The 144,179-nt window shown below is 39.1% G+C and overlaps 2 protein-coding genes and 3 long non-coding RNA genes across 6 annotated transcripts; 4 read left to right on the forward strand and 1 right to left on the reverse strand.

Moving 5' to 3' along the window:
* The first annotated feature begins 21,047 nt into the window (after positions 1-21,047).
* Positions 21,048-38,092, forward strand: LOC143850440 (putative disease resistance protein RGA3). Its single transcript, XM_077359692.1, has 8 exons — positions 21,048-21,083; positions 21,184-21,246; positions 21,804-21,894; positions 23,938-23,944; positions 24,008-27,775; positions 28,064-28,107; positions 33,458-33,550; positions 37,821-38,092. Exons 1-5 carry the CDS (start codon positions 21,048-21,050, stop codon positions 27,756-27,758), a joined length of 3,948 nt encoding a protein of 1,315 aa, XP_077215807.1. The 3' UTR covers positions 27,759-27,775; positions 28,064-28,107; positions 33,458-33,550; positions 37,821-38,092.
* Positions 38,093-43,858: 5,766 nt separating this feature from the next.
* Positions 43,859-55,283, reverse strand: LOC143850966 (uncharacterized). 2 transcript variants are annotated; one of them, XR_013236139.1, is made up of 4 exons: positions 54,840-55,283; positions 44,475-44,559; positions 44,304-44,377; positions 43,859-44,153 (listed from the first exon to the last, which is right to left on the reverse strand). It is a non-coding gene; the product is annotated as an uncharacterized LOC143850966 (long non-coding RNA). The 2 variants fall into 2 exon arrangements; XR_013236140.1 differs by having other exon boundaries at positions 44,263-44,377.
* A 3,964-nt stretch (positions 55,284-59,247) lies between these two features.
* On the forward strand, positions 59,248-61,805 carry LOC143852023 (uncharacterized). Its single transcript, XR_013236611.1, has 3 exons — positions 59,248-59,448; positions 60,191-60,319; positions 61,471-61,805. It is a non-coding gene; the product is annotated as an uncharacterized LOC143852023 (long non-coding RNA).
* Positions 61,806-62,120: 315 nt separating this feature from the next.
* LOC143850441 (putative disease resistance protein RGA1) lies at positions 62,121-62,736 on the forward strand. The gene is made up of 2 exons (XM_077359693.1): positions 62,121-62,298; positions 62,393-62,736. Exons 1-2 carry the CDS (start codon positions 62,121-62,123, stop codon positions 62,734-62,736), a joined length of 522 nt encoding a protein of 173 aa, XP_077215808.1.
* Positions 62,737-88,325: 25,589 nt separating this feature from the next.
* Positions 88,326-89,721, forward strand: LOC143851650 (uncharacterized). Its single transcript, XR_013236439.1, has 3 exons — positions 88,326-88,684; positions 89,284-89,326; positions 89,424-89,721. It is a non-coding gene; the product is annotated as an uncharacterized LOC143851650 (long non-coding RNA).
* The last annotated feature ends 54,458 nt before the right edge of the window (positions 89,722-144,179 follow it).

Here is a 144,179-nt window from a genome sequence, read left to right on the forward strand (position 1 = left end):
GGGACAGAGTTAGCACAATTCTAGTATAAGTAGATTATCAGTGCTATCATGACCCTGTTTTGATGGTATTAACAACTGTTTCTGATGGCACTAAATAAATGAAAAAGTGTAGGCTGAATAGTTGTTGAATATTTTTCATGGTAAACATCAGGTTTTAGGAGGCAAGAATATAGACATATATTTTCATCTGAGAGTCCAGAATAGTGCCGTTATTTTTTCTCATGTTCTAATGATCGTATTTCATTTCCTTTAGCCCTGCATTGTTATAATATATAAGTCTGTCAGGCTCCAAAGTTAAGAGTATTTTTTTAGATTAGCTAAGGTGATGGTAGTAGTTTTTTTTAATGCACTTATCATATTATCCTTACTTAGAAGATTAAAAAAAAATGATGAGAGACTTGTCCAAAAAACTGTGATGAGTTGGTCCAAATCTTAGAGATATTGAATTGTGATTTTGGAAAGTTCTCCTCTTGAAGAATGGTAGAGAAAAAAAATTATTGGTTGGTTAACTTGTTTAAAGAAGAGAGAGGTTCTTATTTCACTTAAATTTCCCATTGTCATAGATAAAGAAGCTATTATACTTGATATTTTAAGACTCTTTTAGGGTCTGATATTCATGTATTTTACATTTTGGGGGCAGCATTTACCTTGGAAATTCTTAGTGTTGATATTCTTTCACATTTTTTCCCTTCCAGTAAGGGCTATGATGGCGCTAGCTGGAGCCTCCCCTCTTAGGAGACATGCTTTGTCTCTTTAGTTAGATTTCCACCATTAAGAGACCATCTTGGTCTTATTAGAGAGTCATCCTATATGATGCATGCCTTGCCTCGTTTATAGAGCCCTCTCTAAGTTGTACCCCCTACTTAGTAGAAGACTAACTTAGTGTTAGTTGTCTTATCCCTATTTAACATTGCAAGGGAATTGATAAGGATACTTGGAGCCCACTTTTGTGTATAGGAGGAGACTTGCTCAGCCTCACTAGCACCTTTGTTTATTTTCTTCTAGTAGACAGCCTTTGACTTATTTTCCCCCATTTTGGTAGCGTTATTAGCGAGTCTTTGACTTATTTGCCTCCATTTTTGTAGCGTTATTAGAGAATCTTTGACTTATTTACCCTTACTTTGGTAGCGTTATTAGAGAGAGTCTTTGACTTATTTACCCTTTGGTAGCATTATTAAGAGAGAGTCTTTGACTTATTTGCCCCCACCTTTAGTAGCATTTTTAAAGAGTATTTGACTTATTTATCCCTCCTCTTTAGAGTTGGTTGCTTAAGAGTCCATCTTATAGATTTTTAGTTTGCCCTATAGCTATAGGGTTTGTTTTTAGATAGTAGTTTGTCCTTTAGTCTTGTTGTCACTTCTCTTTGTTAGGGACTAACTCGGTCTTATTAAAGCTTACTACCTGAGATCTTAGATCATTTTTGTTAACTAACCAACTTCTCCAAAAGCATAAGCTATTGGAGAAAGGCAGTATTTATCTTTTATACTTTAACACTCCCCCGCACGTGTGGCCCACTTGGCAAACACGTGGCACATGTGGTCCCACTTTGGCCGACCATCGCATGTGGATTTTTGCTATCCGGGAGGTTTGAACTCGAGACCTTTGGCTTTGATACCATGTTAACTAACCAAATTCTCCAAAAGCTTGGAGAAAGGCAGTATTTATCTTTTATACTTTAACAATTTTTACTTTCCTTGGACACTAGTTTACTTGTTTTAGGATTTCCCCTCTTGCCCTAAGGTTTTACCCCCGGAGTGTTGCTTTGTATGTTCCCTTTGGTCTTTGACCAAAAGGGTGAAAACATTTTAAAACTCAAAAACAACAGAAATTTAAAACACCAAAAACATTTGAAAACCAGAAAATATTAAAACATCAGAAAATTTGAAACTCAAACAACATTGAAATATTTAAAAAAATTAAGAGTTTTTAGGAGCGTACTAGGAAAGTTTATTTCCGAACTACGTTGGCTTGATCCTCTTCCACGAGGTACGTAGGCAGCTTGGGATCTTTATCCCAAGTCCAGTCAAACTTTATGAATAAAACATTTAAAATCTTTTAAACCTTTTTAATAAACTATTTTCGAAAAGATCTTCCTTTAGAGTTAGGAGTCTGTCCTAAATGTCTAGAGAGTGTTTTAGAGTTAGGAGTTTGTCCTAGAGTTAGGAGAGTCCTAGAGTTAAGAGCCCCTGTGTGGTCAGTTTTGACTATGCAGTTTCGTACATTTGACTGGTGGCTAGATTTAGGATTCACTTAGTGAGCCTATTGATTTTCCTATGACACAACCGAGTTGCACGTAGGATGTAAGGCCCACCTGTATTAGTTTAGGGCTAATTTGCATTTAGTTAGGGCATATAGGAAGTCTTAAAATCCACAATTCACTTCAACTTAACTAATCGTATTCAAGAAGCTTTAAAAACTAGTCCGGTCTTTTGGGTCGAGTCTAGTTCAGTGGTCTAGGCACAATAGGTATTGTAGCTTAGAATAGGCCACAGAACTACATAAGCCTTGATTCCAAAAAGGGGCTTGGATACGTAGGCAGCTTGAATGGCTGGTCATCCAAGTCCAGGGGATACTATTGTCACATTTTTTATTTGTTTAGAGTTTTAGGAGTTAGTTGATTGGTATGTGTTATTATTGATTGCATAGGGACATGCTAGTGTGTTTATTCCTTTCTTCTGATTATCTTTATTTCTTGCATTGCCTCACATGATTACACACTTAGCTGTAGTGTTGAGTTGTTTCTTTATTGCTCTTCGCATATATAGCTGTAGTGTACTTATTCTTTTACTGTTTTCCTTACTGCTTATCCACATGTTTAGCTGTAGCATTTTTATTTCTTTATTATCTTACTTGCTTACTCACATGTTTAGCTATAGCATTTTATTTGCTGCTTATCTTATTCATCTGCTTAGCTGTAGTTCTTTTACTGCTTTTCCTGCTTATTCTAGCTTACCATATTTACTCATTATCCTGTTTAGTTGTAGCTATGCATGTGATTGTTTACTGCTTTCGTAGATGTGTTGAGTTAGGATTAGATGTGATGAGTTAGGACTTGGCTGTTTATTTTTCTTTTACCCTTCCCCGGGTCATGCATGTTTAGGTAGACGTAATCTCAGGGATATTTGTTCTCATTTCACATAATTTTTGCCCAAAACTCTTCAAAGTTAATAAAAAATTGCATAAGAGACCGAGTGCTCGGGCGAGTTGGATGCCTAACACCTTCCCAGCTCATAATCAGGCACGAACCCTTTCTTCTCTGGTTATCCGTTGAAAACAGAGTATATTTGTTTTTGGTTCCATGGCCTATTCATGGATGGTGACTCTTGTCATTTTTAGGTATGTCTTGGTTTTGAGCCCTGGCTCCGGATCAAGGGGTATCTCATTTATTGCCATACGGCGCTTTATTTCGAGAGTTCCTTAGTAGAGCTCTCCTTCATGCGGAGATCCAAAGGATGAGGGGATACTCGTTCCCTCGCCGCTCCTCGGATCAGGGTCCACACCATGCGAACAACGCCTGGCAAAATGGCCCCGTGACACAAGGCATGATCAGGATTCAAATTTTTTGCAAAAAGATCGAAAAAGAAGAAAAACAATGAGATCGGTAAGTTTTCTTTGTACATATATTTCTTTTCATTTTTCATGTCAAAATCTACTAGAATTTCAAATTTTATGAATGGAAAAGCAAGAAAAATGAATCTAAGAAAACCAGTCCAATCTGGTAGAAGATTCATGGGTGATGGGTATTCTCATCCCATACTCATTTTAGTCTTGCCCATATTTGTTCTTCCATTAGATCTCTTCATATTTCTTATTTTATGCTATTCATAGTATCCAAAAATTTACTGTTTGTACCTTAGTTTAACTCACAAATTCCCTATTAATTAGACTTTTCTCCTTGAGTTCTTGTGATGTATTTGTGTATGGGGAAGCTTACTGTCAAAGTAGTGACTACATAAGCTAGCTTTCAATTCCTAGTGGAAGAAAACGGTCACCCGAAGAACAATCCTTTTGTGCACTTGACAAGAGAGAGAGAGAGGAGGAAGAATGGTAAGAGGGTACCCGTGAAACCCTAGAAATAAATCAGTTTTGTTTACTTCAACTCTTAAAAGATAACATCGATATGCAAAACCTGATAAAAAAAAGTCCCCAAATCATCCATCAGATAGCTTATTTTATTTTTATATCTGAGGTATCCCTCAGATAGCTTATTTGAGCTAGCGACTAGAAATAGGGCATCAACCCATCTTGTTTGAGTCATCCAATGCATTCATTCCTGTAACGACCCGGATTTTTTGATAACTCTAAACCCGGACTGTTAACAAAAGACATCAATTTTTTTTTCTTTAAAAAAACTCAATTAAAAGCTTACTAAAGAGTCTAACAAGAGGATTTGACATAATAACCAAAAACAATTACAAACTAAGAATAAGATGAATAGCTGCCAAGGCCACACGGCCACACCAATTACTCTATCTTCGCTCTTGCACACCCCTTTTTATTCTCGATTTCCTCATTAGCATTTGTCTCAATGTCATCAATTGTAGCAAAACCTGTGGGGAATTTTTGGTGTTAGTTCAAAGAACTATATAGATTCATTCAGTAATAAACATACACACTTAAACAACTTTTGAATTTAAAGCATACAACTGAATTCATTAGGTGTGCACGTAACAACAATTATCTCTAATGAAAGCCTGAAGATCATGCTATGGCATTTAAACAATGTGAAACAGTTATTCTAGCAAGGCAAACAATGTTTTACAAGTAAGAAACTTCTGTTTGTTATTATTATTTGTGATGCATGAGACGACTCATCCAAGACAATCAAGCTCCCTTAGCTTACTGTCCCGCCCCTAATACGTTCCACTACCCTTGTCTACGGGTAATGGGCATGAGGGACTTTTTATGACGTGCTTAATAGCCACTCCGGCTCCTGACATCATGGTCTAAGAGGATGCATTTACCGCTAAGGGGGTGCGCTAAAACCCAAGGCCGGTACGGAATTTCATTATTCCTAGACGACTCATACCACCGCCCAATCCACCAAATCATATTTCTCAATGCCATTTATTTCATTTATTTATTACCAGTTTTTCTGGTATGTCATCCATTTCCAATATCCTTAAGATATTCATTAGCAATTTTCTCGCTTTCAAAGTATTTTCCTTTAACAAGGAATCATAGTATTCCATCATTTGTGAGCATTAGCATCTCATTATTTATGGGCATAGCATCATTATTAAATTGATTGCATGCTACTAATATGGAAAAACATGAGAGGGAAATATATATCATTTAACAACAGTTATGTATACAAGTCATTATCATGAACCACTAAGAATCTTCATTGCATACGATTAAATTAATCATTGTCCAAGAGTGTGAGTTTAGAGTACCGTCACCTACCTATTATTTGTGATGCGAGAGAGTGAGAAATCCTTAATGTCAGAGTCGAATGTGCTACCAAATCTGAAACAAAAACCATATACGCACAATAAGTTTCCTGTTAAATTATACTTTAACTCGACCCTAGGATAGTTGGAGAGTCATAACTTTTTAGGGTTTGTTCTTTAAATTCTATTCCCAAAGATTTCAGTGTCATACATCTAAAAGATACACTCATGGGTATTAATACCTATGCGTAATTCATATACTGATCAGATTCTAAATTATTTGCATCATATATATATATATATATATATATATATATGTTTGTATGTATATATGTACTTGGGCAAAGATCATGTCTGGGGTCGTTTTTAACAAAAAGACAAGTACAAACAATTTATACAAACAATAAGTCTTTCTCCGAAAGAAAAATAATTATATGATTTATCAAGCATATCTCCTACAGGCTGATTTTTGAAGGACATGATTTTTACATCAAATAAATCACACTGTTTGGAAGAAAAACAATTGCTATTTCATATTCAAATCACACACATACTTTGATATATACTTAACTCAACTCAACAAAGCCTTTGTCCCAAGCTATTTGGGGTCGGGTAAATGAATCCTTTAAAAAAAAATTCACGAAGAAGGTAAAAGGGATCTACCCGGCTCTAATCCTAGTTCTAGTTGGGTTCTTCTACGTGGATCATTTTCTTCCATTCTATCCTATCCAAGGTTATGTTCTTGTTATGTTCCTAGCTATCAAGTCTTTCCTCACTGTTTCTACTCATGTTATTTTCGGTCTTTCCTCATTTTCTTCCATTATTTCCTACATATTTTGATATATGTAGGAAACAATTCTTTAGTGTATATATATATAGCATGCGAATGATGAAATTTGTGGAAAACCAAAGCTTCTATTATATTTATATCATATGTATATAGTAATGCAAGTAGGGACCCCTGGTCCCCAATGTAATTTTCATAGTATCAATGAAATTGTCAATTTTCAAAAAAAATATCATAAGTATATATATATATATATATATATATATATATATATATAAATCTGATTTTAAAAGAACATCTTTACTACATGATACTCATTATAGGCATGCTGATTTTATGGAAAAACAGCCATAGGCTTAATATAGGACACACATGATCTGATTTTTTTTAAAAAAAATCATATATATATATATATATATATATTTATACACACTACGGATCATGCACATGAATTGTGTTCCAAGAAAATCATCTTTTACATATAAAGATCATAAGAAAATCTTGATTTGAAGGAAAAACAGCTTTGAACCCTAATTCGAAAGAGATTTAACGAATAAAAAATCAAACACCATGAATCACAAGCAAAAACACAGAGAGAAAGATTTTAGGCACTTACTCGAAACAAGATTATGGTTTGAAGATCAATCCCTATTCTCCTTTTCCTTTTCTTTTCTTCTTTTTTCTCTCTTCTTTCTCTCTCTCTCTCTCTGTCTCGGTTTTTTTGACGTGCACAAGTAGGGTTGCAAAATCCCATGTTTTGGGTTTTTAATAGCTAATGAGTTTTGTGCTTAAAGTGGGTTTCCCAATTAGATTTAATGTTAAAGGTTAGTTTCTTAATCCAAGTCTTCTACAATTAGCAAGAGTCCATCTTTATTAAACTCTCTATGGGTGTACTTATCAAATTTAACAAGTAAACTAAAGTTTTTAAATAAAAATAAAAACCCAAAAGTTGCCTAATAAGACAAAACTCGTAACTATGCCTAACCCTGGCAGAAAAAGGGTTATAACTTGCTCAAATCACGTCCGAATCACTGAATCTTGGAGCTTCAAGAGAATGATTCGGAGTTCTTGCAGAGTGGAACCATGCAGTACCAGACACGAGATAGATCTTCCAAAGAACAAAGCTTTTTTCGAATAAGCCAATTCATTTGGGTCCGTTAGATAGGTATTCGAAAATACCCGTCTACTGGGACCAAAATCATGTCGAACGGACAAGATTTGATGCCCCAAAAATTGGTTCTACTAAAAAATGAAAATACACTGTGATTTTTGGTCTGGGGATCTACGGTCCAGATTTAATTAAGGTTATTAACCTTTTAGGCCCGTGTGGGGCTGGGTCTTTACAATTCCATAGGACCTAACATGGATAGGGTGTTCCTAAAAAATAGATAGGATCATCCTAACCATTCGCTTTGTAGAGGCACAAAATGGACCATTTTATATCCGTCCCGTTTAAACCTCCACAAATCAGGGGTTAGCGTCATCCTATGACATTATTTTCTAGGAAGACCCTATCTATGTTAGGTCCTATGGAACCAATACCTAGCATCACCCAAACGACATAGGCACCTACCCTATTTCCGAGCGTAGCTCAAATAAGCTATCTGAGGGATACATCAGATAATTTTATCTAATATTATATATATATATATATATATGAGAAAACATTTCCTACACACTTGTGTAGGTAAGTTACCTACACACTAGCTTAAAATACAGTGGGGGCCCACATTGTTTGGGTGATCCAAACCATTCATTTGAATGGTCCTCACAGAGATAGGGTGTCCACAAAAAATCAGATCCATAGGATTAGGGCTGCACATTTAACCGCCTAAACCGATAAACCGAACCGAACCGGACCTTTCGGTTTGGTTCGGTTCGGTTTTTAGTGGCATTGGTTCGGTCACGGTTTCGGTTTTCCATAAACCGTTTGGATCGGTTCGGTCACGGTTTTGGAAAAATTTAAACCGAACCGAACCGATGGACCGATGGTATTTTTGCCATTTGTTTATTTTTTTTTATAAATCATATATATATCAATTTTCTTTACTTGGCACACCCAAATCTAATGTATTTAACTGGAAAGAGAAGAGACTGACCAAAATGGGTGGTTCCAAGTAAATAAATGGGCGGAAATATAACACCAAAGACCAAAAGAATAACTTATTACATGTTGAAAACTGAAGTAAAATTTCATCAAAAATGTTTTTTCTTGTAATCCAAACAGGGCATAAAAGTAGCAACAATCCAACTCAAGGAAATCGGATAAACCGTGAACCGATCCGGTCAAGATCGGTTTGGTTCGGTTCGGTTTGACCCCCAAACAGTTCGGTTACGGTTTGGAAATTTTCCAAACCGATGGCATCGGTTCGGTTCAAGAAATCCCCCAAAACCGAACCGAACCGAACCATGTGCAGCCCTACATAGGATCATCCCAACCCTACGATTTGTGGAGGTAAAATGGACGTGTATAAACCTTCACAAATTAGTCCATTTTTTGCCTCCATAGTTTGAATGGTTGGGATGATCCTATGGATCTGATTTTTTGTGGACATCCTATCTATGTGAGGACCATTCAAATGAATGGTTTGGATCACCCAAACAATGTGGGCCCCCACTGTATTTTAAGCTAGTGTGTAGGTAACTTACCTACACAAGTGTGTAGGAAATGTTCTCTCTCTCTCTATATATATATATATATATCTATATATTTAAATTTTTTATTTTATTTAATAAAAATTACCGAATCCACGGATCTTACTTTTTGGGGTTTGCCGAATCTGATACCTCGAATCTGTGTCGGATCCCAACATGCGAATTTGAATCCATGCAACATATATTGTAAGCATCATCAATCAACTTTTCTAGCACTTCTCAAGGAAAATGGTACTTTATGGTGATCTTGTTGATGACTCAGCTTTCAAAGCACACCCTTCATGTGCTGTGACTACCGTCCTTCTTGGGTACCAACAAAGCAGGCATGACACACACACACAAATTGATGCTTTCACCAATATACTCCTTGTCAATCAAATCTTCTACTTGCCTCCACCATTCTTCATCTTCTTTAGGCGACATCTGGTATTATTGCTTGTCTGGAAACAAGACATCGAGATTGAGATCCATTTTATGCTATATATCTTACCGTAGGTAAACCCAATTGCAATCCATTTGGAAATACACCTGAAAACTCTTCCACGATGGGCTTAACATACTCCGAAACACTAGAAACGCCATCACCACTTTTTGATTGCGTTTAGACACTAAAGCGAATACAACATCATTGCCTTTCAGGAATTGTTCGAACTCAAGGCGAGACAAAGCACAATACTTAAGGCACTTTCTAGTCACCTTTAAATGGCACTTATATGAACTTCTTTTGATATATTAGAATAAAGGATTCAATGACGATTTCTTAATTTGGAATAGCATTATAATTTGTTTGAACGTCTTTCATTGCCAAGATATTCCATCAATTTTCTTAGTATCCGAAATACCTTTTTAGATTGTTGCAGGTGGTTCTTCCGGGCAATTCCACTAGTTGATAAGCCCCTCTTGTTTGGGTTGCTCCTGTTACTTCGAGATATCAATATAATTGATTGAACCTGATTGACTCACTGTGTCTACTACTTTCAGAACTGGAGCTGTTTGTGCTAGAGATTGTCAGCCATTTTTTTGTGATTTCATTGTACTCTCTTTTTCAAAATATGGCGTATAGTTGAGAGATCAATCACTGTTCACTCGTTGGCAGTTCCGATGAGGATGTGAGTTTAGTGTGTGGCACATCCTTGGAGGTTTTCTGCTAAATGATCAGGGGAAAATAAAGACATGAATATTGCACTGAAGGGGGCATTTCTGAAACTTAAACAGTTATGAAAAACATGTTTTTAAATGAAAAAAATCAAGTGACATGGAATTTATGGTCTATTTTTATCTAATTTTGATGTGCAAAGTTGGTGGATGTTAAAAGTTCTGAAATGGATGCTGGTGGATGTTAAAGGACACTACTATTTTTATCTATTTTGAGAAGCTTGATATCTTGCTATGGAAGAACAAAGAAACTTATAAAGATTATACCCATTTCTGAACTAGTTTTACACTTTTGCTGGATATAACCTATACTCTGTAGCAAATTTCATCAGCATCCATTTCAGAAGTTTTTTGAGAAACAAAGGAATTCATAAAATTAATAGCATTTTCGTTTTAGTTCAATTAATTGAAGAAGAAAATGTTTTTTCTTGGAAATGCAAGAAGTGTTTTAAGGTTTCATATGCTACTTGAATTGAAAAAAAAAATGATAATACACAAACATGTTGTATCTTAAACTGTGATTCTGATTTTGAAATCTAAATATCTTGGTAAGAAACGGATGAATTTATGCCAGTCTTTTACTATTTTATCTGTCAGAGAATTCCAAATCTGAGCCTTCTCAATAGACCACCCTTCCATTGTCTTATACTTAAACTTCTACCAGGATTTAGCCAATGCACTTTACTCACATTGAAGAACACAGCTACTACATTATGACATGTGCATTTAATAGAAACGGGTTCAGACTGATAAACAGAGATGTTCTATCATGGATGTAAAATATAAAAGCTGTTCTCCATTGCTGGAAGAGAAAATCCACAAAATTCAAATACTAAAACTCTCCTTTTAAAGAGGGTGAAAGTGTGTACCATTTGGATCATAGTTTTAAATCTACACGGTCATCTTTGACTGCCCAGTCGACTCTCTTTTTCTATGGCCGTGTTCTTGTTCGAGTCAATCTTTTGCCCTACAAATTAAATTAAAACTTCTTTCAGTCTCTCAAGTTATGACCAGGTCAATCAGTGCATCAACCGGGTACTCGACTGCTTGACTAGATTTACTTTGGCAATGTTTTGACTCTCATGTGCATTCTAAAACACTGGTTTGAATTGTTCTTAGCAAAGATATTGTTACCCTTTATCGATTTCCTTGTGTAACTAATGTGGACTATGTCCCCGATCAAAGTGATTGGGTATTGGTAGCAAAGGTAGTCATAGTACTTTTTGTTATAGCGGGGGCATTGTTGTAATTTTGTTAATAATAGTGTAGCAATTAGGGGCTACTATGGTAATTATAGAGAATAATGGAGGGGAAATTGTAGTGACATTTTATTGTAATATGGAATAGGAAAGAAGTGAATTGTACAAAGAAGAGGACCACAAAGGAAAGGCCCATACTCTTCAAGCATGGCACATGCCCACTTGGGGACCACTTGTGTAACTAACCACCCATGTGATTGGGTGATAAGTGTCCTTGGGACCACTTACAAGTGGCAACCAAGGAGGATATAATCTCTCTCATTATGCCAAGTGTCCTAGGGACCACAAGAAAGAAGAGGACAAGTTTCAACACTTATTTGGCTACTAGTCCAACCCTCTCCCCATAAGGGTCTACTTTCCCACTCTATTTTACTAGTAGGTCGAAGTAGTTAGTTGATATTTCTTTGAATTCTCCTAGTAAAGCTTAGGAAATCAACTAACAAATATCGAATAGGTTATTCTCAGAAATGCTAAGCTGGAAATTCCCGTGTGGATACCTCGTAGATTATAGATCCAACTAGATCTTAGATCTAGCTAGATCTGCAGTCAATATAAGTTTTCTGTCACTGTTGCATTCAAGAGTGACTCCACTCAATAAGTTCCCCACTGGGAAACTGGTTAGCTTCTAGAATTACAGCAAAACCTATCGATCATTTCGCTTCAACAGTTCCTCTCTGTAAACTGGTTAAAGCCAAAGATCTCAGCCACCGAAGTACCTTAATTCACTGATCTAGAGACTGAAGATAGATGATCTGTTTTCTTTAACAAGTTACTGTAACTTCCATCAGCTTCATCATTGAGCGTTGTTCAAAATCTGACGAAACTCGTCTACAGCTTTTCTCCTTTCTGTTAGTTTGATTTTCGTGTGCCTCTCAATTATTAGCCTACCAGGATCAGTGTCAAGAAGAATTGAATCTTTTGAAACCTGCAACAACCTTACTATTTGAACTTCAAATAGTTTGTGAATCCTTAATCTGATCTGGTTGAGATCTGTTGGAAACTTGTGTTGATCCAGGCGTCATCGGTTGATCTTGAGTTTTCACCAATAACTTCTCAACTATCCTTCCCTGAGTTGCTTGCTTGTTCCTTTCCTACCTGAACCACATCAGCCAAGACCTTGTGTCAGTTACAGAAGCAACAAGTCCGGCTCACGCATCTTCTATTCCTACATCTGAAGTTGATATCACATATGTAGAGACTGATGGTGAGGGCCCACTTAAGGATGCGTTGACAGAGCATATAGAGGATCCTATTTATATTAAGGGCCGAAGAGAGGTTGAGGCGTCTACTACAAACGGGGATTCATTTGAGGCACCAATAGAGGAGCCTATTGATATAATGATTCTTTGGATATTCTTGATGAGCAGGAAGAGTCCGTTAATCCGGACGAGCGTGAGACAGAGATCGCAGTGGATGATTATTGAGCTGAGCTTATGGTAGATGGGCAAAATACATATCGATGGAGACAGATAGGAACTATCGCCAAGATAGGCAAAATACACATCTACAGAGACAGATAGGAACCATCGCCATTTAGATTGAGATGGTGGTGGATCTTTGCACAGAGATGTCTCCTCGCAAAGACAAATGGGCCGTTGGTGAAGGGCCTTGCCTTGGCTACTTACATTTTTGACCTCGGCATTGTAGTTATGTTGCCTTTGGCTTGTTAGTGAGAGACAGTATCCTTGCCTGCCCATGACTTGAGCCTACACCTCCAATAGAGGAGTTAAGCTTCAGGACAAGCTCTTTTTAAAAGGGGGGGAGGGGAAGTTTGATATAGACCAAGTCCCTAGTTAGAGCTTATGGGGCGGGGCCTCTTTGATAGAGTAGGGGTAATTAGTTTGCAGTTTGCTTGTATTGATTAGGGGTATTTTATAATAATTGTGAGATGAGGGGAATATGTGTAGTGAGGACAAGATTGTAATTAGAGAGAGAAGTGTGGGAGATTCTGTAGTGAGGGAATGTTTGTAAATTAGAAGAATAGAAGAGGTAAAGGATGTGGGCGATGAGGTCTGTACTAGAAGCACGAAGCGGGTGCAAGAACGGGGGTGAGGAAACGTAGGGGCCAAGAAGAGTTTTGGGTTGGGAGTACCGTGGGAGCGTTTATGTAATATTTTCTTTATATGATTTTCAAAATTCAAGTACATAAAAAAATAGTAATTTCTAACTGTCTTCACATATATCTTTAAAATTTTAAGTATGTCTAAAATTAATAATTTCTAACCATCTTCATTTTGTACCATCTTTCCTCGTGCCTTCTGAAGATGCCTTTGGGCTTGCTCCAATGAAGTACTTTCAAGAGTTAGAGGAGTTTGATACACGGAAGTTGGTGATAGTGGACTGATGGTTAATAGGAGTAGGTTGGGAGCACCATGGGAGTGGTTCCCGTCTCTTCGGGAGCGTCATGGGAGCGGCACCCATGAGAAAGGTTCTTGCTTCTAAGGGATGGGACCACACCTTTGTCACTCGGAGAGCTCCCATGCTTGCACAAGACGGAGACCACTCAAGGAAATTTCATGGGCCGCCACTTGTCAGCTGATCCACAAAATTAGGGGGGGGGGGGGGGGGCGCTGCAACAAACAAGTCATTTGAAGACACATGGCAGCGAATGCGACAAGTGGCCTCTACGATTGCCAATTGTACTCGGGACCAGTGGAACATGGGACACATGCAACATCTATATTCATCTTTTTTCCTTGCTTGACAAGTGTCTATGAGGAAACAAGACACTTGTCAAGTTATCAGCCCATCAAGGACCTCAACCCTCTACTATAATTTGGGGTGAAGTCCTTGCCATCCAAAAAATAAGTGCTCTCATTTCAGTAGTTTTGAAGATGAAAATTTGAAATGGTTTTGGAAATTTGGAGGAAGGCTTGGACAAATTCCAGCCCCCCTTTTCTTGTAGTTTTATTTGTTTTCCTATGGACTTACTTTTGAATTTGCAAGGAGTCCTCTCGGCTTGTAAGAGTCCTTTCCCATCCCTCTACTTGTGCTTCAAAGGATTATAATGGTGAGTGTTGAGTGTAAAATCCGGCCTTCAGCTGTAGCCAGCCGACCTGAGCTAGCCAGAGTGGCCTCTTTTAGAGATGAAAAACTTTTGGCTTTACATGTGTTATCAATGACTTTCATTGTGAATGGTATTGATGTCCTCTTTTATTCAATTGGGATTTTAGCTTGGTAATTTGTACTTACTTGGCTCTGAGATGATGGCTAAGATTTCAATATAGTATAGCAATGGGAATCTTCTATAGTCCAGATGATATTAAGACAGAGTAAGATCATTCTGTAGGAACATATTTTTTTCAATGATATTGAAAGATTTGATTTAATAAGCGCAAACACATCTTCTCATATCAGAGAAAGATGATACATCGAGTTTATATTGTATTGAAGGGAAAGTATACCCTGATAGAAAGTGACCAAAATAACCTTAATTCTGATACATAAATAGACCCAAGAGCTCATAGATGCATAGTTTGCTTTTTATTCTATGTGAAATCGATGGGTTGAACTCTGTTTTAGGTTACCCATCCATATATGCCGGCTGTGTTTCCTCCCTAGAAGAACTGTGCCATCATAAACACTTACATGAATTATCCATTCAATTTAGAGGTACTGTTCCCCAAGATGGCTTCAGAGGTTTCTTTTGTGGGACTGGTGCAACACTTTGCCGTGAAGTTTCTTTTTATGTTGCTGGAATGAGACTATGCAGAAGCCAAAAGTATGAAGATTATCTTGCATGTAAGTGTTGTACATTAGCTTGTTTTGTGTGCAAGATGGCTTGTCTTCTTTAATCATTCAATCTAAATTACCAGATTTTCCATTCCATTTGTTGAAGTGTGGCTAGTTTTGTGTTGGAATTATGAACAATCTTGGGTTCCGAGTCAATCAACCAACTACAACCTAGATTTCATTGCCCCAAATATTTGTTGCCTAAAAAGATTACAAGAATTTATTTGTCTAAGCTTTTCACTCATGGTGGTCATGTTTCTTAGGTTTCTTGCAACTTTCTGTTGCATTTTAGTAGAAAATGAGAAGCATGCCTTCTTGGACAGATCCCTAGTCACAATAGTACCCTTCAGTTGTTATATGTGCTGGTTAGTTAAGACATTACACGGCATACAAAGTACCTCCTAGATGGCCTAAAACAGGTGCAAAATGCTTCTAAAGCCTCATAATCAGGGATGAGTGTTTCATCATTGTATAGAAATAACAAAAACCTCTTCACTCACCTAAAACATAGAAATCTTTTTACTGGATTAGATCTATGGAGCCCTCCTAAAACAAAAAACCTCCTCAATCTCCCCTAACATTGTTGAATTTCTTTTGTGAGAATACTCAGTAAGTGAGAAAGCTCTCATCTTTCTTGAATTATAATTTCTCGAGTAGCTGCATCTGGGTAGCTCAAATTTCATGTTTTGCTTATCTTATTTGCCATGCCGAGTGTTTGAATGTTTATTTGTTCCTGTACGCCGATGCCTCAAGACATGTGATTCTGGTAAACTACACACTTTATCACCAATAAGCTAAACTATGCTCTCAGGGTATGCAGGTATGCAAACAGATGCTTCAATTATAAGGTCAAATCTTACCTTTAACATGACATTGAGTTATGCTTAATAGTAGCGATTGTGTTCATGTTCTAATGATTTTTGTATGTTCTGTTGAATTTGATATATGTGCTACATCAACCTCACGATCAGAGCAGGTTAATTCTCGCAGCAACCTATAGCTCAATTGGATGGAGGTGAATGCCTCTCCTTTGAGGTCAAAAAAGGAAAAAATTCCTCCATTTGCTAAAAGAGTTGCAAGTTTTGTAGGACTTATGCCACTTCATTTCTAGGACTTCAAATAACCATGTGAACAAATGACTAGATGTCATTAGTGAATATTTGTTTTGGGAACAATGTTTCCTAGAGGCCACAAAATAGGAAGGTCAAGTCTCAATTCTGGAAACCATTATACTGAAATTAATTTGGGGAGTAGGCAAGTATCTATGATTGGGCTAGAATCTCTACCTCATCTGCTTGCTCTATCGCCACATAAGTTTCTGCACTATGCCTGTGTAGCATCATTGTTTTACAATCTCAATTTTGTGTGCTCTCTATCCTATGCATTTTCATTTACCTATGTGTAGCATCATGATTTTTCATCCCCAATTTTGAGTGCTTTCTTTGTGTGCTATTTCAGTTATATATCATAAATTAAGTGAGATGATATGGCAGTTCATTTCTTGTTTTTTTTTCTTTTCTTTTCTTTTTTTGTTGTGCGCTGGTAATCCTCAGGGAAAACATTAGCCAACAGTTCTAATGATGCCGGTGTTGATGACTACCGGACAAAAGCTAAGTTGGTGGTGTTGTTCGGTCGACCTCCCAAACGTTAAGGACCAAAAAATGAGGGTAAAACAACTATAAATAAATACATAATTCACAAATTACAACATGTGAAGAAGGGGAAACAATTAGAGGATTATCAATAATTTAAAAGTTTCTACCGCTGATATACTAGAAAGATATTTGGAAATAGATAAGTTAAAGGAGGGGGGAAAAACCAAATCATGGAGCAAATGTTCTTTGAAAGTACCACGACCGAGTAACATGTGCTTATAGTCCCAAAGTTAAATTGCCCATTGTAACTTACAGATATGGGTGCCTGTGATGTACAAGAACAACCAAAAATTAGTGTCAGTTTCTCCTTTGCAGAATGGATGATACGGGCTTGGGTCAGGTCGGTTGAGCTTTTGCTAACCTGAACCTTACCCTATTTTAAGGTAAAAGCTTGACTCGAATTCCGAAAAATCGACCCGAGTTGCACCCCTAAATTGGATGAGCTCCACAACCCAAAAGTGGGGCATATGTTAACCAGCAGAACAAAAACATATGATGTGATCCAAGTAACACACAGGTTCTTTAAATTCGAGGATGACAAAGGAATATGAAGCAAAAGGGGGAGAACTCTCAATAATCAAACTCAGTGTACGAACAAGTTATCATTCATGTATGTGTACCGATGAACTTGAAACAGTTGTAAGAACATAAGAATGAAAATCATAAAAAAGAGAAGTCTCTCACAGTTAAGAGCCATACATTTCAGAATGATAGAATTAAAGAGAAAGGAAACTGTGACAAATAAATGATGCAACAGCCAGAATACATTGGGAAATATACAAAGGCTTTATAAGGTTTAGGACTAGGAAATCTTATTCAAGCTCATTATAAACTAATTCAGTCTCAGTTCAATCTGCATAATCAGCAATTTGTTATATTTCTGATGGATTCAATAGAAAAAAAGCCTTAATTAACCACCCAACTTCATCGGTTTGGAACAATTTTTGTAAACTCCAACTTAGACCAAGTATGGTAAAAGATACAGTTGAACCAATGATTGATGCAGCGAGTTTCTTATAAACATGTAAGAGAAGTTTTCTATTGACTTAATATGGCCAAAACCAAGTCGACTCGGTGAGTCAATAACTGACTTAAAATTTTCTAAACAGCGGTGCAGAATTCAGTGTGGGTTGAATGGGTGAAGATTTGTAGTGCATTTAATAGTGGAAGTGAGATGAGACCCGCATAATTTGGTAGGTGGTCTCATCACTTCCACCAATAAGGAAGTGCTTGTTATTGAAGGGAATATTAGGCCTAGCCTTGAGAACTGCAACTTTGACAAAGATCAGTAGCAAAGGCCATACCTTAAGGATGTGAGTAGACACAGGAAAATATGCTTGAACAGTTTCAAAAATACAATACAAGTTTCATCAAATAATTCATAGTAGAATTTCAGCCAAAAAAATGCACCAAGATACAAAAAGGAAACAAATTGAGAAACATTTATATGTTGTAGTGCTCATTGCCGCTCACCCGCACACAGCCCCACCGTTGTGTGCATTTACCTGCATAGCACAAAATATCCACAATAATCTAATAGAAATATAAATTAAACCGTAATTATTCCAAATGAATAAGTCTCCTCGATTCACGAACAACATCTGTCTGCCATAAACAATAACTGTATCAGTAAAACAAAAAGGGCGAGAGGATTTCAACATACACTTGAGATTGAATCTCAAGATTGGTTCTTAGTATCTTCATCCTTCAATCCGTGCAACTCAAGGAGCCACTACTACAACTTCTAAAGAGTTTGTGTTTCAGAAACACCAAACACCAGGTAGTGAGTGGATCAAGTAGTGCTTATCTTTTCGATAATCTTGGGGTAAAGTTCTCTTAAACTTCTGAATTTCAATTCGTCACCATCAGAATCTAGTAACTACGATCTTGGCTTAAGGTCGTTGGGAAGAAGAAAATTTGTTTTATGTGATTGAAAGATTCTGCCGCGCGTAATTCTTCCCATGACACCTTCTACCCTCTGCATTGGAGTGAAGAGAAAGCATACATTTATCAGAATGTAATACAATTCCAAATGATAAATGAAGTTCAATGAGAATTGTTGTACTGATAGATTTCTTAGCATAGATAGCTTTGAAAGTTTTAATGGCAACTATCCTATCAATGCATTCGAGGAAAGATGATTGCGAAGAAGTATATCAAACTATAAGATAGATATAGAGAAGAGAAGAAAAGAAATAAAAGTAAAAAAGGAAGGTCAGTTGCATCTTACTGTCTTAGAGGAGGGCTTTTATAAATGCAAAATTTCACGTCTAGATTCATTTCTCTTGTTGGCACCAAGTTTCTCTAAAAAGGAAACTCAGCTACATCTTACTGGTTTTGAGGAGGGTTTTTACAAATACAAAATTTCACCTCTGGGTTCATTTCTCTTGTTGGCACCAAGTTTTTCTTCATTGCACTTGTTGGCGCAAATTCCTTAAGCATAAGTACTTCCAAAATAGCTATATGATTGTAAACCAAAACTGAAAACTAAAATACACACTAATAAAGAATCAATATTCCTTAAAACACATGAAGAATTCACAATTCAAATATATTAAAACACCAAAAAATCATCTTATACATATTTTAACAAAAAAAAAGTTAAACACAAACACCAAAACAATAGACAGTCAAACCAAATCAAACACCACACTCAAAACCAAAATCAAAATTCAAAAAATAAAAAAGTACGACTCAACTACTTGGATTACATTGAACCTACGAACAAAATAAACCAAAAAATATATATATTGATAAAGAATTATTCATGTCAATAAAGGCTCATCATGCATCAATAAGTAAATGAACATTACTTACAAATGCAGAAACCCAAGCGACATTTGCTCCAACGACATCTCTTATGGTTTTGAACCTTCCATACGGTCTTACAAAAGGTTCGTCATGAACCAAGGGTACTTTCATACAGACTACACAGAATCCGTGTCCGAATGGTGTGCCCCTAAGGGTGTCAATTTTGGCTCGGGCTCAGAAGCTCGCGACGTTGCTGAGGCGTCCACAACATTCCTTCCTGGCCGGGCGGTGGAGGTGATCGCTAGAGCGCGAATGGAGGCCAACCCAAAGTACAACCTGCGAGCTTTGGTCGAGGAAAATTACCTCACAAGGTCCATGTTGGGGGACATTAGAGACAAGTACTGCGTGCCCCCAAGATTTGAACTGAGGGCAGCTATAGAGGGAGACAGAGCCTGTAACGAGAGTCAGGATCTCTGTATCTACGAGGAGTCGCTGAGGGCGGGACTCCGATTTCCTTTGCACCCATTTTTCGCAGCGGTGCTTCGATACGACGGACTGGCCCCAGCCCAAGTAGCTCCGAACTCTGGCCGAGCCTGACCGAGCCGAGCCCGAGCCTGGTTCGAGCCCGAGCCGGGCTTTTGAGCTTAACGAGCCGAGCAGAGCCTGGCCAAGCTCGGCTCAGCTCGTTTACACCCCTATGTGCCCCCAACTTCTGCCATTGAATCTTCTGTCTAAAGAAAATATTGTGTGCCACTTCCACATCATGTCGTGTGAGGCCCATCACAACAACCTGAGCAATTGAGGGTATATGATGATGGTTATGTAAGATAACTAATCATACCTGTCAAGTACTGACATTATTCTTGGTGAAAATATCAACATATATACCTCGATGGGGGAGGGAACTGCATGACTTGTAGAGGAGAGTGGTGCATCTAACCATCGAGTAGCAGCGTTCGGAACTTAACATATAATAAGATGGGATTTCCTAAGGACAATCGCATATGGCATTTCATGGACAGGGTGTTGCATGAGAGAGCGACCACGTAGGATGAATTAAATGAATAAGAAGAAAAGAGAGCCTATGTGGTGGCTCTCTCATGCAACAGCCAGTCCGCGAAATGCCTTTTGTGATGGCCCCTAGCAAATCCCTAATAAGATTGATGCATTAATTACTATGTAAAATAACAAATTTTAAACTTAATCACACTAAACATAATTAAAATATTAACTGATTGTTACCCCAAAAATTTAATAGAATATTTGCCCATTGTTCTTGCATCTGTGCGCTGCTATCCTAGTTCATTTGTCTTTTGAGCTTCTGCAGTCTTTCTCTAGCACTCTATACGGCTCCATACTCGGCCATGTCTCTCCTCTCCCATAACCTGAGAGAATACATCATCTCTTGTAGCTACTCGTCGAATAGGCGGGATGATGAGTCTGGTGGTCCATGAACGAAGACTGAAAATGATGAAACATGATGTCAAATTTGTCTATATAAACAAATTAGTGTATGAAACTTAAAATTTATGTAGTTTTAGTTGCGGGCTCACATGATAGTATAATAGGGCTTTACTTGTGAGCCGATATGATTGTATTAGTGGAGCCTACTTGTGATGGTCAAATGAGATAGTGAATTAGGGTTACTTGTAAAGGCTACATGGCAGTAAACTGGGGCCAATATGTGAAACCTATTGTAAGTAGAAGTGCATCTCAAATATCTAATACACTTTTTTATCGTTTTGTAAATCTCAAATACATAAGTTGAAACGTCTCATGTAAATGCAATATATTAGATTGACAATGATATGTGTAACGACATAATTTTTAACACCTTCATCAATATATCCATATCAAAGGTATGTCGTTGCATATATATATATGTCAATGTATCAATTGATACACCCCGATTTATAAACTGTGAGGGGCCTACTCTGGATGGGATCTGGCCCTTGTTATGGCTAGGCCATGCAACAAAATCAACTCTTATTGCGCGATTCTAACCTTCCCATGTGAGAACATAATTCGTTGCTTCTTTGTTTTTTCACTGCCCACTAATAACCCCATTGGAGTATGAGAATTTTTCAGCGTAAGTAGAATTTGATGCATGCTCCATCGCAACTAGGCCTAACAAATAAATTATTTGGATCATTGAACGGGTTCCACTTCACCGGCTCATAATTTTTCTTTAAATGGTTTGTCTATGCATCATATAGAAACTCTCAAATGTGCGGTTTGCAAGTTGTCTCAGGGGAAAAAAATGCAAAGAAACCTTAAAATGTGATATTTTACGCTTAGATTTTTTTCAAGGAAAAACACCAGTGGAAAAGGTATATTAAAAGTGGGTGGTCCAACCATTCGGTGATCAAAACAATCTATCTATTGGTCCTGGTTGATGCTGAAATCTGGACTTCAGCCTAGGTTGGGCATTGAGAATTCGTTAAAGGGCCCGGTGTTTGGACACGGGGGCACACTCCGATGCTCAAGTCAGAATGGAGTACCAAACAGTATAAATTAAACGCTAAAGGCAGGGAGAGCTTGAAGAGAAGCAAATGGTGCAGTAGTGTGATGCATACTTTGGAGTTTGGTCCCCCTTTGGTAGACTAGTCCCTGTTAGTTTGGAAAACTTAGCTTTAATGGAGTCCTTGTGATTGGCCTACTTGACTAAGAAGTCGGTTTCCTTACTTATCCTCGCCGCCAGCTAGGTTTCCTATTAGGGCACAGGTTCTATGATTTTCTTCTGGAAGAGGTATGAAATGACTCTTGTGCCCTCGGTTGCCACTATGTGAACCTGAACGATATGTCTAGTTGGCATACGCGGTCCTAGCCTCGTGCTGAACGAACATCCCAATCAACAACTTTTTAGTAGGTCAGATCAATGGATCCTATCATATGAACGTTGCACATTAAAAAAAAGCCTAAGAGACACCATCTAGCAATTTCTTTCTCTTAACTCTAGGTTTGCAAACTACACATCTTGTCTATAAGATTAAGGCCTATGAAATCAATAGTTTAGGCACCTTTTCTTTTGGATTTTGAGAATTGACCGAGTCCAAAATTGCTTATCGAACTAAAATCTTAACTCCATTCTGAGTCCAATAATAAGTTTTCGGACTCAATCAATTCTCAAAATCCCCTGTTTGTATTGGATTATGCCCTCTTTGTATTGGATTAGCACCCAAAATTGATTATGCCCTGTTTGTATTGGATTTTGAGTACTGATTGTGGGTCCAAAACTGATTAATGGACTAAAAATTAAACATGAATTTGAGTCCAATAATCAGTTTTGGACTCACAATCGGTTCTCAAAATACAAAATTGAGCCTTAGAGTTCTAATCTTGTTTGGAGCTTCTCAATCGATCAATACCTTTTTCTAATGTGTGGTGCCTCGGTGGCTAGAACACGTAAATCATGAAGAATAATTATCGCTTCTTTGTCTTTTATGTAATGTGGGCACAATCAAGCTTGCTTTTCATTAAGTCGGTTACTATAGTGTGATGCTCCTTGTCGGCCATGACCGTAAGTACACACCACTTTTCAAGTCTACAAGAACTTGGCTCTGTTTGGTTGCAGGCAATTACCTAGTAGATTAGTGGTGTAAGTAGTCAATAACGAGGAGGAGAGCCTTGGATTTACCTGGAACTTACCTCATAGAATATTGGTAGGTAGTTTTTGCTTGTCAACCAAGTGGAGTACTGGTAGGATGTGTCATTACCAATATATAGATAGAGAAAAAAGTAAGAGAGAGAGAGAGCATCATTCCCGATCAAACTTTGATTCTTGAGCACGTGAGTGTGGTAGACGAATTATTTCATCTTTGATTCTTAAAGTGGCCCAATCAAACTTTACTTTTCTTAAAGTGGGTTGCTATTGTTTGATTCTCCTTGTCGGCCACAATCAAACTTTACTTTTCTTAAAGTGGGTTGCTATTGTTTGATTCTCCTTGTCGGCCACACGGAACAATAACATTGTCTAGTGCTTAAATGCTTAAATGGGCCCCATTTGATAGTAAAAATCTCCCCATCAAATGAATGACAATATGGGTCCCATCATTAACTAATCAGAGCCATTCATTTGATGCGTCCTGCTATTTTTTACAGTCTATGTGATGTCAAGATGGAAAGATTTGTATGATTTTTGGGGCATATATAAAGGAGATCCAAGGCAAGGTCAATCAAGTGAACGGTTAAGATCAATTAACTATTGGGCATACTATCAGATCACTAGAGCATTTTGGGTCCCATCTTTAACTTATCAGAGCCATCCATTTCATACCAGTCCACGTGATGTTAAGAATCGACGATTTGCAATAATTTTGGGGCATGGAGATCCAAAGCAAGGTCCAACGGTTCAGATCAATCTATATCCGATTACTGGTCATTATTTCTTAGATTTCTTAGATTACTTGTTTTTCCCCACTGCAAGAGGCTCTCTGTGCTAAAAAAAACAGAGGCGTTTTGAGTTCATAGTGCTCTAAGCTTGCTTTTTCTTTTTGAATCACGATTTGTTAGTTCGTTGCTTCTTTCTCTGGTTCTTCTCTCCAATACAGGAAGAAGGTATGGCCGATCTATTACTGTCTCCTCTTGTTGATACAATCGTTGGCAAATTGATGGATTCAGTCATACAAGAGATACATTACTATGGGGTGTTGATGAAGAGGTCGAAAACCTATCCACCACATTATCTGCAATTCAAGCTGTGCTTCAAGATGCTGAAGAACAGCAAGTAAGCAGTAATGCAGTGAAAGATTGGCTTCGGAAGCTTAAGGGTGTTGCTTACGATGCAGATGATGTAGTGGACGAGTTTACAACTGAAGTGCTCCGATCAAAATTGGAAGGAAATATGCAAACCAGTAACATGAAGCAGGTGCGCAGCTTATGCTTCTCTTGTTTTACTTCCAACCCAGTTAAGTTTCGACATGAGATAGGACATAAGATAAAAGAAATTCGGGAGAGATTGGATAAGATTGGACAGGATAGGCATCACTTTCATCTGAAACAAGGAGATGCAGGGAGGCGGCCTGAAATAAAAAGGCAACCACAGATGAGCTCGTTAGTGGATGAATCAAAAATATGCGGCCGGGTTAACGATAAAGAGGAGATAGTAAAATTGCTGTTGGATGAATTTGCATCATCGTCATCATCGTCATCGTCGTCATCCAAGGATATCTCTGTTATTCCGATTGTCGGCATTGGGGGCCTCGGAAAGACAACTCTCGCCCAGTTTATTTACAATGATAAAAGGGTGGGAGATCATTTTCCAGTTCAAGGATGGGTCTGCGTCTCTGACGATTTTGATATACGTGGACTAACAAAAGCAATTATGGAATCAGTGACAAAGAAACCTTGTGATCTTAACGAAATCGATCCACTTCAAGTTAGCCTCAAGGAAGAATTGAGTGGCAAGAGATTTTTACTCGTCCTAGATGATGTATGGAATGAGAATCATAGTGACTGGGATAGGCTACAGTCCCCATTCAGTTCTGGGGCAAACGGAAGTAGAATTATAATAACTACTCGAAGTTCAGAGGTTTCAAGAATCATGGGCACTATTCCCGCTTATAATTTGGGTTGTTTAGATGAGGATGACAGCTGGTCCTTGTTTACACGACGGGCATTCATAGTGGGAAGCTCAGATGTACCTCCAAACTTAGTAGCAATTGGAAAGAAGATCGTGAAAAAGTGCAATGGGTTGCCTTTGGCAATAGAAGCTCTTGGAGGTCTCTTACGTTCAAATACCAACGAGAACAAGTGGAAGAATATCCTTGAAAGTGAAATGTGGGAAATATCAAAGATGAGAAATGATATTATTCCATTACTAAAATTTAGCTACGATCACTTGCCTGCATGTCTGAAACAATGCTTTGTGTATTGCTCCCTGTTTCCAAAGGATTATGAATTTGACAAGGACACTCTAATCCAATGTTGGATTGCAGAAGGATTTATCCAACCTGAAGGAAGGAAGCAATTGGAAGACATAGGTTTCGAGTATTTTGATGAGTTGATGTCAAGGTCCTTCTTTCAATATTTTGAAGGGTTCTACAGATCATACTACAAGATGCATGACTTAAATCATGACCTTGCACAATCCGTTTCTGGTGATGAATACTTCAGAATAAAAAATAGTGTTGACTCTTGGAATGTCGCTGCAAAGGCTCGTCATGCATCAGTTTGGGAATACGATGAACACTCACAAATTTTTGAGTCCTTCCATGAATCTGAGAGGTTGCGCACATTTTTGCTACTGCGAAGGTACGAAAGACTCACTAAGCAAGTTGCTCATGATTTCTTCCTAAAATTGAGATGCTTACGGGTGTTAGATTTGAGTCATAGCTGTGTAAGAGATTTGCCGGATTCTATTGGCGAAATAAAATATTTGAGGTACCTTGATCTCTCTCATACAAATATTGCAACCTTGCCTGAATCTATTGCTAGCCTCTATAATCTGCAAACACTGAAACTTTGCTATTGCAAGCAACTTGCTGAGCTACCAAAGTCCACCAGCAACCTAATTAACTTACGGCATCTCGCTTTGGAGGGTTGTAAGATTTCTACGCCGCTGGAACTTGGGAAATTAATAACTCTTCAAACACTGACAATATTTGTTGTGGGCAAAGAAAGTGGATATGGAATAAGGGAGTTAAAGAACTTGACAGAGTTGAGGGGAACTATTCACATTTCAAATTTAGAGAATGTGATAGATGGGAACGAATGCAAGGAAGCCAATTTGAAGAAGAAAGAGTACCTTGATGAGTTGACGTTGGAATGGGGAAATAATAATCCACGAGGTGTTGCAGTTGATGAGGAGGTACTTGAAGCCCTCGAACCTCACTCCAACCTCAAAACCCTAAAGATTTTATCATATGGTGCTGTTAGTTTCCCAAGGTGGATGATGAGCGGTAATTTGACGAATCTGAACACTGTTAGTCTCGTTCAATGTTTGAATTGCCAACAACTTCCACCCCTTGGGCAGCTACCTTTCCTAAAGAAGCTCAAGATTGATGGAATGGATAGATTGAAACATATTGAAGGTGAGTTTATCGGTGGGTCCAATAAGGTTATTAAGGGTTTTCCATCATTGGAGAAGTTAGAGCTGGTAAACATGCCGAATTTGGAGGAATGGTGTGGAGCAAGAGAAGGGGACATGCCATGCCTTGGTACACTAAATATATCAAATTGTCCTAAGCTGCAGAGATTTCCCCACCTCCCATCCATTAATAATTTGGAATTAGGAGACTGTAATGAGATGGTACCGGCCTTGGTTCCTTGCCTCACTAGTATAAAGTCGTTACAAATTCGCTCTATTAAAGGCTTGATATCCTTACCCCATGGATTTCTTCAACCTTTAACCGTACTTGAGAAATTGCATGTCGCTGGATGTAATGAGTTGGTGTCTTGGCCAAAGGAGGTCGGGTTGCATGACCTTTTTTCTCTCCAATATTTACACATTGAGGGGTGTCCTAAACTCGAGTCATTGGGAGACGACGAGGAGGACCTTCCCATCACGCTTAGATCTCTCGAGATATCCCACGGTTGTGATAGCCTCAAGTGTATGCCTACAAGGGGGCTAGGAAAACTGAGTTCCCTCCAACATCTGGACTTGGTTACTCAATGCCCATTCTTGCCAGCGGAGGAACTGCCCGTCACTCTTCAATCCCTTCAGATATTCTCATGTTCTAATCTTAAATCCATGTCCAAGGGGATTTTCAACAACCTTACATCCCTCAAAATCTTGGCAATTAGAAATTGTCCGCAATTGGAGTCATTGGCAGGCGAGGAGTTACCCACCGCGCTTAAATATCTCTGGATCTACGACTGTCCTAATCTCAAGTCCCTATCCAAGGGGATGCGTAATAACCTCACCTCCCTCGAAGAATTATATATTTATAACTGTCCACAACTAGAGTCATTGCCAAACATCATCGGCCTCCGTAGAATGACAATTAGAAAGTGCCCTCTAATGCAGCAGTTTCCAGACATGCTTCCAGATCTCTCAGTTGATAATGTTGAGATCTTTTCTAAAAACCTTACATCCCTCCAAACCTTAGTTATTGGTGGATGTTCACAAATCGAATTCTCTCCAAGCATGCTACTGCCCCCCACACTTAAAACCCTCGAGATCTGTTCGTGTGATAATCTGAAATCCCTGCCCAAGGGGATGTTGAAGAACCTCACCTCCCTCAAAACATTGACCATTTGGTATTGTCCTCAACTCGTTTCCTTGCCGGAGGATGGGCTGCCCACCACGCTTCAGGAATTATATATTGATGGCTGTCCGGAAGTAGAGAAACAGTGTCAAAAGGACGGAGGCCAATATTGGCCCAATATCTCACACATCCCCAAAATAGAGATAACTGGCTCGAGGGTTTGAAGACTACTCTGGAGAAGGTACACGACTGTCTCTCCTCTTGGCTTTTGTTTTATTTTTTTTGGTATGTAAGATGGGATTGAACCTCCGACCTCCAGGTTGTTGAAAAAGCCTTAACCATTGAGCTAGAGGTTCAATCCCAAATTAGGGCTCTTGGATTTTATTAATCATATGAATAGATTTCAATCCATTATTTATTTTAAAGAATAGTAAACCTCAATTTCTCTCTATCTCTTTTCATTTCCTCATTTTCTCTCTTTCACTTTCTTACAAAACAAAGGAAATAATTAATTTTACTGGAATTTCAGGTTCATAAAGAAGGACACTCATCCATGAAAAATTAAAAGAAAAGGCAAGTGAAAATTACCCCACTTTCTTCTCCCCAATCCAATCATTTCTTTAATTTTTTCATTATATCTCAATTTTTTTTTGTCTTAGTCTTTGCCTAATATACAGTAGATTATGACTTGTTTGAGACAAAAGGAACCCTAACTGGGATGAATTTATCTTTTATGCTTCATTGAATTTATGCTCTGTTTTGGACCCTTTGATTTATGTTCCTTGGGTGGAGTGTTTGTTGTACTTTTCTTTGTTTTCCTTTTTCAACAAGTTTCAACTAATCCTTGAAAAAAGAAAAAAATATCTTTGTATATGTATACATTACTTGAGAATTTGATCAATGTATGAATGTGAGATCTGTGCATAATTAAAATTAACAAAGTCAAACCAGCCACCATGGATTTTTATTTTCCTTGCTACTCATTGGTTGTTCCTTGTCATTATTTCTTGGTATCATTCTATTAATTGATCTTGTGGCTGAAATTTTAGGCATTCAACTCTTCAACTCTTCTTCCTTTTTATTAAGTGTTGGTTTGCTTTAAATGTTATTTGATTCGTGATTTCATTTGCAATTGATTACATTCCATATACTTATAAGAAGATGAAATTGTGTCTACACTCTAAAGGTTTCCCTCTTGAATTTATTATGCCAACTTCTGTTAGAACTGAGCATCAAAACTCTGTTAAGTTTTAGGTTGAGAGGTACATGCAAGATGTGATGCTAGTAAAATGCTTTCTTTGTTAGTATGTCTAGGTTGAGATATTTTAATCTAAATTCAAATTCCAAATTAGTTGATGTGATGCTAGTAGAATACTTGTGTAAGAGATTTGCCGGACTCTTTGTTCTAGCTCTATAGATTAGAATGGAACAACATGATGCTGGAAAAAACATCTACTCAAAGAAATTCTAGATGCCCATACAAAATTCTGTCTTACATGGTTCAAAGTAGGTTAAATGTTTTTCTTTGTTGTATGTCTAGGTTGAATTTTTATTCTCCAAAATCAAATCTGACATTAGTTGATATGATGCTATTAGAGTGGTTCTTACATTTTTCTTCATTTATTTTCGAATTTACTTACCTAGTAGTCTAGAATAAATTGTTACCTTTTTTGTAACAAAAAGAATCCAACTGGGATGAATTTACTGAGTACCCATCGCTGAATTTAAGCACTGTTCAGGCTGCTTTGGTTCTTATGTGTTTTCCTTTTCTTTTTCCTTTATTGGCTTTTTCCCTTGGTGCAGTATATGTTTTATTTTTCTTTGTCCTCCTTTTACAATTAGTTTCAGTTTCTCCAGGAGAAAAAAACTGTCTTCATTAAGAATGTGATCAATATGTGTAACTAAGATCTATGCATAGTTAACTTTATTAATGTCAAACAAGCCACCATGGATTTTTATTGAGCTTTCTATTCATTGGTCGTTCCTTGTTATTATTCTTTGTATCTTTTTTATTGGTGATTTGATTTGCAAACAGTTACATTCCATATGCTTATAAGAAGATGGAGTGGTGTCTAAAGGTTTCTCTTTTGCATTATTACAGCAACTTCTATTAGAACTTAGCATCAACATTGAATTAATTTTCCAACTTGCCTGTACCTCTGTCTCTATCTCTCCCTCTTTCTCACACGTGTGCACACACATTGAATTTTTTTGCTAAATAAGAAAAATTAAAAACATAGAAGCAAACACACTGGCATATTGACTTCTTTTTTGTTAAATAAGAAAGAGTTAAACACACACACACGCACACACACACACACACACACACACACACACACACATGTTAACTTAAATTGCTTCATTGGACCTTTCTTAGTTGCAACTTTTTATTGCTCTAAACTTTCTCCAATTTCTTTCAGATTCTCATCTACTCTTTTAGTTTAGGCCTACCAAATAAAGAATGATAAAGAAGTTGGAGGTTATATCCTAGCTCACCTGCCCAAAAAAAATGAATGATCTCTGCCTGTTTCCATATGTTTCCCCTTCTCTGTCATTTTTGGATGCCTTTATCCATTCACCGAGGTTAGTCAAAAGTCTCAGTTGGGGCTAAATGTGATTCTAACGACTGTATCCATGATTTCTTGTACAAGAAAAGATAAATGGGGAACTGTGATTTCTGGATTCAGAATTAATACAATTTAGTAGACAACAAAAAGTTGACCTTTTACTTCTTCTTTGTAAAGAATTTCCTTTTGGGGGTCTATTTATGAAATATATTATGTTAGAATAAGCTTATTATTTCCTTTCATATAAACTCAATCCTATATTAGATAGTTTTTATAGACTGAACATGTTCTCAAGCCAATTTGGTTGGGAAGAGTTCATTTCATTGTCATCCATATTAGGTTTCTATATATGGATTTCAGTCCAATGACCAATTTGCTTTTGTAAAATTACATGCAAGGTTGTTTTGGATTTTTCTTTATCCCAAACTATCAACCACCCTACGCAATAATGTCAACTCATCTTGCTACATCTGGAGAAAATTGTCTTTCTTCCATCATAGTACCTCCATATCCAGTCTAGATTAAATTTCCTTGAAGCAGAGACCAGAAAATTTTCATAAAGAAGGAAATATTCCTTTATTCAAACCTCCAAATGCCTATACTATCTTCTCCAAAGGAGGATTATTGCATGATCCATTCATATTCATAAATAGAGTTCATCTTACATGACAAAATATAAAAATTATGCTTCATTGGAAGGGACTGATCGTTCCTTTTTCCATATTTGTCTATTGATCTCAGTCTTAATGTATAAAAATTATCCCAGTTGATTCATGCCAAGACTCCAGAGCCCAATATGAAACATGATTGCTGAAACTTCAAACAGTGATTAGGAACATGCATATCTAGTAGTCATGATTAATGTATAACTAATGTAAATCAAAAGTAAACACAACATGAATTGGAAGATTTTTTTAATGTATGAAGAGAAACCAATGCTGCAGCCATCTATTGTCAAAAAGGTGCTGCCCAAGGGGGTGAACATCCATCTCCTCATCATCCCCTCCAACTTGATCGATCAGGAGAGCATTATATACGATTATAATACTTTTCTTTCATTAATTCCCTGGTAGGGGTCCCCCAAACCCCAGCTTACCCACCCAAAAAACTTTAATTCGAACAATGAAGTAGAGAGATAGAAAATTTTAAAAATTCCTATAGAAATTTCCCAATAAATAAAAAAATTCCAAAATCATGAACTGTTTTTTCATAGAAGCAGTAAAAAAGATCCATTAAAATTAGCAATCATGAATTGTTTGTGAATAAAAATTTCCATTGAAAAAAATAATCATGAACTGTTCCATTGAAAGGTTACCATGAATTATGTGGAGAGTCCTTGTACAAAAAGCTTCTTCTAATGTCTACACCATAACTTTCTAGTCCTAAACTGATAGTACTTTCTAAATGAACCCAAAAAAATGTCTCCTTGGTACTCTATAACTATTGAAACTTAAGTAAGTAATAATATTCTTTGCCTAGAAAACTCAGAAAAAGCAACTTTTAAATTATAAAAACTATCGATTTACCTACTTCCGAGAAACAAATGATGACTATTTCTCCTATTACATGTTTGACGAAAATTCAAAGCTATCGAAATACAAATAGCTAGAACATGGGTACAAAGCACAAAGAAGGATGTGGAGGAGATAAAGATAATTTCAATGCCAACGATAAAATAACATTTAACACTACCCGGAAGTTGAAGGGAAGAAAGGCTGCTCGGCAATTCTATATTCCTCACAATTACCAGCTTTCAATCTTTTAAGTATAAATGTCATATCAATCAAAAGTTTCATACATGAACCATGAACCAACTCCCTTATCTGATATAGGCTATCATTGAAGATTTCGAACAACTTACAAAGAATAGCAAACTATGAAAGGTAAAGTTATGCAACCTACAATGCATGGAAAATTCAAATACTAACTGCATTCCTCCTAGAAACAGTCTACAATGCATATAGGTCAACGATTGGCAACTCATAACTACCATTTGGACCCGCAATATGTGGTCACAGTAGATTGACCATCATTCTTTTCTCTATTCAAATTCCTTCTTTTTATGTTTTATTTTTTTGAAAAGGTAACAGATTTTTTTATTGCTGTAAGAGTAAATACAACAGAGGGGACGAGACATCCCACTAGTGTAAAAACCCATACAGCATGGAGCCTGAAACTTCCAGTCCACCCATAAGCATACCAACTGATAGCAGACTCACCAATATGCCTCCTTTTTATGTTAAATTCCTTTTCGACTCTTTCTTTTATTCTTTTTAATTTCGTCCACTTTTATCTTGGCAAAGATGGCCTCCTCCTTGTGAACCATGTGACTTATATTCTTTGGATGACATCATTCTCCCTCGCTTGGAAAGAAAGTTGCCATTGGGTTTTCATTCAACTCACCATTTTGGAACTCCACACAAGTGAACATCTTGCCAAAAAACAAAAGTAGCTTGCATCAGAAGCCATCCAATGAGACTATTTTTTGCCTTGAATGTGGTCTTCCCATTCATTACCCGAGTTGATTCGGATTTGATCTAGCCACTTCTTAGTTTGACTTTGTTGAACATTCTGTACTAGCGAGCATTTCAAACATGTCATCTATCTACGTCTATCCGTGCATGTTGATTTCTGTTTATTATGGTATTTTAGTTTTTTGGTAATTTCTTTTATGCAAAATACATTGTCAAGCTCTTTAATAGAACAAAGAAAAACAGATTATTTTCCCCTATGAAGGATTTCTCCTCTCTCTCTCTCTCTCTCTCTCTCTCTCTCTCTCTCTCTTACATGATTATAGAAGATATTACACCATTCCATACAATAGGGATCAAGTTCCCTTAACAAGGGATTGAGTTTAACCTCCTATTAGATACACAGTTTTCCTTCTTACACCCTTCGAAGCCATAGATCCTTTTTCCTCTTCTATATAGTTCTCAATTCTATCTTCTTTTCAAAACCCTAATCCATCTCTCTCCAAAAATGGAAATCCCACACAGATCATACTCTCTTCTTTAAAAAAATTTACCAAAAATTTTATTATTGTCTCACTGTAGACTCTTCCAACAAATTATTTCTACGAGTACAAGGTCATTCAATTCTTTATTATTCAATTACGTTTTTCTGAATACCCATTATCGTTTGAATTATCTACTTGTTTAGATGTTGCTTTAGTTGAACATGCAGCGAAAAGAATTTTCATCCTGTAGTTTTTCTACAACTTTACATTCCATGACTTTATTTATCTCAAAATTGTTATGTTTTTGTATTCCATCTAAGCAATAAATCAAAGACGTACCAAATTGACGCGAAGTTCAAGTAATATATATGTCAACTTACATGCTAATCTTTTCATTCAGGTTAAGCGAATTCAGCGGGCACCATTCTCTTATGGAACAATACAGATGGCATATTATCTAAATATGCAGTCTGGAACGGATCTTGAACATCATGTAAGTATAGAATTTAATAACCAATAGGTATCTCCGTACAAAAAAAGTTATGCTTGGTTACTATGCAATTCATGATTTCCTTCGTACCAACCACAAAGATAAATCTGCATACATTTTGATGTTTTCCTTTGCTTTTGTATTGTTATATTGGTCTGATGCTTCAGGACTTCCTAAAGGAGCCTCATGAACTGTCTTTTGACCCATTATGTGGTTCGTTTTTTTTAGAATAGAACAAAAAAGGAAGAAGAAACAAGTTCAGAGAGTTGAATTGCAATATTCTTAATAGCTACCACAAATTCAAATAACCAATAATGAAATCTCCATTACCAATTCTATGTAAAATGCCTCTAGATGCACAGCCAAAATTGTTTCTTGAAGCTCCGTCTTTGTTAACAATTTTTCTTTGCTTTGCTGGTGTGTATTGTGTGTAACTTTATACTAAAGCATAAGTGGGCAGGGATTGCAATGCAAAGCCACTGGCTCAATCCCTAAGTCTTGTACAATCATTGAAAAACTGATGGTTCAGATGCAGCCGAGCAACTGTAGTATGCTTTTAAACACCAAAACCATGTTTTGTCCGGCCCTAGAAATCTTACTAGTTGAGCCCTTTTGGATTCTTCATCTGTTGATCCTACCACAGATGAATTTAATGTTTGCATCATTTGATTGGAAGCTTTGCCCCCCCCCCCCTAAATGAATAGGAGTTGTAGTTGTAGAAATCTTTTTTTTTTAAGACATAGGATATCCCCACCCCAATTTTTAGGGTGGGACTATTCCCTACAGATACGCGCAATCACCCTAGATGAATAGGAGTTGTAGAAATCTGACAGGCCTAATTCAATCTCACGTACAAAAGGAAACAAAAAACTAATATAATGATAACACGAGTGTTTTATGCGGTTTGAAAATGGTGCCTACATCCATGGGAGAGACGACAATCTTGTATTATATGAAAAACAGAGGAACAAATATTACAATAGATTAATGAAGTAGAACTCTTGGCAGCTCTTTGTATCTTCAAGGAAGAACTATTCGGAAATCTTATAGTCAAAGGTGATCCATGCCAATTGATGTAGTAGAAGAATGTCCTATGGACCTTGGAGATTAGCAAAATGGCTGTTAGAATTCTATCTATAAAAATTTAGTCCAACATTCTTCAACTACATTTCGACATATGCTAAAGATACTGCAAATAGGAACCAAAGGAGAGAGCGTGGAGCGCTCTTCGCAAAGCATTGAGAACACCCTCCCCTTGCAGTAGTTCGTGGTACACGTCAGAGGGGTTGTTGTTCCTGTCCGCGTCCTGCTACATCTATCCAAGCAGCGAATGTTTCATCCATTTTGTGCTGTTGTTTTGTTTCAGGCACTATTTTCCTGATGGCAGGTTCTTTGAGATTTAGTTTTTTCTTAGGCATAGTGGTTGGGTTATAGAGCTGTTAGTACTTTTTAGTCACCTGCTTGGTACCTTCTTTGTTGGGACATCTCGTTCCATTTTGCTATACCACATGGTTTTATTTTCAAATGATATATTTTTATCTTTAAAAATAATAATGTAGCCTAGGCATGTGGTTGTATTCAGAAAGATTACCAGGTTTTAGTCATGACCTTAAGTTGAGTTGGCATGGCTAGTCACCCTACTGAATAAAATGGTGCACGACATTCTAAAATATTGGATAAAACTTATTTTACTTGGAGTAAAATAGGACAATAAATTCAAATACTCAATAAATTATTTTTTGATTTTTAATTTTGGAAACTTGGGGGGCCGATAACTCCATGTTATCCAAGCCTCAAACAAAGACATGATTCGGAGCAACTGGCGAAAGTGTTGGGACCACTCTTCACAACCCTATCAGACAATATGAATCCCAATTGTTCCAATACTCAGCCATATGGGTGTGTGGCACTGTGAGTGCATGGAGCTAGCATTCACTTTGTAACTTCTAATAATTCTTCGATATTGGCTTTACATTCAAGGAAACATTATTGTACTAACTGAGAATCTGTATGAATATGCTAAAAAAACGCATAATAGTGAGAGACTGCAAATTTTAGCAAATGCAAAAATAATTTACTAAATAATAGCATAAGTAGTGAAACAATTTCATTATGTAGCCTGTAATGTAACACTGAAATGTATTGACAATCCTGTATTCTTGTATATTAGAGCAGAGAAATATATTAAAATGCTGTCATTGATTACTTATTTTATTAGGTTGCGTCAGTAAACATAATTGGAAGTTCAAAAAGTTAAAACCTCTACATATTGGCCCATACCTCCTACTGACAAGTAGAAAAACTAAACTAAAGAAATCTAGATGCCAAACATGTAATCAACAATCCAGAGAGTTGCAAAATAAATGTTTGCATAACTTATTAAATGTCTTTCTCCTAATGATAGTACTTTCAGTACCTAATAGCTTAAGCATTGCTGCTTTAGGCACCTCTCAACTGGTGTGTTCTGTTACAGCATAAGTTTGGACTTGAAGAGGACCCTATTGGGTTGTTGTACCATGAAAATTGCTTGATTTACGATTTGATGTGGCTTCTTTGGTAATAATATAAGAGAAATGACTATTTTGTTGTACCCTGAAAATTGCTTGATTTATGATTTGAAATGACAATACTTGCTCTCTACCTCTTATAAGTTAGGCATTTCTCTTAACTCTATCCAAATTCTTGAGTTGTGAGATTAGCTAAATTAAGCTACGCTCATCATTTATGATCCACAGCTCACTCAATTAGAGCCCTAACTACTTCAATGAAATGAGTTCCAAAGATGCTATTAATCGTTGTGCTGGAACAATCAGGTCGAGAGTTTGTCCAGTCATCTCAATGAGGAATTTAGCTACGCCACCCGCCGACCTTACACTATGAGTACTGTTGTAGCAAAGCCAACAGGAAGATCAGTCCCCGGGCTCAATCTAGGCTATTAGCCAGGGTCAAGATGGATGAAGGGGTTGTCAGGGAGCTTTATAAGGAATTGTAGGATCCATAGTTGGAAATACTGAATCTTCAAGGCATATACTTTTAGCTGCTCAATTTCATTTTGAAGGATTTCTGTTCAATTTTTCTATCTTTTAGCCTTCGTTGAGTTCCTCAAGATACAATCTGATGGCTTGGTGACACGTATTCCTTCTTTGGATGCAAAGTTATATTATGGAAGGATTTGCTGCTCCTCATCCTTTTGGAGTTATGGAAGGAGAGGTATACGAGAAGGTTCAAAGAATGTTGCAAGTTATGACAATGGTCTGATGCTCTGATCAAACTTATTAAAGATGATGTCTCAGAAATGTCTACCAATACTAAGAAAACTGAAGATTTTCTAGGTGTTTGTCTTCCATAGAAAAAGCATCCCTTATGCCCTGTTCGGTTGCTCGTTTTGGGGGGATTGTAGGAGTTTCAAATGCTTGATATCTTCCAAAGATCTCCCCAAAGCGTGTTCGGTTGTCATTTAGACCTTTGACCACTAGACAACTTCTAGACATCATTCTTGCTTTTTATCCTAGGTGGAGCCTACGTGGCGGAGATGCTCCCCCCATAATCTTCTCCCCAAATTTCACCATTTTGGTGGAATTTGAGGACAAGATCTCAAGAAGTTCTTGTCTTATTCTCTTTTCTCCCTTTCTCTCTTTTCCACCCTTCATTTTGGTAATGGCACCCTACATCTTCCGCTAAACTTCTCGCGGATTGCCACGTAACCGAACACCGCCGGTCAATCTTCCACTATTCTTCTCCCAATCTAATCTTCTTGTCTTCTTCCCTTTGATTTCTTCTTCTCCTAATCCCCCACTGAACTTCCAGCAACCGAACAGAGCATTAAGATTTAGTTCTTTCCTCGTCAGGGACTGAAAAAAAATTAACAAGCTTGCAAAATTTGTATCTATCCTTGAGAGATTGAATCTCTCAGAAATGGGCATGGCGACTAAACAGTACGTGCACCATATTCAAAATATTTTAATGTTATTTCTCTATTGGGTACTTTCTGAAATATTCAGTTAGCTTTCCATTCAATACTCATTACTGTTTGAATTTGTCACTTGTTTAGATTTTGCGTCAGTTGAACATGACTATGTAAAGAACTTGTCGTACTGTAGTTTTTTCTCCACCTTTAGATTCCATGGAGTTATTTCTCTGGATATTCTATGTTTATGTAATATAGCTATGCAGCAAATCAGGGATGTATCAATTTCAGCTTAAATTAAAGTAATATAAATTCAACTTACATGTTAATCTTTCCATTTCAGGTTAGCAACTCTTTCCATTTCAGGTTAGCGAATTTAGTCGGCACCCTTCTCTCGTTGGAAAAAGTACAAAATGTGAGATTATGTGTATCTGCAGCCCTCTGTCCAGGAGATAATAATGTATGGCTATGTTTTCCCCCTACAAACTTAGCTATGATTGGTTTGTATGCAATTCATGATTGCAATATAAATATGTATGTTGTTATTCTTTTTGTACTGTCATATTGGTTTTATACTTAAATGAGACTCATAGATTAGCCTGTGATTGAATTTATGAAATGAAAGAGCATGTTGTTCTTGTTTTTTAGCATAGGAAAAAGTCTAGACTGTTGCATTACAGTATTCTTAATAGCAACAAAAAAAAATCCATAGGGCCAACAATGAAATTTCCATTAGCAATTCTATTTTGAATGCCTTTGGATGCACTACCCAATTTTTTTTTGAAGCTCCATCTATATGAATTGTTTTTCTTTCCTTACTAGTGGGCAGCATTGATATCTTTGAACAAAAGCTAGAACATTGTTTGATCTTTTAGTCTTTTTCTTTCTTCGAGGTATATAGGCATGGATTGAACCCAAACCTTGTGGTTGCAACCCAAAGCCACAGTCTCAAGCCCTAAGTCCTACAATCATTGAAAGATTAAGCCTTGTGAAAATCAATCTTTAAATTTCTCTTGGGGAAATCCAAAAGGAGGCCTAATAAGTCAATGGGCTAAGATCATCCGATCAAGGTGGTCTGAACAACAATAGGGTGGATATGTATTCACGGGTCGGATGAATGTATCTTTTCACATCAACGAGGCACATGTAGGGCTCAAAATGTGGTTGTTGGAAATAGAAGAGTCCAATCAATAGACAGTTTTTTATAAAAAATAAAAAAAAAGAGTAAGAGTCCAATAGACAGTTTTTAATAAAAAAAAAGCCCAACAGACAGTTTTTTTTTTTTTTTTTTGAACGATAGTCCAAGAAACAGTTATCTTAGTACCTTTCTATCCTCTCATCATAGTTCTATATCACTGTGTCCAATCTATTTGAGAATATTTCAAAATTTCCTGATGGTCGATACATCGGGACCTTCAAATCTTTGTTACAATATAGTGGGGATCAAACCTTTGTTACAATATAGTCGGCCTACCTCCACGTGATGGACATTCTCTCACCTCATTGGATTACTTGAAATGAATGATTGGATGTATCTCCCTTTCGGAAGAAGCTGTTCGAATTGCTCATTCTGTGATAGCTATGCCTATTTAGAGATTTTTTATTTTCTTCCCCATGACTTGATTATGCTTAATATTTTTTTATCTTTATTTTGGGGTTTACTCTGATATTCTCAGTCTGTAGGTTTATCCTTTCCCTTTTCTGTTTAATAAAAGTTATCCTGTCATTAAAAAAAAGCATATGGTGTTAACTATCACACAATAAAAACCAGAGAGAATACTCGATTCACGGTCTATAATATGGGGAGTAAACTCCATTAGAATCCATTCAAATGGGAACGATCTTGTAGGAGGAAAATAGGAAAGAAAAGACCTAATTGGAAGAGGATTCATAGTCGACAATTATGGATTAGCACATGAAAAGATAAGCTTGGGTGAGAGAAGCAAGGAAAGGAATTGGCCTAACCACGTAAAATCTCAATGTTCATCTCGTGGCTTGTTTTCTTATTTTACTTTTCTGTTCATTTGTGCACCATCAGATCGGATTTACCTAGCGGATTTTCTCAACATCCTGTTCGTTGAAACCGGGTCTAGCATGTCTTGTCGAAAGATTTTCCATTTATTGCTTCGCAGTTTTGACAACAAGATTTTACATGTATTGCTGTGCATGTCTTCAAAAAGGATTTCTAACTATTGTGTTATCGAGATTTCTACTATTTAGAAATAACTTTTCTTGAGACCTGGATATTTTATTCATGAAAATACCAAAATATGTTTTATGACAAATTGTTATCTAGATTAAATTCTGGCATGTTTTTTGAGATTCTTATTTCTTATTTATGATAAGCTTCGGATATGTTTTATGACCATGATTGGGGAAAGTATTTAATTTGGATTTCATGTTATATCTCACGGAGGCTATGATCTGATATCCCACCAATGAGAAGCAGTATGTTGGCCCTGTCGACTTGTATTCTAAGAAACCGGTTCTTTAACCATCCTATTTATTCCCATTCTTGACATCAGAATCAATTTTTATTCTTTGGAATTCTTTCTAGAATCAGAATCATGCTTCTTAACTCATTTCTGAGAATTATTATTTTAATTTTTTAGGAAAAAATCATCTTCTCTGGTAATGAAAAAAATTTATTCTAGAGTATAATTTGTGACAAACCTAATTTTATAGAATGAAAACATAAACTTTATAATTATGAAAGGGAAATGTTATCATCACTACTATAATGATCGGAGGGTTGGGATCAACCTATGGAAATAATTTTTGGGCACACCCTATTTAGGCTGTGGCCCATCTAATGGACAGTTGGATCATCCTACGGTGCAGACCATAACGTACTTTTAATAAAGTGTGGAGTGCCCTCATTAATATATAGTAGTACGTGCTGATAACATTTCCCTTAAGAAAATAGAAAATAGGTGCCAATATCAATTCAAATATTTAGGGAATAATTACAATTGTAGTTATCAAAACAACATGTGACAATTTATGAGTTTATAAATAAAAAGTGGGTGTTATCAAAACAACATAATGCTAACTTTACCGTGTTGAGTCTAATAGCCCTAAGGCCCCGTTCCTTTCAACATAAAGCTTGAAAACACTTCTGTCTCCCTCTCTCCCATGTCATCAAAGTCCGGACCCAATACCGGAGAAATGATATATTCACCCTGTTTTTTACTAGGGAAATAAAAACAGGGGCGAATATATCACTTCCCAATTTTTCTCTCAAATTTCTTTTGCATTGGAAACAATTATTAGAATAAAACGGGGTTTCTACCTTAGGCTCTGTTCGTTTTAGATTCTGAAAACCGATTGTGCGAGTCAAACAGATTATTGGACTTAATTTTGAATCCAATAATCGATTTGGAGCCCACAATCGGTTGTCACAATCTCAAACAAACTGGGTGTTAGGGTTTTTATTCAAATATTAATTAATTTCCTTTTTTTCATTCCTATTCCGTTGAGGAATTATAAACTGAAGGGTGCCCTTGCAAAAAATCATCTACAAGGGCACTTCCATTGGTCCATTTTAACAAAGTGCATTTAATTCTATATTTGTTTGAACCGTTTGACTTTGATAGTTTTCCATGTGATTATAAATGCACTTTGTGAGTTCAAAACTGTTTTTTGGCACCTTGGACTGGTCCAAAGAATTGCCTTCTTTGGAGACCCCTATACGTAAAGGCGCATACCGCTTGACCACAAGACTTTATTCTGTACCTTCTGATCGGTATGAGTTGCCTGGTTTCTCTAAATAAATCAATCCATCCCCTCTGTTTTAGCTTACCGGATTAGCTCAAAATTAAACATAAATTTTAGCCCAACAATCAGTTTTGGAATGACAGCCAATTCTCATAATCCAACAGCGGCCTCTAAAAATTACTTAAAAAGTGTGCTGCTATTGGATCAAATATCAAGGTTGGTGGTACCGTTTTAACAGTACTTGACTGTCGGGCACCGTATAAAAACTCAAGTTCAAGTTATCTTTTTTTTTTATATGTAAAAGTGGTAGGAAATTTTAGAAATACTTTTCCTTTCCAAACTTTTCCAGAAAAAATCCAACAGAACCTTAGGGTGCGTTCTTCAACAATTCTGGAGACTTTCTTTCTAAAAATTAGAATTAATCTTTATCTTTTAGAGTCCTTTGGAATCAGAATTGTGTTTTTCTAATTTAGGGTTAATTACATTTACACCCCCTCAACTATGGCCAAATTCCACTTCTGACCCCGTGGTATCAACTTCACTAACGACACCTCCGAGGTTTCAATGGGTTTTTTTAATGTGACAGAGTGGACAGAGAGGAGAAAATGACTACCGGCCACCATATAAGTTCTCCTATAAGATTATACCTTGTTTGGATGCAACTAAGTACGCATGAGAAAGAGAAGGTAGCACATGGATGCATTTAAAGTTACATGCTTTTTTGCGACAATGCTCACATAGCTCCTACAAATCTATTATCAGTAGATATGTACATTAAATAATGTATGAATCTGTATCTCTTTATTTGTGGATAGGTAAATAGAAAAATGTGTAAATAGAAGTGACAAATTTTTTTTTTTGGAATGGTATAATTAGAAGTGACAATAGCCACCGATTGGGAATAAAGAAACAAAAAACAGAATAATCCCCACCGATTAGGAATAAAGAAACAAAACAAAAAAAAAAAACTTAATAATCCGATTTTGAAATGGATACCTTGTCATATTGCCGAAATTTAATATTGAATAAAATACCATTTTCTTTGTGGTACCGGATTTCGACCGAAATTTCAGGGTCCGAAACCGAAATTTGAAACCATGGACATAACAACTTCAAGTTAGTCCCATAAAATGAAAAAAACATTGATGCAGCCACATCATCATAAAATTTAGTGTTATTCATTCAATGTATATGTGTGCACCATTTTCTCAACTTGAATTCTTGATAGGTGGTGAAATTGAGTAGGAACTACCACCATGTAGGGAGGGCAGCCCATAAAAATAATTGTATCAGATTCTGCAGTATAATCATGTCAATAAAGATTGCCAATTGGAGGAAAATAAAATAAAAATAGATACCAAAGATATTTGATCATCTACAATAACCAATACCAAAAAACATTGATAGAGATGTGCCTAAATATTACGTACCCAGTTATCATAGTTGTCCATGTCAATTCATCTTTGTCAGGCATTCCATCCATTGAACATTTGACAGACATGATCCATCGACAACACCCATTACGTAACATGAACAAATGATAGCACTGAAGATAGAAACTATGGATTATGGCCAATTTACAGGAAAATAAAACCAAAACAGAAAACAACGAAACTCAATGAACTACTATGGTTAGCCAATATAAAAAAACATTGATAGATTCCATTCCTCACTTCACAACAGCACAATTTATCTAATCCACAAAAAATAAAACAGCTTTCAAATTTTCTTGAGAAGCCGCATAATCTCTTGATCAAGGCTTAATCAAGGGGGTGACATCATGTATCATGATTGACAAACGATGATAGATCAAACTCTTTGTGACCCTAAATAGTGTAGGGAAACTGTCTTGGAATAATCTTTGAATAAATCAGGAGAAAATGCAGACTATTAAATCTGTATGTAAGGATATGACGATCACCAACAATACAATATACGATATGATTTTCTTTTTCTTTATTATCTGGTTTTTGAATCGCCTTTTTATTTCATAATATCATAGCCAAATAAAAAATCTTAAACAAAAGTACCAATTTATAGCATATCAAGAAATAGCTCTAAAAAAAACTTGAAGAAAGAAGCTCTTTGGAGCCTCTGGGTTCCAATTTCAACATAACCTAAAATCAATCCATATAAAGCTCCAAAAAGACTTGAACAAAAGAAGCTCTTTGCATGACTCAGGGTTCCAATTTCAACTTAAACTAAAATCCATCCATATAAGAAATCAATCTATTTGGGATAAAACAAACAAACAAATAAATAACATAAAAGCAAGACCTGAAAAGAAAAAAGAGAAGGTAATAGAGTCATGAGTATAAAAATCCCCAATAAAATCTAGAATCAAAGCTACAGTTCTTTTTGCATTGTATTTCAATTTTTTTTGGTCGGTAAGCTGGGTTTGAACCCTTGACCTCAGGGTGAAATAAATCAGCAACGTAAAAATGTGAGAAATTGAAAGTCAACAAGGCCCTGTTTGAACAGAGTTTGCCTCAGAGCTGACCATAAAGCTGTCAGCCCAGTCAATTTGGATTTGAATTGTATGGTACCCAAGTGCCAGATAAAGATTGAGGATTTTGTGAAAAAAAAGTTAAACAGAACAAATTATAGAGAATAAGTATGAAGCATGTGATAGCAGTTGAATTTAAAATTGAAAGAAACACGAAACAAAAGAAAAAGAAAAGAGAAAATCATGAAAATGCTCAGCAAAAGTAAAAGATCTTATGATTATAATCTACTTTAATAGTAGGAGAGATCCAAAGCAAGGTTCACCAATTGGACGGCTGAAATCAATTATAGTCTAGCACGAAGAACTACAAACTGCCTATTATTTGACTCACCACTGTAAGATAAAAAAAACAACAAAATAATTGGAGGAAACATGATATTCTCAGTTAACAGGCTCTGTTTCGAGGAATTTCTATGCCGCGAGATAACTTTTGACAGGCGATTCCTATGGAGGAGATGGTGTCTAATATTGTGAATCTGCAAATTTCAACATGAAAATATATCAAATTTTGAGCTTATAAATTGACTAATAAAAAAAACTGAAAGAAAAAAATTACATAAACACTTTTTGATTAAAAAACCCAACCAGATATTGATCTCGTTTTCATAAAATCTCTGAAACTTTACCGCAAAGTTTTGAATCTTCTTCCGTGCTATTCATGAATTTGCAAGCATATTATTGTGTTAATCCTAGGTTTTACCTACAAAAAAGGAGATTAAAACAGTGAGAAATTCATAAACCCTAAGTTAATGTTATTAGATGGACAATTAAAACAGTGAGAAAAAAATGTAATTAACTGTACAAAACAGAAACTGGTGTTCTTATAACACATGTTCATTCAATCCTCAAAAACCACGCTCTCACTCTTCGTTGTTGCAGCACCTACATGACCGTAGATAAATAGCCGGATGGGGGAGCTGTCCATGTGGGCGTGAACAGTGAAACCCCCATCCTGCTATAATATAATAGATGGGGGCATGGTTTCTAAGCTCTAGCTCAAGCTGACCTAGAGCTTAGAATATACCATCTCCCATAGTAGTTTGACTCATCCCACCCATTCATTTTACACTACCTCACATAGATTGGGTGTTCCTAACAAACCAGCTCCATAACATAATCCTAACCATCCGATCTATAGGACCATAACCATAACCTTAGCATAACCTATAAACTAAATGGGTTGGATGACTCAACCAACTATGGGAGTAGTGGTTTTTGTGCTCTAGCTCAGGCTGAGCTCGAGCTCATAAACCTTTTCCATATATATATATATATATATATATATATATATATATATATATATATATATATACACTTTTATTTTTGTGTTTCAGAAATGGGTCATGGGTGGAAGAGAGGGTTTCAAAAATGAGCGAGATGGAGATGACGAAGGTGGCCGGAGATGGCGACGGCGGTGGTGGCCGGAGATGGCGATGGCGGCAGTGGCCGTGATGAAGGAAATGGCGTAACCCTAATCCCTCTGTAAATGGCTTAAAACTAGTGACGAAGGTATTTCTGTCTTCAAAATATTAACCATGGTTAATTTAAGTAATTCCGGCAGGTTAAACTAACGGACCGTCAATGGAAGGGGTCTACTTAAAAATGTTAGAAAGATGAGGGGGTGTCTTTGGTGAAGTTGATACCACTGGGTCAAAAGTCGAATTTGGCCAAAGTTGAGGGGGTGTAAATGTAATTATCACCTTAATTTATTTTTAAAAATTCTCAATTTTGTGTGGCAGGTGACGTGGAAAATGTGGTTTCACCTTAAGTGGACATGTTTCACACTAGAAGTTGAGAGTGGAGAGAGAGGGGAAGATCATGACATACAACTTTTGCTCCATAAAATAATTTCTAAAAATTAGGATGAATTCTTAGACGAGTTGTTGAAATTCCAAAAGAACAGAATTCTCATTTTTTAGGCTAAAACAATTGAAAATCGTTCTAAAAGAATGTTAAAGAACGCACCCTTAGTTTCCTCAATTGCATTAGTTAACTATGTTTTCCAATTAGATTCAAATGTGAGATGACGGAATCTTATCGACATGGATTTAAATAGGGGTGAAGCTCGGTTCAATATTTGGGAATTCGGGTTGAGCCTTTATCATAAAGTCGGGTCAAGTTTGGGTTAATTCTCATTCATTTTTTCAAGCAAAACCTCAAATCGACCAATGCAAACTGCACCACTAGATTTAAATAATACTCCAAGTTTCACTACTCCGATAAGAGCATACCGCTTTGCCTAGTAGCACGATGCTTGTATTGCTCTCCCAATGTGACAAAATCATTGATTGGATTGTTTTGTGAAGGAAACCCAAAGATCTCTGATTTTTTTCCTCAATGTTTTGACTCTTTTTAAAGTGACACTATGTGTAACGAACTAGGAAGACTCACCAGTTGTAAGGAGGGTCAGTACTAGAAAGAGGGAAGTGCCAACAAGGCTTAAAGATTAGTTGCAACTAACCGATTCGGTTGGACAGACTGGAAAAGCAGTTAACGACAGTTAGCATCTCAACAGTTGAATAAAATAGACAAGAGGAGGAAATACAGGGCTTGTTTTTTGTGTAGAACAGGAGGTACTGGTGCCTCGAAGCCAGCTAAATTTCAACTTTTCTTTCAGCAATTCAAGATTCTTCTTCTTCTTCTTTAGTTCTGACTTTAATTTCTGAAACTACATCTAAGCTCCTAACAGTGGTGCTTTCATTGACTTCTCACCTTATGGCTGAGAATACAAGATTGAAGAGTTTAGATGATGCAATCAAGAAATTGATTGAGACTACATCTCTCCAAGAAACTCGTTTACAGAATTACCAGGAACTAGCCATGGAGCAAAGAGATTTCTTGCTTAAGATCTCCAATAAAATTACAGTTTTAGATGGCCGGGTAACCAATTTAACAAGAAGGGTTGAACAGGGAGAAACTCTTACTGGAACTGGAACGAGAGATGGTACTCAAGGAGGACTGCGAGATGGTACGAGTCTTGGGGGTTTTCTGCAAGACAATTGCGATTAGAATTTTCCTAATTTGAGGGCACTGATCCAGCAGCTTGGATCTCGAAGGCTGAGAAGCTTTTTCGTTTTCAACACACTTCTGAAGAACTAAAGCTGGAAATAGCTTCTTTCCATCGGCTTTCCATCTTGATGGTAAAGCATATGATTGGTTTCAAGCAATGGAAAGGGAACAACCATTTGATTCATGGGAGAAACTCTCTGTAGCTTTACAAATCAGGTTTGGACCATCCATTTATGATAACCCTCAGGGCAAATTAGCTAAAATGATTCAACACTACTGTTGGCGATTACGAAGCTTAATTTGACGCTTTGGCCAATCGTACCAGTCATCTTCCTTCTCAATTTCTGGTAGATTGTTTTGTTTCTGGTTTAAAACCAGAGATCTGAAACGAGGTACAAATTCACTTACCAAATTCATTATCAAAAGCTGTAGGATTGGCTACAATGATCGAAGACAAGATTGATGATGCAAGAAAAATGACTTACAAAGGCAATTATAAGAATCCATTGCCTTACAAACCACGATATGGAGCTGGAAATTCTTCTGTGGCTTCTTCTTCAATGACTAACAAATTGCCTCAACAAGGCACTCCATTCAAGAAAGATGACCACAGCAGAATTGCAAGCAAAAAGGGATAAATGATTGTGCTATACTTGTGATGAAAAATACAATCCCGATCATAAATATAAAAACAAGCAACTCTTTTTGCTTATTAATGAGGAGGAGTATTAAGATACAGACGTAGAGGCCATGCGTCTGATGCAAGAGGAGACATGTTTTCCTCAAGTTCTTGAAAAATCTGACAAGCAACCAAAAAATTCTTATTAGGCCTTATCAGGACAAACTAATCCTAAAACCTTACGAGTTCAGGCCAACATTGGTGGACGGAAAATCATTGTATTAATTGATGGTGGTAGCTCTAATAATTTTGTTCAAGAACGATTAGTACAATAATTACAAATTCCAGTTATTCATGGCATACATGTTCAAGTTATGGTCAGTAATGGGGAAAGGCTAAAATGCTAAGGAATTTGCAGAAATGTCAGTTTGAGTATGCAAAATCATAAGTTACAAGTTGATCTCTTTGTACTTCCAATCATGGGGGCTGATATTATTCTTGGAGTTCAATGGTTAGAATTGGTGGGCCCAATTATTTTTCATTATAAGCGGCTCACCATGGATTTTCATTGGCAAGCTCAGGCGATTCATTTACAATGTGAAAGCCAAATCACAGAGGAGCCTATGCAATTACACAGTTTCAAACGTCTAGCTATAAAAGATGGGGTGGTTTTTTGTTTAAATTACAACTTCTTCAGTCCAAACTGAATGAAAGTTCTCTTCCAGTTAATACCGAATTGACCAAATTACTCGATGAATTTTCTGAAGTATTTGTAGAGCCCAACTCCCTACCTCCCATCAGATCACATGACCATGCCATTCCCCTAAAATTTGGCATTGGATCTGTTAAAGTAAGCATACAGATATCCTCATTTTCAGAAATCAGAAATTGAGAGATTGGTCAAAGAAATGCTTGACAATGGGGTTATTCAACCAAGCCATAGCCCTTTTCCATCCCCAATTATTTTAGTCAAAAAGAAGGATGGTACATGGCGGTTTTGTGTGGACTACAGAGCCCTAAATACTGTCACAATCCCTGGTCGTTTCCCAATTACAACAGTTGAAGAGCTTCTGGATGAACTACATGGTGCCAAATACTTTTCTAAACTGGATCTCAGATCAGGATACCATCAAATTCGAGTTAAGGTCGAAGATGTACCAAAAACTGCATTTAGGACTCATGATGGCTTATACGAATTCCTAGTTATGCCTTTTTGTCTTACAAATGCCCCATCCACATTTCAATCTTTGATGAATGATGTGTTTCGACCAGTTCTACGAAAATTTATTCTCGTTTTCTTCGATGATATTCTGGTTTATAACAAAACTTGGGAACATCATTTAGAACATCTAAAGATGACACTACAAGTCTTAAAAACTAATGAATTGTATGCAAAACAATCAAAATGCTCTTTTGGAGCAGCATCAGTGGAATATTTAGGGCATATTGTGTCAGCTGACGGGGTTGTCGTAGACCAATCTAAGATCGACGCTATTCTTCAATGGCCAACTCCTAAATATCTTAAGGAACTTTGAGGAGTTTTAGGATTAACAGGGTATTACAGAAGATTCATTAAGCGCTACGCTCATATAGTAGCTCCAACGACAGAATTACTCAAGAAGGGGGCATTTTTATGGAATCCAGAAGCCAAACTTTCATTTGAAGAACTAAAACAAGCTGCATCTTCAACTCCTGTCCTTGCTCTTCCAAACTTTGCAAAACCATTTGTCTTAGAAACCGCTGCCTCTGGGTATGGTATTGGTGTAGTTCTTTCTCAGGGATGCCATCCTATTGCCTACTACAGTCAAAAGCTTTCTTCCAAAATACAATCATCTTCTACATATGTACGGGAAATGTTTGCAATCACAGAAGCTGTGTGAAAATGGAGGCAATATTTACTGGGACAGAAGTTTATAATTCAAACTGATCAAAAAAGCCTCAAGTCTCTTCTTGACCAAACCATTCAAACACTTGAGCAGCAAAAATGGTTAACAAAACTAATGGGGTTTCAGTATGATATACACTACAGGCCAGGAAAAGAAAACTTAGTGGCAGATGCTCTTTCAAGGAACCTACGGTGGAGAATCAATACATGACTTTGTCAATACCATTATTTGATATAATGGATCAACTTAAACTGGAACATGCTTCTAATCCTCACATCCGAGAAATTCATGAGGAGATCCAACAAGAAGGAGCTGTTCTTAATACATATACTTGGAGACATGGATTATTGTTATGCAAAGGTAGAATAGTTATTCCAACTGATTCAGGGTTAAAAACATAACTTTTACAAGAATTCCATTCATCACCGATTGGTGGTCATGCCGGTTTGACTCGAACAATGGCTAGGATCGCTCTCAATTTCCATTGGCAAGATTTGAGAAAAGATGTCAATAAATTTGTTGCTGAATGTGTCATTTGCCAGCAAACCAAATCACAACATCTTGCCCCAGCAGGTCTTTTACAACCCCTACCAATACCTGACCAAATATTAGAAGATTGGGCCATGGATTTCATTACAGCCCTTCCAAATTCAGCTGGAAAAACTGTCGTTATAGTAGTCATAGACAGATTGAGCAAATACGCCCATTTTAGTCCCCTACGAAGCCCTATTACAGCCATATCAGTAGCTCAAACCTTTGTGAATGATGTCTGTAAACTCCATGGCATTCCCAAATCAATTGTAATAGAGATATAGTTTTCCTTAGTCGTTTCTGGCAGGAATTGTTTCGTTTGTAGGGTACTACTCTTGCCATGAGTAGTGCTTACCATCCCCAATCTGATGGGCAATCCGAAGCCTTGAATCGTTGTTTAGAAATGTACCTCAGAAGTTATGTGTGTGATTGCCCTTCTCACTGGTCAAAATTTCTGGTACAATACAGCTTTTCATTCAGCTGCTCAGATGACACCGTTTGAAGCAGCTTTTACTAAGAAGCCACCTACAATTCTACGGTATGAATAAGGGACTTCACATTTGGAGGCTCTGGACCAAGAGTTATTGCAACAGGATAGCATTCTCCGACAGTTCAAAACCAATTTACACCAGGCTCAATTGAGGATGCAAAATCAGGCTAATAAGAATCGACGAGAAAAACATTTTGATGTGGGTGATTATGTACTTGTAAGGCAACAACCGTACAAACAAGCTTCAGTAGCACAACGACGCTCACACAAGTTTGGTTGTAGATACTATGGTCCTTACTTGGTAATTGAACGGATTGGATCAGTAGCTTACAAATTACAGCTCCCTGAAGAAGCTAAAATCCATCTAGTTTTCCATGTCACTTAAACAATTTACAGGGAACCTGTCTGTCACACAGGTTGCCTTACCCCAACTATCCACAGAAACACAACCACTTTGCTGACCTTTGGTTGTACTTGATCGGAGAGTCATTCAGTGAAAAGGAGAGGAGGGCATTCACCAACGCCTTATCCAATGGGATGGGTTACCACTCGAAGCTTCATCTTGGGAAGATCTATCTGTCCTCAAGCATGATTATCCTGATTTGAACCTTGAGGACAAGGTTCATTTTCATGGGGAGGCAACTGTAACTAACCAGGAAGACTCACCAGTTGTAAGGAGGGTCAGTACTAGAAAGAGGGAAGTGCCAGCAAGGCTTAAAGATTAGTTGCAACTACCGATTCTGTTGGACAGACTGGAAAAGCAGTTAATGACAGTTAGCATCTCAACAGCTGAATAAAATAGACAAGAGGGGGAAACACAGGGCATGTTTTTTGTGTAGAAATTTCCTTTTTCATTGTAACAGGAGGTACTGGTGCCTCGAACCAGCTAAATTTCAACTTTTCTTTCAGCAATTCAAGATTCTTCTTCTTCAGTTCTAATTTTAATTTCTGCAACTACATCTAAGATCCTAACACTATGACACTGGGTTGAAATTAGAAAATGAAAACAAGAATACAAAGGTGACCAGCTTTAGCCATAGGAACTCCTCTTTCGTTCAGGTGTATCTCTATTGTCTCTTATTCTTAGGGGTGCAACTCGGGTTGATTTTTGAGAATTCGGCTTGAGCTTTTAGTATACAATCAGGTCGGGTTCAAGTTGATTCCAATCATTTTTAGCAAATCTCAACCCGAACCGACCCGAGTAGCACCCCTATTCATTCTCTCTCCCATAAGTTAACGAGCAAGGTTCAGGAACAGGACTAGAGTAGATAGTCATTGATGGGCAAAATCTCAAGAAGCGTACCAATCTCTTCTCATCTACCTCAAAAAAATCCTAGGGCTTAGCATGGATTGGATTGCCCGACTGAAGCTGTGGGTTAAAAATGCCACTGCCCCATTCTGCTATTACAATGCAATGGCTTCAAACTTTGGGTCTTCTTAAATGCCATCATGGATTGGCCTTTCTTTGAGTGTAGGAAATGAAAGACTGGTTGATTCTTGTTTTAGAACAAAAAAAACTCTTCATTATTCTATTTTAAGTGTTTTTTTTTTTTTTCATTTTGTAGATTTATCCTGAAAGACTTAAAATATATACTTTAGATCTCCTTGGTGATAACTTTGTTCTGAAATTACAGTGATAGGCTTTTCATCATTGAAAGCCTCAAAACTTCGGATGCAAAAGAGCAATTAGACATCCCTTTGCAGGAATGTTTCGTATCTAATGTGGACCATTTTACATTTATTAGTGTGCAAGCTATCAATTTAACCGTTAGCATCATTTGTTAGGGAGACTTAAGGCCGTGGTCCACTACAGTAGGGCCCACTTTCGTACTGTGGGCCCTATGCATGTCATGTGGACATGATCGGGGCAGTCAATTCAGTCATTTCCGTTGGTCCCACCTTTATCAGGGAGTATCCTAACCTCTTGATATGTAGGGTTTCTACAAAACAGTTTTCAGGATATTAAATAATAAAAAAATGTGGCGGTTAAGAAGGGCACTTTTCTAATGAGACAGGCTTATCTCCTAAAGATGGAATTTGCTACTGAGACAAAGCATGTCTCCTAAGAGGGGAAGGGGCTCTAGATGACTCTTTCATTGCCCTGGCAATGAAAGGATCTATGGTTTAAGGTTACATATCTAATAGACTTGAAAAAGTTTTCTAAAGAAAAGGATAATAAGGGGGAAATGCTACAAGGACTATGCTAGTCCCCTAAAAGATGGGTAACTCAAATTTCAAATCTGAGCCATATGAAAATAAGGTATTCAAAATAAAAAAATGAGCAAAGCATTTCATTACACGATAATGGAGAACAGAACTCAAAGCCAAACCGTGTCGAAACTATTACTAAAGTAATATAAGTGAGTAATGTATGTCCTGAAGTGAAAACTTATCAGATAAACAAGATACAAAAACATTTTAGGTTTTTTTTTTTTTAAGATTATGATGTGCATAAGTTGATATTTAAATAAACAATATGACATGATGTTTAACTGTGTAAATCATAAGACATGGGGTTTTTAAAACTAATTCAAAAGGATCAAATATGAATAAGAGTAGGAGCCACGAGAGAATAATTCAGTCGAAAGTATTGCACCAATGACTTATTTGATTACATAAAACTGCTCAAGATGATAACTGAAATGCATATATTAGGGCTCAGCAAATGCTAAAAATTGTCTGAGAAAAGAACTTCATCGATTAGTGCATGCTAGTATGCTACTACTGTTTTGCCCTAACCATTACATTAGCATTTAACCAAAGGATGACTGAACTACTATTAAATTCAGATATGTATAAAAGCATACAGATTTCACAGGATAACACAATCACCTTCAACTAACCATTCATCACTCATAAATGAGCCACAAAAGCTCTTAACTTAACGCAATATAAATGACCTACAAAAGCTCACGCTTTAACACAATGAACATGAACTACATGAACTCTTAATTCAACACAATAACAATGAACTACACTGATTTTCAGTTCAGCTTAACACAATGGCAATAGACTACACTGCCTTTTATAGTTCAGCACAATGACATTTTCTACACTGATTTTCAGATTATTTCAACACAATGGGAATAGACTACACTACTTTCTATTTCGGCGCAATGACATTTTCTACACTAATTTTCAGATTATTTCAGCATAATGGGAATAGACTGCACTGCTTTCTATTTCGGCACACATTTTCTACACTAATTTTCAGATTATTTCAGCAGAATGGGAAAAAAAATTTGTATTGAAATGACTAAAGCAAAATCAAACCAGCAGATTTTCTTAAGTAAAAGCTCCAAATCATGCATCAAATATTACTCAAGGACCAAAGTAAAATGGGTTTTGATATATAACAATGTTATGGAGAAACAAATAACTAAAGCCGACTAGGCTCAATGCCTCTATGCATGAGCAGGTTAATCATGTAACTAAGACAAATAGAAATGGAGTTATCTACTCTGTACAGATTCGGATAATACTATTATCAATTCTTGAACACAATAAAAGGAAATTCCTCGATAGTTCAAAGTATGTTATCCACTTACTATTATAAAGTCTTCTTACCTAATAAGCTACTCACTTCACCATATATGGTTTAACATATGATACAAAAACTTAAAGAATCAACTATATATTACATATACATAAGCAACTCTTACAAGGGATGCATACAAGGCTCAAAACTTATATACATCAACCTGAACTATATAAACTGATAACCATAAATGTAAAAAAAAAAAAAAAAAACTCAGCCAATTAATAGAGGCATATGAACACAGTCAATAAAGACGTAATCATAATTTGTAACTCAAGAGAACAAAATATTTGCACTACTATCTCATCTCTATCATCTACTCTTCAATACACATCAAAAGGAAAATACAACCTTTAAACAAAGCATGCTAACCTGTCAGGGTTCAAATATGAACATTTCATAAAAAATGAGAACAGAGAATATTTTCCTAGCTACATTTTGTCCGACTTTCGAGTACATTGCAGGATCAAAAAGTACTCATTGAATTATGCTCCAGACAAGATTCCATTAAATTGTACGGCAATGATATTATTTTTCAAAATTAAATAAATTAATTACTCCTATAAAATATAGAGTTATTTTACTGATGATCATCAATTCTCTTTCCAAAAGTTCTTTCTTCTTCTTCCTCTTCTTTTTAGGAACAAATTAGGAAATTTGTTCAGTTACAAACTACACAACAAATTAAGAGATCATAACATTTCGTAAATCATAGCAAATTAGGAAGTTAGTTCAATTCACAAGCCACAAATTTATAGCTCTTTATCCAATAATTATATATACACAAACAGTATCATGGAGTCAACACTAATTATCATCATACACCAATAGAGATTAACAAGAAGATAAACTTATGTTGCTAATCATCATTTCCTTTTGAAAATAACTGAAATAATACGGAATTTATGAAGTCTAACAGCAGTTTATGAAGCAATGTTTGTAAAATTTGTTCAAACTTTATAATCTAAACAAAAATGACAATATGATCCATGAGTATAACTTACCTGACAGAGTTGCCTACCAAAATTTTTGATAAAGACTCAATTTCAGCAAGAAATATTTAGAATTCTGAAGCACAAATAAACTAACCTGAGATTATGGAACTCGAAACTTCTTCTCTTTTCCTCCTCTTTCTTGTTCCTCTTTGCAGACTCAAACGAAGCTCCTTTCTTTTCTTCTTCTAAAATCTTCACTTGACAATCGAAATTGCTGTCTAAAGACTCGAATCTAAGGTTTAAAGATTCGATCTATCCAAAATAAAAAAAATCCTAGATTTTAAAGATGAGATCTGAGGTTTAAAAGCTAAAGAAGTTGCTGATTTAAGGTTTCATAGTGTGGATTTAGGATTTCTTGTGAGAAAACAAGGTTTGAGAAGACAAACTTAAGGTTTCTAGCAATACTATGGTTTCTAAGCTTGCTTTGTAAGCACTCAAGCAACAAAACACAAGATCTGATTCATCAAGGTCTGAATTTCACTGAAATTTGCAAAGAAAAAGGATCGGATCTACTCACTTTTCTCAAAACCTAAAAAAACCTCTCCCAAATGAAAGTCCAAGCTCTCTATTTATAGAGATTTGGCTTAAGTTTTAGGCCCATTCGTTATATCAAGACACCCTTTTTATGTAGGTTTTAACTTGTTTATGTGGAGAACAGGTGGTCCATGGAAAACTGATTAATGAAAATTAAAAGATTAAAATTCGGGCCCTTTAGTTTCCCAGGACAACCCCTTTGCTGAAATTAATTTAACTAGAACACAACTAAGCGGATAAACCACTCCCTTCTTTCTACACTACACTATGAATTACACTCGTCTTATTAGGCAAACTTTAACGGATTTTGACAAAATTTTAAAGGGATCTAATTGAGATCCTAACCTACCCTAAGGCGAATCTTGGGACTTTAGTTCACTAATTTGATAGGGTTTTAATCAAACGAGGTTATTTGGGGTTCGGTCAAAATGGGGTGTCTACAATCTCCTAAAAACTCTTAAATATAATGACAAACTGGCGAGGAATAGAATCTTCTACTCCTAGTGAGGTGTTAATTTCTCCTCTAAAGAAGCAATGTCTTAAAGAGCGGGCAGCTGTTCATCAAAGAGTGGGTGTGTCCCCTTCCTAGGTCACCCTGAATAGTGAGGAGGAGCTTCATACGCCCCTCCATTACTTGCCCTTCTTTAACAAGATCCTAGAAAAGGAAAAGCGAATGTGAATGCATCTTTGGGAAGAGGAAAAACACCTGGCGATTGCAAATTTGGAATCTAAGCATGCAACATTGGATGAAGATATGCAGGGTTTAGGGCCAGGCAGCCCTGAGGTGGAACAGGGTCAGTTAGGGTAGCCTAGTGAATTAGATAGGCGAGATAAAGAAAAGGGAGTCTTGTTATTGAATGCTGAGGAAGAATCTGGGCTCCCAGAATTGGAAGGCTTTAATGATTTTCTAGCAATGAGTGATGTATTTGGGATCTCCTATCAGGAGAATCTAGGAAGGACAACAGAAATGTTTCGGGCAATGCAAGTAAGGGCTGCAAATGATACAATAAAGAGAGTTAAAGAGGCTAAACCAAAAGTTGGATTACAGGATTAAAGGACACACTTTGAGAGGTTAAGAGATGTAGGTTTTTGGGAGTTTGGGTTGTCTTCCAATGATTTCAGTTAAGGAGACATTGCAAGTTGTGGGGTAGTACATATGTCTTCTGATTTCAGTCTATTTAGACATAATGCTTTAGAGTTATTTAATTGTGCAGAGACAGGTTGGGAAGAAAATGATTGTAGGAAACTAGGAAGTCGATACCAAGAATGTGGAAATTGTGATGATGGTTTCACTCCCATAGGTCGAGGTTATGACAATTGTTAGGAAAAATTCTTGAAAAGGTCATTCTTTGTGACGGTAATTCACGATCCTAGTTGCGCTAAAAGAAAGTTGTAGTCTCATGTTAGCTCGAGAGATTATGGTCTTTCGCTAAATGGAGGCATTCTGATATGGGAATCTTCATCATTACCCAATCAAGGAAATGAGGTTCGGAAAAAGATTGTAGGATGAATACCTTTAAATGTGTAATGGATAATATCATAATGATAGGATAGAGAAGGGAGGAAAGGGATAATCTTAACTTTTTATTCGATGTGTATACTTCATTGGCTACAGGTTTACCTGTGCCAATATTCATGTTATTCTCTTGTAATGCAGGTTGGGACCCCTGGTCCCGAATGCTTCTCTGAGAATGAATGAGATATGTCAACTTAAAAAACAAAAACTATCGGCAACTTGAGGGCTTTACAAAATTGGTTTAGAAACTGTTAGTACTCTCTTTAATTCAGAAGGAGACCTAACATGACACCCTACTCAAATGTTCTCCCATTTCCCTTTTTGAAACCTTTTAAAGTGGAAAAGCTCATGATTGTTAGTTTATAAACTTACTGATTTGAGCTTTAAAAAGTATAATCAAAATTAGTGGTAAAGTGTCTTAAAAATTCAGCATATATCAAAGTACATAGGAATGGTCTAGAATGGAAGTTTTAGTTGTTTGATGTAGTTAACGGTCATTGTTGACATCAACAAGAGACCTTTCAGACCCACATTTCCTACCACACCTTTCTTCATCCTTTGTATGCATGTTTAAACAATTCTTTAGGACTTTTGGGTTTATGATTTGCATCACTAATTTTACATCCAGGCATACAAATATTTTCTTTTTTCTGCAACTTTTCTAATCTCGGGATGTTAAATTTGTGTTAAAAGCTACTCAATTGGTGCTCATGCCTTCTTTTAAAGGAACGGTACCATCACCTTAATTAAGATACCTAATTCATTTGGCCACAAGCCAACATCTAAACCATATTCATGTATATGCGCCTTCGCTTGTTACATATACATATATGCACTCTGATCTAGTCAGGGGGAGCAAAATTTTTATAAGACTGATCATGATATGCTTCGAATTGAAATATTTGTATATCTCAATTGACAAAAGGGGAAGATACATTACCAACCTAATTCACCCCACCTTTTTTATATGACAAAAGGGGGAGAAGTTTTGGAAAATTGATTATGAATCCCTGCACACTTATGCACACTTATAGATTCGATTCATTTACTAATAGGGAGTAGTAATCATATTACTAAGGGGGAGAAAATTTGCAAAAAGGAAAAGAGAACTTGAATTTGAATGTTTATATTTCTCTTATCTCATATACTTGTGCTTACATTGTTTATATTTCTCATATTCATGATTACATGCTTATCATGCTATATCTTTTTTATATCTTTTCAATAAGCATTAATTATATTGATTAAGGGGGAGCATTAATTGTTTTTATCAACCCTTAAGGGGGAGGTCCTACCTCATAATCAATTTAGGTTTGTCATCATAAAAAAGGGAGAGATTGTTAGCCCAAGGGTTCAACCTTATGTATGTTTTGATGATCAACACACCAAAATCGATTAATTAGGGACTAATGGATATGCATGATATTGTGTATTGGACAGGTACATTTGGAAACCACAACTTGCACAAGAGGCAAAGTCAAAAGCTTGGAGATGAACCAAAGAAGGTGCCTCCTCATGCAACCCAAAGTGAAAGAATCCATCAAGTGGAGGAAATCACATGACCCATTCAAAGCTAAGTGTTCATTGAAGACAAACCAAGCTAAGAAGACCTTGAAGCCAATGCAATCCAAAAATCAATAGTTCTTTACATTTACTAGATTGTATGGAAGATCAATTCAAATGGTTTTGCGATTTCAAAGTGTCTTTGAACTGTTAGGGTATGTAAATGCCTAAGGGCATATTGGTCATATATATATATATATATATATATATATATATATATATATATATATTTCTCTCTTTGTATACATATATAAGTGAGGGGGAGTTTTCCTTAAGTCACAGACTCTTCTTCTCATTCTTTCCTCAACATGGTATCAGAGCCCTAGGGTTTTGATCCCCTGGGGACCCCCATAGCAACCCCCCTCCTCTTCCCCTTCTCCTCCCTCTCCTAACCCTAACTCTAACCCCACCCTAAGGCTTTTGATCTTTTAAGCACCTATCTGGCCATGGTGGGTCCCTCTTGCTGGACTATGTGGACATATGGTAGGTCCAACTAATACTCCAATTTGGAACTTGATGGGCACATGGGATCAAGTATACAAGGTAAGGCACGACCAACGTAACATAATGAGTGCTACATTCGGTTGATTCAGATTCTAGCTAGCAATACAGACCATACATGGATGATCCTAACCATCTAAGTAGACTGTCATAAAACATACAGGTGATACCCTTATAATTCTGTTTTCCCTAGTAATGATGAACTTCAACTTGAGGTTAGCCCCTCATTTGTTAGATTGTTAGGGAGATGATTAGCATTTTTAATGCATGACTTCCCTGGGAACTTTATGAGTCTAAAAACTTTATCCATCTTTTAGATATTTTGCTCGTAATAACTTCAAACTTGATTTTGAAATTTGAGTTTTCTGAAATTAATTTTCCGTTTCAGACGAGGTATTTAATTTTGATCCACTTATCCTTTTGGTCACTGATGAGGTTTTATTTACAACTTAAATCTTTTTATCTTATTATATGTATGTGTCCTTTTGCAGGTTTTCAATGATTTTGTTCTTTGGAAGACCTATTTCCTAGCAAGAGTCTGGCAGATGGTTTCAAGAGGGTTCAGGCCCTCCGTATTCTTTCTCAACAGGTAAAACGTGAAAGCCTTTGGAACTGCATCAGGTTTTATCATGGTTTATTTGACATTCTTCATGCTATTAGCCAATAATGAGAACTATACAGCCGTAGCATATAGCTCTTATTAATTTTCAGTTAACTGGTATTTTTTACATTGTTAAGGACATCAATTCTGCATCTCTGTTTGATATAGTTCACAATGCCTCTTAATGTTGTTTAGAACATTCGCAATGCCATGTCGCCCGCTGGTTTGTGGCATATGAATGATCCGTGTGAGCCGAATAATGTTTTCACAATTATTCTTCTCTTTCATTTTTCTTGACCCTCATAGTTCTTTCTACCAGAATATGTCAAGTTCATGAGGTTTAGGTTTGTGGTTAGTAAAAGTGGCACCGAAATGTCAGCCTTTTGAGAAAAAAATAAAAGGTTTCCTTGTTTCAATACGTATTTATTTCTTGAGTAATCCTCATACTAGAAGGTGATATGAATTATGTTACTATTATAATGCTCGGATATATTGTTTAAGCTAAGAGCTCATCTGACAGACATCTGTTTCTATAACTGAATCTATTCACTCTGGTACTTCACATTCCTCCATTTATAGTTTATGATATAGTGTCTTCTAATATTATTTAGTTATATGTAGTTATTCTACTGCACTCTAGATGATTTTGTGCTTGCAATTACACTTTTTGAAAGCTATGTAACATGCTTGCTGTCATTTCCTATTTCTAACTGAATTGTTATTGTCTTAGACGCTATACAGACTGTATTGTGTCTCCATTGTTGTTGGGAATCCCCCGAGGCCTTATCATATCGACATGGGTCATGGGAGTGATTTAACGTGGATATAGCATGACGCTCCATGCACTAGCTGTGCCAAGGTACTCTCCAATTGGCAGTTCAAGATTCTTATCAAATTCCAATTTCTTCATTTAATTAAAGTTCAAGTGGTCAAACTCGTAAACATTATTTTTTTTGTCCATCTGGACACCATGGTGTCGAATTGTGTCAATGATGAACTAGCACTTAATAGGTGATATCACACTCTCTAAGATTTAATTCCACGATTGCTTTGTTGCAAGCATGATAATCTTTGATAGTGAGAAGAATGATGGCCACATTTGAACCAATTTATCAGCCTTATCCTCTTTTATAGGTCCCTGTGTACACTCTGGATATGCATGGTCTGTCTTGCTTGTTTTGTTAGGCTTGTACAAGTATTGTTTACTTCGTCTCTCGCTTGTCTGAGTTGACAGGTAAAATGTAGACATGGTCTTCTTGCGATAATTGGTTTCAGAAAAAAAAAAATAAACATCACTCATACTCTAATGGAGACAATTTATGTAGGGACCACATCCTCTTTAAAGGCAGAACAAAGGGAAAATAGTGACCGCGAGGGATTCTTTGAGCCTCAAATTTCAAAGAGATCAGAATCATGGATGTTGTCTCTTGTCAAGGCGACTATGCGATGGAATATTCAGGTAATAGCCCCTCCATGGATCATTAAATGAAAGTTATTTCATGTATTAGTTTGCAATATTCATTTATAGGTGTGCATATGGTCAGCAAGGTCAAGTTTTAGTCTCTTCTGCAATGACTGATGCGATTATTGGACTTAGCGGACCAGCACATAGCTTCCCTTCTTAGCTGGCAAGTCAATGTATCATCATCAATATGGGATACTTGGACATAGCTTAGTTTCAATGTATATTTTGATGTGATATATAAGGGAGATGAATTGAATGAGCCTATTTCTTGACTCTTGCATTACATAAAACAAAATATATAATCTACGCAATGTGTCTCTTTTGTAAATATGGCCATTGATGTTTTTAATATTACTTGTGTTTCTTGTGGTCGTATAAATGTGCAACGCATGCATTTTTTCTACTATATGTTGTAGTTGTTTCCGTATCATTCATTTTGAAGATCATTCATTCTGAAAGCGTAATGTATGCTGTGTATTCTTGTATATATAATTTTTGCGGAGAATCGGCTAAGAACTTCTTCTTTTTAACTTTTTGTTTGGTAGGATATGTCACATACCGTTGCTCCTAAAGAGGTTCAGTGCCTGCAGAGCCATCCATCTCAAAGAGTTCAACATTCAACTGAAAATCACATGGAGTTCTGGAGTAATTGATGATGAGGATCGAGGAGATGATGAGGAGATGATGAAGATGGTGTTATATAAATCATTAGATGATGAATGTTTAACAATGCTGTATTTTGTCAAGTTCAGTTGACGGAACAATATCGAGACTTTTGTTATTAATGAATTTTTGTAATTTTAAAAATATTCAATTAAAATAGTTAAGTTTTTATATATTTGTATATTTTGGGGGAAAATGGATGTTATAACTGTGGAAATTTTGATGTTATATATAATGTGTGTGAATGCACAGATCCACTAGGTCACAAAGAATTGATATTTAATGGATTAAAAAAATAGGAAAGGCTATCCCTACGGATTTATTGTTGAAATTCAGTAGGGAAAAGCACATTTCCCTACGGCTTTTTTTTTTTTTTTTGAAATTCTGTAGGGAAAAGAACATTTCCCTACTGATTATTTTGAAATTCCGTAGAGACAAGGCTGTCCCTACGGATTTTTTTTTGGAAATTTTGTGGGGAAAAACACAATTTTCCCTACGAATGTTTTTGAAATTCCGTAGGGAAATATGATCTATGCCTACGGAAAAAGCCGTATGGAAAAGTACAATTTACCTACAGTATTTATTAACTTCCGCAGGGAAAAGGCTTTCCCTACCCTCACCTAGCCTACGGAAGTTGTGCAAGCTAAAATCCGTAGGGAAAAACCATTGCCTACAGATTTTGGTACTTTTCCCTACGGATTTGTCCGGAAGTTTCAGGTATCATAGGCACAATGCATGTCTATAATTTGGATGGCTTAGCGGAGGATGATAGCTGGTCCTTATTTACACAATGAGCATTCACAGTGGGAAGCTCAGATGTACCTCCAACCTTAATAGCAATTGGTAAAGACATTGCAAAAAAGTGCAAAGGCTTGCCTTTGCCAATGGAAGCTCTGGGAGGTCTCTTACGCACAAACACTAATGAGAACAGGGGGAAGAATATACTTAAAAGTGACATGTGGGAAATATCAGAGATGGAAAAGAATATTATTCCAATTCTAAAAGTTAGATATGATAACTTACCTGCATATCTGAAACAATGCTTTGTGTACTGTTCTTTATATCCAAAGGATTATAAGTTTGAGAAGGACACTCTAATCCAGCTATGGATTGCAGAAGGATTTATCCAACCTGAAGGAAGGAAGTGATTGTAAGATTTAGGGTCCGAGTATTTTGATGAATTGACGTGGAGGTCCTTTCAATATTATGATGAAAAGTACGGATCATGTTACAAGATGCATGACTTGATTCATGACCTTGCACAATCCATTTCTGGCAATGAATATGTTAGAATGGAGGACATTAACTCTTGCAATACCCGTGCAAATGTTGCATCCTTAGTGATGTGGCCCCACGATGACTTCTCACAAATTTTTGAGACCTTTCATGAATCGAAGAGATTGCACACATTTTTTATATTGCTTTACAAACCACGACACTTATCTCCCAAGACCATCAGTTGTGGTAATCTCATGTCCCTGTCCAATGATTTGCTCAACCTCACATCCTTCAATCAATTGCATATTGCTGAGCGTCCACAACTGGAGTCATTGGAGAGGCTACCTGCTACGCTTACATCTCTCGATATCTTCAGTTGCGATAATCTCAAATCCCTTGATGAGGCATCGCAAAACTTCACCGATTGGAAATTAAAAAGTGTCCTCAAATAAAGTCATTGGCAGAGGGGATGCTCAACAAGCTTACACACCTTGTAGTTGATAATATCGAGATCTTGCCCAACAGCCTCACCTCCATCCAATATTTGAAAATTCATGACTGTCTGCAACTTGTGTCCTTACCAGGAGAACTGCTTCCTACCATGGTTATAAAACTCGCTATCCGCTCATGTCATAATCTCAAATCCCTTCCCAAGGGGATGCTAAGGAACGTTACCTCTTAACATCTCACACAGCACCCAAATATGGATAAATCACAAGCTGATTTAAAGGCTACTCCGCTGAAGGTACATTTCTATCTCTCCTCTTGGCCTTTAATAAATTTATGAATGGTTTTCACTCCATTATTTATATTTAAAGAAAAGTAAACTTACACAGTCTCTGTATCTACTTTCACTTCCTCATTTTTTCACTTTCTTGTTCTTACAAAACAAAGGAAATAATTAATTTTAATTGAATTTCAGGTGCATAAAGAAAGGATACTTGTCCATGAAAAATGTAAAATATGAGACCAAGCGAAAATTGCACCAATTTCTTCTCCAACCAAAAATTCCAGATTTTCTCATTAAATCTAAAAAAAAAATTATCTTAATCTTGCCTAATCTACCATTGATTATTACTCATTTGAGGAAAAAAGGAACCCTAATTTGGACGAATTTACCTTGTATACTTCGTTGAATTTATGCTCCGTTTTGGATTCTATGGTTACTTCTTATGAGATTTCTTTTTTTATTTTTTACCATTACGAGCTTTTTCCGTTGGTAGAGTGTTTGTTTTATTTTTGTTGTTATCCTTTTTCAATAATTTCTAGCTTATCCTGAAAAAGAAGAAAAATCTTTGTATAATTTACTTGAGAATTTGATCAATGTATGAAAGTAAGGTCTATGCACAATTAACTTTAACAAAATTAAACCAGCCACCATGATTTTTATTGACCTTATTAATCACTGGCTGTTCCTTGTCATCATTTCTTGGTATATTTCATATATTTGATCATGTAGCTGAAATTTCAGACATTCAACTCCTCAATTCTTCCTCCTTTCTTAGTGTTGGTTTGCTTTAAATGGTATTTGACTGATGATTTCGTTTGCAACTGGTTACATTCTCTATACTCATAAGTCATAATAAGATGAAATGCTATGAGAGGTTTCTCTGCTGCATTTATTACACAAACTTCTGCTAGAACTTAGCATTGGTAATTTTCCATCTTGCATGCACCTCTCTGGCTCTCTCCCTTTCTCACACACACATTGCCCTTTTTTACTAAATAAGCAATAGTAAAAACAGAGGTGCACACATGCATATTGACTTCTTTTCTTTCTAAATAAGTAAGAATTAAAAGCGCACACACATGTTGACTTAAAATGACTTCTCTCATTCTCACACAAACATTGCCTTTTTTGGCTAATTAATCAAGAGTTAAAAACACAGGCACACACAGATATTGACTTCTTTTCTTTCTAAATAAGAACTTAACATGCACACATTTTGACTTAAAATGCTTCTTTGATTCTTTCTTAGTTGCAATTTTTTACTGAACTCAAATTTCTCTATTTTATTACAAAGTCTCATATACTCTTTAGTTTAGCTCTACCAAATAATGAATGATTCCTACGTTTTACGTATGTTTCCACTTCTCCATCCCTTTTGAATACCTTTATCCATTCATTGAGATTATTCAAAATTCTTGCTACTTTGGACTAAATGTGATAAAATTAGGAAAAGCCTTTTCAACATCATGCAAGAAAAAATTTACAGAATCCGAATCAGAATCAATACGACATGAGAGACAACAAGAAGTTAACCTTTTATCTATTCTCTAAAAGCATTTACAGCTAGAAGCCTATTTAAGAAATTATATTATGTTAGGATCAACATGTTGTGTAGTTTCATATAAACTCTAACTCATTTTAGATAGTTTCAACATATTGAATATGTTTTCAAGCCTCTTGGTTGGAATCGCTGCATTTCATATTGGGATCCATAATATGGTTCTATCTTGGGAATTCAGTCCAATGACTAATATGCTTGTGAAATCATGTGCCAAGTTGTTTTGAATTTTGCTTGAGCCTAAACTATTTGCCACCCCATCCGATAATAACCAAACTGATCATCTTGCAGAAGCTGAGGGAATTTTTCTTTTTTCTTTTTATCATGGTTCTTCCATATTCAGCCTAGAAAATGTTTCTTGAAGCAGAGACCACACAATTTTAATAAGAGAAGTTTTCCTTCGTTAACCTTTAAATTCCCAAAATTTTTGTTCACAGATATGACTTTCTAGCTTACCCAACAGGGATATCATTGTGGCAGTTTGTTATTTTTGTATTGTTGGAATCAGAACCTTGGGTTCTAATTATCTAATTTTCCTTTTGGAAGGAAGATTATAACATAATCACTTCATATTCAAAAACAGAATTTATCTTCCATGACAACAGATAAAAATCAAGCTACATTGGAAGGGACTGATCGTCCCACTTTCCACATTTGTTCACTGATCTCAGCCCTTGTGTAGATACTTGAAAGTTTGCTTTATTTGATTCCCAAAATCATAGAAATTCATGCAGGAATTTAAAATAAAATTTTCCAGAATCATCAACTGCATTTTTTAGCTGCAAGAAAACATGTTCAATAAAATAGGTAATCAAGAACTGTTCCATTCAACCCTACTGGTGAAATATGTGAAATCTTGGCACAAGAAGCTTCTTCTAAAGTGTAAGCTATAATTGTCTAATCCTAGACGAATAGTGCTTTCTAAATAAACCCAAAACACATTTCCTTTGTACTCTAAATTTCTAAAGTTTAGTAACTAAGAGTTGTTTTGGCCTAAAACACTCAAAAGAGAAAAGCAATTTCTAAACTCTTGAAACGATTAAACTTAGACTTCCTACTTCCGAAAAACAAACAACGATTGTTTCTCCTATTGCAAGTTATGAATCTCATCATACATACAGTACTTCCCAATTAAGTAAAAATCCCAATTTCGAAAGAATAGAGATTTTGTGCAAGTAGTTCGTACACTATTAGCAACTTTAGGGCTTTAAGAACTGGTTTAGAAACTACTATAAATCCCCCTAACTCAAAAGGAGATCAACATGAAGCCCTACTCAACCCAATTGCATTTATTATCTCCAAAGTTTCTTTTTGGAATCTTTCAAACTGGAAAGCTCATGATTGCCAGTTCATAAACTTACTAATTTGACCATTTTTTAAAAATAATCAAAATTGGTTTTAAAATGTTTTGAAAATTTAGCATACATCAAAGTAGATAGGAATGATGAGGAATGGAAAGTTTTAGTTGTTTGATGAGGTTGGGAGTTATTACTGACATCAACATGACAACATAATGTTTCATCAGTAAGGGTCGCTTCTGGATCCATGTTTCCTACCACACCTTTCTTCATAATTTGTATGGAAGTTTAAACAATTCCTTGGGACTGTTGAGCTTTACATTTGTATATCACTATCATACATCTTGTCATATAAATGTTTTGTATTTCTTGAACTTGCTGAATCTTCGATTGTTTAATTTGCATTTGAGTGTTACTTGATTATTTATTTATGTAATGTACTAAGTCTCTACATCCCATTGTTATAGATTAATGTACTAAGTCTCTACATCCCATTGTTATAGATTAATATACCTCATTGAAGTGCTATCATGTTTGTGATTGGTGACTGTACTGGCTTAGTCTTCACTATATTTTCAGGCTAGGAGCCTCATGTCTTAACTAACCAACTTCTTGAATATATTCATGGGTAATTCTTGCAGCCCGGTATCGAAAACTTTATGGTAAGTCTTCCTCTTGATATTTTATGTCTAGGAACCACTTCATGCCTTAATTCAACAAGTATTCAAAAACTTTACTACCATATCCTCCCATAACATAATAGTATGGAAGAACTAGCACCATTTTCATAAAACCCTTGTATTTGTAAAGACTTCTTAGAGTGAACAGCTTCTTTGGCAAAGCTCTAGATTTAGCATAAAAATTTTCCTCAATCTAGCAGAACCATTAAGCCTCTTTGGTTCTAGTTCCTATAAGGAAAAGGTTATAATAGTGGAAATATTTAATGTCGTTTGCTAATTGTGTAAGTTTTTTTTTCTTGATAGGTTGCTAATTGTGTAAGTTGAAGATAGGGAAGAAGTGCTTCATTTCTTATGCATCAATAAAAAAATCATTAAGACATCCTCTTGGCCAAGATTTTTGTTTCACTAAAAAGTTTAGAGAAACAGGCATATGAGTTTTATTTTATTTTGAATGATAAAATAAGCATATGGATATTGTGTTCATCTATGAGTTTCACATTGATATTACTTCCATTTTTTCCCTTATGAAGATCTCTTCTTTAATCAAAGCATTTAAATAGGTTTTAATGTGAATTTGCCACTAGAATAACAAATGCAGCTACCACCACCTTTTGTTTTACTCTCTCAATAGACAAATATGAGTTAAATATATGGATTGTTGATTTTTCCTTACCTGATAATAAGACATTAATATTATTTTGGTTCTTCTAGAAATCTTATTGCAGCTGGAATTACCTGTAGTTTGTGAAAAGTGAAAACATGTTGTTCAACAGTGTATCATATCCTTCAAATCTCAAACTTGTGCTTGGGAGGTGGAACTTAGAATTTAACTTGAATACATTGCAATGTTACCAATGCCTCTCTATGTGTTCCATATATCAGTTGTTAAATTTCTTGAAAATAAATGAATTTGTCCATGACCTTTTCCCATTCATTGGTGACATTAGAACCACAAGCTAGATTCAGACAAGGAGCGGTAGGTTTATTCTATTATCATCCTTTATGGGCTATCTGCGAACATTTGTAATTGGGATTTTTGCATATTGGCACCTATACTGTGACATCCCCAATGTCATTACAAGTACATTAACAAAATTTGATAATTAAAAGATCAAATACACTTTACGATAGCAAAAAGGAGCTAACTTAAAACTTTTCACATTTTTATACAAAAACATGTCCAAGTAAGAATTATACAAGTCAAGCTTTTACATCCCACAAAAGTTTCATTCTTTTACTTTATGCAATAGTCCTTCAACATAGGATTTTACAAAAAACTACAAATCCTAAGAAAACACAAACAACCTGACGCGTCCTTGTAATTCCCAAAACCAGCTCTCACGTTCGATGGTCCTCGGTATCACTGACCTGTAAAATAGTCATAAGACATGGGATGGGCGTCACAGCTTAATAGATGCTCAACTTACTCAAAAAGTGAAGTACACCTTTGAGGTTGAGTGAAAAATCAATATTACACGATCAAAAGTATGAATTCTATGATATAGCAATCCAAAAGTTCAATGATAAGATACTAGTCGGTAAGTACGATATGATATTAATGACAAGGAGTGGAAGCATGTTAAGCAATTCCTTTAGCAATCATAGTCATTGATTCACTTTTGAGTCATAAGACAATACACTTCGAGTACAATTCAAGGGTTTAAACACTTGCATATTTATCCTGACAATACTTCAATATTTTATCCTCCTACACACCCGCTAGCCAACACTCCAAGCAATTAGGCAAAGCCCCTTTTTCCATACATAAACCTGTAACACTTCAGAATAAGCACTTCAATATTTCTATCCTCCTACTCACCCGCCAGCCAACACTCCAATAAACACTTCAATATTGATATGCTCCTACGCACCCGCCAGCCAACACTCCATGCAATCAAGATTATAACTAACACACCAATAAACACATCAATATTTATACAACAAAATTTCAACATTTCAACCCAAGTCACTTTAATTTGATACATTCCAATTTCAGGAGAGAATAACAAAAAAGATTTTTATCACTAAGTTTGATCCTAAACAAATATATAGCAAATGACATTCAAAAATTATGAAACCAGGTCCATATGAAAGATAATTGAGTGTACATTAAAATATATGAAGACATCATTCTCAAATAATAACTACATAAGTAGCAATAAGGGCAAACTATACAAAGGTCAAATTCAAGCTCAACACAGGGATTTTCTGACCATTCGCTACATTAGAAAATTTTCAGAAAAATATAGACGTCCAAATGCACTCAAATTTTAACATGTAGATTACATATTTTTAATCAACACATAAAAAATTGGGATTCAAATTGCACAAAAATAACAGAAATTCAATCAATACGGACCAGATTTAAGATTCTGTCCTTAAACTTGAGTTGAGTCAAAACTATAGTAAATGGTGTCCAAAATTTATAAAATTTGTACCTTTCAAAGATATTTTCATGTACTAAAATCTTGTAGAGACATGATTTCAATTTGATAACCATAGAATTAACTATAATAGAAGTACTACATGCATTAGATTTCAATGAATTCTGATGATTACAACAAAAATTCTACAGACAAATCCTGTGATCCAAATACTCTGAAATTTTTACCACATTTCTAAATATCACATATGAATCTCTGTTAAAATTTTCAAAGTAAAATTCAAATGAAAACTATTTTTCCAGTATTTAATAAAAACGGGTAAAAATAGGAATCTTTGTAAACTAGATTTCTAGTAAGGAAAACCATAGGACTTTAAGAACAAAATCATAGCACGTTTTCACTTTAAATAAAAAATACACTCCAAGCTAAGAGGAAGTTAGGAACCTAGCTTATTTCAAGAAAATTCCTCTCCCTTTCTCTTCTCTTCTCCTCTCCTCTCTCTCTCTCTCTCTCTCTCTCTCTCTCTCTCTCTCTCTCTCTCTCCTCACTTCCTTTTCTTTCTTTTCCTTTAGTCTCTTGTTTTCTCTTTAGCTAAGCTCTAGAACGAAATTTCTTTGTGTTTCTATCATGTTCTACTCCCTTCTAGTCTCTTCTCATTATTTCTACAATTTTCATTAGCTTTAGAAGTAGTTAGTTGTAATAAACTTGTTAATTATTAGTACTAATAATGGTGAGGTGTTGGGGATTGACTTCACTAATGTGTGATGGGACTATCTTGGCAAAGACACCTATCTATTAAAGGATTAGCTTCATGTTATGTGGACATATGGCAAGAAAACCTCTAAGTAGACTTTTGCCCTCCATTTTCCGTACAATTTTACAAATTTGCCACCTCAAATGAAAAGTCTATTCTATCCTTTCTTCAAATAAAATTTACAACTCTTTAATAATACATCCCTAACTATATTTAAAGGTTAAATCATCCTCTAATCCTAGGTTAATAGGTTGGGTCTTTAGCCTTGTGGACCTCCATCAAAGCCAAGTCTAACATAATTCCAAATGGAGTCTAATTAAGAGTCCTAGGATGTTCTAACATTTTTAATCTTAATCATCCTCTATCCAATGTAGTGTTACAAAATTTATACACAATAATATTTTATATCTTATAGATATACGGTATGCTATACAAGGAGGTCACTTCATCATAAAGTTATAATTCATTAGTATAATTTATACTTTAATTAAAAGTGACACAATATAGTTATGGTAATATAACTAAAAGTATGAAAATATGTAATTAATAATGCATGCTAAACGACAATTAAAATCCTAGGTTCTCACATGTACTTAGATCTTTTCTTAGAAAAACTCCTCAACTATCATTTTTTACATAATGACACCTATTTGTGTTTACTTTGGAGAGAAACCATCTTAAATTAATAATCATACTGAAATTTAAACAGATCATTGGTTTTTGTTAGAGAAAGAATAGATTTTCCATGTTCTTAAACTTAATTTTCTTTTCTCGTTGTTTACTTAGGGTGTGTTCTTTAACGATTCTCCTTACTCTCATTCTGGAAGCCAGAATCAATCCTTATTCTTTGGAGTGCTTCTTGAATCAGAATCACGTTTCTGAACTCATTTCAGAGAATTTTTTTTTCAATATTTTTAGAATAAAATTACATTCTCATAATTGGAAAACAATTGAAAGAAATTTGCAGATCAGGTCATGCCACCATTTTGTGACCGAAATGCCTATGACAGATTTTTCACAACAGAGAACTCCAAAAAATTTACTAAAATAATAAAACAATTCTGGATTTTTCTTAACTTCCCAGGAAAGAGATTATAAATCAAAGCAATGGTCAGCAGAGAGCATCAAGGAACAAGAAAACCAAAAAGATCAAAGAAACCAAAAAACAAAACCAAGTGGAAAAACACACAAATTGGAACATTATATTATGAATTCAAGTCATAAACCAACAAACAGTTCAAGTTCCAACCAGGCTACGAATAACACAGAGGAACAAATCTAGAATTTGCTTTGATATCTAGCAATGTTAGACCACTGGAAAAATTAACAATTTACAAGTGTTACACTTTCAGAGAAAAACATCAACCAATACAATGTAAAAAACACAACAGTAACATTCTCAAACATTTGGTGTGCAACTAATACAGTGGGGAGAAGATGGAAGACGGTCTGGTTGTCTTCTTGAAGAAAAAAAAAATGTAAAAAAAAAATACAGGGAACAAAGAGACCTAGGTCGGATGGTCATCATCTTGAGGTAATAAACAAAAAACATGTTAAAGAAAAGATTCACAGCAGAGAAAAAATGTTTTAGATGAAGAACATAAATTTTGGATTGGTCACGGAATCGTTCTAAGCGCTCTCATGGCTCCTCTCCGTTAGTCACTACCACTGGTTTTCTTAGATGAAGCCCTATGAACAATGATATTTGTTGAGACGGGAGAAGATTGAGAGGAATAGCTAAAGATTTGGTCTGGGCGATGATGGGCGCAGAAACGTGAAGAGAGTTGTGAGAGGAGAGAATGAATGTGCCGAGGAATCACTCCACATCCGTTGAAGCGAGAAAAAATCGCTCCCAAAAATAATGCCAAAAAATAAGGACGATTTTTTTTTAATTGGATATTAAAGTAGTTACAGAACGACATTCTTTCCGATTTTTATTCCCAGGGAACGAAAGATGCAAGAATTCATTCCCAAGAAATGTTAAAGAATGCACCCTTATTTTCATTGTAAATGATCCTAAACTAACAAACCTCTTTCCTCTTTCCTTCATCTCTTTTGTTGCAAGTTGAACGGTCGTCTCTCTCTTTATTTCTCACAAAGAATTAAACAACCATTTCTTCGGAGATTTAGTTCTAATTTCATCGCCATAATCAGTTCATGTGCCTTTTCTTTGCATTGATACTGATTCATCAGTTGACTAGATGATACAAAAAAAGAATATATGGTTTCTATTAAAGGATATTTTTGTCTTTGTAATATATGCATCATATAAATATGAAATTGTGTGGAAGAAAACTCTAACTCTCTCTCACGCCATTCTCCATTTCTTCTTTTTTTCTCTACCTCATCATCACGTAAGAACTTAACAGTTCCCATGATAGCAGTTTAGTAATACATTTTTTTTATCAGTAGTTTAGTAATACATTTGAAGCACTAAGAGGTTTACTTTTCATTATTTTCATCACGAGGAAACCCTCTTCGGGCTACAGCTCAGTCGATTTTATAAAACTGGCTGTTCTTAATTTTCTATGTTCAATTAGAATCCCCATCATAAAAACCAATCTCCTAGAATGTAAGATCTCAACATTATTCACGATTTCAAGAACAATATCCAACAAAGATGCATCATTCAAAAAATATATCCAACAAAAATATTATTAGTGATATCCTAACATCTGTGAGTGAAAGAAAGAGAAGAGAGAAGAGAGAAGAGATGGGGAGGAAAGAGATGGGGAGGAAAGAGATGGGAGAGTTCAATGTCTTTCCCTCTCAAAACATGTATTATATATGTGTAACTAAAGTTCACGAACAGTGACTAAAAATGTTAAGTCTATGTCACTGACAATGTCTTGGGGCACTCTCCCTAACGGAAGAATAGTCTCGACCATAACCATGAACTTTTAAGGTCTACAAGGAACTGGGATACCATGTCTCCTTGCTCCTTAGGATCTATGAATCCTTGAGCATGGTAGTCCTACATTGCTACCTAGGGATTAATATGTGTCAAATAATACGCACATCACACATATTCAATTAGATAATAGCCAATATATGTCATGGAATGAAACCTTTATAAATACTTAAATGACAATGTACTGGCTTTTCAGGCACTGACTCTAACATCCATGTACATTTATAGCAAGATTTCTGGGATACGACAGAGCTTTTGTTTGTTAGGATATGGTGGAGTCCCTCAGGTGGTGACAATATTGAGATTGGTTTTTTTTCTTATGAACTGGTGGAGTACATATTTTCTTGCCACCTTCGGATATTTCTCGATCTTGTGCCACATGTTGCGATCTTGGATGATCGAATCCCACCCTCATCAGTCATCTTGATTGACCTGGAGATTATATTCAATTGAGAATTTATTTCAATTCCACACATGTTTTTAAGGAGACTTGCCATTGTCGTATGCGAACCTGAGAAGTGAGATTTTTGGGCTACCTCTTGAGAATTAAACTGGTTTTACCTTCTCCAACTCTGCTAGCTTAGATAATTGAGAAGATAACGCTTCGTCACATAAGATGTAAAGAAGAGAGGGAATCCCCTTGTAAGAGTCATTTGCGCTTGGATAATTTTACCATGAGGGGTTCCTCGGCCGTGTTCGGTAACACTTCCCATTCTCTCCCGAAAAATCAGGTGGAAATAGATTAATGAGAATCTTCGAAGTGGTTCTGACTAGCTCTAAAAAATTTCATTATTTTGTCGGCAGAAAAAAAAAAAGAGAAAAGAAGGAAATCAACTCTGTGGACGGAATGAGATTCACAAGATTTTTTTATTGCCTTGTCGAACACGTCCTTAGGGAGTGTTTGGATGACTTGAATGAGGAATCAAAATTAGCATCATATTTTGATTCCTATCCAAATTCACCCGAAAATGAAATGAAAAAATAGAATAAAAAATTTAAATACAAATTTCAATCCAATTGGGCCGGATTGAGAATATAATCTCTTGGGACAGGAAACAGATTCAAAGCATTCCCCCATTTAATTCCCCCTTAATGTCATTTTTGCCCCTTGCTTTTTTGTTCAGGTTTTTAAATCAAATGCCGGGTAGAATAGGAATGGGGTGCCAATTCCAACCTTGATTCCTGCAATCAAAACAAGGTCCTCACTGGATTGCAAGAATTTTTTGGAAGAAGTTTGGAAAGGAAAAATATTTCTAAAATTTCCTACTTTTGTACACGTGTAAAAAAGATAAAATAAACCAACCCTATTCAATTTTCAGTTAGAGGGACCTTAATATCCCTCTAAATTAACCATAATCATCTAATTTCCTTCTAAATCATTGAAAGAAAAAATTTCCCATTAAAAAATTTAAAAATGTTTTTCTTGGTACGGGACCAGGGATGATCTTCCAATACGCCATAAGATGAACGGTTTGGATCACTTGCCTTGTGCCTTTTCTCACACGTGCAATTTGAGGCTCCATCGAAACAAACAGGCAGGAGATTTTCACCCCTCTTCGCGCTTCTTAAACCCCCCCTCTCTGTTCCAACGTCAAAACCCTAAAAATCCTCAATACTCCATGTTAGGGTGTCATCTCTACAAACCCTAATGGACATCCACAAAGGCTCATGGATTCTCGAATTCCTCCTTCGCCAACCAATCGAAGACTGGGGTACTCAACAGACTCATCTCAATTCTCCCCACTTGCAGACAAGATCTCCGTCTAAAGAAAACAATACTCTTGAGAAGAATCTGTACATCACTTTTGAAATGTTCAATCACAGAGAAAATTCTCGATTCCTTGGAATCAATCGAATGGATCAACCGTGGAATCAGAATTAGGGTTTCAGAATCGATGAAGGCTGCATACTGTGCGGTGGCAGTGGAATGCGCAGCCAAGTTTTTTCGGGAGAATTGTGTTAAATCTGTTGAGAGAATTTGGAAAATTAGGGTTTCTGAGATGGAGGGTTTTGGTTTGGGTTCGGAATCGAGGGATGAGATAATAAAGGCGATTGGGAATGAGAATGTTCGTGATAATTTTTTGATGAAGGACACGCTAAAGGATGCTTTGGAATGTGTTTGGGTTTTTTTGGAGGAAGTAGTGGGAGAATTGGGTCCTTCTTTTTTGGAATTTGCGGCGGAAATGGTTTGTACTAAGGAGGACAATGCTTGGATTTTGGATGGAAATGTTAGTGTAATTGAGTTAGGGGATGGTGTCTGTGGCATGGAATTGGATCCCCCTGTTGAGATGGAGAAGGAAACTATGCTTGAACCAGCACAGATAGGTTGGTTGTCTGATGTTTAATTTTAGTTTTCTGAACTGGAATTGCTTTTTCTCAAGGATACTGATACTGGCACTACCATGTTTTAATAATTGCACAAACTCAACTTGTCTTCTCTTCTTTAATTGGCTTCCAAGAGCTTTTTGGGAACTATAATAACCTTTTACATCCGTTTAAACAATAAAATTCAATATGAATTAGTGCAATTATAAAAACAATTAATGTTTTCTAACTTGAAATTGCTTTTTCTAAATCATCCTGTTTAATTGTCATTTTGTGCTGGTTGGATATTCTGACTGTTACGTGCTTAATTGGCCATAAGGCCATAACACAAATAAACAAAGGAAAAGACAAAAAAAAGAGAGGGGGTAGATAGGTTGATTCGAGACAACCGGACCTCCTAATGGTTCAATTCGAGAGGAACCATAACTCTCCTGAAAATAAGCTTCTGCTTTGGTTGCAAATTCTCTACATTTTCATTGAAATATAAAAACTTAAAATACTAGCATGAAAAGAATGCCAAATCATCAACTCATTTTCCCACTACCATGACACATAATAAAAACTAACATCCACAACCTTGACGTAAATAACTATCTGATAACTACTTTGTAACTAAAGCATATACACCATAACATTTATCGGTTACGAACCTGAATCAGTTCGTAACATGATTGATCTTCTTAGTGGGAAGATCAGGCTTCTGGACCCACTTCGAGTGAAGGTTGTTAACTTACCAACTTCTCCAAAAGCTTAAGCTGTTGGAGAAAGGCGTTGTTTATCTTTTATACTTTAACACTCCCTCGCATGTGTGGCCCACTTGGCAAACTCACATGTGGTCCCACTTTGGGCCGACCATCGCATGTGGATTTTTGCTCTCCGGGAGGTTTGAACTCGAGACCTTTGGCTCTGATACCATGTTAAATTTAGAGAAATTTCTATTATTCTTGGATTTCTTAGCTGCTTTACAAAGAGCCCTAATGTGTGTTTATATAAAACACCCATAGGGATAAATATAGAAAGAGATCATGATAAGAAGGGAAAGAGATAAACCTAATCTAATTCACTTTCCTAATCTAACACAACTACTCAATATAGCCCAATCAGATCAAATATGAGGAGATTTGATCTGAATCTGATTTTATTCTCTAATATGCCTCCTCAAACGTATATGGATTAAAAATCAATATATGTTTGATTACAATAGATATCCCCAAAAAGAAATGTAAATTTTTTTGATGCACACTGCTATGATTGATGTCCGCCTGTTGTTGATATTGTTGAACATAGAATTGCTGCCTGTTGTTGAAGAACGTGTCGCATGAAAGATGAGCCACACAGAGCCTCAAAGAACGAAATTGGACTCAAGCCGGAATGGGAGAGTGTTTAGGCCGGTTTTGAATACCGATCCTTTTGGAAATTGGTCACAATGAACCAAAGGCTTGATGGGCAAGACATCATGGGTCGAATACCGATCCCCATGGAATTTGAAACTACCCTCTCAGGCACGAACCTCAAGGAATCGAGGCCCCTCAATTGAGTAGAGCGACCAAGATCAATTTCAAGCACGGACCTCGAAGAGGTACCTCAACTGAAACAAGAAATGGAGATTTGAAAATTAAAGATTTGGAAGAAAGGAGAAATGAGATGAGGAACAACAAACAACTAATGTATTGACGACAACAACAAGACGAAACTTTGAAAAAGGCAAGAAAAAAATGTGCACATATCAAATATGAGGAGTGTTATCGAATTTGGGATGGGGTGCAAATATCAAATTTGGGGTTGTAAGATGAGATGGGCTTTCAAGAAAACAATGGGCTTAAAAAAAGGAAAGGGAAGACACTTTCGGAAAAAATAGAAGCAAAGGGTGCTAATATCAAAACCTTTTTTTTATGGGCAAGCTGGGGTTAGGCGGACCCCGTTTAGAATTCATTAAACAGAAGGAAAAAAGAATACAATTGGAGAAGGAGCCAACATCGGCCAACAAAAAAGAAAACACAATACAAGCAGGTTCCACCCAAGCTTAGTCCTTAAGCCTAACATATTTTTGACCATCTCTATCAGAGTTTATCTGATCTAAACGTTTTTGAGATAGCAGCAGTGGGGGAATGTATGCCCCCTTGCAAGGGCAAAGCCTCTTTGAGAGAGAGTCTGCAGGCGCATTTCCTTCTCGCCATATATGCGAGATTCTCCATACCGAAAATCAAAGCAGACAGGATCTGATCTGATGTACAATTTGGGTTACCTTCCATGGCGTACAGGCCTTTCTCTCTATGATTTGAACCGTCGGCAAAGAGTCCACTTCAATCCAAATTCGCTTACTTCCTATAGCCACTGCCGCTTTGAGGCCATGAAGAATAGCTTGAAGCTCGAGCATGTTGATATCAACGCTTTCGAAGCTCGAGCATGTTGATATCAGTGCTTTCATCGCATTCCACGATTTCTGAGTATACCATCATGACCATTCCTCTGTCATTTCAAAGTAATTCGCCAATGCTGGCTCCTTCCTCCTCTAGAGATGCATCACTGTTTAATTTGACCTCTTCTTTCTCAGGTTTCTCCCATGTGGAGTACCTTTCAGTATCTAATGATGGGAGGAATTTATGTTCAAAGTGTGTAGCAGCCTGGAAATTTGTTTCAATCGGGTTATCTTGAAGAGGGAGGCCATTAATGCGAACACGGATGTCGCTGATGATTTCCTTGAGGATCAGAGCTTTATGGCTGGACTTATTTTCGAAGATTCGCTGGTTTCTCTCTCTCCAACAGTATATGGTAGATTGGAAACCCAATTTTAGAGCCGTGGCCCTCTGCCCTCTTCCTTCAACGGATTCTCTAATCCAATTTTCTTCCTCCAGAATTGAATTTTTTGGTTTTCTTCTTGATCCTATTCGCCATAGAATCGACCTCCATATCCAGGCCGAGTACCCACATTTGAAAAACAAGTGATCGGTGCTTTCAGCAGCTGCTCCACATAGATTACAGGTTGTGTCGATACGGATGCCTAGATGAGCGAGCCTTTCTTTCGTATTCAGCCTTCCCTGGATAGCCTTCAAAGTAACAATGGCTTGACTGTGGCTGAACCCTTTGCACCAAATTGTTTTGCACCATTCAGGCTTCCCATGATGCTTTCTGATTTCTTCCCAAGCTGATTTGACTGTAAATTTTCCGCTTGGTTCCGGTTTCCATATTGGCAGGTTCTCTTTGCTTCCACTCCTCAGAATTTGACCCAGAATTATTTTTTCTTCCTTCAGGGACTCCTTAAACAAAACAGGGTTACATACTCCTTGGCTTGTGACATTGTCCCTCATTTTCATTATAGCAAGGGAGGAGTAGGTACTTCTTTTAGAAATGAGTGTAGTCAGCACCCCTTCGGGTGCCACGACTGATTCCATAATTCGTTGCTGCTTTCGTCCCCCACAAGATAACAAACATGCTGTTTTGCTATATCTCTGGATTTGAGGATGCTTCTCACTCCCCACGATGGCTTTGCTGGAACCGGGATGGTCCAAATGTTTTTGTTCTTTACATATTTTGCGTGGAACCAGGCCGTCCAAAGAGAATTCTTTGTGCTAATGAGGTGCGAAAGGTTCTTAATTTGCGTGCTCTTCTTTACCTCTGCCAGCCTTCTTAGACCAAGGCCTCCCTCTCTTTTAGGCTTGCAAATGTCGCTCCATGCTATTGTGTGAAATTTTTTCTTCTCTTCTGTCCCCCCAGATGAAGTCTCGGAAAATCTTCTCAATGCTTTCCAAGATTCCAGAAGGCACATTGAAAGCAGCAGACCAGTATAACTGGTAAGTGCTTAAAACCGATTTCACCAGCTCCACTCTAGCTGCCTGAGATAGGGATTTGCTAGCCCAGGATTGAATTCTCTTTCTGATCTTTCCAATCAGCAGCTGACAATCATCCTTCTTCATTCTCGAAGTGAAAAAAGGTAACCCCAGGTACTTAATTGGTAGCGTGCCTTCTTGCATACCCAAGGTCCTCCTGATTTGCTCCTTTTTTCGACTGCTTGTTCCTGCAAAGAACACTTCACATTTAGATTTGTTAGCTTCAAGACCAGTTATATCAGTAAAATCTGTCAGACATTCCATCAGCCCCTTTGCTGCTGTCCTGGTTGCATTCGAGAAGATCATCAGATCGTCCACGAACATCAAGTGAGATACTATGAGTTCGCCCTGAACGAAAGGAGTAGAAAAGGTGTGATTTTGTCTAGCTTTCTCCAGGAGCAGAGTTAGGATCTCCATGACTAAGGTGAATAGCAACAGAGAGAGCGGGTCCCCTTGCCTTACTCCATCGGAGGAGGAGTAACCGCGCGGACAGCCATTAGTCATGATGGCAAAAGAGGCCTTTGAGATGCACTCCATGATCCAATTTACCCAGGTCTGGTTAAAACCTTGCCTAAGCATGAAACCTGCAATGGTTTGTCGGTTGACATTGTCAAATGCTTTCGCCAGATCAACTTTTAAACACATTGCAGGTTTATGGTTGGGCCTATGAAAATTGTGTAATAAATCATGGGTCGGCAAGATATTTTCCTGAATTTGTCTCCCTCTAATGGAAGCTGATTGCGGAGCACTCACCAGCTTACCAATCACTGTTTTTAACCTCGAAGCTAATATTTTTGTAATGGTTTTATAAATTACATTGCATAATGAAATAGGCCTGAATTTGGAGGGGGAGGTGGAGTTTGGGCCTTTTGGGATCAAAGTGATGAAGGTCGAATTCACCTCAGCCAGCAATTTTCCACTTTTGAAATTTTTTTGATTGCTGCAACAAAGTCATGTTTAGTAAGGTACCAGAATGCTTGAAAAAAATTACATTGAAGCCATCTGGCCGAGGGGCCTTTTCACCATCTGCTTTTAGAATTGCTTCCTCTATTTCCTCTGTGAATACAGGACGAGTTAGATGATCAGCTTCATCTGCGGTCAACTTGTGAAGAGGTTCTGGGGGATCCTTTACACTCCTCTTGTTTGCGTTCAGTAGGCCCCGAAAATAATCAATAAGGATGTTTTCAATTTCCTTTGGCTCTATAGTGAGAGCTCCTTCCTCCGTTTTCATTGCGATGATCTGATTGGAACTTAATCTGGATTTTATTGCCGAGTGGAAATTTTTTGTGTCGGAGTCTCCCAACTGCAACCAGCTGACTGTTGATTTCTGCCTCGCTATAATTTCTTCCAGGATCTTTACTTTTAAGAATTCATTTATGAGGTTTGTCTCTTCGTCTTTCAGGCTGTTACAATTTGGATTAGCAACTATCTTCGTCTGGATTTCCTCAAGCTCTTTTTTGATAATAGGAGAAGTGATGTCGATTCGACCAAACATTTCCCTATTCCATATGGTTATATGCTTCTTTACTTCCTTCATCTTCTGAGTTAACCTGAACATGGGGTTGCCTTTTACCTCAATTCTCCATGCTTTCTCCACAACTGGGAACAGAGATAGGTCTTGCAACAAGGCATTTAGGAACTTGAAGGGCTTGGGCCCTAAACTTTTGAAGTCTCGCAGCTTGACAATAATTGGGCTATGATCAGAAATTCCTGGGTTTAAATATTCCGCATAGGATAATGAGTATTGGGTCAGCCATGCACCATTTATCAGAGCCCGATCTAGCTTAGCAAACATTTTTTCTCTGGTTAGAGCTCGATTATTCTAGGAATATGGATTTCCAATCGATCGAAGATCATTTAGATTGCAGTTTTGGATGCATTCGTTGAATTCATCCATATCTTCGATTTTCGGCATTGCTCCTCCCTTTCTTTCGCTATGGTACCTTATTGCATTAAAGTCTCTTATGAGAATCCAAGGTTGGCTAATTGTACTTACAATTTGCTCCAGGTCCCTCCACAGAATTCTTCAATCAATGTTGTAGTTGTGGCCGTACACAGCCGTTTGAGTAAAGCTCTTATTCAATTGTATCATGTGAACTTCAGCATGTAAGAACTGGCTAGTTTCCATCTTCATTTGTAATTTACTCTACCCGGATCCCAAAGAATCCAAACTCTACCCTTGATAACATTCTGATAATTTTCCCAATAGTTCCAGTCCTCTTGAATGTCATTGACAAATTCTCTAAGCTTATGGGCTCTAGCTTTCGTTTCCATGATGCAGCAACTGGGCAATTTATGCTTTCTGATCAAATCTCTGATTTCATCCCTCTTTGTTTTGGAGCACAATCCTCTGATGTTCCAAGACCCTATAATATTCATTGATTTGTGAGATTCAAGGTGATTTGGGCTCCTGAAGAGTTTGCACAACTGGTACTTGAGCTCGCCCCTTTAAACTTCGGATCAGTTATTGTTTCAACTGGCGCACAATTCCAGGGAGATTGATCTGAGCCATTTCCTGCGATTTGCTTTTTCAGTTCTACTTTCCTGGACATTTCTGATGGATAGGGCTAAGCCAGGGGATCAATCTTTTCTCAGATTAGCAAATGCTGAGGGGGGTTCATGGTCTGAGAGTGCTTCACTTTCTTCTTCCGACGGCCTTTGCTCCTCTTCTTCTTTCTGATCATTTGCCTCTTAATCTTCAATCAGAGTTTGTAACACATTGAAGTGGTTGTGAGTTATAATACTGGGATGCTGAACTGATTTTGAGGGTCTTTCCACTTCAGTGGATTTGCTTTTTCTTACTTGAAAGTTTTCCCCTGTGTCTGTCATTTTTTGAACTTGGTTTTCCAAATTTCCGCCTTTCTTTGTCTGTTTGGGCCTCCACTCCTGCTTTGAGGTAACAATTGGGATAGTTCTTTCAGTACCGAGGGGGCATACCTTTGCCGAATGACTAAAAGTATTGCATTTGTGGCATGAATTGGGTTTCCAATCATATTTGACAGGTTCAGAAGTAATTTCAGAGGAAATTCTAATTTGGATGGTGTCTGGGAGGTTTGTGCCAGCTTCAATTTTCCACACAAATACGAGCAAAGCTCAATCGTGAAGATTCAGCTGTTTGGCTGTCCATGTAGAGGGGTTTTCCGAATCCGTTAGCAATTTTGCTAAGGATTCTGTTCGTCCAGAATTTTAGATGAAGATTTGGCAATTTAATCCAGATTGGGATATGCTTCAGGTTTGCGTTTTCCACCAAAACATCTTTGGACCATTTTCTTAGAATAAGAGGTCTACCACCATAGCTGTGGTCCAGGATTTCCAGCACTTGAGAGCAGTCTTCTGAGTTTGTAAATTTGAATAGGAAGAACCCATTACTCATGGCGATGAGCTGTACATCCCCTTTCCACTTCCATTTTCTGGCTAGATGATCTCTCAGAGCCAGAAAATAAGGTCTTCGCCTAGAGGAGTCACTCCTGATTGATGCTGTCCCAATAACTCTTCCCAACGCAGGTAGGTGGGGGAAATCCGATTCAGCCACTGCCTTTTGTGAAGCGTTCAGAATTTCTCTGGTCTCGTTTGGGCCCTCCACAGTGCTTTCCAAGCCTTGACTTTCAAAATTTGAAATTAGCGTTTCTGTTTGGGCGTGGGGTTCAAGAGATGGTTAGCATTATCCATCGGATCTAGGCCTAGGCTCTAGGCTTTCCTTTAATGGACTGTGCCAGAGGATTTGGGGAATATTTCCACAAATAGCAAATTTTCCTTCTCCTTCCTCTTCCTTCGTTTCCAGCCCATGGTTCGCCTCTTCAAGAAATATATACCGGTTCAGCTTGGGGGCTGAGGGTGGGGCGAAATCAGCATGGTAGTCCACTTCTTCAAGCAGCTTTGTTCTCTGATTTTTAGGATTTTTCTCCTTCTTCTTCTCTTTGCCATGGCTTTGATTACCTGTGTTTTTGGGCGATGCACCTCTGGTTTGTGTTTCTGGTTTATCAAAAATTTTATGGACCCTTGTGCCTCTTTTGAAATGTGTGGTGGGGTCGAAACCTTGTGTAACTTCTTTTTCCTCGTATCTTCCTTCTCTGAGAGCTGCTATGTTTTTATAGATATCCTTTTCTCTATCCGATATCCAGAGGGGGGCTTGAAGGGCTTGGGCCCTTGAGCTTTTTGGGGGACCTGAAGGGCTTGGGCCCTCAAGATTTTTTTCGAGATCATTATCCAGAAATGAAAGATCCTCATCTGGCCAGTATCCATGGCCTGCTTGGATAGCATCTCCAAATCTCAGAGGGGAATCCTTACCTGGGTCTGAATGTTCAGAATTTTTTTTTTCAGGAGAGTTCTGAGCAGAAAGAAGGTCGTGGAAACCATATTCTGCTTCAAGTTCTTTCACAGCTGGGGGGATGCCTGGATCAGGGGGTTTCTACATGAGCAACCCGAGCAGAGGACCAGCTATAAGAGGGTTATTGCAAAAGAACTTCTCAGCATAGAAACGTTAACCTAGGGATGAGTAGTTTGCAAAGGACAAAAGGAAAGAGTGTTGGAATGAAATGGGATATGGGAACTAAAGAATCCATGGCCCATAACATCACTGAAGTTGGGAATACAAATATCTGGGAAGTTGAAACCATAGGCCGTGCTTTTGATTACATTGCAATCATCATGACTCATGACATGCATAGCTTGACTTCCATGCCTTTCTTTTTTTTAATGAAATAAAAGGAAGAGTAAGAACCCATCTTTTATTTCTTCTTCAAACTAGAGGCAGCAAATCGGGGAGGAGATTGCTGTGATACTTGGGCGGGCGACAACGGCGAGATTGAACAGATAAGAGATGGTGAAATATGTTTGTGTTTATAAGTCTAGAGAGAAAGGAGAAACCAGAGGCTGTGCAGATGTTGGGAAAAAAGGGCAGTAGAAGCGCCGGGAGAGTTGGTGGCCGGGCGGACGGCAAAATCGTTGTCTGCCAGAGAGCTGAAGTGCTTGTTTTGTGGTCAGTGACATATCAATGGCTCTGATACCATGATAACTTACCAACTTCTCCAAAAGCTTAAGTTGTTGGAGAGAGGTGTTATTTATCTTTTATACTTTAACAAAGGTTCTATGCACAGAAACACAGTTTTGAGTTTGGAATTATTCATTAATTCGAAAAAGACTGCTTGGATGTTATTTATAAATAGGGAACCTAATTGACCACTTCCTCTAGGACTTCTTTCCAAGAAAATATAGATAACCCTTATCTCTAAGACTCCTATCCATACCAAACAACTAGGCAGAGAATTCCACAAGCTATTTAAAGTATAAATTAATTTGTTCTACCCTAAGTGGGACCGTCTAGGCACACAACAGTTCTCTGTTTTTGTTATGTTTTTATCCTGACAAGTTTTCTTATCAGTCTTCATTTTGAAATAAAAAGTTAAGCAATTGTATGATTGTAACTTATGCGTGTGACTACGGTAATTTTATATTCTTCATGTTTTGTTTCATTGTTTTGGTGCTAATATACTATACTTGTTTGTTATTTTATCTTTCTGAATTCCACAATCAATCTGAGAAAGTTTTCTTTTGACATACATAGCCCAGATAAATGTAAAGGGACTTCACAGCCTAGAGAGAAAGATGTACCCATTCAAGAAATAACTTCTGCTGAGGAAAGAGAGAAGCCTAGAGAGAAAGATGTACCCATTCAAGACATAAATTCTACTGAGGAAAGAGAGATTGCAATGCCAAAAGAAGTGGGCACTTCTCACGTTGTGAATCTGGGTAGCTGTGTAATAGGGAATAAATATGATGGCCTGTCTACACCCGTTGTAAATAAAGTACGAGAGGACCTTAAATCCAGCTGTATAAATTTGCAAACAGTTGTGAAAGATCCTCTTCCGGATTCTCTGAAAATGGCTGAAAGAATATTAGTAAATATGCCAACTGAACAAATAAATCAGGAAGGTCCTGAAGACAATCATAATCTGGTAGATGTAGATTTGTGTAATTCTTCTGTTGATAAGGGTGTTGAAGCTACTCATGTCAGGATGGAGCATCGTGGCCTGGATTTATGGTTCGGAATAGGACTGCCTATACTTATGAGGTAATGATTGAATTGTCCTTTGTTGTGTTATTCTTCATTTCTTTTCTGTTTACATTGTTTTTAAGCTTATCGAGTAGATAATGCTGTTTTGTAAATGTCATTTAAATATACAAGGGACTTGTATTCCTACTGATCATAATTTTTTTTTGTTGGAATATGGCCTTCTTCTCCGGCCTTCATCTATAATAGACAGTATACATAAGGGGAAAACATGGGTTTCCATGCCCATCTCTCCATGCCATTTAGAAACTTTGAAGCCATTTATCTATTTATATCCATCTCTATACCAATTATAAGTAGAACGTTGGGGTTGCCATGAACAATTCCTATTTTTAATACCAAATGTAAATAAAATAAATGAAAATCTAGGCTGTTTTGTAAATCTCTCTATCCAGCCCCTAGGATATTTAAAACCCTAGAAATGTAAATCTCTCTCTATTAATCATCTATGCTGTTTAAAATTTTAAAAATGTAAGTCTATCTCTGTTAGGTCCTTACCCATTCAAAAGATTCAAAACCATATAAATGTAAATCTCTCTGTATTAAGCTTGTCAAAGCATAAAAGATTAAATACTGCCCTTCTCCAATAGCTTAAGCTTTTGGAGAATTCGGTAAGTTGCTAACATGGTATCAGAGCCAAAAGTCTCGAGTTCAAACCTCCCCGATGTCAAAAGAAAAAAAATCCACATGCAATGGTCGGTCCAAGGTGGGACCACATATGCCACGTGTTTGCCAAGTGGACCACACTTGAGGGGGAGTGTTAAAGTATAAAAGATTAAATACTGCCCTTCTCCAACAGCGTAAGCTTTTGGAGAAGTCGGTAAGTTTCTAACAAAGCCTTTAGGCTATTTTAATCTTTGCGTATTAGATATATAATATGTTATTTAAGCCTTATAACTATAAATTTATATATTAATAATAAATACCTTGCACTTATAAACAATACTATGATGTGATTTAAATGCATGCACATAAAAAGAAAAAGAAAGAAAGGTGGCTCTAGTCCCCATGCATGTCACATGTATGCCATCTGATTTGTTGATATGATGGGTAACTTTGATCCAACCCATTGAAGTTGGTCCCACGTGATTGAATGATCCTAGAACCTTGATCAATAAGGTGTCTTTAGGAACTTCCCATGAAAAGCTACGGCATTGATATTTTGTATGGAGTTATCTTACAAATGGGATATTCCTGAGGCATTGGGCTATGACCATGTACACTAACTCAAGGGGACCACACATGTGTCATGTGAGACCCAAGACAGGAGTATTTACTAGGGCTGCAACTCGAGCCGGGTTTTACTTGACCCGCATCGACCCGACCCGAAAATAGCCTGGGTTGGGTTCAGGTTTCATGGGTTTCGGGTCGAGTCGGGTTGAGCATTCAAAAGCCCGCATGAATCTTCGGTCGAGCCGGGTTTGAAGGGGCCCGACTCGACCCGACCCGAGTTACATAAGTTATAGTATGTACATTTTTTTCTATTGTTAGTTAAAAGTTAAAAGTGAAAACCCACGCACCCACTGTTATTGTATGTGAGTGTAATTTTTGCTTCTATGAATTGAGTTGATTCAAGTGTTTGATTCAGCATTGTTTGATTGTAATTACAACATTGTTTGATTCAAGTGTAATGTGAGTGTAATTACATCATTGTTTGATTCAAGTGTAATGTGAGTGTAATTTCTGCTTCTATGAGTTGAGTTGCCTTGCCAAATAAGAATTTTCCTTAAAAAATTGTGTCAACGTGAAAAAACCCGACCCGACCCGAACCAACCCGAGATTTATCATGGGTAGGGCCGGGTTTGGGAATCGTGGATTTTCCGAAAAAAAACCCGACCCGACCCGACCCGAGATATTTCTCGGGTAGGGTTGGGTTCTCCAAAACCCGACCCGCCCGACCCGAGTTGCAGCCCTAGTATTTACACCCACGACCCCCAACCCAAAAAAAAACATTAATCATTAGCGCATATATTTTGATTGAATATTTAATGGACTTTGTGTGGCTCCTAAGGTTATTTAAAACCTTATAAATGTAAAATTTCCTTTAAATATTAAATCTATACTTATATATAAAGCTGAATGTGGTACACTGTGGTTGTGCCACGTGGCACCCCTCTGCAAACCACATCTTTTCCTTTTTTTTAACCCTCTTTTTTTTTAACGCAAAAAACCCAAACTGTTGTGGCTATTCGACTACATCACATTTTTTAAAAAAATTTCAAAAAGGGTGTGGCTTTTCAGAAACGTTTTATAACTTAAAACGCTAATCCTATTCTAACGGTTCTCCAACTCTCCCTCCGACTTGCTTTCCGTTTCAGGTACGAGAGCCCCCTCCTCCTTTTTATTTGGTAAAAAAACATTTAAGTAGCATTTTTCAAAAGAATGAAGAAATTTATCCTGAAAATTGAGTTTTTTGCGTTGAGAACAGATTTGGGTTTGTAACAGAAACCTAAATTTTTACACGAAAAAAATTAAATAATCACTAACCCCTTTGTGGTTGAATCCCTCTTTGTTAGAGTGTTCGAGTGTTCGAGTGCTTAATACATTCTATTGGTATTTTTTTTGGTAATTTTTCTACTTTGCTTCCTTTTGTCATTAATTTTTCATTTAAAACTTAGTACCCGCATGATTATTATAAATTGCTTTTATCTATTGCTAGCCACCTTTGCCCAAATCGTACGTCTGCAGCAAAGGATGGGCGACAAGCCGAAAAGTACATTCGGCGAAAGTGGCTAGCCAATCCCTATTTAGAAAACAAATCTTAAAAAAGGTATTATAATATTATTTAAACCCAAGTTTTAAAATTTTATATATAAACTTTAAAATTTATAAAATTAAAAAGGGATCCTTTTGATTTAATAGTCTTAAATATATTTATAAAAGGAATTTATAAATTAAGGATTTTACATATTTATAAATTAAGGAAACTGAGAGTAAGTATTTATAAATTAAGGATTTTACATATTCATTTGGAAGGTTGCTATGAGAGTAAAACAGGGAGACGTGGGATATTTATGGTTTCACAGGATGCAATGAAATCATTAAGTAAACTGAGAGTAAATAAGGAGACGTAGGATATTTTAGGGATCATGGAAATGGTTGACGAAATTGGAATTCTTTTCACTGGATGCAATGAAATTGGAATTCTATTTAACTTCCATCTCTTAAAATCTTTTTTTCATTTTTTTTCTTCTTGAATTATATGCACACTTTTTGACCAATTCTGTATTCTAATGGTGGAATTACAGTGCGTTTATTCTGGACTTGCGTATTGGAAATCTGCTTGGGCAAAGGAACCAGTGTATATGATTGCATATGAGATTAGGGTTATTGCAAAAAAGGTATGAATCTCAATCTTGGTCTTTATATCTACACATCTGCATTTGGTTTAATCCCTCTCTTCATTTGGATCTTTTCTCTTTTTTGTCTTTTTCTTATTCCTTTAGGGGTTTTATTTCCATAATTCCATTTCATTGGTTAAATAAGCCCCTTTAAGTTGTTCTTTATTTCCTTCTATATAAAGTCCTTGCTATCTGAATGAAAACCAATTTTGTATGCAAAGTGACTACCATACAGTCAAGATTGTTCACTATATATCAGTCATGCTAATCTTTATTACCATGAAATTATTTTTTATTGTAGAAGAGATTTTATTTCCTCTAAGTTAGTGATCTTCTTCATATTTCCTCTAGCTGTAATATTTACACACATATATGTTGAAATTTCTTTACCTGACATTTGTATGTAGCAATGTTTCGATTGCTTGATTTATTAATTTTAATAGTAGCGATTACCGTGAATTACAGATATGTTGATTATTTGATTCAGTTTTTGTTGGCTGCCTGGTGGGAAAAACACATGTTTCATTTTGTTTAGGGTTCTTCTCTTTCTTTCTAAGTGGGACAGAACTAATACTATTTTCGTCAATTCCCATTGAAAGGTGATGCTGAAATGATTAGACACATGAGCAAGACCATATTCAAGTAAGTAGTTATGACTTAGGAGTGATTTTCGGATTGGCCTTATTATAATTTGTGATTAGCAGCACATCAATTTTGTTTAACTATTCATGTTTTATAGGTCACACCAAAGATCTTACCCATTAATGTTTGCTGAGATCGATCAATGCAGCGTATAGTGCATGAAGCGTGGTACCTGAAAAATTTATGCAAGAGAGACAAAAAATGTAAGCCGGGAGTTGCAACTAGATGGGTCAATTGAGTGGATGGATGATGAAGATATCAACCAAATACCTACCCTGCACATCGGGAACTTCTCATAAGTTGAGTCTCCTTGGTATTCCTTTTCACATGTAAATGTTTTTCCATGTTCATTGAATGTCTAAAAGAACAATCCATCTATGGCTTTAATTTTTTCGTGTGTGAAAAACCACATAGATATGTGGCTAAATGAATACCATATTCAAGTTACTTTCAGTTATGCCATGGGTGAGAAGGTACAGATAACACACAATACTACAGTTGATTGTTTGAGAATGAAATTGTGTTGAAAAATTAGCATTGGAAACTTATGGACTAAATGTTCCATTTACATTTCTGGGTTATTTTGTCATGTTAAACATCACATTTTCTCCATTGTTTCAATTTGAGATGACAAACCTGATTTGCAAATCACCAAATCCTCAAGTATATTTTGCTATGTATTTCTGAGGTTTAAATTTGCCTGTCCTTCATCTCCATACATCTCTGGATTTAAGCTTCTTATTCCATTTCTATATCTGTATTTTTTTCATGTTAAATGAAATTTATTGAATTCCTTATTTGGCAGGGAGGTAAGAGGTGGTTGAGGTGGCTAGCAAAATGGGAATAAATGAGACTAAGGCTTCAAGTGAGGGTGTAGTTCATTTCTCTTTAGTTTGTGAATTTAAAAACGGGGCAAATACAGACTTTCATTTCATATGTAGTTTCTATTGCTAATCACATCACCATAGACAAAAATTTTTTACCAAAGATGCAATATTTACTTATGTATAAACTGTGAAAGTTAATGATTATTTCCTACTATGTCAGTCACTTTGTTTGTTTAAGAGCAGTACTGATAAAATATATAACTCAACACAACTGAATAGTAGAACGAGGATAACCTGGGTAAATAATTCACTGGGTAAATAATTCACTGATTGTTGTAGGAGATCAAATTAGTAAGCTTATGTAGTTGGTAAGCTGTCAACATAACATGTCCATGATACCATTCCAAAAAAAAAGAAAAAAAAAGAACATAACATGTCCATGGGTGGAAGAGATTTGTTTGAATGCCGATCAATATCATTGCGTAGGGTATGCTCAGGAATCTAGTTAAGTCGGCCCGTCATGGTCAAATCCCAATCTTTGGGAAGAGGCCTTTGTGAGAAATAAATTTGTAATCATCAATCTTTTTTAACCAGTTCTTGTAGAAAATCAGCATGATAATAGATCAAGCTGCATCAATATTATTTCCAGCCTTTGGGATTGGAGTTATACTCATTATAGGGACAAATAAATCTCATAGAACCTACTCAAATGTAAGAACTGTATTCACTATTTTCTCACATTTCCAAATTGCATATTTTGTTATGATTGTATTTTTTTTTAAGAAGGTTGGCCCACTAGTATATTATAAAATAAAATTTTTTTATAGCTACTAAATATCTTATAAATGCAAATTCCTATAAAGCTATTAAGTGCCGTATATCTGTAAATTCCTTTATCTATTAAATTACTAATTTTTTGAAGCTCCAAGTCTGTTTTACATGATAAAAAACTACTCAGCCACTCCAATTGAGTACTCGACCGGGTCGTGCCGAGTCGACTAGGATTTTCTTCAACCGTGTTTTGACCACATCCGTGTTTTGAAACACTGCCTAAAACGGCCAAAGTTGGGACCCATGCCATTCATCTTGCGATCAAACATGGTTTGGGAATCCAGAGTTTGATAAATAAGGAAACAACAAGTGGAGAAGGAAACGGTGAACTCAAGTTGAAGCCAAAGCAAAGTTCAAATCCGAGACCTGGAGTGAAATGGATTAGTTCATAGTTGAACGAAACCTGAAATAAGCAAAAGGTAAATAAAAAATCGATACGGATAATGAAACTTTCTTTTTTTAAGACCTATAATTTTGGCTGTATCCCCCAAACTCCAAAAAAATTGCCATATCCCATTTCTCAAAAAAATTGCCGCACACTCCAAGTTTTGAGTGGGTATGGCAATTGCTTTCTCCTCCCATTCTCGTCCCATAAAGTGGGCCCATTTGAGCGGGGGCTAATATTTAGGATTCTTTGAAAGACAAGAAATATACTAACCCATTTGGGTAGGGAGTAATATTTAGGATTCTTAGAAAGAAAAGAAATATACTAACCCAAAATTTTTTGTAGAATCACTAGTAAATAAGAATACACACGTAAAACCATGGGAAGTTAGAATTTAAAGCAATAAAATAATAATTAAGGAGGGAGATAAGTAAAGCTACAAAAAATTAGGGAAATTCTAATTTTTCAATCGTGCGCAACTCCCAAAAAGGGAGGCGTGCGCACGACTTACCTCCTTTCCCCCCTTCTTTTGGGCGTCATCTAGTGGGCCCCATTGGATGAAATAAATCTTTATTTTACTTCTATATATATTAAAAAAGGGAAGATTGCTTAGAGGCCGGAAGCAAGTGAGAGAGAAGATTAGAATAAGAGAGATTTTAGGGGTTTTAAAGTTAGCAAGATTGGGAAATCAAATCTCAAAAAGACTAAAATATATATATTTGGAACTCTCCCTCTCACGTCCAAATTTTTGGACGCCCATGAGAGAGAGAGAGAGAGAGAGAGAGAGAGAGAGAGAGAGAGAGAGAGTAGAGAGAGAGAAAGAAAAGAAGAAAGAAAGGGGAGAAAGAGTGTGGATTCGTACCTTGTTTCGGACTCTTTGATCATTCTTCGGGTTTCCGCCTTTCGCAAGTAACCATCGCTTTCTTGTTCTTTCGATTTCAAGATAGGATTTTCGAGTCACGATTTGTAGGCCTTTTTAATTCGTAGTTTTCATTAGAATATTTGTGTACAATCTTTTCGAAGTGATTAAAAATATGTGATTAGCGATTTTTTCATAAGGTTTCGTGAATAATTGTATTTTATCTTATCAGTTTTATAGATCTTATGATATGACTTATTTTTTTCAAAATTTTCGTTAGATATTGTGAACAAGATTATTTTAACAATTTTTTTTAGGGTGAATATTTAGCCTTATGTACTGTTCGATTAATCCGATATGCCCAACTACATTGACGACTCATTCTATTAAGTGATTTTTGAATGAAACCTTATGTTTCGAGTAATTTGAATCCTATGATTTTTATACAAAAATCTAGTTTCAACAACTTTATGAGATCGAGTAAGTTTTTATGAGTATTAGTGACGCTATGTATTTTGTATGTCTATTCATGTTCTTCTTGTAAGATTTAGAAGATTAGATGATCGGTTTTCAATAACATATTAGATTAAATAAATGATATAGGTATTTGTGGTGCTATGTACTTTATAAGTATACATAAAATTTATCTGTCACTTCTAAGCATGATTTTGACTAATTTTATTTTGGTATTATCAAATGAATAGATCTTTCTAAGATAGATTTTTTATGTAAGTTTCCATCCCAAGTAAATTGTACAAAAGATTTTTTTATATATAAATGATTTTATATATAGTTTCATTTCAGCAGTACTGTTCATTTCAAATTAATTTCATATATATATATATATATATATATATATATATATATATATGAGAAAACTATTGGTGAGCTTAAGCGCACCAAACTTATGGTGCGCTTAAGCTCCCCAATCACATGGGTCCCACAGCTCCATAGGTGATCCAAACCATTCATTTGCAAGGCCTAATCATAGATAGGGTGTGTACCAAAAATCAGCTCCATAGGATCATCCTAACCCCTCCATTTGTGGAGGACAAAAATGGGCAGATTTGTGGACAAACACTGTCTGTCCATTTTGTCCTCCACAAATGGAGGGGTTAGGATGATCCTATGGAGCTGATTTTTGGTACACACCCTATCTATGATAAGGCCTTTCAAATGAATGCTTTGGATCATCCTAACAAAGTGGGCCCCCATGTGATTGGGCGCTTAAGCGCACCATAACTTTGGATCCTTATGGTGCGCTTGAGCTCTCAAACCAATGAGGCCCACATTGTTAGGATGATTCAAAGCATTCACTAGAAAGGGCCTTACATAGATAGGGTGTGTACAAAAAATCAGCTCCATAGGATCATCCTAACCCATCCATTTGTGGAGGTCAAAATGGACAGACCACAAATCTGCCCATTTTTGCCCTCCACTTTTGGAGGGGTTAGGATGATTCAATGGAGCTGATTTTTGGTACACACCCTATCTATGATAGGGCCTTGCAAATGAATGGTTTGGATCCTCACAGAAATTGTGGGACCCATGTGATTGGTGCACTCAAGCGCACCATTTGATGTTAGAGCCCAAGCGCACGAACATATTCCTCTATATATATATACATACTATGTTTTTTCCCATTTGTTCTAAAGTACCCAATTTAAATATTTCATGTGTGAATCTATATCAGCAACACCACCCCTAAAATCTAAATGAAATTTTGGGCATATCCGACTATGAAGTCTAAGTAATAATGGGTATAATCTACCTAGTAGTACATGCATGTAAGGTTTTAAGGAAATAATTGGGTATAATTCATCTCAGAATAAAAGGGTAAGCTTATGAGAAACTTAGAGATCGTGTGTGGCCTCATTTACAGGTTGGTCACCCCTCATCTCTGCGTAAAGATCCTTTAATTTCCGCACTACTCATGTTTTAAAGGCAGGTGATAGCAAAACTTGTTGTGTATGATTTTCAATACTTGCAATAGGAATGGAGCGATATTCTAGTTATAAATTTGTACTAATTTTTATTTCCGTTTGTTGACCGAAAATTTGTTTGTCATATGCTTTTGGAATGTAATTAGAATTTTAATTGAGAAGTGCCGAATTGTTATCGTTTATATCATATAAAAAGGGTAGAAATACATGGAATTATTAAAAAAAGGAAATCGGGAAGGGTGATGGGAGGCCATTGAGTCATCCCTGTAATTAAAGAAAAGATAAGTAAGATGGATACAACTTGGGAGAACCGTGCAACCCCATGTTGATGATGGAATCCTATGGAGACTATAAGACCACGCGGAACCGACCGTGTCGGCAAAGGCAACACGCTAGTTGGGAGCCAGAGTGCCTTGGGATAAAAGATTTGTATCGATTAATAAATGAATTAATTGACCTTTGCTTGTGTTATATTTTATGCCAGATGAATCTAAATTCTTGTTCTTTTGAAATCAGTTTCTTTTATTTGATTGTGCAAAATTGTGTACAAATTATTTGTTATGGCATAAATGTATTTGCTCAACCTATTTGATTGTTTTAATTGCTAGATATTATCTTGAACTGTTGTTTGTATCGACCTGCTGTTTTGACCCATATTTTTCCACCAGGTTTAAAGGACTTGAGCGTAGGAGCATTTGCAAGGGAAGATAGTTAGAGGCGTAGGAGAAGTCACGGAGCGAATAAAGTAGAGGAGACGATGCTTTTCGTCGATCCTTTTGGATTTTTAAGTTTTCTTTTGAGTTGGACATGGTTAATTATTTTGGGACATTGAATAGATAAGTTATTTTGGGATATTAGATAAGTTATTTTGGGATATTTTAGTTAAAATAATTTGTAGTGGAACTATTAAAGTTATTGGAATAAGAATGATGGTTGATTTAGTATTCAAGTAATGGTTTCTTTTAAAAAAAAATCTTCTATGAGTTTTTAACAGGTTCTTTTGCTCGTAACGACCCAGTTACGGAATTGGGTCGTTACAAATGAACTAGTTGAGTCTCAGTCAATGCCCTTTTGCCTCGCCTCACCTTGCCTTGCTTAGCTAGGCAGGGCCTGCATTCCAAGGGACCACGACATTTCCAACAATCCGAAGCCCAATGTGTTCGGTAATGCGGTTCAAGGCAACTCTGATCTCGGATCAGATTTCCGAGTGCTGGTCCAACGTAGCTTGAGTGCAATGTCTCTAGGCCTCTCGGGGCTGGGCTCGTTCTTGCCCTTGATGTGGTGCATTGGCCATATTAGTCATAGTTTGTGACATAGCCACAACCCACGACTCTCCTTATTGGATAAGGATGAGGATTGTTGTCACATGTGGAGGATCCAATTCAAAGAAGCAAAATATCAACACGTCTCTATTAGGTCGTTGAGTCTCCTGGGCATATGAGGAGAGCACCTTGTGATTGGAATTTAAAAAAAAGTGATTACTCTTCCCGATTCTATCCTAAGCTGCTGTTGCTTTTTGCTTTGTGAAAAAAAGAGTCCCAACATTACAAGTTTATTATTTAGTGTTTATCTATAGGTTGGGTAAGTTAGTAGAATTAGGTTGGGTAAGTTTATTATTTAGTTTAATCAATAAGCCCCGACTGGAGCAATTGGCACGGTTGAATCCTATTGGATTTGTGACCCATTTGGTTGCACTTGTAGCATATGATCCGCTGCTCGAATTGCAACTCATAAGGATCTCGTCGTGGAATTTGCGTAGTTGTCGAAGTAGTAGGAACATCTCCGCGCCCTCTTCCTCGTGTCGGGAATGGTTGAGCAGATTTTCCCACCCCAACAAGAAGATCCAAAACCGCCTTCTCTTTCACCGTAGAAATCGACATCTGCGGTGTCTCTACCACTGTTTGATTCTCATAAAAATCCATATGGGTTGAACGGTTGAGCATGGTCTCAACTTGTTCCGCCATCTTTACCGCCTCAGACAACGTCCAAATCGGGTGAAGAGCAATCTGATCATGGATTGACTGACGAAGACCTCCATTGTAGCGTGCCACTCGTTGCACCTCGGTCTCCAAAATATCGTTTCTAGATGATAGCTGGTAGAACTCTTCAGTATAATCTTGCACCGATCTACTCCCTTGGCAGCAATTTTGGTACTGTTGAAAGAGTACCTGTTCATAATCAATGGGAAGAAATCTCTCACGAAGGATTTGACGCATCCTTGCCCACATTCGGATTGGTTGCTTCCCCATCCTTGTACGTGAGAGTTGTAGTTGTTCCCACCATGCCGAAGCTCCTTCTTTAAGCTTGATGGCCACGAGTTTTGTCTTTTTCTCCTCGGAAACTTCCATGTAGTCGAAAAATCTCTCGACCGCCGCAAGCCAATCAAGAAAATCTTCGATATGGAGTTGGCCATTAAATTCGAGCAAATCCACCTTAGTATTATAATCGCTATCACGAGCCGCAGTTTGTGGAACACGACCACGGGTATTCCTCGGATGGATGATGTCTTCGAATTCTTCCTCGCTAGAGTAATCATCGTCGGGAAAATACGTAACTCTTGTGCGGGGACGTTGAACTCAATTTAGAGCTTGAGCGTCCCATTGCCGATCACCGTCGTCGATTTGGGGTTGCTCGTGCTCAATAGGATTCAACCGTACCAATTGCTCCGCTATTTGATTAACGGTAGCTTGTAGAGCATTGAACATCTAATGACGTAGCCACAACCCACGACTCTCCTTATTGGATGAGGATGAGGATTGTTGTCGCATGTGGATGATCCAATTCAAAGAAGCAAAATATCAACACGTCTCTATTAGGTCGTTGAGTCTCCTAGGCATATGAGGAGAGTACCTTGTGATTGGAATTAAAAAAAATTTGATTACTCTTCCCGATTCTATCTTAAGCTGCTGTTGCTTTTTGCTTTGTGAAAAAAAGAGTCCCAACATTACAAGTTTATTATTTAGTGTTTATCTATAGGTTGGGTAAGTTAGTAGAATTAGCTAGTTGAGTTCTGGTAGGATATGGATGATAGGGATATGTATAGGGTTGGAATTTTATTTGGAATAGAGATACTTTGCCTTATATATAGCTATCGGGCAAGCTTGTTGCATGGTTTTAGACTTGTTACTGAAATTAAATAAAGTTTACTCTTTCTTTGTTAGAGAAAGTGGTACTTCTATTGGTTATTTGTGGATTCAAAGAACAGCCCCTTGTCGATTCAAGGGCTTATCTGATCGGAGGTCGATAGCGATCAACCCTCGACTAGTTCTTCGTGCTTCCGGCTACGCCAGGTGGTATCAGAGCCCTGCTACGTTCCATACATAGCTTCCCACGGAAAACGGGAAAATCAAGAAACCGTGACGGTAGAGATGTACTGAACAATGTCGAATCCCTTTTGAAATTGGTGCTTTTAAAGATGAAGTTCTTTGTGATGTTATCAATATGGATACTTGCCATCTTTTGTTGGGGAGACCTTGGCAATTTGATAGGTATTCCACTCATAAGGGGAGAGAGAATGTCTTCGTTGTTCGCCAAAACAATAAGAGTTATGCACTTCAACCTATGGTGGATGAGAAGAACTCCAAAGCTTTTCAAGTAGAGAGGCAATCATGTTTAGCCGTAGAGGAATCACTTGCCAAATCTAATAGGAAAGAGATACGTGATGGCGTAAAAAAGAAGCAAAAGAAGCCTACTCCGCCTAAAGCTAAGTACAACGTGGAAAAAAGAAAAGCATCGGCGTGTTAAGGTCTTTGAGGTTGGAGATGCTATGAAGACAACACCCATGAACTCGAGGGTAGGATATGGATAATAGGGATACGCATACGGTTGGAATTTTATTTGGAATAGAGATGCTTTGCTTTATATATAGCTATCGTGCAAGCTTGTTGCGCGGTTTTTAGACTTGTTACTGAAATTAAATAAAGTTTACTCTTTCTTTGTTAGAGAAAGTGGTACTTCTATTGGTTCTTTGTAGATTCCAAGAACAACCCCTTGTGGATTCATGGGCTTATCCGATCGGAGGTTGATAGCGATCAACCCCCGACTCATTCTTCGCGCTTCCGGCTACTCCAGTTTGTACATGTGTGATCGATGTGCAAGACAACCCTATAGAATTGAGGGGTGTATTAAGACCATGGTTTTAAATTCCGTCCGACATCCAAAATTTCGGATTTCGGTCAAGATCGAAACCGAAACGTCCGAAATCCGAAATTGGCGAAACGTATCAGATTTCGAAATTTCTTAAATTTCGGCCAAATTTTTTTAAAAAATTAATTTTTTATTCATTTTCCAAATTTCAGCCGAAATTACTGAAATTTCTGCCCAAAAAATCGAAATTTTGAGTGTCTTTACCGAATTTGGGCCGAAATTTCGGTTTCGGCTAGGTCCAAAATTATCCCCAAAACCGAAATTTAAAACCTTGACTAAGACACATTAAAAGAAAATAGATGGGCTAAGACTAGGAAGTTGACACCTAACTGATCTGAAGTAGACTCTAAGATATGGGGCAGTGCTAAGAAACTCAAATATTATGTAATGACCCATAAAAGAAAATTTTAATGAACCTAGACCCAAAGGAGAATTTTAGAGTCTAATGCATTTCGGTTTCGGCTAGGTCCAAAATTATCCCCAAAACCGAAATTTAAAACCTTGACTAAGACACATTAAAAGAAAATAGATGGGCTAAGACTAGGAAGTTGACACCTAACTGATCTGAAGTAGACTCTAAGATATGGGGCAGCGCTAAGAAACTCAAATATTATGTAATGACCCATAAAAGAAAATTTTAATGAACCTAGACCCAAAGGAGAATTTTAGAGTCTAATGCATATAACTAAGAGAGACTCCATCGGGACTTTACCCAACAATTGGAGGGCGAGAGACGAACTATCCAAGGCTAGAACTGAGGAAGAGTCTATCGGTCATTATCGAACACCTAGGTGTCCTTAATTTAAGGGACCCTACAAATGTTTGAGCTCTGAGTTCTGACTTTTGATACCAAATTGGTGCAGACCTTGGGTTTGCAGGTTGATTTCTGAGAATTTAGGTGCACGAATGAGGTGTTCTAATTTAATATGGCAGCAAATTATATATTCAAAAATAAATTAAACATCATATAAAAAACAATTACAACTAGGTATTGTAGGAAAGTAGAGCCTTTGAAAATCTTTCATCAAATAGTAAATAATTCAGCCCCATGCAGGTTTTGTACATCAAATCTATAAACAAAACAACTAGCTACCGAAAATATGGAAATAATGTATGATAAGATTCAGATATAAGAAATAATCTATTTTTTCTTGAAATGAATTTGAAATAATCCAATATATGGCTCAAATGATACCTAAGGGTGGCTAAGGTGTGGTAATAGGCAATGAGTCAGGGCAAGGTGATGGGAAAAGTAAATACGATCTGGGAGGGGAATGTAAGAAAAAGATGAGAATGGTTCTAGGGGTAGAGAATATGGGGTTAGTTTATTGAAAATAAAGTGAATGTGATCTGTACCTTAGAGTGACATGTTGGTCTTCGTGCCTTGATCGTTCGCTGCAAGTAATGTCCAAGAGGAATAGGAGAAAGAGAGAAAGCGAGAGAGAGAAGGCAAGAAGATAAAGAAAAGAGGCAACTGCACAAGGCCGATAGGGACAGAAAGAGGAGAGGAGGAAACAAAGAAAAAAAAAGGGAGTGCTCTATGCAAGGGTGTGTTTTCTTTCTCGTCGATTCAAAATTAGGGTTTATAGGAGGGTGTTGGCTTTTAAAGAGAGCAATATGGATAAGTGTTGGGCCATAAGGAGGCTGGCCTATAGGAAATAATTAGAGGGGCTTAAGGGGTTAAGTAGTGGGCCATAGGGGGGTTAGCCAATATATTATAAGAAAGGGGTTGGAGGTTTAAGTGGTGGGTCATGGTAGGGAGGCTAATAGGGTTATAAGACCTTTTATGTGAGTTTGAGCATGGGTTTAGAGTGGCGGGTCATGGTTAGCCAATATGATATAAGAAAGGGGTTGGAGGTATAAGTGGTGGGTCATGTAGGGATGCTAATAGGGCTATAAGACCTTTTATGTGAGTTTGAGCATGGGTTTAGAGTGGCGTGTCATGGTTAATAGGCAAGTAAAGTGAGCCATAGGTTGATGTGGACATCCTACCCCGTCTAGGACTAATAAAACATGAATTAAAATATTAAATAAAGAAAAAATAAAGAAGGTGTATTACTACTCTAAATCACCTCACTTAGACTTGAAATAATTAAAATAGAACAATCAATGGACACGATACCTTGGGCCCTCTACCTAAAAAATAACTAAATACCACCCAAGGGAATGTGGGGCCTACTTGCTGGGACTCAGATCCCTCTCCTTTTGAATGCTGACTTAGCTCTCTCTTTCCTTCCACCTGTTTTTTTCAACTCTTTTGGTAGGATGAACTGCATCACATAGTGGTCCTCTTTCTCCATGTTGCTTAAAATCGGGCTAAATCTTTAAGTTGAATGGTGGAAAAGTTAGGAGTGCAAATTTAAATGAAAGTTCCGTCATCAATATGTCAGGATGAAGGATTATAATGAGGCGGAAGTGCTTGCACTCAAGAAAAGCATCCTTCTCATTGACCCTAATGCCGTGGACTCTCTAGTGGTTGAGGGTGACCACCTTATGTTATTCGTTGCATCAAGCATGGAAATGGCTTTCTTGGAGATTAGCTACATTATCTTGAGGATTCTGATCACCTTGTGTGTGTGTGTGTGTCTGTTTTTTTTTTTTTTTTTTGGGGGGGGGGGGGGGGGGGTGCAAGTTCTTTTCCGTACGCGCATTGGACTGCCAATTCGAGGGTGGATTCTCTTGATAGAAGTGGTGTCTCTTTGGATACTTTTGTTGTTAGTCCCCACTATCCTCTTGCAATTCTGAGTTAAGCGAGTTGTTGTTTCTTCTTTCTGGCTGATCATCTTAGTTAGAGGCCTTTATGGTCATTCGATATTTACTTTTTTGTCCTTTATTTTTGTGTAAACTATATGGGGCAATTTATCTAATCTGGCTAATGTTAATGATATAAAGGATATGGGAAAAGTCGTGAGACCTGACTTCAATTCCTCCTTCCTCAATTTTTTTTGTTAGGCTTGCCTTAGGGTGTTCTAGTGTTCTTCATTATTATCTTTTCTATTTTTATTGAATCTAATCATCAAAAATAAATTTGACAAGATCTTGAAGACATTATGATGAAGGATGATCAGAGTAAGGACTAACATTCGCTCTGATGCCAAATCTGATGCAGGATTTAAATTGGAAAAATATTTCTACTAGATTTATGGTAGGTTTCGAGGAGCGCAGCGCAGGCGTATATTGGGAAGTTGTGGGAAGTTGTAGACGTATGCCAGGAGGGTGTAAAATTCGTTTTGGGACAAAATAACAAGGGCCTATGAATGGATTTGAATGATGTTTCGAAGGTAGGGAAATTTTTTTTTATTGGGCATTTTAGGGTTTTTGTATATGGGGGTTGTTGTGGTTTATTTTCACACTTCCGCTGTATCGGATTGCATTACCTCCTCTTTACATAATGACAGAAACCCATTTCTCCATGAATGGATTTGAATGATGTTTCGAAGGTAGGGAATTTGTTTTATATTGGGCATTTTAGGGTTTTTGTATATACCGGTTATTCTTGTGGTTTTTTTTCGCACTTCCGCTGTATCGGATTGCATTACCTCCTCTTTACTTAAATTTTTTACTGTCGTGGATTAATATTAATTGGCGACAGGCTACATTGCCGTTACTAGTGTTATGTTATAGCGAAGGATAATTGGTGATGGATAAAATTTCGTTGCCATAGGCCCTTTTCCTTGTGCTGGATCCTTCCTGATAGGTGCAAGGACCATCAGTTCCTGCTATTTTGCTAACCCAACTTGAGCATAAAATTCGAGAAATTAAACACAAAGACCATCCAGAATCATTCCTATCACAAATAACACTTCCACACTATCAAGCAGCCTAAAGACACTACATCCCACCTGACTTCAGCTTCCAAATTGCATGCACTGAAACAGTATTGGATGCAAACTAAATTTAATGCCCACAATTATTAGAAACCAAGACAGCAGGAAAAAATGAAGAAAAGAAATGACAACATTGTCGCCTGGCTGATTCCCTGGCAACGTTCTCATCTCTCTCCCCTTCCTCGGCAACATCCTCCACTAGCCTAATTTCCCTTGGAACATTCTCCACTGGTGGGCGTCCCATATCCGAACCCTCTCAGACCTCTCTCTGAGGATTTTGGTCTTCAGTCCCTAGTCAGGGATCCTCAACAAGAAGTTTTTGATAGTCGACACATTGGGTCTGGCTAGTGCCATCTCCAAAGCTAGGTGTAATGATATGTCCAAAGGGCGTCTTCACGAGCCTTACATCATTGGTTCTTAGAGGTGGTTGTTGCTCTAGTCGGGAAGTTCGGGTTCTTGGCTCTTCAGAATCGGGTCTTGACATTTCAAAGTGTCTTAGCCCTTCAAAACAAGTTGGACTAACTAGGAGTGGGACTTTGCCTACATGTTAAGGAGAGATGGTATTTAAAATCTCTCTTCAGATAGATACTAGAGAGCCATTTCTTTTGTATTTAAGGTGAAGCATGCAAGACTTTGAATGGAAGGTTCTATAATTAGTTTCCTTCCAAAAGAATAGTATAATACAGATACACAAAATATTGTTTGTTGAATACAATATATGAATACAATCCAGGAGATATGTTTAAATTAAATGTTCTAGATTGAAATCTTAACTTTTTTGGTTGGAATGGGCTCACTGCTTTAGGTTTCCTCTTTGGATTGGTTTCTATATAATATGATAGGGGAATATTTTTGCCATTGTTTCTGCTAATAATTACGCTACAAGTTAGAATGGCTAGCTCGTCTAGTAGATCCAATATTAGCAAGAACAGTCATGAGGAGTCTCTCGATTGATGCGCATTAGTCAAGTTCTGAATGTGGTCATAAGAAATCTTGCTCAACTGATTAATGCCAGGGTGTCAATGGACGTCCATTTGAATCCAAACTAAAAAACGGTTAGGGTCTAGAAACATTACTAGGATCCATGGTCACATTTTGGATCCCTGTCATAAGATCTGAGAGGATTTCTGATAAGATCTAGACATTAATATGAACATGTGGGATGATCTTAAATCCAATTTTTTTAATACTATTTTATGAACAAATACTTTACAATTTTTTATAACTAAGTTTTATTTAAGGAGTATTTTAGTAATAACAAAAGGTACAACGGTAAGGTTGCTGGTTGTCATGGGTTCGAGTCATGGAAATAGCCTCCCTGCAATGAAGGGTAAGGCTACGTACATCTAGCCCTCCCAAGACCCTGCAATGGTGGGGGCCACGTGCATTGGACCGCCTTTCTGTTTTTTATTAATAACAAGCCGGAAGCATTTTTTTTTTTAATCTCTCTTATTTTCAGTATTTTGTTATTCACCTCTCTCAAGTCTCAGACTTTCTTTATGTCCTTTCCCAATCGTTGACCCGATGTCCCTATCCCATTGTGCCACTGGCTCGCAGTCGTCGTTGTTGCTCGCCCTTGCCCACTTGAACTGTGTACAATGTAAGACCCACTAGGAGATTCTGATGGACGGCCCCATGTGAAATTGATCGTGACCGAGACACGGGAAGTAGGATATGACAAACACATTGGATCTGAAAAACACATTGGATCCAATCCGATCGATAAGGGATTTGATTGGATTGTGATTAGGACATATGTGGTTCCAAGGGGGAATTAGAATGGATCGTGATTAGGACATATGTGGTTCCAAGGGAATTTGAATAGATCGTGATTAGGACATATGTGGATCCGATCCAAAGTGGGTCTTTTGGCAACCGTAGTCAACTTGTGATAGTAAGTTCCACCCGTGGTCTTAAGACAAAATGCGCAAGACAAAGTAGTTGATCCAATGATCTGAACCACCCACTTGATAATCCTTGTTTTGGCTCTCGTATTGTGAAAATCATGCCATTTATCCAAGCCTAGCGGGGAGTAATTGTTACTGTAAGAAGGGATTGCGTAATTGGTGTAATTTTTATCCAAATCAATTCCTATAAAATGAATGGTTCAGATCATTCCAAGGTGGTTCATACTCTGCTCTATTGGGCATGTCTTGAAAAAAGAAGCTTGACTTGCCCTCACATTATGTCTCTATCCACATCCTTTATCAAATAAATAAAATTTTCTGTTCATGGTGCCGGCTGATAAAATGAATTGTTTAGATTACATCACTAGGCTGATAAAATGAATGAATGGTTTGACGACATCTCTAGGTTGATAAAAAGAATGGCTAGGATCGTCTAATGCCATGTGGGTTGGTACAAATATATTATGGTTCTCATGTTCTCTTATTAAGGCTTCTATTGGAATATGAATTCGGGCATTTCCCAACTACTCCTCGTTCTTCCTCCAAAAAGGTTTGGAAGAGCTAAACCCTAACCCTAACTAGGGATATTTTAATTGAAATTCAGTACTTTTGGATGGGTGCTTGGGATTACATGATCAGATTCAGTTGTTTTGACTTCTAACTGAAGCAGAAACATGGTGAGGTTAGTTGGATTTGAACTGCGTATCTAGTTTAGTTCATCCACTGTCTTTCCACTCTTTTTTCTACAATGCTTTTGCTTATTAGTGTTCGAGAATTTCAGTATCCAGGGAGATAGGGTTCCTAAGATTTTTGTAGTCTAGCTAGAAGGATTTGATATCTCCACCCCCTTGTTTTTGCAACTGTCCAATTACTCCCTTTATTTAGAAGCTCTCATCATCTAAGGAATGTAAACAGATGTTGAAGGTACCAAAACACAGAGGTTGATGAGGAATTGAGAGGCAAGAGTGGTAGTAGTTATATGCAAACTACGAAGAAGTGAGAGTAGTAATAGGAGAATAAATACTTGTGCAAATTAAAAATGTGCAATAATATCCCCGTTACCTTGTTTTCATATGGCAATCCTTTTATCTTTAGATAGAAAATACATGTTTAAGATCTACACATCCTATTCCAACTAAGCCATCCAAATATAAATCAAGAGAAGGCTGTGATTGAAAACATTGACAACTGCATCTCAAAAGGAATCCCCGGGAAACCTGATATAAGTCACACAGTAATCTATATTAGAGAGTAAATCCATTTATACATGGATGTGGCGAGAGTGTTGTTGTAATGCATCACGTTCTTCATTTTTTTACACTAGAGAGGAAGCAACTTAAGGTTTCGTTGGCAAATTCAGAGAAAGTAGGCTACTTAAATTGGCTAAGTTCTTTTGTATATCTTCTTGGAAGAGGTTGATGCCCTTTTCCATATAATTCTGCTGCAGAAGTCTGGGTATAATGGAAGAACATTATAATTCTATTTCTGGGTATAATTTCGCAGCAGTAGTCTATGCGATCACTACAACTTATTGTTTTGATCTATTGGAATATATGAAAAATGACCATAATGGAAGAACATCTGGGCTTCGTTTGGGTGTGTGGATTGGAGTGAAAAACTTAAAACAAAAAGGAGTCAGAGATTAGAGTAGAACTAAAGAAGTTAAAGAAAACGAAAATGGGGCAGGAGTAAAGACAGGTAATAGAGGAGGAGATCAAATGCATACTGTGAATCAATTTGTAGCACAAAGGAGCCTGCATATCTATGTGTAGTAGACACCCCATTTTGTCAAGACAAGACTAATGATAGGTCGTTGCGTTGACGAATCCTATGATGAGTCCGGAAGCTTCTCTGGTCTTTCTCTCGGTATCTCTCTCGGTATCTCTCTAGGTTTTTCCAAGACGCGAAGTTACCCAAACCACCCAAACCACGCTAATACCCAAGACAACCTGCAACCAAGCTTTTACCATGAACCCTCCGAGTTCAAAAGCTCTGAAATGCTCAAACAAAGGTTCAAAGGATAAATTCTGATATATCGGCTCCCGCTTTTACAGCGAACACAACATCCTGAAGATCCAAACACCAAAACTCTGCAAAAGCACTACTGGAAGATATTTCTAGGAACTGGAACCACCAAACCAAGGCCAAAATCCGGGAACCCGGTACCAATTCTATGGACTCGGGAAACACTTTTGGTCCCCTGAAACCACTTTTGGGTAACAAGAAACCAACCCGCATTTATTATTTATTAAAGCAACAGTCATCTTCACTATAGAGGTGGGACCTGTCACAGGGGTAGCTGGCCTTTATTATTTATTATAGGATTTGCTAGAGACCATCGTAGAAGGAATTTTGCAGACCCACTATTGCATAGCAGCCACCTGAGTTAAACTAAATGAATAAGGACAGGATCTGTTGTAAAAAGCCTCTTAGGATGCTGTCACATGCAACAGCAGGTCCATGAAATGCCTTTTACGATCTTCCTTAGCAAATCCCATTTATTATACCATCAAGGGCGAGAATGGAAAACCAAATGATATAAAAGGTGAGATTGCAAAGATTTTTGTTAATGTTCATCAATTTATGTTTTTTAAGGTGATAGGGTAAACTTAATAACCAAAGAGAAATTTGCTTTTGAACGGAGATATATGGTTGAGCATTTTATTTTCCCAAAAAAGCTTAAGAGATATCTGTGCGATCATTATCAAACTGTTTGAACTGATCACTTGCAACAAAAGTTATGTGCAAAGGATTTTTTTGTTTTGTTTGATGGGTATGTGCAAAGGATTACATAAGAGCATTCCTTTTACACATATTTATGTTTAGGGAATTGATATCAACACCACAATGTTTTTTTATGATGTGCGAAGCATCTTGGGATTTAGCCTTTAAAGGGCCGTCAGAAGAATATTACAGTTGTCAAAAAGCACTAACAAGCCATCTAAATGCTAAACGGCAAGATGCTTCCTCATCTTATAAAAACATTGTGGTGTTGATATCATTTCCCTATGTCTATTTATATAGAGTTTGCATACAAGATAAGGATGAGACATGGAGATAGTTGTTGCATTAGTCAGAACAACAATCACAACAACATTTACCTAACTGAGAGAGAATTTACAGCCGAGGAATTGTATGTGTAAATACCCGAAAATACCCCTTATTGAAATTTGTTTTCCCCTTATTAACGAGAGGCGTTTTTGTCATCAAGTGTTAGAATTAGATTGGGGCTCTTTTAAGGAAGCCTATAAATACGACCTTTTGTGAAAAATTAGGGATCAAAAGCAACGATTGGAGAAAGAAAGAGGAGATCGAGTTTTGGGATCGGAGAGTGAAGATCAAGGTAAGAACTATGTTCTTTATTAATTTATGTTCTTAGAAACCCTAAAGCAAGGATTTTGTGATCTTGAAAAGATGAAAGTGAAGGCTTTGATTTCGTTTAAGATGTGCCTTATGACTGATCTTGAGTTCCTTAGGATTTGCTTTGTTGTGGAATCCGTAACGAGCTCAAGATCGGATCGTATTGGTTTTTAGAAAAGTTTGTCTTGAAGGGTCCAACCAAAAGGTTTAGATTATTTTTACAATAATTATATGTGTCGATTCCAGCGTTAAATTAGATTAGTTGGTTTTCTCTCGTTGATCCGAATCCAACTGATCCGACCACACTCGAATCGGAGCTAAAACGAGAAAGTTTGGTCCTGGAAGTTCTGGTAAAATTGGGGACGAATATGAAATTATCGTAAAGAAATTGTGAAACTTTGAAAATTCATAACTTCTTCGTTTCTTGTCCGTTTTCGACGCTCTTATACTCTACGGATATGCCGAAAATGAGTACTTTCGGTTCAAAATAGTTTTAAAAATGTTTGGAGACTATATTGACGATAATTCCAAAATACTAAAAAGAAGCCTAAGACGGTTTGCCTATTCTTTTCCGAAGAGGCACCAAATGGTGTCTTGTGTCAGTAGGAGTATGTATATGCCTAATACGAGTGGAATTAGTGATGAAACTCCTGGAGAATATTGGAATAGCTAGACATTAACCCAACTAGTGATTTTTTAATTGAAAGTCAGTACTTTTGGATGGGTGCTTGGGATTACATAATCAGATTCAGTTGTTTTGACTTCTAACTGAAGCAGAAACATGGTGAGGTTGGTTGGATTTGAACTGCGTATCTAGTTTAGTTCATCCACTCTTTTTTCTACAATACTTTTGCTTATTAGTGTTTGAGAATTTCAGTATCCAGGGAGATAGGGTCCTAAGATTTTGGAAGTCTAGCTAGAAGGATTTGATATCTCCACCCCCTTGTTTTTGCAACTGTCCAATTACTCCCTTTATTTAGAAGCTCTCATCATCTAAGGAATGTAAACAGATGTGGAAGGTACCAAAACACAGAGGTTGATGAGAAATTGAGAGGCAAGAGTCGTAGTTGTATGCAAACTACGAAGAAGTGAAGTAGTAATAGGAGAAGAAATACTTATGCAAATTAAAAATGGGCAATAATATCCCCATTCCCTTGTTTTGATATGGCAATCCTTTTATTAATCCTAGTAAGCTCTACTAGGATTTAGGAATACTTGGGCTAATTTATATAATCAGCAACCCCTTTGTTTTGATATGGCACTCCTTTATTAAGCACCCTTTTTTATTGGCTGTTAATAGGTTTTTGTTAATTGGAACTGCCTTTAATAGCTACTTAGAAAATAGGAGATTTTATGAGGTGAGCGTCAGTGAAGTCCATTTTGTCAAAAAGTAATGATCCAAACTGTTCATTTGTTCGGCCACATCGTAAATATGCTGCACCCCATAGATATTTTCCTAGGGGTGCAGCGTATTTACGATGTGGCCCAACAAATGAACGGTTTAGATCATCCTATGTAAATATTGGACTTCACGCGTGCAATACAAGATGGATTTATCTTTGTTGACTTACCAATTGGCGGTTAAAAAAAACTGATAGACATTTTGCATTCAAAATAGAGGTGGGACCTGTCACAGGGGTTGCTCGCATTTATTATTTATTATAGGATTTGCTAGAGACCCTCGCAGAAGGAATTTTGCCGACCCACTGTTGCATAGCAGCCACCTGAGCTGAATTAAATGAATAAGGACAAGATGTGTTGAAAAAAAGACTCTTAGGATGATGTCACATGCAAGGGCGGTCATCAACCCAAGCTCCACCCCGACCCGGGGATTCCCAAGGACACCATCCTCAACGCCGATCTTCCAATCAGGCTTAAACAATTCTCCTTGCGCCTGGTAGCACTGCGGGGAAAACTCCATTTGCTCCAGAAGCAGCTTGGTCATAACCGACCCTTCCAGCCGACTCGACATGTCCTCGGCAAAGGCGGCAGGAGGACGGGCCCCACGGCCGGCTTTCCCCTGTTTAGCGCAAGAAGGGGCAACCCTCTTGGCAGGAGGCTCCAACTCTCGGGGGGGAGACCTAGCCGTACCCCTCTCTCCGACCGATCGACCGGAAGAACTAGACGGCGCGGACAGGGGAAGCCTTGTTTGCAACCGGTCTTTCCTGGCCGTGGCCATAAAGCCGGAAGGAATCTTCTGACGGCTAGCCGGACCCTTCGCCGCCATCACCGCAACCCTCTTTCCCCTACCAGCATCACCAGAAGAAGACATACCTGCTGCCAAAACAGGAGAGCAACCACAACTCAGAGCGAAGAACAAGACAGCTAAAATAAAATAAAAGAAAAAAGAGAAAAAAAAGAGAGGGGAGGGGGGCGGATAAACCCAGAGAAAAAGGCTCACCACGATGACCGGCGGAACTCTCCTCCACCTCCTCGCCCGTGCAGCGGGCCCTCCTCTCCATAGCACCCAGTAGACCAAACCTCCTCAAACCCCTCTCCCATCTAAACTCGGAAACATCAATAGCCTCCCCAGAGGTGAGCTTCTCCAAGTCAAACTTACTACAGTCGGACTCGTCGGGGAGGGATTTTCTTCGCCACTCGACGGAGCGCCTCCAAGAACGGGGGAAGCCCCAACCAGCATCCGACGGAGGGATAATAAACAGGTACTCCTCTTTCCATTTCTTAATGGAAGAGGGCAAGTTCGCCGCGATCTTCACTTGAGGACGCTGGGTCAGGTACAACCAGTTGTCCTCCCCCTTCACCAATGGGCTAAGGGCAACGCAACTCCGGAGCAGAGGAAGGGTAGGCTAAATCTTGTGAAGACCCGCCTTGGCCACAAAGGCCAAGAGAGTACGCCAACTATTGGGCGCCAGTTGGGAGGGGGCCACCCGGTAAAACTCGAGGGACTCTACTATGATACCCAAGAGCGAAAACCTAATCCCCGCCCGAAAAGCCTCCACGTAGAAAGCTACCTCTTCCTCCGTAGCGCCCTCACACACCCCATCCCTAAAAGAAGAAACCCTAATCCCGTAATCCTCGGGAATGTGAAACTCCCTCCTAATCCTCTCCGCCGCCCCTTCGTCCAAAGAACTCTTACAGGACGCCACCCTGCCAGGGCGGATAACGGCACCGGACCGAATGTCCCTAATCTCTGCCTCGCGAGCAGAAGAAACTCGAGTGGGAGATTCAAAGGGAGCGGCCCCCAACGACGATCCAGAAGCCCCAGAGCTATCTTCCAACTCCCTGGGCAGCTGTTCATCTCAAGAGCCGCCGCCCCCGCCTTTTACCAACCGCCTCATTTTCCTTGGCAGAGCCCTCTCCACTACTTTTACTGACTCGGAAGACGGACTCTGAGAACCGGTTACAACAGGCATCGTAAAATAATCAAATGTCAGACGAAATAAAAAGCACAGAACTCACTGAGGCAGATAAACGAAGAAGGGCAAAAACCAGAGAGAAGTTGGTGAAGAATAGCACCCAGAGAAATCACCGCAGAAGGAAGCCCACTTCACCCGAGAAAGACGAAGAAATAAGACAAGAATGAAATCCCTAAAAAGGCCTTAAAAAGAGCTAGGGTTTCGACACGCGTCGATTGATCTCCCTCCCTGTCTAATCGGATGGGACGCAAACACGTGGCGCCGATTGGAAAATTCGAGGAAACCGCCAAAAATCGAAGCGCCATTCCCCCCCTCCCCCCCCGACCGAAAAGACCTTGCTACCCCTACCGCTAAATAACTTTCCCAGCAAGCCATCCCTATAACATCCCCACCTAATGAAAGTAAGGGCTCGGACTTCAAATCGCCCGCACAGGCCCAGTTTCAACTCCTCCCCACCTAATGAAAAGGAAGGGTCCGGAGGTGGGAAACCAAGCAAAGAGATCCGACTTCAAAGCCACTAAAGGAAAAATACGGGCCCGGGCCCAGTGCCACGGCACGAGAGCTCGACATACGAACACAACAGGCGGAGGAAACTAAACGCGCTAGGTGAAGGCTCAGGACTCCGCGCAGGTTCGGGCAAAGCCGTCACAACTCCTCGGAACAAGGAAAATATATACCAAACACAGTGGAAAGGGCCCGGTCCTATGAAAGCCCGGCCTCGTCACCACCACTCCCCCTCAAATAAAACTGACCACCACACAAATGAGAAAAGCAGCATAAGAAACACGGCACAATCTCATAAAGAAACCATCCATTCATATCTTTTTGGCCCACCGGCCTACAAAAAGAGGGGGGGGGATAAGAAACCAAACATAGGGCACGCAGGCCCCAAAACCCCCGACAAGAAGGGAGAAGAAAGGAAAAAGAAACAGGAAAACCAAGGAAGCCAGAAACTAATTGCTCGAACAAGACTCCTCTCCCGAAGGGTCCCCTCCTCTTCCTAGGAGCTCTCCAGCAAGGGGTCCACCTCGTATTCAAGCAGCTGCTCGTTGAAGGCATGAACCTTTCTCTACAACGCCTCATTCTCCCACTTCAAATCCTCAATCTCCTTACCCATCTTCGAAACCCGGCCAAGCAATTCCATCCCCTGCTGGTAGGCCCTGGAGAAAAAAGACCACTCCTTGGGGACACAGGAACGAGACGACTTGTCCTTCCTAGGCAAGGAGGAAAGGCGAAGGGGGGGAAAGCCCGAGAGAGGGCCCGAGTCCTTCTTAGCCCTTTTCCAATGGACCGTAAGGTCCTCCTCCGAGTCGGAGGACAGGTCGGGGTCACTTGAGGATTCCGGGGGAAGAGGGGCTTTGCCCCTAACCCGCGAAGGGGAACCAGACATGTTACCGGAAAAAGGGAAAAGGTGCGGAGAAACACCTATCTCAAAAAGAAAGCAATGACGAGATGCCGGGATGGTCTTCCTCTTAATAAGCTCAAGGGAGAAACCCTTGTGCCTCAAAACAAAGCGACCCACCCAACACATGTCTCCTCCCTATCGGGTGACCGACCAGAAGCCACATAATGACGCTACCATTTCCCAGGAGATAACCGCCGGATAAAACGGCACCTCCCCTCGTACTCCGGGACCCCCATAAATGTCCTCACCATGGCACCGTTGGACCAGACATTTCTCCCTTGGCCCATTCAATGGGCCCAAGGAGTAAGGGGGTATTATGATAGGACATAAATACGGCGCTACTCCCAAATCTCGCCACGTGTCGTCCATGCGCCAATGGAGCCGAACCATCATGATGGAAGGTGCTGATAAACGGCAAGACCATACGATTACGACACATGTCACCTTCTCGCCGTCCAAGCCTCATCATCACAAACTATGGAAGGGTTTATCCAGCGAAACCACACGCGCCGGCAAAACAGAAGAGCGGCCCAATCCTGCAAAGGAAGGTTTTCTCTCCATAATGATGAAAAGGTCTGCACGCCACCCCTTAAAAGGGGAGGAAGGGAAGAAAGAAGGGGATCTCTGGAATCTCCCTCAAGGCAACAGGAAAGGAAAGAAAGAAGCAAGGCAACAACGGAGGAGTTTGGGAGCTTAATCCCACTCTCTCTGTTAGTCCCCTCCGACCCATCCACCCATACTCCAAAAAAAGAACCTGTGCCTTGGCCTTGGTAAACTTGACCAAACCCTCAGCTCTTCTCGCTGTTCTTTTTATTGATTGGCCAGGAATCTGACTTGGGTGTCGAAGTGGTCGTTCGGGACCCACCCCGGACCCCCCTGACCCCTTTGTTTGTGATTACAAACCCCGCGGAGGCTCTCTACCCACCGCGCGATCGCGGACCCGGATTCCGACGCCATCAGAAAGGCAGATGGAGATGATGTAATTTTATAGGCAAGAAATCGCATGCAAGGTTGGGTTAGATTCCCTCAGTCTTCCCCTTTTTTCACCTTTTTTGGGCCTCTTTGCTTTTTGTCAGAATTTCTGTTGAAATGTCGAAATTTCTTCAGAAATTCTGACATTTAATAGGGCCTTTTCTGTTTGGCTTGTGATCTCGAGATTCCTCACTAAATTTTGTTGAAATTTCAGACAAAATTTCAAATTAATAAGGGGTTTTTTTTACTGTTTCTCTGTGGAAACGAAATTCCAGCCGAAATTTCTGAAATTTCACCGAATTTTTTGCCCTATGTTTCAACAAGGTCAGTTGTCGATTAAGAGTTGATCCGTGCCATTGAAAGCTATCCTCGTTTCCCTAAGCCCGAGGACTATCTATTTGAGATGAAAGAGGCGCACCTCAATCTATGTTTTGTAAGGCCCGGCTCTATCCTGTGTCCACATAAAGGTTCCTTCATTCGTTAAGTTAGCTACTCATGTCTTTCAACAGGGACTCCGTGGGCAAAATTTCGGCAAAATTTTGTACTTTTCCGACTGTGTGCATTTCGCTTCGTTTTTTGTCGAAACTGAAATATTTCGGCCGAAACGTTTCGTTTCGGCCGAAATTTAAAACCATGATTGTGACACTAAAGCTGCGATTCACATAATCACCAATCCTGTCTTCCATGAGAGGACTAAGCTCATAGAGGTTGACTGTCACTTCATTCGCCAGAGAATACATTGAGGCGAGATTCTTGTTTCCTTCACTCGATCAACGGACCAGCTAATGGATGTTTTCACTAAACCCTTAAGTAATGCTAAATTAAATGACATTTGTAACAAGCTTGGAATGTACAATATATACATTCTAGCTTGAGGGGGAGTGTTATAAGGGTGTGTATTGTAGCCTTAAGGGCATAGTGGTCATTTTGTAAGTTCTCTTTTATATATAAATATGCATTAGTGAGGGGGAGGATTCCCCTCTCTTTCTCTAATAGAGATAAATGAGATCATCGTGGACTGCCTGATATAATGGTTTTGTCATGATATTGAAAAGTTATGGATAATGTTTGATGTAAGTTTGGATATTTGTTTAATTACTACCTGCTCCTGGGTCTGTGACCTTAGAACTATATTTGGTACCATACCTAATGGTGGGGTTGTGAAGCCAAAACAAGACTTAGCACCTTAGCTACTATTGGGACTGATACCCGATTTTTACCTGAAATTGGGGTATGACACTAGTGTACTATTGGTAGGATTATGTGCACCCATCTGATAGTGAAATCATTGTTCGGATACCCTCCCTGTCAATGGGGTTGTGACATTGACCATAGACTAGATTGTTTAGCAATGAATGATCAATTGAACTATGATGCATGCTTATATTTTCAACAATTTTTTTAACCCGGAAATTTTACAGCCCCAGGGAGTTGAAGAGAACCCAAGGCAGGTAGTAAGACTCTAAGATTACAGACATAAGACTCTAGTAGCCAAAGGTATAGAAATGGGCTAAGGAGGAGTTGAAGATAACCAAAGGCACCGATTGAGACTTGCTAATTAACAAAAAATGCCCACAATTTCACTGTCATGATGCGTAATGGTATTGAAGGCTGAATGGAGCATTGGTACCTTCCTGAGCACTTCCACCACTTGCCGAACAGAGCTTTGGTACCTTACATGAACATGATCCCAGTTCAACCAAGATACTTCCTATCGAACTTGCTATGGGTATAACATTTTCTAATATTCTAGGCATTGGTAATGATAATTAGGAGGAGGAGCTGGCGTCAATCAATTTCGGATCATGATTGACCCCACTAGATTCCTTAACAATAACCGTCGCTAATATAGTAATTATTGGTGGTAACTTTTGGCCCCAATGTCGAAGTATTTATTAGCAACTTTCATGAGCCATCGTTAATGTCATTTTACCGCGATGGTGTAGAATTGCCGTTGCCTTGAATATAAAAATATGGCAAGCGAGAAATTAATCAGTACCGCAACATTTAACCATCGCCAATAGGTGTGATTAAGGAGTATTAGATATATTTGTTATATTTGATACAGTGTCGGTTATCGTAAGATATCCGTCCCCATAAAATTTTTATTCACACCGTTTTAAAATTTACTGTCGTGGATTAATATTAATTGGCGACAGGCTACATTGCCGTTACTAGTGTTATGTTGTAGTGAAGGATAATTGGTTATGGATAAAGTTTCATTGCCATAGGCCCTTTTCCTTGTGCTGGATCCGTCCTGATAGGTGCAAGGACCATCAGTTCCTGCTATTTTGCTAACCCAACTTGAGCATAAAATTCTACAAATTAAGCACAAAGACCATCCAGAATCATTCCTATCACAAATAACACTTCCACACTATCAAGTAGCCTAAAGACACTACATTCCACCTGACTTCAGCTTCCAAATTGCTTACACTGAAACAGTATTGGATGCAAACTAAATTTAATGACCACAATTATTAGAAACCAAGACAGCAGGAAAAAATGAAGAAAAGAAATGACACATTTCATCATAGCTTTAGGGTCAGGTCGATGCCCTTTTCGTCTGGCTCACCTTTGTGAGCAACATTTTCGCCTGGCTGATTCCCTGGCAACGTTCTCATCTCTCTCACATTCCTCGGCAACATCCTCCTCTGGCCTAATTTCCCTTGGAACATTCTCTACTGGTGGGCGTCCCATATCCGAACCCTCTCCGACCTCTCTGAGGATTTCGGTCTTCAGTCCCTAGGCAGGGATCCCTAGCAAGAAGTTTTTGATAGTCGACACATTAGGTGTCTGGCCCATAGTTACCGGATTCGTCATCCGCCCTCCGACCCTCGATCCTGGGTCGCACGATCCCAAACGTAGTTCGCTAGATACCCGGATTGCAAAAAATGACGACCCGCAGCGACCCGCGAGAGAGAAAGAGATACATGCATATAGACTAAGGGAGAGATGGATAGAGACCTACAAATTTTATATATTTTGGGCTGGATTAGAACTAGAGGGTGGGATTAGAACTAGAGCTTTCTTTTTGCAAAAAATATGTTGGGCATACATGAGGTTTTTTTATTTTGTTTATTAGATGGAGGTAGTATGAACTATGGAAGGATATTCATATATTCCAACGGGAACTTTCTTTATGAAAAAATATGTATGACATACATGAGGTTTTTATATTTTGTGTATTAAATGTATGTAGTGTATACTAAGGAATAATATTCTTGTAAAAATATATGAAATTATATATATATATATATATATATATATATATATATATATATATCTGTGTGTGTGAGTCTGAATTAGCGCTCCAAATTGACCCGCGACCCTGAATAGCTGTGGTACCCTGATCCCGCGAGAGGGGTGTGGGGCGCGAGCCGCCGCTCTCTCTCTCTTGGTCTCTCGTTTCCACGCGATTGGCGTGTGCATTTTAATGTTGATTTGAATTAATCTTTCCTGTGAACTTGGGATCACTAAGGCAATCCGAATTCCACACGAAAGAGACTGACAGAGTCGCCACCTAGATGTGGGATCTAGGACCCGTAATTAACCAGAAATCTAGACTCGCTACCTGGTTACGAGAATGGAAGGTATGGGGAGTTATCCGCCACATGCACCATTCCTGCCCGATAATCGGTCTTCGATTCCAAAAGCTAACTCTTTTAAATTTATTTTAAATGGCTCATTCAACTCTATGTTAATGTGCGAACTAAGTGACATGCATCCTATGATCTAATTTCAATGTGAATCCTAAATGTGTATCTTGATTTATTAATTTGTCTGGATTCAATCGAAGTGAAAGTTCTCATAAAATTCTAATTTCATGGAAAGTCCTAAGTGATTTGATTAAGCATTTACAAGAAAATTAATATACAAAACACCACAATTTGTTGTGGTGCCGACTCGCGGGTGGTATGCCATCAGACATCCAAGCTGCCTACGTACCCAAGCCTCACTGGGATCAGAGTCGACGTAGTTCGGTGCACCTAAGCTAAGCTACTTATGCCTAACTCAACTAGGACACCGACCTAGACGGGATTGACTGTTTCAACATTTTTAGGAGAAGTTATTTAATTCAAGTTGAGGATTTTATTATCTTAGGATTTCATCTAAGATGCTATATGATTCTCATCTAAATGCAAATGGTCCCTTAGACTAATGCAGGTTTGCCTACATCCTAGTTTACTAGGCTTGTCCTAGGGAAAGATTGGGTGACTAGTGTAACTAGACCTATGGCACGGTTGCTATACATAGCAAACGTCCGTGATGAGGCTGGACTCCTAACTCTAGGACTCCCTAAAACCTAAGACTCCCTAAAACTTAGGACACGACACGACACCGGTGTTCCTAAATTGGGCTCTAAGTGTCCTTACGACGGAAACCATAATCCAATGGTTCCGAGAGACACGAGATGAATCGAGATGATGAATAGTGTGAGGGAATGGGAAAGATAGAGAAAGGTGCGACTGAACTTGGGAGTGCCAAATTGCCTACGTACCCCGTGATGGGGATCAAGCCACACGTAGTTCCACTGGCGAGGTTGCTTGGATTTTGGAAGACAGAATTGGTATTTGTATCTGGAATCGGGTTTGCATTTGAGCATTGGACTTGAGATTCAGAAACATTGATCTAGCAATGGGATTTTGGAATTGGGAATTTGCATCAAAGAATTGAGCATATAGGAATCATCAAGGGTTTGAATTTTCGGAATTCAAAGTGGGCGGGCTTATGAGATTCGGCCAAATGGATTCAGACATGCGACTCGGATTGTGTTGGGATATTACTTGGTTGGATTGGGTTAATAGTTAGGGTCAAGTGAGTCGGGTCTAAGTTAGGAGCAAACCCGAGACTAGCCATGGTCTAACTAGGAGGAAGCAGGGTACAAACCAGGGTGCGGACCAGGGTGCACCAGGGTGCGAACCAGCAGGGAACCAGGGTGCGAACCAGCAGGGGAACCAGGGTGCAACCAGCAGGGAACCTGGGTGCAACCAGCAGCGAACCTGGGTGCGAACCAGCAGGGAACCAGGGTGCGAACCAGCAGGGGAACCAGGGTGCAACCAGGAGGGAACCTGGGTGCAACCAGCAGCGAACCTGGGTGCAACCAGGGTCTAACCAGAGTGCGAACCAGCAGGGAACCAGGGTGCGAACCAATATCGAACCAGGGTGCGAACCAGTAGGGAACCAGGGTGCAACCAGCAGGGAACCAGGGTGCAACCAGTAGGGAACCAGGGTGAAACCAGCAGGGGAACCAGGGTGCGAATCAGTAGGGAACCAGGGTGCAACCAGCATCGAACCTGGGTGCAACCAGCAGCGAACCTGGGTGCAACCAGGGTCTAACCAGAGGCTAACCAGGGGGAAAACGGACCCTGCATGCTTCCTAACATGGTTTTTCTTTTAAAGTAAAAGATATGTATGAAAACAGACCCTACATAGAATTGAAATAAATGCCTACCTCTTTGGAAACCCACTTTGTGTTTGATTTTTCTTTGATGTTAATTCTTTGAAGATGATTCCTTGCTTGATAATGACTGCTTTTGATATATATCACCCAACGTATAAAATCACCCGATCCGGCAAGGATGGCCGAACCCTTGAAGAGATGAGGGAGAGGGATGAATTTTCTAAGAGAGGGGTTCTTTTTCTTCTCCTCTTGGATGGTGGGATGAGAGGGTATTTATAGGAGAATGGGATAGGAGGTTAGGTGAGGTTAGGTGGTTTTGGATGGTTAGGATGAGAGGATGAGGTTAGGTAAGGTTAGGTGGGGTTAGGTAAGGTTAGGTGAGGTTAGGTGAGGTTAGGTGAGGTTTGGATGGTTAGGATGAGAGGAGAGGTTAGGTGAGGTTAGGTGAGGTTTGGATGGTTAGGATGAGAGGAGAGGTTAGGTGGTTTTGGATGGTTAGACCCAGGTCAAGATCTGCCATTGATCTAACGATTTACGGAAATCGGGTCTCGGAATGGAATCAGGGTCCGGGCTATGAAGTGACCCTAGCTTATTTTGTCCCGATTGATGATCCGTAAAGTCAGATCAAGATATTAATGACCTAAAACATATAAATCAATGATAGAGGGGGTTCTCACATGGATTTAACACACTAATTTATTTGTTGATTAAAACAAAACAAAATGGGGTGTCTACAATAGCGAACCAACATATCATACCCTCATCGTACCGCGTACCGGGCTACCATCATACCCAGTACCCGTTCCCGTACCGGAACGAACCTCGTTCTAGGTAACATTGGTCTAGCCAGTGCCATCTCCAAAGCTAGGTGTAATGATACGTCCAAAGGGCGTGTTCACGAGCCTTACATCATTGGTTCTTAGAGGTGGTTGTTGCTCTAGTCGTGAAGTTCGGGTTCTTGGCTCTTCAGAATTGGGTCTTGGCATTTCAAAGTGTCTTAGCCCTTCAAAACAAGTTGGACTGACTAGGAGTGGGACTTTGCCTACATGTTAAGGAGAGATGGTATTTAAAATCTCTCTTCAGATAGATGCTAGAGAGCCGTTTCATTTGTATTTAAGGTGAAGCATGCAAGACTTTGAATGGAAGGTTCTATAATTAGTTTCCTTCCAAAAGAATAGTATAATACAGATACACAAAATATTGTTTGTTGAATACAATATATGAATACAATCTAGGAGATATCTTTAAATTAAATGTTCTAGATTGAAATCCTAACTTTTTTGGTTGGAATGGGCTCACTGCTTTAGGTTTCCTCTTTGGATTGGTTTCTACATACATATGATAGGGGAATATTTTTGCCATTGTTTCTGCTAATAATTACGCGACAAGTTAGAATGGCTGGCTCGGCTGGCTTTCCCTTAGCAAGGATTGTTTATGGGCATTAAGAAGGTTTGGCTTATTGGATGTTCATGGGTTTCCTCTGGCTAAGAACTCATTTCGATTCTTCTAAAGCCGTATTTGGCAACTATTATTAAACTGCATTTTACCGTTTATATATTTCCTGTGCCTCAACCTGTGCCCCTTTTCCTTTGCTTATTTCCCTGCCCTATTCGACCAACTTGGGCTTAAATTTAGGAAAGGATTGTGATCAGTTGGTTGTCCTACGTCTCGCTGGCTCACTAAAAGGTTAATACACTTGATATGCTGAAAAGAAAGTGCTTCCATATTAAAAATTGGTGTATTCTTTGCTTCCGAGCTGATGAGTCTTCAAATTATTTTATTTATTCGCTGCGGGTTGCGAGATAAGTTTCGTATTGTCTTCTCAAAATCTTTGGCTTTCAATCGCCTTTCCCAGTCATTCAAAGGGCTGTTGGGTAGTTAGCGATCATGGCACTTCGGGAATAAGGGTTGCACTCTGGTGTTTCACGTTGTGATTTGGGCGATTTGAGTGTAACCGGGGGGACCTTTGACTACAAATGCTCTTCTCATATCAAAGTCTTTTGCATTGGCATAGGCCTCCTGATTTATTGGGCTGCTGTTAGAAAATAGTTCATGGGCTAGGGTTTCAAAATATGCACCTGAAATGGAAGGAAATTATTTTGGAATGTGTCAAGATACCAGAAAAAATCAAGATGGAAACCCCAAGATCCAAACTTGCTCAAGTTGAATTTTTATGGTGCCTCCCGGGCCCGTCCATACTACGAGGCACATTCAGAAATAAATTCGGGATATGATTTGTACGTTATCAATTGATTTGAAGGATTTGAACGAAGCCGAAGCATTGTCACTGCTAACTGGCACTGCTAATTGGTTTAAGGCTTTTCGCTAGAGATTTCCAGGTCACCCTTTTGGTGGAATGGTTTCTATGAACTCCATCTCTTAGACAAGGAAAAAAGTCTGTTTGCTTCTGGAGATTGGCTGTAACCATAATTGAGATTCTGGAGATTAGCAACAGACTCTCCGCGGGGGTGTGTAGCGATGGAGCTGCTGTTCTTGGGGCAATCTCTGCCCCGTGTTAAGTTTTACTTTTTCCCCATCGTAATTGTAACGAAGTCTGGAATGTAAGTTTTTATTGGCCTCATTTTTTTTGTTGCAGCCCTTAGAACGTTTTATGGGGGCCATTAGTCATGTTTATTGTAAACGGGCTTATGTCATTTTGGAGAACTTATTTTATATTGGAAACGAAAAAAAAAAACTTATTAATGCATTTTTCGCTCAAATTATAAAGAGCCACATGTTCTCTATGATTGTGGTGGTATTATGTAAAAGCTTCCAGCGAAACTGACATATTTTTATATGCTACTTCGCAATTAACTAAATGTATTCTTGCTGAATTTTAGCAGAACAGAAAATGAAATAATATCCTTGTCTACTGAATATCTGAATAACTCTATGCTAATTGCTAAAACATACAAGTAAGCACCAAAAAAATGGGAGATGGTAAATCCGCACCCCCGGTAGGATAATTCACACCCTTTTACCATGAATCAGTGGCGGAGCCACGATTTCTGAATAAGGGGGGCAAGCTTATACATGGTTATACATAACGGGGCAGGCCTTCAAATTTTAAAGGGGGCTGGGCCCAATTGAGTTGGGCCTATTAAGGATTTCGCCCAACTCAACAGGGGCAACTGCCCCCCTTATTCTACATGTAGTTCCGCCCCTGCCATGAATTGACATCAAAAGGCGCCAAAAAAGGAGGTTATGTGGCAGACTTTTAACGCTTGTTGACGTCAATTCACTTTAAAGGGGTGTGGATTATCCTACAGGGGGTGCAGATTTATCATCTCCCAAAAACGTATACTGAATTATTTAGTGGACACATGGTGTGCTGTGTATGCTGACCTGGATATATACTTTATGCTGCCATTTCTAGCATGGTTCAAAGTTCAAACTGTCCAGTTTTATTTGTTAGGTATTTGGAATTATTGATTATAGACTAGTAGTATGCCCATTTTGACTTTGTATTGACTACCAAGACTACTAGGATTGTTCCTACTTTGCTGATTATTAGTTTATGAGCCCAGTTTACATATATAATTTTTTCAAATCTTCTTGATAGTTTTACTTAAATGTGGGTTGTCAATGTAGGTTTATTTGCAATGATTGATTTGCAAGCTTTCTTTGTTTCATTTATGTGTTTATTCTGTTATTTTAATTCTAGGATTGTTCCCACTTTGCTGATTATTAGTTTATGAGCCCAGTTTACATATATAATTTTGGCAAATCTTCTTGATAAAAAAAGGGTGGCCCAGTGCTCGAGGCTCCCACCATTGCAGGATATGGGGAGGGCTAGATGTATGCAGCCTCACCCTTGCTTTGCAGAGAGGTTCTTTCCGTGACCACCATGTCATAATGGAGCAACCTTACCGTTGCGCCAAGGCTCGCCCTCTGGGGAAGGCAAATGTTCTTCATAGTTTTACTTAAAATATGGGTTGCCAAAGCCGGCAACACTTAGTATTAACTGTTGTGGAAAGATTGATTTGCAACCTTTCTTAGTTCCATTTATGTGCTAATTCTGTTTTTTTTTTTCAATTCTTGGATTTCCCTTGCTATTGCTTCACATATATGCTAATTTATTTCCTTATGGTGTTTCTTTGTTGATTTGTGGCCGGCTATGGTATGTTAGAGTCTGGAAGAGAGCCACCAATGCATATGGAGGCCAGTATTCACCCAGACAGGACACCCGATATATTCATACATGTATGTACGAAATGTTTAGTCTACCAAAGACACTTGTGTATAAATGCATGCAATTTCATTGCTAAGCACCAGCACCATAAATGGAAGGGTGTGTAGTAGATCCAATATTAGCAAGAACAGTCATGAAGAGTCTCTCGATTGATATGCATTAGTCAAGTTCTGCATGTGGTCATAAGAAATCTTGCTCAACTGATTAATGCTAGGGTGTCAATGGACTTTTCATTTGAATCCAAACTCAAGAACGGTTAGGGTCTACAAACATTACTAGGATCCATGGTCACATTTTGGATCCCTGTCATAAGATCTGAGAGGATTTCTGATAAGATCTAGACATTAATACGAACATGTGGGATGGTCTTAAATCCAATTTTTTTATACTATTTTATGAACAAATACTTTACAATTTTTTATAACTAAGTTTTATTTAAGGAGTATTTTAGTAATAACAAAAGGGGACACCGGTAAGGTTGCTCCATTGTGATCTGGTTGTCATGATTTCGAGTCAAGGAAACAGCCTCCCTGCAATGAAGGGTAGGGCTGCATAAATCTAGCCCTCCCAAGACCCTGCAATGGTGGGAGCCATGTGCATTGTGCCGCCCCTTTTTTTTTATAGTAATAACAAGCCGGAGGCATTTATTTATTCTCTCTTATTTTCAGTATTTTGTCATTCACCTCTCTCAAGTCTTAGACTCTCTTTATGTCCTTTCCCAGTCCTTTCCCAATCATTGACCCGATGTCCCCATCCCACTGTGCCACTGGCTCGCAGTCGTCGTTGTTGCTTGCCCTTGCCCACTTGAACTGTGTACAATGTAAGACCCACTAGGAGATTCTGATGGACGGTCCCATGTGAAGTTGATCGTGACCGAGACACGGGAAGTAGGATATGACAAACACACTTGATCTGAAAAACACATTGGATCCAATCCGATGGATAAGGGATTTGATTGGATCGTGATTAGGACATATGTGGTTCCAAGGGAATTAGAATGGATCGTGATTAGGACATATGTGGTTCCAAGGGAATTTGAATGGATCGTGATTCGGACATATGTGGATCCGATCCAAAGTGGGTCTTTTGGCAACCGTAGTTAACTTGTGATAGTAAGTTCCACCTGTGGTTTAAAGAATTCTGTGTGACTAATCCCTATTGTAAAACAAAATGGGCAAGACAAAGTAGTTGATCCCACTTTTGAATGATCTGAACCGCCCACTTCATAATCCTTGTTTTGGCTCTCGTATTGTGTGAAAATCATGCCATTTATCCAAGCCTAGCGAGGAGTAATTGTTACTGTAAGATGAGATTGCGTGATTGGTGTGATTTTTATTCAAAGCAATTCCTATAAAATGAATGGTTCAGATCAATCCAAGGTGGTTCATGCTCTGTTCTATTGGACATGTCTTGAAATAAGAAGCTTGACTTGCACTCACATTTTATCAAATAAATAAAATTTTCTGTTCATGGTGCCGGCTGATAAAATGAATTGTTTAGATTACATCACTAGGCTGATAAAATGAATGAATGGTTTGACGACATCTCTAGGTTGATAAAAAGAATGGCTAGGATCGTCTAATGCCATGTGGGTTGGTACAAATATATTATGCTTCTCATGTTCTCTTATTAAGGCTTCTAATGGAATAAGAATTACGGCATTTTCCAACTACTCCTCGTTCTTCCTCCAAAAAAGTTTGGAAGAGCTAGACCCTAACCCTAACTAGGGATATTTTAATTGAAATTCAGTACTTTTGGATGGGTGCTTGGGATTTGTGGACCCCGATCCGAGAGGGGCGGGGGGACGTGCCCCCACGCGAGTCTCAGGATCATCCACGTGAAGGAGAGCTCCGCCAAGGAACTCTCGAAAGAGTGCCTCTCACAGCATGAGCAGCGATGTAAAGTGAGATACCTCTCGATTCGGGGACTAGCCCGGATTCGAGACGCACCTTAAACAAAGAAAGAGTCGCCATCCAAGGAAATGGGCCCTGGATCCCATGCTGTGCTCTGTCGCAACAGATAACCAGAGATATAAAAGGTCCGTGTCTGATGACGAATGGGGAAGGGATTAGGCGCCCCCGATTCGCCCAAGTGCGAGCACCTGGTCTCTTATGCCATTTATTATTAACTTTGAAGAATTTTGGGCGAAAATCATGCGAAATGGGAACGAATATCCCCGAGATAACGTCTAGCTAATCATGCATGTCTCGGAGATGAATAAGAAGCACATACAAAAGAAGTGAAAGACATGCCACCTAAGAATAGCTAGGTTATGAGTGTCATGCCTAATTGGTGTCTATGTTCTGGTGGACAAACACATGCATGCTACAGCTAAAAGTATAGGATCTGTACATGAAAGTAAGAAAACACAGCAAAACATACAATATGACAAACCCTAGACTCTAATGCGATAATTGACTCGAACCAAGATGGCCATCCACCTTAGCTGCACTACGTATCCCGGCCTCGGGAAGAATCAGAGCCAACGTAGTTCGGCGACCTATGCTAAACTACAATGCCTAACCTTCTAGGACCGCTATCCTAGACTCGATCAACTAGACCTGACTAGTTTTTAAAGCTTCTTGCGCCATTACTTAAGTTCAAGTGAATGGTAATTTTTATGACTCCCTATATGCCCTAACTAATGCAAGTGAACCCTACACCCTATGTGCGACTAGGCTGTGCGTCCTAAGGAAAACCATGGGCTATCTAAGCGCATTCTAATCTAGTCATCGGCTCGACTAAGTGTCTAACCGACCACAACCTGAGGCCTCCTAACTCTAGGGACACTCACACGACCAGGCATGACAAATCCACAAGATCAGGACCGACTCCTAACTCTAAGACACCCCAAACGCCTAGGACAGACTCCTAACTCTATGGGAAGATCTTTTAAAAATTGTTTGCAAGGTTATTTTGAAGAATTTTTGTATTTTGGGAAGATTTTGAAGTTGTGAAAATTGTGAAAGTTGTGAGAAATATTTACAAAAATGGTGACTGAACTCAGGATGCCAGCAGCACGCCTGAGCTACCTACGTACCCCTCAGCTAGGGATCAAGCCATCCGTAGTTCGGACAAGAATTTCCTAACTACTACTAAAGACTCAATACTTTTGAGATTTTCAGTTTTTTAGACGTTTTTGAATTTTCAAGTGTTTTTTGAAATATTTTTGGTGTTTAGATGTTTTTCAAGTGTTTTTGTAATGTTTTTTTGAATTTTTTTGACACAAGAGGACAAAATCCTATCATCATAAGGGGAGGACAGACTCCTGATATCCCGCAAAGGTCGGACAGCATCCTATGCTTTGCGGAGGAAAATGACAGAAACACGACTCTGCAAGGGTTGGACAACATCTTATACCTTGCAAGAGCGGATAGAAGAACATGATCTGATGAAAGGTTGGATGGAATCCTAACCCCTATGATGATAGAATTGGATTCCTGAACAAGAGGACTGACTCTCTAGACTAAGGACTGATTCCTATGCTAGTGGACTATCAAACCAAGATAAAGCTCACAAGTAATAAAAAAAAAAGAGACCCTGTGCATATTTGACAAAGGTAAAACACCCAGCCGGGCCGGACAGCTACCTAGCCCTAGGGTGCAACAAATGTGCAACCCAATACCCATAAGGGCAGGGGTATGCTGTCAAGCCGAGTAGGGTGTTCTCCCAAAACCAAACGATGCACAAAAAGGAGGTTTGGCAAGAGAATGAGACTGGGTAAGTCTCTTATACACAGAGGTAGGATAGAGAAAAATGCTAGCAAGACTGGGCAAGTCTCCTAAGCACAAGGATGGGCTCCAAGTAACCTTATCATTGCCTAAACAATGATAAGAAAATGAGATAACTGACAGACCAAGTTGGTCTTCGACTAGAAGAGGGTTTAAGACCTGTGAGACTAGAGGTAGTCTCCTAGGGGTTGACTCAGGTTGATTCATTAACGAGACAAAGCCTGTCTCCGAAAGGTTTGATTTTCTGCCGGGACATAGCCTGTCTCCTAAGGGGATTGACTATCTATGAGCCACAGCTTGCCTTTCTAGATGGGAAGGCACCAGATAACTCTCTCATTGCCCTTGCAATGAGAGGACAAAATCTAAGGGTTTCCAAAAGACTGGGCAAGTCTTAAAAAAATGAGGGGAGTGCTACTTGGACTAAGCCAGTCCCCTATGGATGGGCTTGGGTTAGCGCCTTCATCGTCCTTGCGAAGAAAGATATAGTGAGGGCAACTACCAGTCCAAGTTAACTTTCACTGAATAACATAAGCTAACCAACCACATGGAAGACAGGTGATCTAGGTATCCTAGGGATTGGGACGGGAATATGGACAAATATTTGAATGAATCAAGTACAAGAAGCAAGTACTTGAGTCACTGCACTGATAATGACGCACCCGCGTATACACTATGCTCATCCACTTTTAGTCATTCTGAATTCCAAGAAAATTATCATTCTTTTCAAACATTTGCTGACAACAACATCAACTGAATTGGAAGAAGGCAAATCGTATTACAAAACAACTAACATTTAGACATGGGCAGCCAGTTAATTAATTCAAAAAAATGAAATAAAAAAATATATATCAGACAAATCCAATTGATGCTACATAATCATCATGACACTATTTCTCATAAAAGATAACGACAATTCAAGATCACAAACATTTGGACAAACAAAATCAAGACTTAAATCACGCTTTGGAATACGGTCAGTACTCATAACCAAATAGATGAGAAGATAACAAAAATCAACCAAGAAAGGGACAAAATTCAGAGATAAAGATCAAACAGGGGGACTTACCTCTAAAAAAAAATTTGTAATTTCATTTTAATACAAGCAACCCAAATTGATGGCATTAAAGCAAATCACAGACTTATCATCATTAGGGTCCATTCGGTTACCGAAAGGATTTTGATTTTGATTTCTCACATTCATAGCCCTTTTATGTTGCAATTTGAATTTGGATCGAATACTTGAATTTCCAAATGTGCCTTGTAAACAAGTGATCAGAAACACACAGATCTAGCATTTTACTCCTTTGTCTTCCCTCAACAGGAGCTGGTGGGTCTAATCACTTGGTGTTCACAACTCAATTCCAAACCCAAATACACCATAAACGTATCCAAATGGGCCTTCATAGTAAATACAATTTCTATTTAGATCATAATCTGAGAAGATTACCTGAGTTGACGAAATGCGGTTGGCGACGATTAGAGACGATGATTCGGAACCTTGCAATTCTAATGCCTAAGATCTTAGCCTTTGGTGAGAACGGATGAAGCTCCGGAGCCGAATGATCCCAAGGGTTTGCAGGTAGGAGATTCGGCACCGGCGAGAAGAGGCCGAAGAATATGATGGATCCCTCTTACTCTCTCTCTCTCTCCGTTTTGAAAAATGAGTTTTGTAACTGGGTTTTGGGGGGGTATAAATGACGGCAAAGATGGGGTAAAGGTGAGATGGGGATAGAAGAAGGTGGCGGAGGTGGAAGATGGGAGGAGGGGGAGAGATGAGGGCGGCGGTGGAGGTTCGGCCGAAATCCGGCAAGGCCGCCGGAGAGGGACTCCTTTTCTTATTTCTCTTCTCTCTCTCTCTCTCTCTCTCTCTCTCTCTCTCTCTCTTTTCTTTCTCTTTTGCGATAAATATCGCAAAATCAGAGAAGGGAGTGAGGTGGTGGCTTAAAACAAAAAAGGGGTTTGGGGAGGTGATCGGAGAGGGAGGTGGCTGGCGGTGGAGAGAGGTTTGGGTGCGGTCGCGGCTTGGAGGTGGGCGGCTGTGCAATGGGTTTGGGTGGCGTGCGGTTGTGGCTTGGAGGTGGGCGGCGGCGAAGTGGGTTTGGGATGGGGTGTGGTTGTGGCTGGCGGTGGGTGGCTGTGAAGTGGGTTTTAATGGGGTGCGGTTGTGGCTGGGTGGCTGTGGAGGAGGTGGTGGTGGCTGGTGGAGGAGAATAAAAATAAAAAATGAAGGAGGTGGTCGGTGATGGTGGAACGAAAATGGGTTTTGGCAGAGGGTTCTGTAGGGAGGGAAATGGAGGTGGAAATTGTGGGTGAAAGGGGAAGATGGTGGTGGAGGTTGAAAACGAGTTTGGGGGGGTGGCAGAGGGTGGCCGGTAGTGGTGTTTCTCCTTTTTTGGCCGGATTCCGGTGGTTTGGCCGGAGAAAATGGTGGGTGAAGGGATGGGATTTTAATGGGGTTTTGATAGGGGATTTAATGAGGGCTGAAAACAATGGTGGTGGGGATGGGGGAGCTTGCTGGCGGTGGAGGTTGCAGAGAAGGGAGGTGGAGGTGGTTGTGGGTGGATTGGAGGCGGAGATGGCCGAAAATGGATTTGATGTGGTGGTTCGGCCGGACTCCGGAGGCTTGCCGGAGAAGGTGGGTTTGGTGGATGTGGGTTTGCAGGGTAAACAAAGATGATGGTGGGTATTGGCTGAGATGGTAGTGGTGATGGTGGTAGAAGGGAACGGAGGAGGAAGATGGAGGGGTTGTAGGCTTGCCGGATTCCGGCAAGCTTGCCGGAGAAGAAGGTGGTTTTGGTTTTTATTTTTATTTATTTTTCTTCTTCTCTGCTCTTCTCCCTCTCTGTATATTTTCCTACGAGAATGGGCTCCCTCTTCTCCTCTGTTTTTCTTCTCAAATGAAAAATGAGACTCCTCTTTCTCCCACAAGCTCTCTTTGATTTTTATACTTAGGGTTCAATCCCTAACTCTAATCCTAACCCTCTATGTGGTATCTTCCTTTCCTTGGGTGATCTTCACCCTTGATCTACTCCCTCCACAAACACTCCATTTTAGAAACCCTAAAACCCTAAAGTGTTCTAACTAATCTTGACCCTACACCTCATCTCTTTAATCCAATGGTCTAAGTATGTGGCTTGTAGAGAAAGCCATGCCCACTTTACAAAAGCACCCCAAGGATGAGGTATTTTACCCTCCTGCCATTATGCCCTATTTGATTTTCTCTTCATCAATGAGCACCCTCACTTGATTGTTTCACCCCCTCTTCCACAATAAAGAGAGAGAACATCAACACTACCCCGCTCTGATTTTATTTTGCCTTTTTTTTTTTTTTTTTTTACACCGATTGACCAGCGGGTCGACATGGGCGCATCCTCATTTTGGATCGAACGACGGAAATGATATGAGCACAGCCAGCTTTTGATGATGGCACACACTCGGCTTGCCTTGTTTTTTTTTTTTTCATTTTTCGCCCGATTGCCCTGAAATTTTGCAGGGGGATTCTCAAGAATACTAACAACCTCTTGGGGATTTGTACCCACAAATGTGCACAACCAGATGCCCAGAGCACGAGCCTTCTTCTCATTTTGGGGTCAGCCCTCAGGAATTTCGAGATTAATTTCGGGACATCTGGGGACTCGAAATTCGGGAATTCTATTGGATATTCGATTTTGGGGACTTTAGGGCCCTGTCAAAATGGGGTGTCTACATGATTACATGATCAGATTCAGTTGTTTTGACTTCTAACTGAAGCAGAAACATGGTGAGGTTAGTTGGATTTGAACTGCGCATCTAGTTTAGTTCATCCACTGTCTTTCCACTCTTTTTTCTACAATACTTTTGCTTATTAGTGTTTGAGAATTTCAGTATCCAGGGAGATAGGGTTCCTAAGATTTTGGTAGTCTAGCTAGAAGGATTTGATATCTCCACCCCCTTGTTTTTGCAACTGTCCAATTACTCCCATTATTTTGAAGCTCTCATCATCTAAGGAATGTAAACAGATGTTGAAGGTACCAAAACACAGAGGTTGAGGAGAAATTGAGAGGGAAGAGTAGTAGTTATATGCAAACTACGAAGAAGTGAGTAGTAATAGGAGAAGAAATACTTGTGCAAATTAAAAATGGGCAATAATATCCCCATTCCCTTGTTTTGATATGGCAATCCTTTTATTAATCAGGAATACTTGGGCGAATTTATATAATCAGCAACCCCTTTGTTTTGATATGGCACTCCTTTATTAAGCACCCTTTTTTATTGGCTGTTAATAGGTTTTTGTTAATTGGAACTGCCTTTAATAGCTACTTAGAAAATAGGAGATTTTATGAGGTGAGCGTCCGTGAAGTATGTTGTGGTTAAAAGCAGTCAATGTGATGTGGCAGTTCAAGAAGAGAGAACTTGGCTGGGTTACGATCGGATATTGGAATGGATGTTGATCTGATCGTCTGACAGAGAGGGTCCTGCACTCAGATGAGTCCTGCACAAGGTAGCACCCGGTCAGGAGACCAACCCGGAGTCGTGGCTCCGGATTGGCCCTTCGACACTCAAGTCAGCGTATGATCTCATCTTTGGACCAAAAATAGTAATGAATAGTAATTTCTCGGGTTCTGGACCCTTACCTTTGAGCCTTGGATGGCTATTTATAGTAGGTGGTCAGAGTCGATTTACCTTTTTACCCTTTTGATAGGTGTCGCCCTGTGGTTGGGCGGAGGGTCAACGCTTCCTTTACATCCTAGGATTAGCTCTTTAATTATTCCCTGATAGCGGGGGTAATTAGGGTATATCACCAGAGGACACATGTCACTTCCTAGTTGGATGATCGATACTGGGTCCCATCAGATGCCCCCTAGTTCCTTAGGCCGTATTTATGGCCTGGGGAAGTTTGAGTATGCACGTTCTATATGGTGATCGGACGGTGTCTTCAACATTGGGATCGGCTAATGCGGATCCAACATTTTTACGAGGCATAGGTCTAATATTGGGATCGGCTGTCGATCCAAGAGTTCAACTTTTGTGGGTTGTGCCTCATGTAGGGATCGGCTGGGGCCGATCCGAGATTGCATCTTTTTGGGCTCATACCGGGATCGGCCCCAGCCGATCCCAAGTTTTTGACATGTATGGAGACCATTTTAGGACTGGCTGTGTATGGATCCATCGTCGCTCATGCTAGGATCGGCTGCATCCTTGCCTTTTTTTTTTTTTTTTTTTTTTGGGTATGTAGGCCATGCTAGGATCGGCTATATCCTTGCCTTTTTGACATACATGCTTGCCTTTTTGACATGCATATAGGCCATGCTAGGATCGTCTTTACTTTTTGACATGCATGTAGGCATGCTAGGATCATCTTTACTTTTTGACATGCATGTATGCATGCTGGGATCTGTTGCATGGGCCTCAAAATTAGGCGTTGTGTTATACTGGGATCGGCGACTCCAACTGTTTTGCATAACGTGTTTTATTTAAAGTTTTGGGTGTACCTCCCAATTTGGGGGGCCTTCAAACTAGGTAGTTGTGTTATACTGGGACAACTCCCATCTCTTTAGGTGTGTGATTAGGTGGGCGAACTTCTTCTTTTCTGAGAGTTGCGGCTGGCTTGGGGTGTGATGCCGTCGTATCCGGATCGGCATTAACCGATCAGGAACCTCACCCTTATCCTCAGGCGCGCTATTTTTTAGGCGCATGGCCATTTGGGTTGGTCTCAACTTTGTCGGGTGCACCGGATGCTCTTGGGTGTAACTCCCAAATCCTACATTCATGCTCTGTTTAGCTTGGATTCGTTCCAAGTCTTGTTTAGGCTGTTAGGCCTAAAATTGGTAACAGGTTATGGTAGGACTGGGTGGTCCGAACTAACGAGCCACGACTGAGGGGCTGGTTGAGTCCTGCGCTGCACAAGAGTACAGACAAGAAAGAAAAGGGTCAGAGGACCAACCCGGAGTGATACTCCGGACGGGCGCTTCGACACTCAAGTCAGTATGAGCAGGAGTGCAGAGCAATGTCAGAGCAAAAAGCTTAGAGTTTTGGTTCTCAGATTTTCAGGACCCTCACCTTAGCACAAGTGAAGGCTATTTATAGTGATTCTGAGCCACCTGTCTAGGACAGGTGGTAGTTCTGAGCCAGGTGGTGGCCTCTGTATGGACCAGGTTTCATACCTAAGGAGGGCAGGTGGAGGTCCCTGATTGGTCCAGGTGTCACACCTAGTGGAGACAGGTGTTAGCCTTCCAGCGGTCCTTGTGAGGGCCACGTGCCAGCAGCTAATTGGATGCTGAGTTCGGATTCTCTCAGTGCTGAGTCCGGATTCCCTCAGTGCTGAGTCCGGACCCTATCAGTTGCCCCCTGGTTCTTCAAGCCATGAAAGTGGCTAGAAGAAGCAAAGAGAAGGTAAAGACAGCGTCGGGCCGGCCTTAAGACCTCCAGGCAGCTGAGGCCGGGCTCAGACTCAGCTAGGAGAAATAGTGGCTGGACAGGAGACTCCTGGCGCCCTGGCCTGGCCTTGGCGTTTGGCCTGAAGGAGTACGGCCGGGCAGAAGGCATTCGGCTATCCAGCACGGCTAAATTTTTGACCAGAGGTCTGGGCGGCCAGGGGTCCTGGACGTCCTTGGTTCAGGAAGTCATGTGGTCCTGCTCGGCTAAGGCTGTGAACGGCCAGCCGGGCAGGTCTTTGCTTGTAAAGTTTTTTGTCGTCTAGCGCTTTTGTCGTCTAGCGAACGCGCCATATCCTGTCCGGACAGCCGGACAGCGCTTTTGTCGTCTAGCGAACGCGCCATATCCTGTCCGGACAGCCGGACAGGTCTTTTGTCTTTTGAATTATCCTGTCCGGACAGCCGGACAGGTCTTTTGTCGCCTAGCGCTTTTGTCGTCTAGCGAACGCGCCATATCCTGTCCGGACAGCCGGACAGGTCTTTTGTCTTCTAGCGCTTTTGTCGTCTAGCGAACGCGCCATATCCTGTCCGGACAGCCGGACAGGTCTTTTGTCTTTTGAATGCGCCATATCCTGTCCGGACAGCCGGACAGGTCTTTTGTCTTTTGAATTATCCTGTCCGGACAGCCGGACAGGTCTTTTGTCGCCTAGCGCTTTTGTCGTCTAGCGAACGCGCCATATCCTGTCCGGACAGCCGGACAGGTCTTTTGTCTTCTAGCGCTTTTGTCGTCTAGCGAACGCGCCATATCCTGTCCGGACAGCCGGACAGGTCTTTTGTCTTTTGAATGCGCCATATCCTGTCCGGACAGCCGGACAGGTCTTTTGTCTTTTGAATTATCCTGTCCGGACAGCCGGACAGGTCTTTTGTCGCCTAGCGCTTTTGTCGTCTAGCGAACGCGCCATATCCTGTCCGGACAGCCGGACAAGTCTTTTGTCTTCTAGCGCTTTTGTCGTCTAGCGAACGTGCCATATCCTGTCCGGACAGCCGGACAGGTCTTTTGTCTTTTGAATGCGCCATATCCTGTCCGGACAGCCGGACAGGTCTTTTGTCTTTTGAATGCGCCATATCCTGTCCGGACAGCCGGACAGGTCTTTTGTCTTTTGAATTATCCTGTCCGGACAGCCGGACAGGTCTTTTGTCGCCTAGCGCTTTTGTCGTCTAGCGAACGCGCCATATCCTGTCCGGACAGCCGGACAGGTCTTTTGTCTTCTAAATGCGCCATATCCTGTCCGGACAGCCGGACAGGTCTTTTGTCCTCTAGCGCTTTGGGACCTGTGCCTTGTATTTAATGCAGGCGGCGTATTTAATGCGGACGGCGCATTTAATGCGAGCGGCGCATTTAATGCGGAAGGCGACGTGGCGCACTCCGGCTGGCGGAAAGGGGCGGGATTTTTCCCGCTCTTCCCAGCTTCTCTATAAATACAGAAGTTTACTCTTCATTTCTTACTTTTCATCTTTTACTCTCCTCCTCTTCTGTTCGGCTACTCAAGTTTTCTGCCCGCTTCGGATCAGTGAGCCCGGAGGTCCTCGTCCAACACTTCAGTTCGGTAATCTTTTTTAGCTTTTAGCTTTTCTTTTCTTCCTTTTTTATGTCTAGCACTAGTTCGGAGACGGACTCCAGTTCAAAGGAGTCCGGTTCGACCAGTACCGCATCGGGGTCCGGGGCGTCGGAGAGGGCGGTTCCGGCCTCACCTATAGTGGAGGCCGGTGTTGAGGGCGAAGAGCTAGTGATCATAATAGACGAGGAGAGCGGTGAGGAAATGAGTGTGGACTTAGACACAATCCCGGCCTGTGGGGACGGACCGGACCGGGTAGAAACCAGCGACGATGATGAGGACGTCGAAGCGGCAGTCCCTCAATCGTCGCGCATGCCAGTCGAGGTGATAGCGGAGGCACAGATGGAAGCCAACCCGCAGTATAACATCGGGGCCCTATACGAGGTGAACCATCTGTGGCCGAACAGGCTTCAGATCGTCAGGGACAAATACTGTATTCCTAGCCGGTACATTCTGAGGGCGGCTGTCGAAGGGGATCGGGCCAGCAACGATAGCGCAGACCTCTGCGTATATGAAGAGGCCTTACGGGCCGGGCTTAGGCTCCCCTTCCACCCCTTTTTTGCGGACGCACTGAATTATTACGGGCTGGCAGTTACACAGGTCGTCCCAAACTCTTGGAGAACGCTGATCGGCTTCTTGTACCTTCTTGAAGTCCGGCTCCGTAGGAACCCCACCGTGCCCGTCTTTAGGATGTGTGCGCACCTGAAGAGGCATAAGGACGGCGGCTGGATCTACATTAGCCAGAGGCCTGAAATGAAAATGATCACTGGGATACCTTCTTCCATTCACACATGGAAGAACAGGTTCTTCTATGTAAAGGACACCGTCCCGGGCTCGCACTGGCCGTTCTCATTACAATGGAGAACGCCCGACACTCGCCGCCTTAGTAAGAAACCAGCCCTCGAGGACTATGACCATATGACCTTCGCTCTGATCAAAGAAGAGCTCAAGCGAGGTCCAATACACTGCTCAGAGTTCGAAGAAGAGGCCGAGCTGGTCGCACTCGGGGTCAGTCGTGCGACGCCGGCACGTACGTAGATACTTTAGGATAACATTTTGTTTTTCTGAAGTGTTCTTCAATTTTCATATTTCTGACTGCGCTCCGTTCTCTTTTGCAGAAATGGTGAAGCAGATGTCCCTTTTGGACAGAATCAAGCAGTCCTCGGGCGCGTCCCCAGCGCAGGAGCAGCCCCAAACAAAGGGCAAGAAGAGGAAGGTGCCGGAGTCGACTCCGCCGATGGTCGCGCTGGCTAAGCCTCTAAAAAGCAGCCGGGCGACACATAAGCTTGCCCTATCGAGCCGGGCAGACACCACGGGTCAGAGCTCCAAGTCCGGAGCGGCGACAGGGTCAAAGCACGGCGGGGCAGTACTGGGTATGCCGGCTACTGCATCGGTTGGAGGCGACAACGTCTTCCGCCCGAACTGGGCCGTGCAGAAAACGGACACCGGCCTGGGGGATCCCCGGGTGGCCACAGAGTTGATGTACAAGGGCGTCCTCCCACGCGACCGGTTAGAAGTCGAAAAAGAGGTGCCGGAGACCTGCGAAGCGGCAATCAGCTCCGCCCTCTATCAACTCCAGGTCTACTCAAGGGATATGGCCAAGAAGCGATATCTCTTCTCTGAGACGATCACAAGGATCGAGTCCGAAAAGGCCCAGCTCCAGAAGGAGAACGGCGAGCTCACTGAAGCCGTCCAGATCAAAGAAGCTGAACTCAACAGCTTACAGGACGAACTGCAGAGGGTCAAAAACCAGGCCGTGCAGGATCTCCTAAGTTCGGCAGAGAGGGCCGGAAGGAAGGAGAAGGCGGCCGTGGAGAAGGCCGTGAAGGAAACTGAGGAGAGGAAGGAGGCCCAGCACTTCGACTTAGGCCTCCAGGCTTACAGGGCGGGTTTCCTTCTCTGCTCCGAGCAGGTGAAGAAGCTTCACCCCGACATTTCCTTGGACGGGCTAACCGTCCCGTATGCACCTCCGGAGGAGGAGGAAGATGAGGAGGAAGACGAACCGGACTCCTCCCGGCCTATTGAGTTAGATGCGGAGGTGACTGTGGCCGCCGTCTCCTCTGCGGAGGGCGGCGAGCTTGCAACCCTTACTCCCACAGAGGTCGTCACCGAGGTGGTGGCAGACGAGGAGGCCTGAGTAGCCGCCTTCTTTCTCTTTGGTGATATGTTTTTTTGCACAGTTTGTAATGCCTATTCTTTGTAAGCCAGCTCGGCGAAGAGAGCAATTTTGTAATATGAATACTGAATACAAATACATTTTTGTTCAACTGTCTGTACGGCATTCTTATTTTTTGTACGCATTATTTCTGTGCTGCATCGAGAACCGAGCTGGAAATATTTGAAGGTGGTTTCCACTGCGGGCGTCCTGGCTGGAACTGATCTCCAAGCCACTAGGATGAGCCGGAGTGCACCACTGCTGCTCGTCCTAAGTCTGCGAGAACCGAGCTGGAAGCTTGGTACTCAAACACTTAGGAAATATTTGAAGGTGGTTTCCACTGCGGGCGTCCTGGCTGGAACTGATCTCCAAGCCGCTAGGATGAGCCGGAGTGCACCACTGCTGTTCGTCCTAAGTCTGCGAGAACCGAGCTGGAAGCTTGGTACTCAAACACTTAGGAAATATTTGAAGGTGGTTTCCACTGCGGGCGTCCTGGCTGGAACTGATCTCCAAGCCGCTAGGATGAGCCGGAGTGCGCCACTGCTGTTCGTCCTAAGTCTGCGAGAACCGAGCTGGAAGCTTGGTACTCAAACACTTAGGAAATATTTGAAGGTGGTTTCCACTGCGGGCGTCCTGGCTGGAACTGATCTCCAAGCCGCTAGGATGAGCCGGAGTGCACCACTGCTGTTCGTCCTAAGTCTGCGAGAACCGAGCTGGAAGCTTGGTACTCAAACACTTAGGAAATATTTGAAGGTGGTTTCCACTGCGGGCGTCCTGGCTGGAACTGATCTCCAAGCCGCTAGGATGAGCCGGAGTGCGCCACTGCTGTTCGTCCTAAGTCTGCGAGAACCGAGCTGGAAGCTTGGTACTCAAACACTTAGGAAATATTTGAAGGTGGTTTCCACTGCGGGCGTCCTGGCTGGAACTGATCTCCAAGCCGCTAGGATGAGCCGGAGTGCACCACTGCTGTTCGTCCTAAGTCTGCGAGAACCGAGCTGGAAGCTTGGTACTCAAACACTTAGGAAATATTTGAAGGTGGTTTCCACTGCGGGCGTCCTGGCTGGAACTGATCTCCAAGCCACTAGGATGAGCCGGAGTGGGCCACACTACTGGCGTCCTCGACTGGAACTGATCTCCGAGCCACTAGGATGAGCCGGAGTGGGCCACACTACTGGCGTCTTCGACTAGAACTGATCTCCAAGCCACTAGGATGAGCCGGAGTGGGCCACACTACTGGCGTCCTCGACTGGAACTGATCTCCAAGCCACTAGGATGAGCCGGAGTGCATCACCGCTGAGTCTGCGCTTCAAACAGGTTCTACGGAGTGAACCTCTGCACCGCTGCTGAGGTCTAAGTCTGCAAGCACTGCAAACACTTAGACTCAGGACGCACATGCCTGTCCCGGAGGCTGTTGTCTCGTCTTGTGAAATGACGAGTCTGATTCCGGTATGGGGGCGTGTGTTCTCGGCGCCAATCCGTCCTACCATTTTTGTCTGAGTGAGATTTCGAACAGCTTTTTGTTGCGGGGTCCCACGGATGGCGCCAAATCTGTTAGGCCTAAAATTGGTAACAGGTTATGGTAGGGCTGGGTGGTCCGAACTAACGAGCCACGACTGAGGGGCTGGTTGAGTCCTGCGCTGCACAAGAGTACAGACAAGAAAGAAAAGGGTCAGAGGACCAACCCGGAGTGATACTCCGGACGGGCGCTTCGACACTCAAGTCAGTATGAGCAGGAGTGCAGAGCAATGTCAGAGCAAAAATCTTAGAGTTTTGGTTCTCAGATTTTCAGGACCCTCACCTTAGCACAAGTGAAGGCTATTTATAGTGATTCTGAGCCACCTGTCTAGGACAGGTGGTAGTTCTGAGCCAGGTGGTGGCCTCTGTATGGACCAGGTTTCATACCTAAGGAGGGCAGGTGGAGGTCCCTGATTGGTCCAGGTGTCACACCTAGTGGAGACAGGTGTTAGCCTTCCAGCGGTCCTTGTGAGGGCCACGTGCCAGCAGCTAATTGGATGCTGAGTTCGGATTCTCTCAGTGCTGAGTCCGGATTCCCTCAGTGCTGAGTCCGGACCCTATCAGGGGGATAAGAAGTAGCTGTTTTCAAATGTAGCAGCTCGCGGGGGCAAGGTGAAATCTCAGGCCCGCATTTCCTTTCCTTATCCTCGCGCGTTGATTGATTCAACTGGCGATGGCTAGGAGCTTTGTGCCCTGTTTGGGTTTGTGTCCACCACAAACCTCTCTTGCTGAGACCGAATCTGCTGGCACGAGTATAGAGTGTGGGGGCTTGGAGATGCCCACAATGCATTTGACAAAATGCCCAAGCATGACTCCTTTAGCTCTACATCCCATTATTTGAGGTCGAGTCCATTCTTGTGCGCGTAAGGCATGGGAGTTTGGAGAATCCCACAATGTGTTTGACAAAATGCCCAACTATGGTTTTTTAGCTCCAAATGATGTCTTCGGGCGCATTTTTTGAAATTGGGTGCGGCTCCTCGTAAATTGTACCAGCCATTAATGGCTTTTGGCGTGCCGGGACACATGGCGTCGCGGTATTTAAGAATGCGAAGGGTTGCCAGTCCTTGGTCATCTTTAAAAGGAGATGGTTCCTTCTTCCATCCTCATTTCTGATTTCTTTTTCTTTGCTCCTTGCTTTGCTCTTCACTGGTCTCATCAGTTGTGTTGGTTCTTTGTCGAGTTTGGGGTTTTTATTCTTCTCATCAGTAACTTCTTCTTCGCTGTTTGTGTTTTTACTTTTCAACTCTTTCTTTCATGTCTGGTAGTGGGAGTAGTTCTAGCACTCGGGTCGAGTCTGGATCTAGCTTGTCTTTGGGAGAGACTTCTTCCACCGATAGTGATTCTGGAACTAGTTCTTTTGAGAGGACTAGATCCATCTCTAGGGGTTGTGGCGGCCAAACCGTGGCTGACCAGAGTTATCAGGGAGGGATCCCAGGCCCTCACGTTGTGGATAGTGATGAGGAGGTGGACATAGTGGGTGAGGATCCCATCTTGGACCCAAGCACGGGTCCGAATCTGTTAGCGTCTCTTTTCGATAGGAGAGTTCCCCGCATGTCCGTGTTGGATAGGATTGTGGATATCATCGCGGAGGCACAGATGGATGCCGAAGTGAAACATCACAAGGTGGCTCTCGCTGTATCCAGCACGCTAAGTAAACCCAAGTTAGATTTCATCCGAGTCAAATACTGCCTTTCGGAACGATTTAGATTGTGATTGGCGAAAGCGGGTGATCGGGCTCCCAATGAAAATGTAGATGTCTGCATTTACGAGGATTCCCTCAAAGCTGGTTTTAGATTTCCCATACATCCTTTTGTGACAGAGGTGTTGCGTTTTTATGGCTTAGCACCGTCCCAAATTGCCCCGAACTCTTGGAGAATTGTTGTCGGTTTCATATATGTGATGAAAGAGATGCTAGGGAGACACCCTTCTTTGGAGGTGTTCCGTCGATGCTGTCGTCCTATAAAGAACCGTTCGAATAGCTGGATTTATCTAAGCCAGCGACCTGACATCAGGTTCATAGATGGTTTGCCTTCTTCTATTCACGGGTGGAAAAGTAGGTTTTTCTATGTGGGTTTAGACAATTCCAATCCGGGTGAAAGATGGGAAGTTTCCTTAGCGTGGGAAGTCATAGATACGAGGTCGATGAGTGAGAAGCCCGAGTTGTCAGGTGATGATCTAGCGTCCTTTAGGGCTCTTGAGGCACATCTTCGGAAGGATGGGCCAATAGTCTATAGTAAGACCCTTGATAGTGAAGAGGCTCTGTTAGCCATCGGAGTTAGCTCCGCGACTTCAGCTAGTAGGTGCCTTAGGCCTGCTTATGATTGGAATTCATGTTTCTGTTATTCTTTTGCTTTCATTGATCATATCTTATTATCTGATTGCCTTATGACGTTTTGTTCTTTGTCTTGTTTCCAGTGATGGATGCTGTGAAGAACGCCGAGATAAAGCGAGTGATGGCGGGCAAAGCACAGAGAAGGAAGGAGCCGGTAGGGTCCCTTGATCGCCCGATTCAGGAGAAGAAAAGGGGGGGCTAGGCCTACTACAGCCGGTAAGTCCCTCTCTCTTTTATCACAGCTTTATAAAAAGACTCATCCTAAAGAGGTCAAAGAATCAGGTGTTGGAACCGGGGCTGGGGCAAAGCGCTTGGCTTCTACCGTTGCGCCAAATAGCAAAGACAAGGTATTTCGCCCTGACTGGTCCGTTCTTCGAACGGATACTGCGTTTGCCAATCCGGACGTTGCCCGAGAAATACTCAAGAAGGTTGTGCTGGAGAAGGATGCTATGCGCATTGAGAAAGAAGTTGCGGATACGGCCTTCGGGTCCGGTTTTGCATCTATTTATCAGGTAATTATTCTTATCCTCTTTCCAATTGGTTGTGTACTGCTTTTGGTAGCTCTGGTTGTCTTCTTACTTGCTGTTTATATTTGCAGTTGAACTGCTATTGGGCTGATATGGAGAGAAAGTCAAACATGTTTGCTGACACTATAACAGATCTCCAGAAAGAGTTAGGCCAGGCCAACAAAGACAATGGTCTGCTGCTTACGAAGTTGAAATCATCGAGGGAGGCGAGAAAGAATCTGATTGAGGAGTACAACAGCCAGGAGTACCTCATTTCTACCGGATATGCCGAAGCCTTTGATGCCTGTAAAGGTCTTATCCTGAGGAAGTATCAGGGTATTGATCTTGATTTTGAAGATGTCACTTGGGAGAGCCTGTTCGCCAGCTCTTCTGCTGATCCAGTTGATGATCCTGCGGTTGGGGATGCCGTTCACGAGCATGACCATGCTCCCCCCTTGGTCTCTGACAAGCGGGTTGATGTCAGTTCCCTCCCTGATGATTAGGAGGCCCCTGGCTCTTAGCTATGTGTGGACTATACACTGAAGCTTGGTATATAACCATACTACCAACAATCTGGCCTATCATGGCCTGATTCAAAAATGTTCTTAAATCTCCAATCAATAGCTTTCTTGGGTCTCCTAAAATTCCCATTGATTGGATGTTAGGATCACTCTGGTTTCATTTGAGAGGTGGACCCCTAAATGGAAAGTGAGAATTGAATGAATAGGCATGTTGTGTGTATACACCAAGTTTCAGTGTATCTATACTCTATACATAAAAGAGGCGCAGGTTATTTAAAACCTTATAAAGGTAAATTTCTCCATAGCTATTTAATACTGAATAAAATTTAATTTCTTGAAAGATGAAACTACAACTATTTTTAATTATTCGATAATTTAAGTTACTATTGAAAATTTATTTAAATCTGTTCTAAATCCTTAGACCAGATCTGCAATGTTCATGGATTTCAAAAAAATAAAATAAAATTGTTGGTTTTTACCTGTTAATAGTATAAGTGCACTGATTCACCTAGAATTTAACTACAGTAAAATACTGTAATTAAAATGATGCTAACTTTAGAAAGTTCTATTTAATGAAAAATTATGTAACATGGAGTCTGAAACCTGGACTGAGCTTCTGATGGCGTATAATGCTAATATATCTATATAACTATTAAATACTTATAAATATAAATCTACCATCAAATACTTATCTATATGTACACTACATGCTAGAGCTGTTCATCACGGGGATATCAAGCGCGCTGAGGTTTATTTTATCCTTGGATAGATTTGCTATCTTCTTTCTGTAGACCTTCAATAAAATATTACCAGAGCAAAATTGGTTAACAGAGACCATCAAAACTCTTTGATATTCAATGGTAGAAAACTCCATCGATCGAATGGTTTTAATCAGGATGATCTTTCAGCGGCAGACAATTCAAGTTGGGGCCCACTAGATGTATGGCCCAAATTGATGATTAGATTGCTGACTTGGGCATTGCACCATAATATGATGCATTGCACCATAATATGATGCATTGCATTGAGTCATTATTCTATCTCTATATCTCTTAGAAATGAAATTGAATTTCAGTTTTTCAGGTTCAAAAGGGCGTCTTGAATGGGGTGTCTGGTTTAAAGTGGCCTTAGGAGTGGCAGAAGGGCTGCTATATCTTCATGAGGGCTACCACAGACGTATAATTCACAGAGATATCAAGGCCTCTATTACTTACGAAAGATTATGAACCTCAGGTATTATTTCATCCGTAGAGCATTTTTAACAATATTTCCTTGCAAAATGATATATGCACTCCCTTGTTTTAATAATAACACTCCATATTGTTAGTGTATTTTTAAAATAAAATAGTTCTTGAAACTGTTTTACAAAGAAAATCGCCTTTGTTTTGTAAAAGCGATTGCTTTTAAAAAAAAGAGTAAAGTAGCTTTAGAAAGATAGTCCCACATCGGTTAGGCAAAAAAGTTGGAGACAAATTTATATAGCTTTCCCACTTCTCTCTATTGCTTTAATCCACAATGGGTTTTAGCCATTGGGTGGACCTGCGGGTTGGTGCAATACACATGTGCGGCGTGTGCAATGGGCTGTAGGGCGCTATAGTGGCGCACTTTGCACAACGCACAACGCATCGCAAAGAGCAAGCTTGGGCGCACGACGCATCGCAAGGAGCAAGCTCGGGCGAGTGCGATTTGAATCGTTAGATCCTGTGTAACGGCTAGTGGTGATCAGATCTGATGATGACCGGTGGATTGTATCACATCTTCCCAACAATCATGAGCCCAAAGGGTGCGACCCACACCGTGGATGATCGATCTAGAGGTTATGGGGTTGGAGGTTTTACACAAACCAACAGTCACTCCAGGATCGATCTGGACCGTAGAGTCACGGATGGGCGCGATCTAACGACCAGAATCGAACCTGCCGTTGGATTGTGTCCCATCTTCCCAACAATCATGAGCCCAAATCAAACAGAATGGGTGCCAGAAACCAAATTTCCAAAGCAAATTACTGCAAATTACTCTCTTGAAAGCCTTTCAAACCACTGTATACTAGGTGCTCTGTAAGGGTGCAAATCAGACAGAAAGGGTGCCGGAAATTGGAACTAAATTTCTGAAACAAATTAATCTCTTGAAAGCCTTTCAAATCACTGTAAGGGTGCAAATCAAACACAAAGGGTGCCAGAAAATGGAACCAAATTTTCGAAGCAAATTACTCTCTTGAAAGCCTTTCAAACCACTGTATACTAGGTGCTCTGTAAGTGTGCAAAACAAACAGAAAGGGTGCCAGAAACTGGAAATAAATTTCCGAAGCAAATTACTCTCTTGAAAGCCTTTCAAACCACTGTATACTTTCTTCAAAAAGAAAACTTCCTTCCAAAGGTGGTTCTTAGGTTTGATTCAAGTATACTGTTTTCTGCAGAAACAGTAACTTATATCTCAAATACTTGTTCCTTCCAAATGTGATTCTTGGGTTTGTTTCCGCTTAGTGCAAAGTGTCAACAACCATTTTGGTGTAGATTACCCCGGGCTTCATTGTATCTTAGAGGCAAATTCGTGTACCCCTTGCTCACTTACTAGTGGGGGCGAATATCGTCTTAAGGAAAGCGACATCGCACCTTGAAGCATCTCCTTTCTGGTTCTATTTCCCACCATCTCCACTATATATTTTCCAACACATATTACATATATTCTT

Source organism: Tasmannia lanceolata, unplaced genomic scaffold (assembly GCF_043159265.1).
Source record: "Tasmannia lanceolata isolate RefF3 unplaced genomic scaffold, GAP_Taslan_0.1 ptg000018l, whole genome shotgun sequence".
NCBI classification, from domain to species: domain Eukaryota; kingdom Viridiplantae; phylum Streptophyta; class Magnoliopsida; order Canellales; family Winteraceae; genus Tasmannia; species Tasmannia lanceolata.

Coding starts and splice junctions, on each gene's coding strand:
- LOC143850440 (XM_077359692.1), top strand. CDS start 21,048: ATGGCAGTAAACTGGGGCCAATATGTGAAACCTATT. Junction 21,084..21,183: donor GCCAATATGTGAAACCTATT/GTAAGTAGAAGT, acceptor GCAATATATTAG/ATTGACAATGATATGTGTAA. Junction 21,247..21,803: donor TCAATATATCCATATCAAAG/GTATGTCGTTGC, acceptor TCTGGACTTCAG/CCTAGGTTGGGCATTGAGAA.
- LOC143850441 (XM_077359693.1), top strand. CDS start 62,121: ATGCCTACGGAAAAAGCCGTATGGAAAAGTACAATTTACCTACAGTAT. Junction 62,299..62,392: donor CCCTACGGATTTGTCCGGAA/GTTTCAGGTATC, acceptor GAGCATTCACAG/TGGGAAGCTCAGATGTACCT.